Source organism: Glycine max, chromosome 19 (assembly GCF_000004515.6).
Source record: "Glycine max cultivar Williams 82 chromosome 19, Glycine_max_v4.0, whole genome shotgun sequence".
NCBI classification, from domain to species: domain Eukaryota; kingdom Viridiplantae; phylum Streptophyta; class Magnoliopsida; order Fabales; family Fabaceae; genus Glycine; species Glycine max.
Window position 1 is genome coordinate 46,480,823 of NC_038255.2, and position 140,466 is coordinate 46,621,288.

A 140,466-nucleotide genomic window follows, 5' to 3' on the forward strand; every position below is an offset into this window, starting at 1 on the left:
CTTAGGTGTTTCGCCAAACGCATATTTGTCAATGTCTATCTCATCATTATCATCACTTGAAGCATGCATTGCATTACATCTCAAAGGAGGGTACTCATAAGGGGGAAATTTATACTGATCACCTTCTGCCTCCGATTCAGTGATGCCAAAACTCATCAACCTGTGCTTATAAGCCTGCACCTCACACGTGAGTGAGTGAATTGCCTGTTCTCTCTTATACAACAATTCATCCAATGCAAGAAGCTCCTGCTGATCGTGAGATGTCCTCTCTTCCACAAATCTCTTGAACTGCCGCGCTTCCAGCTGAAGCTCTGCCTTTTCCCTCTGCAACCTCAATATCATTGTCATGGTCTCATTCGCGGCCGAGGAGGCCGCATTCCTCTCCTCCTCCAATTCTTCATACAAATCCTTTATTGATTTCTGTTGGCTGCTAACAGCCTCACGTAATGCATCACATTCATTCCCAATCTCGACATGCGCCACCGGATCGCAATCCGGCCCTGGCGCAGAGAATTGGCCGCCCTGTTCCAACTGCTTGTGCTTCCTTTTCACAGACCGGAGCCAATTCCCTGAAGATTGAGCTGCCATGGAGCAATCACTACACCCGCATTCACAGTGCTTGCAACATTTCACCGAATCGCCAGAAGATTCCAAATCCATAAATTAAGATGCATGCATTCAAACCGAAACAATTTTGAAAATAAAACGAAATTGACCGATGATTTTAACAAATGAAGAACACGGTGAGAAAAGATCGGTGATATCCTCTAATTTTTTTTTCAATTCATAAACACCACGAAGAACTCTCTTCCCCTCCCTCCCATGCCATGCACCTTCTCCCTTGGATCAATCATCCAATGAGACACAAAACTGTTAACAAAAAATATAAAAACAACAATCACGTGATGCCATTAAGTTATTTTTATAACAATATATGAATAAAAACAATTTTACAATGCCTGAGTGACGAAAAAGGGGGGAAAATTGCAAGGAATAAACACGGCGGAAATTTGATCCCTCTGGTTTGAGCTTGAAAGAAAGAAAAAAAAAAAAGAAGGAAGAGGAAGAATGACCTTGAAGTTGAAGAAATGCGGTTGACGAATGGAGAAAGGCTGAACCCGCTTTCTTGGGAGGAAAGAATGCGGGTGTTTGGTTTGGAGGGAAGAATGATTGGGAAACGCTAGATACAATTTCTTTTCTTCTTTTATTTCTACAATTTTATTATTCTATAGATTTAGGTGCCTTTGTTTTACTAAAGAATACAAGATAAAATCTATTATATTTTATGTTGTTTCATGGTTGAGGTATAATACGAATTATTTTATTTTTTTTGATTATTAGATAAAATAATGTAAATTTTATTATGTTATTTGTACTTTAATGTTTGGTTTGTATTAGAAAAAGATACAAGCATGATTTTAATTTTTCTTTAAATTATTTTATCATTTAATAAAATTGATTATCATAATTTACTAATATTTATAATTTATTAATACTGTGATATATTTTAAAGTATTATTTTATATTTATTATTATAAAAAATTATAATTTATTAATTATGTTGATATATTTTTAACTATATCTCATAAGTATCATATTATAAATTAAAAAATAATTTAAAATAAATTAATAAAATACATAAGTAAACTACTAATAATTTATCATATGTTATAATGAAAAGATGTGAGATAATAAAAAATTAAAAATTAAAAATAATATTGTATTTTTATTTTTATTGAATATTAGAAAAAATTATACTAAATTTAATAAGTTATAAGATTTTTTTTACATTTATCCAATTTATTATTCTTCAATATTTTTTAAATCAAAGATAGACAAATATTCTTAAGGTGTCCAATTACTTATATTTTTGTTGACGTCGTTTGCATTCAGCTCAACCCTCTCTTTCTCTTATCCCCACAAACCTATGGAAATAGACGGTGTGGGTGGGACCTTTCTTCTATTCCTATTTTAGTATTTTACTCCTACTTAGATAATAAGTGAATATTTTTGTATCTTTTAAAATCTCTTTGAAGTGATGCAATCAATTGCTAAAATTGCATTCGTCAAAAAGAGTTATCGAAATGGTAATTCGTCAAATATTTTAATTTGAATAAAGTTATATGTAACATGTTCCTTAATAATGATATTCACATATGTTCAGAAACTAAAATTATTAAAAATAGTGAATGTAGATAAAATGAATTATCATTTCTGAGACTTCTTTAATTTTGTTAAATTTAAGGATAAAAAGTGGCAGCAAGTCATATTTTAGGAAATAAATTGGCGATTTATATTTTTACTAATTTGTTTATCCGTGCTACTTTACGTTTTATTTGTGACAATAACTTTGAATTGGGCCTTTTGTTTTATGGGTTAATACTTACAAGTTTCAACAATGATTAAGCCAAGGATGGATGATGCTTTTGCAAACCTCGTGTATTTAAACTCCTAATCTTTATTGGTCAGCAAATAAATAAAGTCAAGTTTTAAGCAAATAAAAATGAATATATAGACATTTTGATCTCTAACTTTTGGCTCATTTTATAAATTAGTCTCTATTTTTTTAAAATGTAAAAAATAATTCATATTTTTACATTCGTTATGTAAATAAGTCCTTATTATTAAAATTCAATTTTCATTGTTAATCATATGTCTATATTACAAGTCTTTATTCATGTAAACAAACCCATATAACAAGTCTTTGGATTGAATTGAAAAATTATGATAAATTAGGATAAAAACCATTTAAAAATTAAGTTAAATGTAGTGTGAAGGAGAAACCCCTGAATTTAGCTTATGGGTTTTGAGCAAATGATTGCCACCGCCTGAAAGTTTCATTTTTTTAATATTGTTTTTTGGTGATAATGAAGGAAGCATCAGCAAAGTACTAAAGTAGTAGCATTGTAGCAGGAAATGAAGAAGCATGGCTTGTTGTTACCTTTGGCAGTGCTGGGAATGGATATGTTGGTGCTGTGAGTTCCATGGGGAAGCTTAAATGGCTTCGAGGAAGAAGGTGCAATTTTCTAGGGTTCTGCGGGAAAAGGTAAACCCATGTACAACAACGGCCCCATGCTTAGATTCTTTTGACTTTTGATTTCATAGGAGTTTGTTTGGCTTTGCAAAATTCAGACTGAACATATATACAGTCCAGAGTGCAAAGTTCTCACTTAAACATGCTCTTCTGATGCTCTTGGATACTGCTGAGAAGAGAATACAGCAAATGAAGCAATGCTATAACAATTGATATCACAACCACGGAAAATAGACAATGGAAAATTGGAAACCAATTATATACTAATAATTACCAAAAGTAGACTTCAAAATCTCATAAAACAAAACATAAAAAGGTCCACCTTACATGTTCTGATTTTTATTTTATTTTTTCTATCAAGAGCAAAATAACCATTTTAGTCCTCTAAAAAATTAGGCGTTAATAGGTTAACTCTCCCTTTTATGAATGCATCATACTACGCTTTCAATGTTATGTCATTAAATTGGCTCTGAAAGTGACATCATATTAGTTCTTAAAAAGATTGAAACTGATGACATTAAGTTATCATTGGAGGACTGTCTTTAGAAACCTTAATTTGAGGAAGAAGAAGCAAGTGAAGAAGAAAATATTTGATAATTTTTAAAATTTTGCATTAAAGTTCAGTTTACGTGATCTTGGATAATTTGTCACATTGAATAGTTTATGCGACATTAAAATTGTCAACAATGTACCTCACTAACGACGTTACTTTTAAATCGACTATTTTGTAAAATATATACAAAGATATAGACTAATTTACAAAAAAAGTCAAAAGTCAGAAACCAAAATACTTATTTACTCAAATAAAAACAATACTAGTTTTGGTGATGACACAACTGCATTAATGGATAGAAACAGAGAGGAACAGAAAAGACGAATATTATCAGCAAGGTAGTACTATCACTAACTAAAATTTAAGGTGTTTTATTAGAAAGCACATGCATCTTCTTAACTGTATATTAGTACGTATTAATCATTCGTTTATTCCGCAAATTTGACCGTGCCAATTTTAGTGTTATGATGACGATGGAAATATCATCGATCTACCATATTCTTATTTGGACTAGCATTAATTTTGCAGCAATGCTATTTGGTACCAAATAGCACGAATTGCACCAAACATTCAATTTGTGATGTGTAATTAATTTATTTTTAAAAAATAATAAATTTCTGATTCTATCTGAAATTCATAAAATAATAAAGAAAAACAATCTCAAATGACTATGAAAAGTGTAAAAATGTGACTTTCTAGGTTAATTGTGATAAAAAATAACTTTTTTATATCAATTATAATTACAATGACAACAAATAAAATCACTTATCTTTACTAAATAGTTTTTAAAATTATTTAGTTTGGTAAAAAAAAAAGAAGCACTTGCATCAGATATTAGATATTTGTAATTTTCAACCTCTTTTCCCTACACTTTATCTCTTCTACTATATCCAGCATTAATTTTGACATGGGCATGATAGGATGTTTCATTGATTACTTAATTAGAGTAGTACTTCATTGATAGGGATGATTGACCAACAAATAGAGGTCAAATTATAATTTTTAATATAAAAGGGTCTATTTTAAATTAATTATATCAATCTCACTTTTTTTGCTGTGTATTAAAATTGAATGCGTATTCTGACAAATTTAAACACAAATAGACAGCATGCAAATTCTACTGATTCTGGATGTATGCATTTGATTGGATTTTTTTCACCTTAGTTGTAGGTCTTTCTTTCCGTTTTTGAGAGCCCAGCATCAACATGTCACATCATTTTGGTGTTAAATATAAGTCCACTCTGTCTGTTGGGTTTCTCGCTTCAGACACAGAGCGTTCTACGTTGTGACTTGTGTTGTGAGTAGTGAAAGCGATGATGACTGTTTTTATTTTCATTATCATCAGCAAAAGAAGATATTTATACTAGAGGAAATCACCATTCATATCATCTGCAACATGCACCAAGGGAAATGCGAGAAGAATGTTTACACAGTAATGCGCCTTCATGCGAGGTTAAGACAATGGGGTTGTGTCAAGGTGTTTCTGACATTAAAAGTGGAAACAGAGGGCATGAAGATGGATTTTGAAATTTGGCTTATTCTTCTTATCAAAAGCTAATTAACTCTAGCATCCTTCGCCAAAAAACTGTATGTATCTGATTAATTAATAGAGCCATCCTCCTAATCGTACATATGCATCTCACTCGAAATAGAATTACCCCTTCATCATCATTTACATAGGCATGGACTTGAACCAGTTTTAATTAAGTAGCCCAGTAGATGTTAATTGTTTCTTCATTATAATTTAGAAACGAATGTAAAGGGAAACTCGTCCAATTAGTAATTATTTTAACTAAAGGTGTGTAGTGCCATGATCTATATATCATATTCATACCAACCAAGAGCAAGTGTCATGTTACAATCAGCTGTATCTATCAGCCATTGTGACTTGTAAGTAAATGCATATCATAGGCTCTCATTTTTCTTTTCCGAAACTCCAACCATAACTAATCAACCACATGATTCTTCGTGGATGACAGTCCAAGATGCTTCCTGCCTCCTTTTTTTTTTTTGGCTTTTTGTATGGAATTCATGCAAATTGTGAATTTGGAACCGCTCATTTTTGGTTTTCTAATAGCAAATTTATTGTAAGAAAATGCAAATTAGAGTTTTCTTATAACTTGAGTTTAACTATTTTTTTTGTTTCCTGTAAAAAAAAATCCTTTGTTTTTCTTTTGGGTAAATTAATAATATCCAAATAATGGTGGGAGAGAGTTTAAAAGTTACATACAATTTAATTTATTCTTAACTGATTTATTTAATTATTTCAACAAAATCAAATATTTTAACTACTTTTAAAATTTTATTTTCAATATAAACAAAGTCTTTTAACATCATGCCTTTTATTAAAATTTAAAATAAACTGGCCAAAGCTCGACTAAAAGGTATACTTTGACAACTTGGGTTGGGCTTCCCATTCACTATAATTTATATATTGGTTTTTCAATAAGACAACTAATAAATAGACAAGGACTTTTTAGCGTCTAAAATACTTTTGGATGAAATAGCAAAGATGCATTTCTTTTTTTATAAGTAAACTTTTATTAAGCAATAGAATATAAGGGATATTCTAATCTGAATACAAGCTACAAGATCATTATATCAATCAGAAAAAAACATTAAACACTATCTATTTTGATCTTGAATGGTGTTCATAGTCTCATTTATCATGTCTAAAGCACCAATAAAATGAACCTGAATACCTTTGAAATACAATTTTGTTACGCATAATTCAAATAAACCATACCACAACCTTCCAGAAGAGATGACAAATAGGTCGCACAACTTTTTCCTTCTTAACACGCACACACACATATTATTAATGTATCAAATGTAGTATATTACAGCATATTATTAATATGAACTTATAATATCAATATAATATAATAACATGCCTAATATATATTTAATACCAGTGAACAACGTTGTTTTTTAATGTAGCGTAAACAGTGACTTTAATTTTGTGATAACTCTTTCTGCGACAGTATACAATGTAACTATATATATGCAAGTCGATTCAACCAGCTGGTGTGTGCTTTGAAGCAGCCATTTGTTGCACCAATAATTAGCACATGTCATGATTACTCTCGTCCATTATTGCTTGAATCACCAATGGGTCATGGTTTTGACATTTGGATAAAACAAATTGTACAATCATTGTGAATAGCTTGAAACATGACTTAGCCAAAAGTCATATATCTTCTTCTCCCACTAGTTTGAGACTTTGGGTACATTGATTTCCAATTAAAGATGCATAATAACCAAAATTAGATCAACTAACTTTGATGCTTATCATCTTCCTTTTAGTGCCGGAAAAAGTAGAAACGGATCAATTTCGGCAATAGTGGATTGATTAATTAATTTGAAGAAACTTTGTGAGATCAAGCATGCATAGTCATGATCCACAATGATACATTAGCGCAACAAGTATTATTTAATTTATTTAACCTTTTCAATCCAAAGATTGCGTCTTTTGTAAAGAGTTTACAGCATGAAATTCCTTGTCTTGACCTTTTGGTCTGTTAATTCCTAAGTGGTCACGAAATGATTTTAGCACAGGTTCTAATGGTTTAAAACTATACATGATAATAATTAAATAGAGAAAACTGAAAATCTGATCATATATCTTCCGTGCCTTTGACACATGTCCAAACTTTTGCAGCGAAAATATGATCATTTCTAGTGGACAGTATGGATTGTCCACTGGTCTAGCTAGATTAATTGTTTTGAAAATCCAATCAATCTAAAACATTCCAAATAAAGAAATTAAGCTAATTAAAGAAAGCTGAAAATTTCATCCCTTATGGATAAAAGCCAAAGCTCTTGGAATATTGAGGCTTCTGTCACTACAATGAACTATAATTTGTGGTTTTGAAACGCAACTAGTAACACAGATTCTTTGAACCTGACACGGTAATTCGTGGAAGAACGATACAGAATGTGAACCCCGAAACTGCGGATGCATGTGTTTCCACTTTCCAACAGAATTGGTCTTCTGATTTGCATTATCTTTTTAGAATTGATGCTTAATATAATAAGGCCAAACTTTATAGCTATAATCGGATATTTAACAACGAGTCAAATAAAAATAAAAGTATATTATTTAAATTCTGCGAAAAAAGAAAAAATAAATAAATCTAATAACTTAATTATTTTCAAATTAAAGAAAAAGAAAATTCTATCATTTTTTAAAAAACAATTAAAATAATAATTTAATATTATTCCATTTCATTAATGTATTTTATGATTTTTATCAATCTAAAGATAACATCTGTGCTGTGCATGTATCTGTCCAGGTTTACATATGCGAGAAGAAGGTAGCTAGATTGCTAGATTCAAGTGATGGAGTTGGGGATACCCTTGTTTGGACCCACAAGTCCACGCCAAAGGCATCTTGACGTTGAGATAAAGCACATTACTCACCAAAACATATGGCAATTATGCAAATGAAAAAGTTTGCGAACACATGTGGATATCGTTTGTCTGCTTCGGCCTCGGTGTAGTTCAATTTGAAACGAGTCAAACTAACAACAACAACAGTCATCAAATTTAATTATAGACTCAAATTTTTATAAGTTCTAGAGTATCTTAAATTAATGTATTATTAATATCAAATTTCTAAATGATCATAATTAAGTATCTAATAGTTTAAAAACAATGTGATTGTTACTTAATTTCTTATTTAGATACTTAGTAAGTAAAAATTTTGTAAAAGATACTATGATGCAATGATGTATTTGTGAAATAAAATATAATTGTCGATAAGACAGAACTGTTACGCCTAATGTGATATTCAATGATTAACATGTTAGATATGATACAGTGCATGGTGATGTACACTTTGATTATATATTGGTTATATTGTTTATCTATCTAAGGGACAAAGATGTTATCTCTTTATTTTAGTGCTCAGTTATTGAGACCAAATGATTATGAACAATCTGCCTATTGAGGTAGAGATATGTTATATAAGTGGAAGAGAATGACTCTTGAAAGATGAATCAGTCTCTATAGATGTATTTCAAGAGTGCATTTTAGTTACATGACATGATGTAACCAAGTTAGATGCAGGGCCTAATGGGAGATGGCATGGGAAGTTACAGTTTGGTACGCCACGATTGATGTGCGTGACCTTGGCTAAGGTCTAAGGAGGGAAAGGTATTGAGTGTGTGACGTTCTAATGGATAGATGGGTCTAATACGTTTTGAGATTGATAATGTCAGCTTATAACACCTCGGTTATAATGATGCAGAGGGTATATCTCATGATGTAACAAGGATGTGACCTTATGATGGGGAGATTGTCCCATAATTTGAGTACGCATATGATTATTGATATTGAGCGGCACTGGAAATAGTGTCAAGCATAATGTAGAATGTGAAGCTACGTACACAGATATGTGAGTGTGTCAACAGTCGAGGTATACATACTTCACTTCATGAAGGTTGTATTTTGACTAGTGATTGATCAATCGAAAAGTATGAACCACAATATATATAATGTTAAGCATCACTAATTTTTATTTTCTTTATGTGTATGTACTTCTGGACCAGATACGTTAAGATGACAATCATGCCCAATTTTATTTATTTCTGTATTTGAGTTAGGATAGAAATTATGAACTGCTATGACTATATTATTTGATATAAGGATTGAGATTAGCTAGTACACAATTTATATGTATTTATTTAATTTACATTATGAACTGAAGTTATTTAAAGAAGATACTGATTCTTTATATAATATTTTCTACTTTCCAAATTAAACATGCATAATAAACATTTCATTTAATCTCGAATAAAATTAATCTTATTTTTATAATAATAAAAATATTAGTGTGAATTATGTCTAATATAATAAGGTGTTACAGTTATCATCTACTAATGATCTGATCACACCAACTACCCTATATCATATGTTGATTACTTCATGATAGCCCAACTCCTTAATTATGTTCAACACCTCCCGGCCAATAACTTCACCTATTAGGATCACATTTGCACTTAGATATTTTTTCCTTCATACTTAGTTTTGTATGGGTCCACAAACCGAAGGTGCACATCAACAACAACAAAAAGTTATTGTCTATTCTCGCAAGACCTAACCCTCCAAAACATTATTACATATGCCCAACACAATATATACTCTAACAACAAAAACTGAATAACACACATATGCCAACACATAGTAACAAACAAAATTGAACCAATTTCATTCAATTCACAGAATAATAAATAAATACCCCTAATGCCCTACATATGTAGGACCACAATATCAACCGAAAAAAACCAACCCTAGCTATGATTCTCGTAATAACCAATATGTCACAAATTGATCATACCTTAATTAATTTATGCCCTTCATCACAAATCTCACGCACAACTCAAAAATTGAATGAATTTGAGAACTCTTTAATCCCTTAGTTGATTGGAAATTTTCTCTCCAATTACACTATGATTTCATCCACGTGTCACTTAGTCCTCATTAACATTTACAACTCACACTTAATCAACAAACATAGTTAAGCAAATATCTAACGGATCAGTTTAGTAATGAAGGTTGAAGTTGTATTTACGAAATAACAGATTTGAACCTCAATGTAATCATTATAAAAAAAAACGGGGGAAATTAGATGGCAATTGGCGATTTTCCCATTGTTATTGAAGTTTGAAAACACAAGACACTAATTTAGTATGAAATAAACATAGAAGACGAAATTAAAATTTTAAAAAATAAAACATCAAAAGTCCAATTTTGTCTAATACTGAAATTTGATTTTTAAAACATCTCTAACGAGATACATTATGTAAGAGAGTTTCTATGATGTCTTAATAATTTTGAGGATTTTGATACTCTTAAATTTTAATCAATCAAATTACATGTCATATTTTCATTAATTTTTTTTCAAACTAGTGTTGATTATTATCTTTTAAAATTTTAAAATTGAAATTTTTTTAAATTAGGAAAATGACTAAAGATAATTTTAAAAATCTAAACCCTAAAATATTTTTAGTTACTTTCAACATTTTTTATAAAAAACTAGTTTTTGTAAAATATAAGACCAAAATATTCAGATGAGTACTCTTCTTTGTTCTTTTCTTTAACCTTAAAAGATGTTTTTTTATTAATTTATACATAATTAACTTCACATTAATTACATTAAAGAGGAGGACGAAATCCACTGTTTTCACGATGTATAAAAAAATTCTGACTATAATTAACATAGTGTAGAAAGGGAATGAATGAAAAACAATTCAGGGACTCATTGAGTTAGTTAGTAACGCTGATTGGATCACCACACAAAAATGTTAAATATTGATATTTACACAAAAAAGGTATATATGATATTGATATTCAATTTTTTTATGAAAATTAAAGAGTTAAAAGTAACTAAAAAATTTAGGATTCTGCCTTCTAAAATTATCTTTAATCATATTTTCTAATTTTAAAAAGTTACGATTTTAAAAGATAATAATCAAGGATCAAGGATTAATTTAAAAAATAAAAAAATAATTAATAAAAATATACATGACATATAATTTAATTGATTAAAAAATAAACAGAACTCGCAAAACTGAAACTATTGAAAGCACCATGAAACTCTATCATGTATTCATTTCATAAGATACTAGTTTATCAATAATTATTACTTATTAGATCACCAATGATCAAAAGATTCGGAGATCCACCTTAACCATAAAATTATCAGCTTGAATACATTCCCAACCCACTAAAAAGGAGGACAAAATAAATTGAGTGTCTAGTGGAACTTAGATGAAAGTAAGTCATTCATGTCTTCGCATGTCATCTAGTTTCGAACACAGAAATCCGTAAACTGATGTTATTGGTGTTATCCGTCATACTCTATCTATGTGTCACATTGTATGATCACGAACAAGATGTGAATGACCTATAAGATTCCCACTCCCGCTATCTGATCACTGTAAGCTTGTCAACTGTCATTTATCTATCAATCATCATTCCACTTTTTTTCTTCTTCTTTTAAAATATCTAAATCAATTTCCCGAGTTTGATAAGTAATGAATGAATAACGTCAACCTGCAAATGAAGAACTGATACAAATGTAACATATTTTGAAATAATATCAAAGTAGTTTACGTTGCATCAGGCTAAAAAAATATATAACCAATTTCTTTAAATTATATTAAATGAAAGCTGAAATATAATAAAAATATAGAATTCTTATTAAAATTCTATTATTATGAATTTTTCGCTTGAGAAATTACTGATACAATTCAAAAGTTATAGCACAAATAGCTAAGAAAGATACTTGACTACAATCTCCAATGAAAAGCTACACGTACACACCATGAAATTGACATTTATATATACTTATAAATTCCCACGAACTACTTATACCGGGCTAAAATTACACAGACTAATTAATTAACCTTAATTACATTTCACTATGAGTGTCTTTCTACTGTTGAATTTGTTTTTTCAGGTGCGTGCGTGCCTTCTAACTAGAAGTTTGCAAGCATGAATCGTTTAAGGATTTGGATGACCTCTTCTGCAACTTCTGATGAGAATGAATCATGCGTGAAAAACCCATGCTCGCACCCCTCAAACTCAACGTATTTAATGTCCTTGTCTAATTCTTTTAACCTTGTAGCATAATTTTTTGCCCTATCCTTGAGCAATTCATTGCCACCTACTATCACCAAAATAGGATCAAGCTTCTCTTGTTCAAGATTTGGGCTTCCAGGTCCGAACGGATTCGCCAATGGGTGGTCTCGGCTCTTTCCAACAGGCATCGAAAGCCTCCAAAATCTGCTTGGAAATAAACAAATAAGCACTAGTATATTAGCATGTGGGTGTGCGTGTGTGAGAGAGAAAGAAATCTAAAAGCCACATGATCATAATTAAATGATTTCATGACCATCAAAATGTAAATTTCTTTCTCGATCACAATCTCTTTAGTACCATTGCTCACTTTATTTCATTGTCATCACTTGTATATATGAGGAATATATATATCTAAAAGTTGGCTTTATTTGTTGCGAAGCATGTTAGATAAGACTTAGAATAAATAAATAAATGATTTGGAATTAGAGCATATTAACATATTGCATTTTGTTATAATGTTGGATTATGCATATCCTCTCGAAAGTGGAAAAGTTTATAAATGATTTTGTTATCGATTTGGAAATCTGAAGTGTATTGATAACTAACTATTTTTTTTTTATGAACATAACTAATTATATGATTTAATGTTAATGTTGTACACGCGTTTCATGTTTTAACCCATATTTTATTCTAAGTAAACAATTTATGTCACTACTAGGGAATTTATTTATATGATTTTTATTTTATTTATATATATTTTCAATAAATTCTAACTTAAGACGAAAAAATAAAGCATTATTATTTAAAATTTACTATATATTTTTTAAATTATTTTAAATATAACTTACATATATTTAAATTAAAGTCAATTATAGATTATATATTAAAATATGTATTACAAAATATAAAATTACAATAATTACATCTATTTTTTTTTTCACATCACATATTGGCCACTACGAGATAACATAAAGAGGAGTGCAAAGGGTTTAGCTAAATGTCACCACTAATTACTTCAATTACATTCATTATTGCCATTTTGATCTGCTCATGTTTCAAAAGTAATCCTTGACGCGTATTTATGCGGATTTTAAAATTTAATATTTATTATTATAAGTTTGTAATTTAATAAAAAAATATTTATTATATATATTTTTTTATAAAAGTATAAGCATCTCTTTATACGAGCTGATTTTACTTAAACAAATTTTTTTATAATATGGTGAGATTATTTTTAAAACATTTTTTCACACATAAAATTAACTTATTCTCTTAGGATTTTACTTATTGAAAATAATATTTAATTGAAAATGTTAAATATGTTATGCTTTCATTAAATATAAGAAGCTATCATTAATTTTAATAATGTAAAACTTATTTTTTTAATAATATTTAAATGTATTTTAAAATTATTTGCATATTTTTAAGAATTAAAGAGGTTAATATATTTATTTTTAAATGTTAGCTGAATATATTAAAGATATTAAAAATGTTTATAACTATTATTATTTATATTTTCTTTTTAAAAATATTATATGAAAATACATATTTAACTTCAGTAATAATCTTTCGAAAATAAATTTTAGTATTACGTATCCACTCTTAAGAAATTAACGAAAACCACATTATAATTTGAAAGGAGCATAAAAACTATTGAACTAATTAAGAATTAAGACTAGTAGTTTAGCCAGATGTTTTTTTATTTTCCAAGAGTCTAGCCAAATGCTGTTGTGTCTTATTCATGGCATATTCCTTTCCCATATAAGGTCAAGACGAAAACAAGTGTAGCCAAGTGATTTGAGTGGGTCCATTCAAATAGGCATTTGTTCAATTAATTACTTACAATGTAGGAGTGACACTGATGCTAAAGTGTGGTCCATTTCAAAGTTTTCAAATAATTCATACATTTATACAGAAAAGAAATTAAGAAAACAGTATATATAATTTTAATTTTTAATCTTTAGTTTTAACCTCACCTGTCTAGTAACTCAAGGCTCAACATGTGCTCTGGTGGACCTTCCTCGGACTTGGTCCGAACCTCCCCGCCAAAAAACGGCGCAAACAAGACGTAACCTCGTACCCGAACCGGGTCCATCTCTCTCGAACCGGACCCCAACCGAACTGCCAGGTGGTGCGCAATGTTCCCGCCAGACGAGTCACCCACGACGAAGACGCGGTCAAAGTCAACGCCCCCACTCAACCACGCGTCCTCCCTCAAGCTCAGGCCCTGCCTCTGGAGCCACCTCACCGCCTCCACGGCGTCGTCCACCGCAGCAGGAAGACGGTGCTCCGGCGCGAGACGGTAGTCCGGCGAAACCACCGCCGCTTGGAGCCCCGACGCGAGGCGCATGCAACAGTTGTGAATATGGGGCCAGGTGCGCGAACCGAAGCAAAAGCCTCCACCGTGAAGGAAAATCACAATAGGGACCTTCTTATTGCTGAGTGCTATGTGTTGTTGTTGGGGCTTGTAGAAGCGAAGAGAAAGGTTGAATCTTTTGTCAAAGAGATAATCCTTATAGGTTATGGAGTTGTCTTGAATGGGTGAAACTTTGAATTCTATGCCGTTGGAACGGAAAATGGAACCGTCGCTATAGAGTTGGAGGAAGCCCATGCAATCCTCTACTACGTGAGGGAGGGAACCCATTATTGTAATTATCAGATAACTAGCTTGTGTATGTGTTTTGCAAATTGCTTGTGTAGTATGTGGATGTATATATATATATATATAAGTGGACAATGGTTGCGATTTGCTATTAGTGGGGATTGGGAAGAGTGATCGTGTGATTATAATTAAATGAAATTCGGTGCCACATTTATCCCTACCTATTGGTTTCTTTTATTTTATTTCATGTGAATATATATGGACCTTAGGTTAATCAGCTAGATCGATTGGATGAGCAGTCCCGTGTGCTTCTGGATGTTTACTTTTTTTTTTTCCCTGTGAATATATATGGACCTGAGGGAAAAAAATTTAGTCTCTTAAGAATTTGAATTTAGGAATATTTGTTTTCTATATTTGGCATATATAACATGGACCAACAAGATAGCGAAGGTAGGAGGTACCTAGCTATAAAGGCATTTTGATACTTAAGTTAACTTGTAAACTAACAAAGTGACGATATATGCAAAAGAAATTTTCTCTGATAATTCTATAAGTGTCCATTTTATAGGACTACAATAAATCACGACCCTAGTATATATATATATATATATATATATATATATATATATATATATATGGAAGTGTATCCACAAGGTAAATCTAATGTGATATGAAGTCATTAACCAGTTGGCATGAGTGATATGAGATGAGTATCTCAAATTCATTTACGATTTAGGGTGTAAGGAGTATCATGAATTACAAGTTGAATGGCTTTAATAGACTTCAAATGAATCCTTGACCCAATGTTAAGTTGGGTTTCCGTTGATTGGGCATATCCGTACAACCTAGAAGAAGAATCCTCTAGTTTGGTGCTTAACAATCTCATCATATATATGATAAACAGTATAAATGATATAATAGTAAAGTTAAAATTTCCAGAAAAGGGGGATAGTGCCTGGTGATTCGGATAGACATTATTATATATGTTCATAATTCGCACGCTAAGCAAATTGGATGTATGTAGCATGACATTGACCACAACTTTTTAGATTTGATTTTGCCTTTTACAAATAAACAATAATCCAGCTGTCCGAAGTAAGTATTAATTTAAGTGGAGTCTAATTATTTGATAAAAATGGTTTTCCTCCACTTAAGTTTATCGTTTGTTTTCTACCTAAGATATGGTTTATAATTAAAAAATAAAAATAAAACACACACAAAAAAATATAGCTTGATATTATGTACGGGTGGCTGAAGGTTAATTAATTATATACTCATTTTATCTGCAGTTTTAAATTTGTTTCAACAACAAATTGTGAAAGACCAACCAAGCAATCCCTTGAAATTGAGATCAACATGAAAAAGAGCCCAAAGGAGAAAAAAGGGGAAGTGCCACAAACAACATCTATATGCAATTATATTCCCCTTGTTGCATGCACCTACCAAATAAGTTTTTTGCATTATATTCCCAAAAATATCTGCTGCAAAGATATTTCATTAAGTAAAAAAGTCTTGTAATAAAGATTACATTTGATAAATTATAAGTGTAACATCTTTATGTTACTATGATTAATTTATTAATATGTATGCACTGACGTATTATTGAAACATTAGACTTTCAAGAAAGAAAGAAAAGGAATAGATCGACTTTATGTGCAGTAATACAATAGTTCTCTTTCATTACTCTAAATTTTTACGGTTTCTCCACTGTGCAGAGCACGATATTGCTCTCTTGTTGTGTAAAAAAGTGTTACGTTAAGGATAAACTAAAATTAAACCCACGGTTTTTATAGACCTTTTTTTTCTTCTATTCATTTTGTAGCATTATTTAATATCATAAGGGCCTCAGTATTGAATTTCACAGCCAAATAAGACTCGGTTCATAGAGAAGACAAATATACATTCATTTTCTTTCTTTGATTTTTTCATAATTTATATAAAAGACCCTGTACAATATTTTTTTTATACACATCCACTACAGTAATATTTGTTTGAAAATAAAAAAAAAAACTTAGAAACGATTTTATAATATTTTAAAAAATAAGTTTGGTTTATCAGTGAAAATAAGGAGATAATTATAATTTGAACCTCTAAAAAATTATAACTAATTAAAAGTGAGTCTTCCCAAGTATCTAAATGGCTGCAATAGTCATTATCCGTAACTTTTACTACTAAATTAATCTTTAAAAATTTAAAAAGAGTTTTGATAAACGTCTAGGCTAAAATGAAGTAGATTGAGATAGAGAGGAAAGAGATATACAAATATATAAAAAGAGAAAAGGTGGAAAGAAAAGTGATACATATGAAAAGTGAATATGACAGGAAAAAAATTGAACTAGAAAATAAGATGGAATAAAGTGAGTGGATGCTCATAATTTTTTATTTTAAAATACCATGTATATTTGTTCTAATCAAACGCTTAAGTAAGGATAAAAAAAATTAGTGTAGACTGAAAAAATAAATTTAGCGTAATGATAAATGATTAATAATATATTAATATTAACATTTTTAAAAATTAACTCTTTGAATCTTGTAAGATTAAAGGAATTTGTGAGGTTCCAACCAATTAACAGATAAAAATCATAAAAGTCAATTAAAAGTGGTGGTGATTGGTGCTCTGGCGCATGGAGTTGGATCCATGTAGGTCTATTTTAATTTGATATGGTTGTACTACAACTCCTAGTGTTAGTGGTGTGGTGGGCCAACAGCAGCCATGAAAATGGCTTATCCTGGCTATTAGCGGGTGGTACATATAATAATGAACTAAGCCACTATTTTATATCTTATTCTTAAGGTCACTCACTGCTGAAGCTGATGCGTTAAGCCTTTTAGTGTCATGTGTTCTGTAAGCAGTAGTATAGATTGTCTTTCATGTTTGAAAAATGTTAATCACTTTCTTGTTTAACTTTTTTCTATAATTGATGGCATTAATGACTTAATGGTGCTACATAGGTTATGATTTTACGTTTATCAGTTTAATGTTAATTTATTATTACTGTAGAATGTTAATATTAAGCAAAATTTAAACATACTATAAAATTATTGATTTTTGAAAAAGCTAGTGACTTAACATGTTATATTTAAAATGATTTCTACTTGAATAACAATCTTTTAATGGATAGTGTCTAAAAGTTAAATTCTATTTTTAAGATTATGAATTCTTTATTTATATGAGAAAAATAATTATACACTCACACTATAAAATATTTCTACGGTCATTTAAAAGTTTTATTGTTAACTGTTAATTATTATCAAACAACAGTATAAAAATATTTTATATTATCAATACATTATAATTAAATTCTATTTATATTATTTTTAATGTTTTTAAAAAAGGTATATTTGGACGTTTTGTTTGTAGGTTGTAGGTCGGCAATTTGTTAGCATCATTGGGTTTAGTTGTCCTTCTTCATGTTATGAGCATGCATAGTTAACTTATCCATTTTGAAGCGATGAAATGCGCGTACTAACATTTGGAGGCCAGCGATGATTGTTAACTTTCCAAGTAATATAGACCATTTGCCAGAGAAATTAAGCATTTTTTTCTTTGTTAATTGTTGTCAGAGAAATTGTCTTCAGATACGGATACTGTGATGTGAATTAGATATGTTTCATCAATAATTTTATCTAAGATAAGCTTAATCTTTCTTCCCATCAGAACTTTTCTTCTAAAAATCATTGTTCACTTGCCACGGTGCCTAACTCTTATTGTTTGAACAAACACGAGAATCTAGTTGACATTAAAAGCTTTTTCTTTGTTGATTTAAAAAATATATATTTATATGGTGTATTATTTCAGATTCTATTAATGGCATTAGTCTTACTCCTTATCTAAAGATTTGCTTATTTTCTTCTAGATAATGCGTACTCTGTTCAAGACTTTTCGGCGCTCTATGATTCATCCAAATCAAGAATCAATTTATCTTTTTGCAATTTGCACTCACCAAGAGTTGAGTAGGCAAACATTTATCACACCATTGGCATTTATAAGAAATATTTTTATGTGTCTTAAAGAAATTTAGTCACAACATTATTATTATTATTATTATTAATTTGTTGTTGAATAAGTTTAGGGTTTAAAACGAGTCAATTTGACATAATAAAAAAAAAAAACACTTGGATCCCAGACGGATAACTTCAAAGGGTCATGGTCACCCTCATCTTTTAATGTTTATTTAAATTATTATAAAAATTCGAAAAACATCTATTGAGATTGGAGAGAGGTTCAGTAATTTTTTTTTTTAAAGAAGTGCGCTCATTAAATAGATAGATCTTATAACTTTGAGTTTGAGAGATTAATTATGGACTCTTAATCAATAAATACTTCATATTAAAAAAAATTATTCAAATTATAATATTTAATATTATCAATATATTTTTATAATAATTTTTTAGACTTTTCATTCATTAACTATGTAACAAATATTCTTAAGATAACTCCAAAAATCATTATACATATATTAAGAGTTCACTTGAGTACAAGTTGAATGCGTCAAATTAACTTAATAAAAAGAGGTGGAGATTCCCATAAAAATTATAATATTTATATAATTTTTTTAAAGATTTACTACTTTTTTAGTCTATTTAATATTTATGTGTAGTTTCTAAACTTTGTTTTGACTAATCAATATCATTTAACCTATGTTTGTTTTTACTTTAGTTTTTTTATTTATTTTTTACTTACTTTTAGTTCTTGATCAGTGTAGGTAAGAACGAAAAAATTAGGGACTATAAACAAAAATATAAAAAATTAAAAACTAAAAACATAATTAATCTATGGTCTTTAAGAAAGAGATAGTTAATCTCATTTTTTATTTTGATATATTATATCAATACCATATCTAGTATTTCTATTGCTTATCTTATTTTATTATATAAAAATTGTACAAATATAATTTCTCCATTAAAAAATATTGTAACAGGAAAATGAAGTCTAAAGAGAATCTTTTAATTTTGAACCTAGCTCGCCGAAATCCGAATATTTGTTTTGTACTGTTCCTTTTCACCGTTATCAATGTCTCTCATGGTCATGGACCTTTACGTGACAAATAGAATACCAGATACTCCCCCCATATCACTGGTCACCCATTCCATTGGTCAATGAGCCATTTTCAGTCGCAATAGGAATAGTATTTTACTACTTTAATTGCATGCACCAAATTGCCAAAGAAGTGGATCTTGAGTCTTATCTAACCAAGCCATGTGGGATGAGTATCAATTGGTGACATTGTGATGCAATCTTGTCCTCAAACAGTCCATCTCCTCACAACACACATGCAATAAAATTAAATCATATCCTCATCTTATTATATAGAAGACAAAGGTCTAGGTTTTCGGTTTGAATTGTTATACTAGTAGGAAGATAAAATCCCCAATAGTTCAGACTGAACCATTCTGTGGTTCTAGTTCTTCTCCTTACTATAAGTGAAACCCTAAATAAATATAACTATCGATATTAGAAAAATGTTAGCAAGCATCCTCTTTAAAATGAAAGTAATTGAAGTTTAAATAAATCTTATTAACTTCATGTTTGCTTATGCAGTGCGTCCAATTGAATCTGTGTCCAATAAAAACTACTTGTTACAACTTCTACGTTATTTTGATTAGGAAAAAGGAGATAATTTTTAACAGTAATCCATGTCACATACATCATTCTAAACATACACTAAATAGAAAAAAAAAATACAAGTATTATGTCCATGTAAATATTGTTAAAAATAGAATAAGACGCCCCCAACTCAATGAAGTTCTAGATAAATTTTACCCAATAGTTAAGAATATGTTGTGCTAACAAGTATTGCCAATTCCATATACACAGGTAATACGAGATAATTTATGAAATTTTCCGTAAACTTAAATAACCAAGATTGAACCATTTAAAAATTTAAGGAAAAATTTCACTCTGATTGCCAATTCCATATACACAGGTAATACGAGATGATGATATCACTCTGTTTGATCATCCATCATCATCAAGTAACATGAATTGTGACAAAATTGAATCTAACTTCAGTATCCAGAATCAAATAACCCTGATCAGACTTACCAAACTAGTAGTGGTGATGCATCCAGCTCCTTGTTAGAGTGGCTTTGTTGTGCCTCTGCATACATCTTTATACTTAATGTTGTTTATGATTCCATCTTTGCAAAAGGATGTGGGAGAGAGAATACATAAATTAGGCTCTTCATCGTGAGGGATAGGGGAGAACATATTAATAAACGTGGGTGGAAATTGGGAAAGCGAGAAAAAACATTAATATTGCATCAAGGGTAGTTAGGCATAGGTCCCAACATAATTGCATTCTGAACTCATCTTTTGCATTTAAGCTATTGTTTAATTTTCTTGTTATCTTTTTTCTTTTGCCCTTTTACCCTCAAATTTCACACTTACAATTTTTTTCCTCTTCCACTTCTTCTATTGTTTACAAATTGAGTATTTACCAACGCAAGTACAAACAAAGTTTTTGTGAACTCGACACTCGGTCTTCAGTTTAATCTTTATTACTTGTGATAAAATTGATACATTTGTCAATCTGTTAACACTTGTCATTACATATCAATCCCTAAAGGGATTCTTTGAAGTATTTTGCAATGTAATGTAAGGGAGTTGTGTTGCATGCATTCATGTGAAATCATAATATATATTTTCTAGAAAGGAAAAAAAAAATCAGTAGCTTGTCATTACATAGCAGTCCCTAGAGGGATTCTTTGAAGTATTTTGCACTGTAATGCAAGGGAGTTGTATTGCATGCATTTAAGCAAAAAAGGATATGTATGCTGATGTTGAGATCCCACATTGACTAGAGATATGACCAATGTAGTCCCTATAAGACTTGAACACGTCTCACCTTACAAACTGATTTTGTGGGGTTGAGTTAGGCTTTAAGCCCAAATTCTAAGAGTTGAATCAGTAATAAATGTTTACATCCAGGTTTAACATTAAACCCTGTATAGGATTTTTTATTCCTAATGAACAAACTTGCTAGGCATATTCAGGATGAAGTGTCTTGGTGGATTTTTTTGCTAATGACATTTTTTATAATTCGGGTGGGTGCTGGAGTTGGAGTTGGAGTTAGAGGGAAATGCTTTGAAAACCAAGGGATTTCGATTGAGTTCATCAAACAAAGTTTATTGATTTTATGAACCCAGCAAAGGAGAGTGAATGATGCATAAAAATTGGAGATGAATACCAAAAATTGAAAGCCAAAAACACTATAAAGGAAATCCTAAAAGATGGAGGGATAGTTAAGGATGTCAAACATCATATCCAAGAAGGATAAATGAAGAAGAGAAGTGTCTCAGGTATTTAATCAATTTATTCTATTGTTGGTAGTTGATAGAATTTACCAAATATTTTTCCCTTTGTATTTTAATTATACTAACCTGACCTCTTGCAAAGCACACAGAAGGGGGAAAATTATAAGTGAAATTAATTAATAGATAAAGGGAAAGGAATAAAACAAACCATGCAGCACTCTTCCTAGCACGTGATGCAGTCTTCACAATGTCTCCATTGGCAAGAACCACCTGGAATACAAATAGTACAATAAATACAGCATCACATCAATGCATTAGAGACCGAAAATTGGGATTAACCTTGAGACTGATGACATTATCACGCATAGTGCCATACCTGCAAATTATTAAGGGGAACCATTATGCTCAGTATGATGGAACATTTTCACAGCTTTTTTTTAAACAGGTTTTTATAAGATCGGGATATTTCAAGTGATAGAATTACATCAACATCAAGTTTAGTAGTCTTAAGTAATAAGCCTCAAGTAAAATACCTTCAAATCAAATATTTGACCTTATAAGGAGACGGTTTGGCTCTCACCAAGATGAAACATTTAAACCAGAATGTATCAATGTTTGCCAGCAACAAATGAAAATATACATATATCAGAAGAGTGACTACCTCACAGCTGGCGAACCAGAGCAACATGTAGCACACATGCCTCCAATGCTACCACCAGGACCTGCTTGTAACAAGTATAAATTTAACTTAAAATCAGTGCATTCTTCCAGAATTTTAAGCCTCTTTTAACCTTCAACTATCAGATATACTCCCAGGTCATATCCAACTAACTTGGATCAAGTGGAAAAAATAGGCCATAAGGTTCCAAATACTCGTTAAGCTCCATCCATCCAATGCCAGGCTCAACAACAACATCCATGCCATTAACATGTAATGCTTTCACTCTCTATAGATTGCACTAGTATACAATGTAAGTATAACAGCTACAGTAAAGTTCACTTTTTTATGTCCAATCTGTACCATTATGCACACATGATCTGTATTCTGTATTCTGCATGTGTAAATACATCTGAGCAAGTGCCTTGTCTACATAATGGTATATGCACATATAAACAAGATTACTCTAATGATACGGCTATAATCATCATTCATCAAGAAATGTACAGTAGCTGGTTCTAAAACATATTTCTGTACTACAACTTCAATTCCAGAAAATAGTAAGAAATCTGTGCAACAGAATGACTTTAAAATTTTGTAATCCTAATGATGATACTAAAAGTATTTTCATAATTTGCAGTAACAATTAAACAATAATGCATTGCTTAATGTATTCATAGAAAAGCCACTAGCATACTACAATGGTAATATTCAATGCATGTTACTGTTTAGCACAGCAATACAATTATCATTCCATGGGTTACAAGTATAAATCCTAACTTTTAAGTAAAAGGAGGCATCAAAAGACAGCATTTGAAAACATGTAACAATAAAGATTGTCATGAACCAAAAATCCCAAAAGTTTAAGCCATTAGGTGAAGACACATAGATGGTTTTACGTTGCATCTCTAACAAAGATTATGACAAAGCAAGGAGAAGATATTTAGGCCACAAAGAGAGAAGTCTTATCAACTCTGTAAGCTCTCAACTCTGCCTTAACATAAGCAAATTAAGAATACATCACACAGATCAATTCAATACAAGCCCTAAAATTTATTTCAAAAAGGAAAAAATACATGTGTGTAAAATTGCTTCCTGATTAGCAGACTGGAGGCAACTCCACAGGCCGGTATGAAAATGCACTTCCCAGAAGGAAACGTGTCATCTTTGGGTTTTCGTTTTTATATGTTCTTCCCTTAAGGACAATGGTAGAGTAAGTGCTTACAGTTTAGCATCAGAAACATGCTCCATTCCAACAAATGACATCTTATTTGTTCACAGGAGGGGTAGAATTTTGAATGAAGGTTGAGAATGAAAAAGGAAGAATAAGATTTCTAACAGAAACACAATAAGGATCAAAAGGGGAACACAAAAATGGAAAACTATGGATTCAACACCCATTCCAAGCCAACAAAGGCATCTTAAACTTCTACAAGTCTACTGTGCTTGATTTTATTCTCAAACATATCAAATTTTGAGTTCAGCAGCCCTTGAGCAGACATGAGACCAAATAGGCCTTACATGAGTTTCACCACATTCCATTTGAATGAAATATATATTTCATAATCATAATATACTGGAAACAATTATATGCATATATTATACTATCGTAATAGAACATGTAAATACTTTCATTAATGACATGTCAATGCAAACCCCTCCATGAGGGGATACGGTGTGACCCTTAATTGATGTAGCTCCGCCATATGGTACAATAGGAACCTATTACAATTTTTAAAAAAATAAAGCATAAATAAAAAGTAAAATGCAGCCACAAGTTTCACATGAACACAATCATCATTTATTATTAAGTATTAACATTATTGGTCAAAAAGACACTCTAATAACATGCCAAATAACTGCTTGATTTAAAATTTAATTAGTTAGGTAAGGATCACGGTGTAGATTTTTGGGTTTTATAATCTAAGTTCAAATAATGTCTAACTGAATATTAAAAGAAGAGCTCAACACTATTAGAAGAAACAAGAAAATTTTGGGGGGCAGGGGAATGAAATAGGTTTATGTTACTTTTTCATCAGGAGATTCAGGACTATAGTAGCATAACATAATTGACACGGTTCAAGATATTAGGATGAGGTTTAATCCATTTGCAGATGATTTAGTAGAAGCTAACCAAAAGAAAATGATGAATGTACTCAATGTAGTACAAACATTGTGCAAGTTAATACTCAAAGGCCAGCTACAGCTAAATCAGAAGGACCATCTTGATGAATAGTTGGATGGCTAAAAACAAGGAATTATAAATTTGATTGTGATTGGCTAAACCAGTTCCTATGACACCCATTATGCTTTAGAAAAATTGCCGGGCTATCACAATAGATATATGGTTGCAACAAAGATATAGAAGACAAATTGATAATTGAAAAAACAATGAAAGGGAAAAAAATATGTATTTGATGAAGGAAGACAGCCTTGTTTGAGGATAGACAAAGAAAACAGATGGACATTTTTTTTAAGGATGAAAAGAGATATAAATTCCAAATGCAAAACAATTCAAGTATGAAAGGGACAGCAGAAATAAAGATTTTTTTTTCAAAGGGAGAAAAATCAACAAAAAAAAAGTGATGAAAAATGCAGGGCCAAAAGAGATATATGAAGAATATAGATTTGGTCTGATCCAAATGGCTTTATAATAAAATGTTAAGGTAAAACAATCAGCTAGAACATGCTAAACAATGGTTGTTGAGTTAGAAGAACTGAAGCCTTATGACTGTTACATAATTTGACAATCTTAGAGACCTCCTCTTTAGATCTGCAAATAAGAGTACAAAGCAAGAAAATAAATACATGGGGATGCTCTAACTTCTGCCATGAGAATGTATCCACAATATTTTAAAAACCTCTCCTACTCTCCCATGTTTGTTCATGTCCATTCGAGATACTCTAAAAAAAATATGAGAAGTCATTTTGATATATTGTATAGTCTAAAATGATAGGCAAGGTATACATATGCATATTTTGAAATCAACAATATGACACATCAGAAAGTCATATATTTCACATAAGCACTTTCGACCCAGCATGATTAAGAGTTTGGATATTCCAAGGCACATAACAGATGTCATGGAATGGAATCTCTTCTCAATAAAATGAGATATTAGACATAATAGCATTTGGGAGCAAAAGCACTAAGCATAAGTAAATACGAATATACGATTCTGCAGGATTCAGAGATCGGAAATGAACCAATTTACTGATCTGCAGATATACAGATTGACCAATGTCATGTAGAAAATTATTTTAAAAAAGAAATCAACCACATTATATCAGACTTGTCTGTTTTCAAACAGTATTCAGGTCAAATATAGAGGGGAAAAAATACTTTTTATTAGAAATAAATACCACGAGCAAAAATTGTTAGGATCACGGCAACATTCTACTAGAGCATATGATATATCAAAGTGGTATTCAGAATAAAGGTATCTAACAAAATATCACCAGGTTCAATTGCTCTGATGTCCACCAAATCTCCATAACCATTCTGCTACTATATTCAAATAATTGTCACGATATTACAACTCCACTTGAGAAACACAAGTAACACATTTTCAACATAGCTCAGCAGCAAGTATTTTCAATAGTTCTGTTTTGAAAATTATAACGGAATGAGAGAACAACATATAATTGAAGTCTTTCAAATCTATATTATTTGGAAAAACACTGCAGTAGAAACTTCCAAGTTCTTTCTCAATGCAAGTACCAAATTGTGATGAAGTTAAAATTTAAAAGGATAACACAAGATCACTGCAGTTGTAGAAAAGAAACTATGATCAGATGAATAAGTAAACATATATTTCAGACAAGCTTCAGCTCAGAGCATGTCTCATGTTGGATAAACAATCACATCTGGGATATTGACAGCCTTGTGAAAGCTGTTTTGTGGTTTTCCATGGATATATCTTTCATCATAATCAAGAGATATGTTATCCTGTAGGAATGAAGTATTAAAAAAATTCAGGTTGACAATCACAAAGTTGAAGGCCCAATACAATTGCTCATTCAGTATGATGCCATTCTTATCATAATAATAAAAGTATTCATGAACACCAACAACCCGCCAATGAATAAGACTGGCCTACCTTCCAAAAACACATACCAAATTAGATTATAACTAATCAGCTTGACAAGAAATAGCAAGAACCAAAAGGAATTTTCAAATATAATTGATGAACAAATTAGGACCAGCCCAAGCATTTGAAAGTCTTTGTTTCCTCTATTCAGATAAGCCAAGAGTTTTGTACCTGACAGACGATTTTCAACTCCTGAAGAAGCTCCCGCGGAAATTCTTTCTGTGATCCCTTAACAACGTATTGCGTGCTGCCTTTGTTCCTAACACCCAAACCTCTAACATCCATTGCAAGAAATTGCATGTCAGTCATCAAACAATTACTTATTTATTGATTTGAGACCATTCATAGTTCAAGTGAAACATTAAGCTTCGTGCAATAACTAATAAACCTAATTGTTCTGAAATATACAAGGAAGTATCTAATCTGAATAGGCGTAAGCATGCTTACAATTACAAGTTCCTAACTTGCAACAAAACACGAGACTAAGCATGAAAGAGGACCTGTGGGTGTCGCAGAAGGAAGAATTGAAGTGACGTTGAAGAGCGAGTGATCTAGCAGTACAAGTACTTGGGCGAAGAACCAGGAAGAGAAATTTGACATGTTGATGCTGCTTTTGCTTAAGACTACTACTACTGATATCGGATAACAAACAGTCAAGTGTTCAGAGCAAACAAAACCAAGAACCTGATTCAGTACTTCAGAATCACCTTTTACGAACCTCTTCTTTTCACTTTGAGACTAAAATATCTCTCAAAAGTTCATTTTTAATTCGTATTGATTTTTTCATCTATGTAGGATTATAATGTGCGGATCTAAAAATTATCTTAAAAGGTCCCGTCACATGCACGGGATCTAGTTTAAATAAATGTTATTTAAGTTAAAAATATGCTTACAAGTTTGCCAAGTTTTTATGTAACAAGAATAATTTAAGAAAAGTAGTATTGTACGAAGAACAACGTTCATAGTATGAAATAATAATCTCCATTTAAGAAATTCAAATATGTGAAAATATTTTAAAAACTGATTAACTTTCCTATTTTACTGTTCCTTTGTTTTAAATTAAAAATAAATGAAAATTTTAATTTTTTTAATTGTAATGTACGGATAGAATATATGTTTTAATTTTAATATACTTTTATAATAAGATTTCATTGGAACTTCCATTGGATATGTGAATAAATTAATGTGAGATTTTTTTAACTTAACCAGGTATGTTTGGTTATTATAAAAATTCTTAATGTATGTATGTATATATATATATATATATATATGAATTTTTTTTCATTCTTAAAATTCATTAAGACCGTGGTGTAAGTAATTGATGTGAGATTTTTCTAACTTAACCAGGAATGTTTGGTTATTATAAAAATTCTTAATGTGTATATATATATATATATATATATATATATATATATATATATATATATATATATATGAGTTTTTTTTCATTCTTAAAATTCATTAAGACCGTGGTGGAAGCAACAAAAAAACATGGAGTGCAATTATGCAAATAAGTTTGAGGTTAGGAATTGTGATGAAGGTAAATATTAGAAATTGAGAGTGATTAATATTAGTTGTATTATAATTACATAAAATTTGGTTTTTGAATTATAATTTCAATTCTAAAGGACTTGTAGATGTCATAATTAAAGTTCTAAGGTTCAATTTAATTTCTAAACAAACTTAACAAATCCATACATTGATAAACTCTAAGAAATGTTCACATAAAATTTAACGTTTAAATATAACAACATTTATTTGATAACTTCCTTTGACATAAAAAATAATATGACTAGACTATCACCGGCTCTGCCTTAAAATTTTGAAAAAGTGACGGTTGAGGATGCCACTTTCCAAAGTGCTCGTTTTTATTTGCTATTTTCCTCTTCATGCTAAGGTCTTAAGAACTAATTAAATCCTACCTCACTTACAACAGTTCAGTCAAGGCCAAAGGACAAACTCAAAATCATGTTATGCTTTTCCTGGGGTTTCTATTTGTTAACAACACTACTACTCGGATGATTCGATGGCCAAAGTATAAAAGCCTACATCAATCCAATTGAATATGTGGACTGTAAATTCCAGTAGTCATTGGATTGCTTCAACTTATCACCCCGTTCACCAGCTAGCCTCTCTTTCCAGTAGTCTTTGCACCTGCGAAATCATGAAAGTTAATGTGATGGCATTGGTTCACATAAGAATAAGAAATATAACGCTATCATGTACCATGTAATACCTTCTTTTCACAAGCAGATCAAGTTCTAACATATGCACGGCCTTAGAATAAACTCCAACCTGGATGAAGAAATGGAGCATTGTTAATGCAAAAGCAAGTTTTTATAATTCAATTTTTAAAATACAAACACAAATCAGAATATACTTTAAAGCTCCAAGGAATAGGATAAATGATATAATCATTATACTTTAGTCATAAGGCAGACATTTTGTGCATAAGGGAAAAATGGAAATATTTAATGTTTTGAGAAGACAACGACTAGAATTTGCTGGATTAATGTTTTCAAGATAGGCTCTAACACCTCTACTCATCATACAGAGATATACTTCAGAAAACCAGATAGTTAGGAGTTTGCAAACCAATTAATGATAGTGATTTAGATAGTGAAAATAAGGTCCATAAGGAAGAAAGGCCAGTCAACTACCTTCACCAAACCCACCCCTACTGAGATGCATACTAGCATCATTTACTTCTACCTTATTTTAGGAAAAAATATGTTTTTAGCCTGTATACTTTGCAAAATTCTTAGTTTTATTCTTTGTATTTCACCATCGAACATTTTGGTCCCTTGAACTTTTTAAAAATGGGTGTTCTTAGTACCTCAGGACAGACATTGTGTAACACCATTTCGATGAGGCTAAAAACACTGATTTTTAGAAGTTTAGGGACCAAAATGTTCGATGGTGAAATAAAAAAACTAAAACCAAGAATTTTACAAAGTATAGGGACTAAAAACATATTTTCCCCTTATTATTATACCAATAATTTTTGTTTCCAGCTTAATTGTTTAGCAAGAGCAGTGCTAGGAGTTTTTTTTTTCTCCAATATATCAGTGCAGAGCACAAAACACATACCTCTCTGCATATAGGACACTTTGACTCAGGACTTGCAGCTTTAAGGCCTTGAAAAATCATCACAGAGGCAGCTGAGCAAGCACATGACTTGCAGAAGATATGACCACAACTCAAAGCATATGGGTTGAAAACAAAATCCTATCATATCAAAATGCAAGCATTTATAAGAGATACTGATATATAAAATATCTTTTCCTTTTTTCAAGTGCAGTGTACAGTTGGGAACTTACCAGGCAAATTGCACAAGTAAGATCATGCTCGAGATTAATAGAATCGGGAAGAACCAATGTCATTACAGCTTTAGTTATGTTTAGCTCACATGAAAAGCGACCATAGACTCCATCAAGGTCACAACTATCCAGTCCACTAGAATTCAGATAAAAAGCACCCAACTCAATTAGCCAAGGTGAGTGCAAAATTTCAATGTGTTCGGCATGCATCCTAGATTTGAAATTCTCTCCATTCACAGAGCTGTGTACCTGAAGTAGAACAGAAAAGGATGGAATGAACCCAAAAACACTAAATCAGAGAAGTATAAATGAAAGGGGGGTCACATTAAGTGCCAATTGTCTCAGCTGATGCATACTTTATCATATTTCTTAAGTATTTTCCTCATTGCAATAGCATTCATTGCAATGTACTCAATTAGAATCCTCCCTTCTTGGGTAAGGGCTTGCCTATCATCTTTAAAGCACTGGCGCAAACGCAATACATATCTCTGCATTCCTGTTGCAATATGAAGATGAAGGAGATTCTTAACTCTTGAACTAAAGTATCCTACTACATCTGATGCTTCCTTCATCAACTCAGAGAAGAACTGTTGATCACACACTACAAGTGGAAAACAAAAACACATTATTAGACTGCATAATGTAATACACTTGGGTTAAATTACAAGACACATCATAATGTTTAATAAGTACTATTTTGCTTATAACATGCTTTGAATCTAATTGCAGGTAAGATAAGTTCTGATCAATTGCAAATAATATTCAAAGATAGCAAAGCATAAGGGAAAACAGGTGTTACAAAACTCTGACACTAGAGGAGACTTAAGAGTAAAATCATATTCACTGAATAATGCTAATCTCAGTTAACATAAGCTCTAAGCAAACTATTTCACTCAAAAGATTAGAAAAACAAGAGAACCGTATAAATATAATGAAAGTTACTTGCAACCTTCTAATCACCATTCACAGCATTAACCCTCTCCCCCAAATAACCTCTTGCTTGTTATTGGACCTTCAAGAAACACCCACTTCCTTCTTTCTTTTCAAAAACAAAAATCAACAAATGAACTTTCTGCAATCTACATCATTAATAATTGCGTGTTTGGTTTTGTGATGATTCAAGGAAACCACGGTATCCCAACATGTTTTTTCCACCACGACAGAGAATAACTTAAAAGGCACCATGGTTTTCTCAACGTGATCCACCCACATTCCCAAACATGCACCATAACCCCTTACTCTTACTTTTGATTACTTAACCTAATGGTCTAAGACATTAGTTCTTCCACAACCCCAACTAGGAGCCAATCCCCGCTTTGGTCCCATGAACACAAGAGCATGCATGTAGGAAAAAAAGGCATAAAAATAAGGACCTCGTGACCTAACACCATGCCAAAATAGTAATTAAAAGAAGATGGTTTCATTTTAATGGTCTCAAATAGAAAGTAAAAAAAAAAAGACTTACATGGGCAAGACTGACAGTGACATAACTGGTCCTTGTTATCAGAAGAAGAGGTATCTTTCTGGCAAGTCTTCAACACTTTCTTTAACCTTATATATTCAACGTGGGCACATTTCTGGTCCACGAGCCACTCCCGTTCCTCCTGCAGATATTCTCTGAATGCAGACCCGAATTTCATTTTGTCCTTTTTTTCTCACTTCCAAATCCCAATCAAAGACAAAGAATCTCCACATAACAATCAATTAATTAATCAATAAGTACAATTAATCGGTGAAATATTGATTAATTTTACACAGCATACCTGGGGAGAAGTGTTTTGATGATGAAAGAAAGAGCGTGAAAGAAGAAAAAAAAAACACGAAGAGGATGATAGAATGAATTATGGTGGTGAGTGACCGAAGAAGGGGGGGTTTTGTTGTTGGTATGGTTAACCTCGACTTTCTCGAGGGATGAGGGTATTATGTTGTTTGTGAGTACGAGAATCAAACACAAGACGAATCTCGTGTCGTTTTCGGAATTGATCGAGAATAAAGCAAACTATCGTTAGTTTGAAGCCACCCAGGACCCGCGCATATTTCGGAATTTGTGTTTTTTTCTTTGCTGGTTCAGCCGAATAAGTGAATAACGTCCTTTTTATTTATTTATAAGAATTAACTTAGAATTCTTTACTCTAAAAAAACGCAGAATATCTTTTATATTAATTATTTTTTTATAAGAAAATGTTTGATTTATGAGACATTCTATTTAGTTTGATAAATAATAAGTGACATTAAAATAAAGATAAATAATAAGTGAAATGCATTAATGTCTTAAGTTTTTTATAGTCTAACTTTTTTTTATTAAGGATGTGAGTTTAGATCATTTGTTTTTTTATTTTATATAAAAACATATTTTCTTTTTTTTTAAGGCAATGAATATATTTTGTAAACTACCTTGATCATATATTTATTAGACAAGGCATTAAAGTACTTCTGAAAGATGACATTAAATAAGGTTGAATTAATAAAAAAGTTACCTATATTTTAAGTTCGGAGGGTTTAAAAAAAAAAAAATTTAAAAAAAGAATGGATATTATTGTGTGTCTATAATCTCGTTTAATTAATAGGATAGTTAAAAAAATTTAATCTTTTATTTCCCAAATATATAAATTAGAATAATTATTTTGAATGAAAATATTATTAGCTATAATTTTTCAATTAAAAAGCATTTTATAATTTTTTTAAAAAAACTAAAACAATTCGGACTATATAATATTGATTTCTTTCTTCAGAGTGCGTGACATTTACAACTGCTTTTGCATTATCTCAAATATAAAATGTTTATTGGATTCACTGCTGCAGTGTCAGCGTCAACCCTTCCCTTTTTGGACTTCAGAATGAATTAATTATTTTGAATCATTCTAAATTAAAACATAAAAAAATTATTAAATGCTTCTCATTCAAGACATTGAATATTTTTTTTATCTTACAAAATATTAAACAATTTTATAGGAAAGTTAGACGAAGGAAATAGAATTATGATTTAATTACTCACTTAATTATTATAACTTATCTTTTTTTGTCTTTATAATTAATAATTAAATTTTTTAATAAATGATTTTTTCAGTTGTTAAAATATATATTTTAATTTCTAAAAGGTCAGTTATTATTTTTTTAACTTGGTTAGTTAAAGAATTTGAGAATTAAAATATATACTTTCTGTATTAAAAAAGTCATTTATAGGTAATTAAACCTAAAATTATATGGTAAAACACACTCACATATAGATACTAGATGATGGAAGTTTAATTGAACATGGAAAAATACGTAACGAATTAAACTTTATCAACTTATAGTTTTTTATTGATTTAATTATTAATTTGATTCTCAAATTATATTAAAAGATTTAATTTAATTCTGAAATTATTTTAAATGAAATCAATTTGATCATTTTCAAGCAGTTGTGGGAGAGGGTGATGGCAATTGTGTCGCACGTGGCACTAGAGGATTTCAAAACCGGTGGGGTGCCCTCAAATTAGTCTCGTATACTCGCTCAAATCTGAAAATTTTTAAAAATAATAAATAGTGACTGTTTTTAACTGCTATCCGTGAAAAAAAAAAAGTTAGCATTCTTAATCCTAATGCTGTCAGTTTAATTGAAAGGAAATAATTAAATTTATACATTTTTTTAACTTGAGAATCAAATTAAATACTTTTAAAACTTGAAGAGCAAATAAAATCTTTTAAAATAATTTAGGAATTAAATTAATAATTAAACCTTTTTATTAAAAAAATAAAATAATAGTTGCTATAAAACATGTAAGCAAAACTCATAAAAATTAAAAAAATATTTTATATGATTAATTAAACTCAAAAGAAAAAATAGGTTATGCATTAATCTATAAAATGATTTTAAAGTATCATTCAACCACACATTTGTCATCATGAAAATTATTGACTTTTATGATAATTATTTTAAAAATAATATCAATAATAATTTATAATTGAATTACTAAATAAAAATACTTTCATTGAAAAAATACTTTACATTGCCATTAAACTTTAATAAAAAAAAAATACTTTCATTGAAAACATAGATAATAAAAACATTTTCATTTAAAAAAATTATTTTAATTTAAATATAGAGAATATAAAGATGAGAGGGATTTATTAAAAAATTCCAAAAAAATGATTTTGTTCAAAAAAGCTCCTAACTTCTAATATTTTTCACACCCAATATATATAGTTATTATAGTTATAATCTATATAAAAAAATATAATTTATATATTAAAAGTATTTATTTATTTTAAATTGTAATCCCATAAAAGTATGCATTAATCTTATGTCCAAATTTGATTATAAATTTTAATATTCTTCTTTATATAATTGGTAAAATACTAATTTTAATTATAAAATTAATAATTTGTCTTTTTTGTTTCAATTTAACAGTCTGTTTAAGCAAAGGTAATTTAATTCGATAATAAACCCTAATTTCCTTTCCCAAAGATGTGTCTCATCCCGCTTGAGTTATACCCAATTTGCCGAGCTCTGAAGCGAATATCAGGGCACGCAAGTTTTCAAGATTGCTTAGTTCAATTTTCATTCAAAGACTTTGGACCAGGACCCAGGTATTTTTGCTCACTCCTTCCTCTCCTCTAATTTTGACCCAATCTCTTGATTTTTGTCATTGTCTGTGCGGGTTTTCATTCTCCTCATTTCATTGTTAGGTAGCATTTAGATTTCGAAATTGTGGGTTTTTGTATTTCACTGTAATATAGTGCGATTTTAAAAGCCAATACTTAGTTCGTGATCCAACATTGTCAGACATTTTAGCAAACAACAAATGGACACATTGGATTCAGATTATGAGACAATGCTTAGGAATTATCAAAATTGCTTTCGAGAAATTTAAGCCTCCTAGTTTTTATTCAGTTGATAAGAATTCTGTTGTAGTTTCAGTGCTCTACGATTTTTTTAGGGTAAAGGTATTTGCGCTCATTACTTCTTTATTTTCTGTGCTGTGCTTATAAACATAATTTACGAGAACTTTTTGTTTCTAGGTTGATAAAAAAAACTTGCCAAGCAATTTATTTGTTATTTATTTTAGATAGAAAGAATCTTTTTGGTACTTCTCTGAAGATTTGTTGCATTTCATTTGCATCTGCACCTTATGGGTTAGCTTATTATTCTCTTTGTCTGAATTTGAATTCCGAAGTGGATACTATTAATTTTGCCACTTGATCTGTGCTCATCTGAATTCTAAGCCACATAATCTGAAGCACACACATAATCTGAATTGGGTTAATAATCATTTTGCTTAAAATTAACTTTTAAGTAATTCTTTTCATTGATTTAATAGTGACCTTTTGATCAAATGAACCTTGAATTTTGTTAGTGTTTTAACGTTATACATCCTACTAATGGCGTGCAGGTTCTTGGCCAATGGTGAAAACAAAGCAGAAACGCACAGGGGAAGTTCCTGGTAAAAAAAGTGGTACTTCTTCACATTGCCTTGTTGATTCTGGAGACGGTGATAATCAGCATGAGGATAGTGATTGGATTATAGTGAAAAAGCAGAGAGTCACCATTCTGGTGCCTGCTGCACCTCTCAATGATAGATCATTAATAGCAAATCAAGGACCAAATCACATGCATCTTATGCCTCCTGAAATAGCAAGTAACCATGTGCAGCTTCCCATGCAGACATCTACTGTACATCCTTCAGGTAAGGAACATGAGAAAGCCACTTTATTGGCTGTCCAAAAGGAGACTCATGCCGAAAGAAAAGCTCTCCTTACCTTACCTAAATCAACTGTGGTCAATCCACCATCTTTAGATCAAAGAATAGAATCAGAAAATCCACAAGCAATGAACAGTTTGAAGTTACATAAACTACTTGGAGTTTCTGATGCATCAAAAGTTATTAAGCAGCCTAGAACACTACTTGCACCAAGAAGGTCCTTCAACCAGGAAACTCTGAATAAAAATTTGCGAGCATCAAACCTTGAGAGGAAGCTTGAAAGAGCTGGTGGACTGAGCAACTGGCTGACTTCACTTGGACTGGGGCAGTTTGTGAGAATTTTTCAGGGGAATAGTCTCAGTAAGTATCAGCTGGTAAACCTAACCATGAAAAAACTCAAGGATATGGGCGCCAGTGCAGTGGGACCTCGCAGGAAACTGATCCATGCCATGGACTGTGTTTGTCAGCCATATTGCTTTGAGGCGTTGTAGAAGTTTTTAGGATATGTACAAAAATGTTCTAAGACATGGTACAAATGCAAAACTCATGTTTCTGAATGCTTTTGTGATAGTTCACAGCACTTAAGTCTCAAAGTTATAGAGATTTCTGTATATAACTTCATAAGTAGACGCAATCATTCTACAATGTTTCCTTTTACATTGGCGTCTCCATGCACTTCAATTTTTCATCGCCTATTGTAAGATTATTTAAGTAATTTCTCAATAATTCACAGGCAAGGCTGCACAAGTACCTTGATACCTGTTATGCTCCGTTAATAAGCGGGTAGTAAAATATTTATTAAATTATGAATACCCATTTAACTATCAATTTTGTACTGTATTTGTTTGGTATAAATATTTTTGTCATTCTTAGTTTTGAGACCTTGCTTGCTCAAATACGTTTATAAGTGGGTATTTGAAGATGGGGGAAGTCAGAAGTGAATGAGGCATTGCAAGTTTACGAGAACATAGCTAAGAGGGATATGATTTTTTTAGCATTAGTAACATTTTATGATTAATATAACGAAAACATATTTATAATTAATATTTTGATATAATTAATATCTATATAATATATAAAATTATACGCTATGGTTATGTATTTTATTATATTTATTTTTTATATTATATATATATATATATATTATCTATTTTTTTAAAATGTTTTGAAGAAGTTACCATGTGGACTAGCAACATTCAGGGAGTAGACATTATTATTATTATTATTATATGTCATATAAAATTATCTCATTTGTTTGAAGATAGGTAATATATTAAAAAAAAATTATTATAATTTTTAATTATATAAAACAAAACTCCTTCAAAAAAATTATATAAAACTAAATATTAATGCTTACATGCATAAGCTAAAGTTCTGGCAGGTATGATAAATTCTATTCTAACCACATAAAGTTTGACTGATTGAGCAGCCAAGTACTATGCCATAAGATTTGTTTTTAATTTTTTACTTCCATCATATCAGGCAAACTGCATGATTAAGTATATTTACGCATTCCCAACCACACTTTTTAACTCTCAATAATCACCGTTTGGAATCTTATCCTATCCCCACAATTAACGATCGCTTCTGATGGCTCTGTTCTGTATTCATGAGATGTGACGTGTATCCGACACGACATGGTGAACTCCCTTTTTTTTCTCCTCTGACTCCGAAACATTTCCGGGTAGATCGGGTATCATGGGGCAGGACACAAAGAACTACAACAACATCGCATCATCTCCTCTGTTGGAACCTCTGCCTTCGTCGAATTCGAAACGAGCTTCGAAGCTTCAAACGTTGGGAAACATCATCGTCACCGTGGTCGGAACTGGGGTTCTGGGATTGCCCTTCGCTTTTCGGATCGCTGGATGGGTCGCTGGATCGCTCGGGGTTGCCATCGTCGGCATATCCACCTACTATTGCATGCTACTGCTTGTGGGCCATCTCTCATCTCTCTTTTCTCAATCATTGCATCAATCAATTTTATTAGAATGCAAGAATCTTTTCTTTTTCCTTTCTCTTTAAGAATTTAAAAACAACACACTATATTGTCATCTAATTACACGTAGTTAGTACGTATGGTTTCTGATTAGTTGATTTTTTTTATTTATTGGTTCACACTTGACACTGTAAGAATTTATCAAAACACACTATCATCTTATTAGTTTACTCAGAAGTGTTATCCAGGATGATGTCTGATTAGTTGACAATGATGGTGCGTGAGATGGTTTCGGATTGGATGACAGTAGTTGATTTTTTTTTTTAATCCAGATGAGAAAATATGCATAGAATTTGAACATACTATTGGAATTTTGTAGCTTAAATCAATTTGGTTTTTTCTTCTCTGTTTTGTGACATGGGCAAGGCAACCATGAATGATCGCAAATTAGCAATTGATAGTTGCTTTCTTGCCGTACTTTCACAAATATTATAGACTCATCTTTTAATGTTTTTTCTATGTCACTGAGTTGTTCGACTTAGATGACTTCATTACCGAAAAGAAAAGAAATAAAGGACATAGATTAAAGCTGCATGGTACATATTTTTTTTGTTCCTTGTCCTGTCTTTATAAGGTTTGGTTTTTTATTTTGTGGACACAGGTTATGTGCAGAGAAAAATTGGCATCAGAAGAACCATTAGGGGAATCAAACACATATGGAGACTTGGGTTATAGGTCCTTCGGAACCCCTGGTCGGTATTTGACAGAAGTTATAATTGTGGTAGCACAATGTGCAGGGTCTGTTGCTTATTTTGTTTTTATTGGACAAAACCTTTATTCTGTATTCCAAGGCCAGGGACTATCAATGGCCTCCTACATATTTATGTTGGTACCTGTTGAGATTGGATTGTCTTGGATAGGGAGCTTATCTGCTTTGGCTCCTTTCAGCATTTTTGCTGATGTGTGCAATGTTGTAGCCATGGGAATTGTGGTGAAGGAAGATATACAACGGGCCTTCGGGAAGGGATTTTCATTTGGGCAAAGGACAATGATCACATCCAACATCGGGGGGTTGCCGTTTGCAGCAGGCATGGCTGTTTTTTGTTTTGAGGGGTTTGGAATGACACTGGCCTTAGAGAATTCTATGCAGGATAGACGAAAGTTCCCAATATTGCTGGCTCAGACTTTTGGTGGGATAACACTTGTGTACATTCTTTTTGGGTTTTGTGGCTACATGGCTTTTGGTGAAGAAACTAGAGACATTGTGACCCTCAATCTCCCTAGGAATTGGTCATCTCTTGCAGTACAGGTAGTAAAGACATCCATACTTTGAGCTCCTATGTTCTTTTTGTATACTTGCTTATGAAGTTACTCTTAGATAGTTCTTGCAGTTAGAGCTAATCAATGTGATGCTTTTTTTTTTGTTTTCTTTTCCTCAACCAGTTGACTTTGATTTGTAAAGGATAGTACCTTATACCACCTTCCAGTTCCAGATATATCCCTGTACATCATTTTTATTGTTGTTCATCAAATTTAGTAGATTGTTAACAAATATTTATAAGCAAAGGGTACAATGCCTTCATAATTCTTCATATACAAAGCACTATCAGTGACATGGACTTGTCTTTGGATATATCTCATACACCCACCATTCCAGTAGGGCTTGTAGGCATTGCAACATGAGAAAATCTTTGGAAAAGCCAACATAGAATTGATATGGCTGGGTGGAATCTGTTTGAAAACCCTTTATCATGATGCTTGTTTCACTTACATCCACGATCCATGTTATCTGAGGATACTAATGGCTGGCTTGAAACACCTAGTGCTTAGAGGTGATGGTGTTTGATAAACATCTGATGAGATATAACTATGGCTTTTAATTTGTGTCAATTAATCTCTTTTACAACAAAGAGTCATTCCTAAATTGTGTCTGTGTCTGTACTCTGTCCCGTTTAGCACATCTAGTGAATTACATCTTGCTGTGTGCACTGCATAATATATGCATCTGTGCATTTTAATTTGTCCTTAGTCATGTCTACTAGGATAGTACACTTTGCAGAATCTACGTTTCTTTTGCCAGAACTCCATAATCTTCAATTTTTTGCTGCATTTCATATTGCTCAGCAGAGAGTCTGTCAGACCTCTAACATTTTATATGATGACAGGTAGGATTATGTGTGGGGCTTGCATTCACACTCCCAATCATGTTACACCCAATTAATGAGATTTTCGAAGGGAAACTCAAAATCATCCTCAGAAACAATAATGATTCAACAGGACTAGAAAATATTTGCATGTACATCAGCCGAGCGATTGTGGTGGTTGGACTGGCAGTCTTAGCTTCATTTGTGCCAGAATTTGGTGTATATGCCTCATTTGTGGGGAGTACCTTATGTGCAATGCTCTCATTTGTTATGCCAGCCACATTTCACCTAAAGTTATTTGGCTCTTCCCTACCCATCTGGCAAAAAGCCTTGGATTCTATTGTATTATTGTCTGGATTATTTTTCGCATTTTATGGCACTTACAACACAATAGTTGGAGTTTGATGCATCTAGCATGTATTTTACTTAGTTGAAGGCTTGAAGCTTTTATACAACTCAATTTGATATTTCTACATAAGTGGTTACAGCAAAATGCTAATGAAAGCCTGCTCAATTGTTTGATTTATGTGCTTTGAGTTGTGCTCCTCTTTGCTCTTTTTCAGTTCCACAGAACCTAATTGTCCTTAACTTACATTTTAAAATTCATTAGATTCTTTTTGTCAATAGAGGAAAAGGGAGGGTCGGAGGGGGAGTTCAAAGCATCACTTTCTGGATTCATGGATGATTGGATGCATTTTTCCTTGACCAAGACTGAATGGCCTTAACTGAAGTTTGATTTTGGTATATGGTTTAACAAGAGTCATTTGTCCCCTAACTCTATCCTTTCTACTTTTGTTTATTTAGTATTTGAACTCACTAAGTATTACTTAGTGGATTCGCAAAGAGTAAAGTTTAACAGAACTAATTACTTTTTCCATTTATTTGATAATGTTGTCACTACCACTAACTAGTACTAACGAAGTAAAGTGATGTCTGAAAAAATAGTAATCGAATGCAAAAATATTATATCACACCGCGGTGGAAAAAGACCAAAAAAAGCATAAAAAGTTTGAAACTATATGAAGCTGCTTTGCCAATTGCCATGAACGTGGAACAGTTTAAGTGACTTTTAATCAAATGATTGAAAAAGCATCCACATTTAAATGTGAGGAAAAAAAATAATGCTACATTCTTATAGGTTAAGTTGGTCGATTCATACTTTATTTAAACACTTGCTCAGCTTTATAATCTATAATTCGCTTAGGTCATTATATAAAATTGTAGCCAGCCATCCCCTTATAAGCCGTGTTTTATCATAGCCACTTGCAACCAGAATTGAAATAATAAATCCATCTCGCGAGTATAAAAATGATTTTAAAAATCGAATCAAGATAACACATGGTTACACCATTAGCTTATTATATCTCGCCAATTACCACCAACATTTTTTAGTTTGAAATTATAAGCAGCAACACACCCACTGTTCAACAGAGGACGATGTAGAGTATAGCAGGAATGGCGCCATATATAGAAGACATATCATATATTAATCCAAAATTTAAGCCATAATTCAAATCATATATTAAACCAAAGCATACCTCAATCTCGAAGTTTAAACATACAAAATTCAAGCAATAATTCGAATGAAAATAGATCCAAAACAATAAGATAGGGTGCTATAACCCCTTTAGCACCGACTAACTACCATAAATATCAAGAAAAATATTGCTTTTGTTCGAATTTGGAGGCAAGCCAAAAAAAAGAGACCATCTAGCGCAATCTTCTTGCTTCCCTTTCAGACTCGAGTAGGGTGAGAATGTCTCCTTCTCTCACAGGTCCTTTCACATTCCTCATGATGTGACGGTTCTGATCATCCAAAAACTTCACTCTAACCTGGGTCACTTGTCCTCTGGATCCAGTACGACCCATAACTTTGACAACAAGTGCGTGCTTCACCTGAGACTCCATCCTGCTCAAACACAATCAACAGTTTTTATGAGATGAATGTGGAAAACAATTGGGTTTAATGCATCACAGCTAATTGGTCACCGTGACAGGTAAATATGTATCACCTTCGAAATCCAGAAGACTAAAAACCTTAAATTGAAGACATCCAAAGTAACAGGAAATAACAAAAGCATTCACAGTTTCACACGAACCAAACAACTGATAGGGTAAAAATACAAATATGGACATGGCACACATCACATAAAAGGAAAAAAGAAAACCAAGTCCAGCAATAACATCAAAATAACAGATCAGTCTTCTTGTACTTCAGCATAAACCTTGTTTCATTTGATAGGATGCATCCTACACCAGATTCTTTTGTTGAGGGAGGACTAAATTTAGTGATGCTGAACAGTATACGACTTCCAAAGGTCAAAAATTCCAAAAAGCATGCTAATGAAAGAATCCAACATATCATTTGTTAGAACACTCGGGTCTACGTTACTTCACCAAACAAGCCACAAACACTATGCGACCCAAATTAAGAACAAAAGATCAACACATACAGTACAAATTCAACGTCACGTAGAAAGCAATAATAATTCCACCATGAAATTGAAATCATAAACACAGTAACAGATATTGAAAATTTGAAACTCGAATTAAAAGAAAACAATTTCAAATGACGGAGCCAAATAAGAAGCAGTGAAGCGAGAACAATACATGAAAAATAATAATAAATTAATTAGAGAAGAAGGATCAGCTGTGGATAGAAATCAATAGGGTGAGTTCGCACCTGATGCAAAACACGAACAAAGAAAGCAGGCGCCGCTAGGGTTTTGCTTGCTTACACTTCCACGAGACGAGAGAGAAAAATTTAGCCCCTCCCGAAATTTATATAGGGCCTAATAATTCAAAAATGACGTTTTTAACCTTCGTATTATTTTTTTCTAATCAACGGGCCAAGGCCAAAAAAAAATAACACATAAAAATAAATAAGTCTTGGGAAGCTACTATTGGCACCACCAAAAGTATTATTGTCACTATCCACGTGGTTGAGTTTTTATGTAATTCCAAAAATGAAATCGTGTTTCCATTGTTGGCTTAACATCATTGGAACAACAACCACCCCGACACCATAGACCCCGGTCTCCATCCCAAACCTAGAAACCCAACAAATCCAAAAATCCCCAAACCCAAGAACCCATATCTGAAGATAGAGAGTCACACACGAAGAGCCTCAGAGATTGAGGTCGTGCGCGTAGGGGTCGTGGGTCGTGGGTAGGGAGTGTGATGCAAGCTCCATTGGAGCTTGTAGGCCTAGGATCTTCTTCATCAATGGATTCCTTTGCTTCTTGGAAGATGAACGGCAGCGGAATGGAGAAAGGGAGAGAGAGAGGAGACGCCACTTCAAGGAGAAGATGAGTCTAGAAGAAGCTCACCACCATAGGAGGCCATGGATAAGAGCTTGGAGGAAGAAGGAGATGAATGAAGGGAGAGGGAGAGAAGAGCACGAAATTTTGTGCTCTAAATGAGCTTTGAAATCTGAAGTTTAATATTCAAATGATCAAAGTTGAAAAAAATACACACACATGACCTCTATTTATAACCTAAGTGTCACACAAAATTGGAGGGAAATTCAAATTTCACTTGAATTTGAAATTGAATTTGTGGAGCCAAACTTTGGAGCCAAAATTTCACTAATTATGATTAGTGAATTTTAGTTATGGTTCAGCCCACTAATCCAAGATCAATTACAAGATTCTCCACTAAGTGTGCTTAGGTGTCATGAGGCATGAAAAGCATGAAGGACATGCACAAAGTGTGACTATATGATGTGGCAATGGGGTGTAGTAAGCAAATGCTCACCTCCCCCTCTAAAATTTAATTGGATTGGGCTTCTACCAATTCAATTAAATTTATTTCCAACCACACACATCAAATATCCACTTAGTGCATGTGAAATTACAAAACTACCCCTAATACAAAAACTAGTCTAGGTGCCCAAAAATACAAGGGCTGAAAAATCCTATATTTCTAGGGTACCCTACCTACAATATGGAGCCCTATATACAAGGACCAAATATAATGACATCCTAGTCTAATATGTACAAAGATAATTGGACCCAACCTTGGCCCATGGGCTCAGAAATCTACCCTAAGGTTCATGAGAACCCTAGGGCCTTCTTCAGCAGCTCTAGCCCAATCTTCTTGGAGCCTCTTGCTCATGGTTCTAGTGATTGGTCCCTTCCTAGGGAGGATTGCATCAGAGTGGCGCGACGTTGTTGGACCGTGCTGGTGCTGCACGCGGCCAGCATTGGGGTCGCTATGTTCAGATATAGGATGGAGATGGTGTGGTGGTTATGGATTGGGTGGTGGCGCGGTGAGGGATCGTGTGCAAATCTAGTCGGAGTGGGTTCAGATCTGGGGTGGAGTTGGTGTGGTGTTGCGCGTGATTGACGTTGGGGTCTAGGTTCAAATTTGTGGCGAAGATTGTGCAGTGCTGCGCGAGTAGGGGTCGTGGGTTGGGTGGTGGCGTGATGAGGGGACGCGACGGTGTTGGAGGATGGGGTGGGGTGGTTCGATGAGAAGTTTGAGGGGGAAAGGGATTTGGTGAATGGACAAAAGAGAGATTTCACAAAGCTGGGTAGTGCCAATAGTACTATTGGTAGTACGGAATAGTAGCTTCATAAGTCTTGGAGTAACTCCCCCAAACTCTGCACAGCTGCAGGAGGGTGCTGAAAAATCTCATAGTCACTCTCTAAATCATAAACCAAAGTCGCAAGAGCATCCGCATAGGCATTACCCTGCCAAAAAATATGAGAAAATTTAACAAGGGAGAATTGTAACCTGAGACTTCTAATCTCCTAAATCAAGCTCCAACCATTCGCATTACCCAATTTATTGCCTAAGATTCCCTTGAATTGTAAATCTTTGAAAATAGCAAGTTTCAACCCCTCTGGAACTCCCCATAATTCAGTTATGTACGAGGTTGTTCTACCAATCTCCTCTACCACCCCTTATCAAACCACCCCAGCAAGCATCTTCCCCCTTGACCTCTAGCCGATCGATCCATTAAGGTTAATAGCCACCCACCCTTCTTGAGGAGGATGCCAACAAATTAAAACTCCGCTCTTTAAATGACTACTATGTAAAATGTCATTTCTGATAGCCTTCTTATAATGTTGCCAAGTCTTCAAAAGATTACTATGTAAAATGACATTTTAAACCCTCATGTGTTTTTCGTGATTATAAATATCCTTTGTTACCTAAAAGAACATACGCACTAGCTAAAAAGCCCCCCTCCCCAAACTTTAAAGGTTATTATGGTAAATTCATCAATGGAAGTAGGAGGAGGGTTGACGTTGGGTCGGGGGTCATGGTAGTATGGTACGGATGAATGAAAGCACCCAAATGATGGGTGGTTGCGGTGTGAAAAAGATGGAGCAAAAATGCTATACTAGGGTTACCAAAAGAAACACTATCGAGGAAAAATAAAATGAATTCGTTAATTCTTCTTCCTTATATAAAAGTTTCTGGACAATATATAAGCACAACTATAACGGTCAGAGAATCCTAGACATCCACGTGGGTTGTTATCACATCAGAGAAGGTTCTACACTAATATTTCAGATATAATCCTTGAACTTGGCTGGTGTTATGATTTGTCACTATCATTTGCTGTGCGCATTTCAATGCGAAAAAGACGCGCTCTTCAGATGGCTTCCATGGGAATCAAATGGTCATAACTCACAAGTCCCAACCAGATCTGCAAGTCTTCTGTTTTTTCTGTTCTTAATTGATTATTTTGATTTTGTTGTTTGGGATGAGCTATTGTTGTTCTTCATCTAGTTTTGATTTGTAAAAGAAATTCACACTGGCTCCTGAATCTGTTCGTTGGTTCCCTCTCAAATTAGTTAAAGTGAGATATGCAAAAATTAATTTTTCATTGCCAAAAGGTAATTCCTCGGGAGGAACTGTTCTTCCACGGTGGAAAACTTCCCTTCCCCTCAAGTGGAAGTTCTTGTGAATAACTGTTCTTGCATCTAAGAACCTGTTCCAACAACCTGCGGTAAAGATGGTCTTAACTTAAAATTTAAATTGACCGTGATCAAGCACGATAAACTTGTGAATTGAGCTGTGCGATTTGATGGTGTTGGCTAAGTAACACACTCAACTTGGGCTAAGAAACAAGTTAAGCTGACACAGATGAGCAAAATCACTCAACTTGACCAGAAATCGACAAGATAATTAACAGCAATAGCAAATTCTTTAACGTTGGTTTTTGTTTTCTCCTGTGTGGTTTGGCTGTGAAGGTCAGCCACACGGCTGGGACACACTTGCAATAATCTTAACTGAATCTTATCTACCTAACTTTGCCTCGCATAGCGCCTTCTAGTCTTCTTCTTAAAACTGTTTCAGTATCGTACATGTTCATCATACACATCATGGACTAATGGCGAAGGTTTAAATGTTTTAACAGATCGCATCAAAAAATGCCATGATTCTGCCAGCCACTCTACTCAAAGCCCCATTCGGTTAAAGGATAAGATAACACCACCTCACTAAGATGGCACGTAGCAAATCTGAACGCCGTTAAATAGCTTCAAATCTAAAAGGGTCCCACGTGGTGAGTAGTGTCTGGACTCTGGAGAATCTTAGGGAACACCCTGGGTCTCCCTTAAGTCCCCATGCCCATAGAAAAGCATATTATAATGATTGCATGTTCATGATGATACCATAATGATAACTCTTTTATTTTACTTTTTTTTTTCCCGGGAGAGACATAATGGATGCTCAAGAGCTAATGCTCTCCCCACTCACACAGGCGTGGACATCCACTCTCCTTTTGGCATGGATCTCGTAGTGAGAGAGATACAAAGATATTGATTCTCATTCTTTTTCACACCAGACAGAGATGAATTTTGAAGAAAAAAAATCAAAAGAAAAAAGGCAAAAGTTTTCATGTCTGCTTCTGGAGCAACTTTTTTGTTGATTTAATAGCCACAAGTTGGGGTTATATTCTCAGTATCTAAATATAACATGGATACTGTCAAAACTTAAGGTTGCTTCAGTTAGTAACTTCAAATTTCACTGTGTATAAGAGGATATTGTTGAAATTTCACTCTGTGTATAATATATAAATAAAAATAAAAATTTGATACGATCCTAATTAGTTTTCAAAATTCAACTCACCTTAACAATTATTCAAAAATGCATATAGTATAAAAAAAATGGTTCATGAAACCAATATTTTGATGTGAGTAGTGACTAGGGTTGCTGTCCTGGACAAACTTGGATTGTTCCGGGGACAAATAGCATTGTGAATCGAACCTCCACCGTGCATGGATCCACACACAGTACTACCTCCGTCACTGTCATCCACCTCTTCCCATCCTTATAATAATAAATCACAAGACGCATCCCCTTTTCCTAAAGATCACCATCATTTCATTTCCCATATAAAAAGGCACACGAAGTGTTAGTAATAATAATAATAATAATAATAATAATAATAGTAATATTCTTTCTCCCCTAATAAACAGAGCCTGCTCTGTTTCTTATTCTTCTTCATCACAAAATGATGCCGAAACCGATGAACGTTTTGACAACAAAGCCCTCACCTTTGAGCACCATGGTGGTGCTGCTGATCCTCTGCATTCTGGGTTTCTACGCTCTGCATTTGCCTCACTCTTCCACACCTTCCTTCACTTCCAAAAGCCTTTCTCAATTGGAAAAACTTTTTCTTTCCACTTCCTCAAACTCTACCATTTCTTCCTACCTCCGCGCTCTTACCCTGCACCCTCACCTCGCCGGAACAAAACCCGCTTCAGACACAACCCGCCACGTTCTCAACCACTTCACTTCATTGGGCCTACAGGCCCATACAACAACGTACACCACTCTCCTTTCCTTCCCCGTGCGCTCTTCCCTCTCGGCGCACTTTAGCGATGGCGCTTCGGTAAGCCTGCGGCTCACCGAAGCGTCGGGGCCGGGGGTGGTGGCGGCGTACCACGCGTACTCGCCGTCGGGCAAGGTGCACGCGCGGGCGGTGTTCGCGAACTACGGGAGGGAGAGGGACTACCTCGCGCTGGCGGCGATGGGAGTGAACGTGAGCGGCTGCGTGGTGGTGGTGCGTAAGGGCGGAAGGATGGGGCGGGGCGCGGTGGTGGAGAGGGCGGAGGCGAACGGCGCGGCGGCGGTGCTGGTTTACGGCGAGGGTGACACGTGGCGGAAGGGGTTTGAGAGGGGACATGTGATGAGAGGGGGGATAGGGGACCCACTTACTCCAGGGTGGGCTGGGGTTGAGGGTGGTGAGACACTGGGGTTGGAAGATGGTGAGGTTTTGAAGAGGTTTCCTAAAATTCCATCTATGCCCTTGTCAGCTGAGGTGGCTGATATTATTTTGTCCTCTCTTGGGGGAGTTCCTCTGCCCCTTCAATGGAGGGGTACCCTTAAGTCTATGGTCAGGAATGTTGGTCCTGGCCCCACCATTCTCAATTTCACTTACCAGGTGAGATGGTGCAAATGTAAATATGTAGTGTCTCTTTCAACCCAAAAGCCTCATTTATGCTTTTCAGTGTTTGAGAAATGATTTTTGCTTTTCTTTTTTTTTTTTTACATTCTATTTATCTGGCACAACCTATACTTGGAAAAGATACTACTAAGTAAGGGCTAAGGTCTGCCAAATGTGAAAGTTTTTTTTTCCTTTGGTTAAGCCAAAACTTTTCACGTGTGAAACATATGGTAGACAAAACATTTTCTATTTTGACGCAAACTAAGCAATGATTGTAGGCAACTTCTCTTTTCTATTTTGTGGCAAACCTTGAAGACATTTTCTAATACACTTTTTTTGTATAGAATTTCTATTATTAGTTGAAATTTATTGAAAAATACAAAAATTTGTGGGTCTCAATGCTTATATTATAATGAGTTCACTAATAATTTTATAGTTTTTGATAAATTTTAACGAAAATGGGTTAGAAAGTGTACTGCGACTTCTTATTATACGTTTTCATACAGCTGCTGTTAGGATACTAGGCTAAGCTACTGCAGAAAGATAAAAGGAACAAGAGAATTAATATATTGGTTCTGCTTTATTCCATTGCCTGAACGATATTTATAGAAGGATACAAGCAAAGGAAGTGCTGTTGCCAAACATTGGCCATCTGCAATAACACTGAAAAATATAGGAATAACAGAATACGTGGGTGTGTTGTTATAAGAGAATTCGTTGATAAGGCAGTGAGAATATTCTGTTGCCTTGTCCTTTTCCTGAGCTGGGACTAAACGTGATCACTGAGGTGTATTGGTAGTATTTCTAACAGCTGCTATGTTATTCATCATGCATTCACGATATCTAATTTGATAGAAATGAGGTGGGGAGTTGAAAAGGAGAAATGGGAACGGTTAAACTGAAGCTTATAGATAGTGTTTGGTGTGTATGTTTCTGATTTGCTTTCTGTTTTTCAGGGTGAAAAGAAGGTGGCCACCATTCAAAATGTTTTTGCCGTCATAAAGGGATCGGAAGAACCTGATCGATATGTTCTGCTTGGGAACCATAGAGATGCATGGACGTATGGTGCTGTTGATCCCAGCAGTGGGACAGCTGCACTACTCGATATTGCTCGTCGATTTTCTGCTCTATTGGGCTTGGGTTGGAAGCCGAGGAGGACAATCATTCTCTGCAGTTGGGATGCAGAGGAATTTGGGATGGTAGGTAGTAGTTCCTTCATTACAACTGATATGCGTTGCGGTTCCAGGAATAATACTGAAAATGATCAGTTTCTTTGGTTTTTAGTATTTTTCATTCTTGTTAATATGTTATGTAACTGCTTCCATGATCATGGGGTGTCAGTGATTGTTGATAAACCAGTGACAAATAATTTTGGACATCTGGGGTGAAATTCTAATATCATTTTTCTAAATTAAATTGCATGGTCTTGCTCTTGCAAATTTCTTCTTGATATGCTCACTGTCAAATCAAATGAGTTTGCTTTATTTCAATAATGGTGTCATTTCCTGCAATATTCGCTCTAAATCAAGTTTATCTGTTTATGTAGATAGGATCCACTGAGTGGGTTGAACAAAACCTTATTAATCTTGGTTCCAAAGCTGTAGCATACCTTAATGTGGACTGTGCTGTGCAAGGTCCTGGTTTCTTTGTTGGTTCAACTCCTCAGCTAGACAGTCTTATTCTTGAGGTCACAAAAAAGGTATTTAGTTGAAGGTATAATCATTTATAAATACATGTGCAAACATACGTATGGATAATTCTTAACATATATATCATGCTTACTCCTGGTAATTCAGTAATTCTGAACATCAATCAGCTTTTGCTTTAATTTCAGGTCAAGGATCCTGACTCTGAGGGGGTATCATTATATGAAAATTGGGCTGCTGCTGCTGGTGGAGGCAATAATGTAATGTTTTTGTCACTACTGGCCAAGTATTTGCTTGCAGTTGCCTCGTATATGTTTTGTCTGATACAATTGTTACGATGTTCCGGAGAACCATGATCTCTTGATTATCGTTGTTGCTTTAAATTTTAATGCACCAGATCCTACAGTTACTCATTATTTGTCAGTAACTGATCAAACTTGTCTTGGGTTTTGCAAATTAGTTTGATAATGAATGGCTTATAATTGGGGTTTCACAAGTAGCTTGAGTTTTGGCAACCCTAGTGTGTAAAGCTGAAACTGACTTTGTAGGAGACTGGCATTCTTTTGTTTCGCTATATGACAGATTTATTTTATTAGTAGGATATCATATCTGACTCTTAGATGATGAAGACACTTAAATATAGCTGTATTATAATAATGTCTGTTTTTCCCATTTTTTTTCAAAGTGGGTTTCAACTTTGTCGTGGTATCCTCATTGCTAAGCCACTTTTGTTTTGTTGGTTGCAGATTCAGAGGCTCAGTGGAGTAGATTCCGATTTTGCTCCATTTGTGCAACACGCAGGGGTTCCATCCATTGACATGTATTATGGAAGAGGTATGTATCTCATGATTCACTGTCCAGTCCCAGATTCTTTAGGCATATATTGTTTTGTAATACAAAAATTAAATTATTTCTAGCTCAATATGCCATGTCTATAATATGTCATATATCCATGGACTTGGATTTCTAATAATTAGTGATGTAATAATAATATCTTTCCTATTTCCAGATTTTCCCGTCTATCACACTGCATTCGACTCCTATAACTGGATGGCAGAGTATGGAGATCCATTCTTCCACCGCCATGTTGCTGGTTAGATTTCTCTTTTAATATGGTTTAAAAATGTTTATTTTTTAATGAACTGTAAATCCATGTGACAGTCAGAAGATGTAAATTTTCTGTGTTTTGTTGTAACAGTTACTGGAGTTTGGGGGCTTCTGGCCCTTCACTTGGCTGATGATCCCGTTCTTCCTTTCAATTACGTTCCATATGCAAATGAGTTACAGGTGTGCATTTATATTCACCTCTGATTTAAACTAACAAAATTAAATTAGTTGATACTAGTTAGTGACATACTGACATGCATGGAAGTTGCATTTATATCCTGTTCTTCCTTTCAATTACGTTTTCATTGATTATTAATCTATCATTTTTTTTCTTGTTAAACATAAAAAGTATTTAAAATTGAATTTTCATGAATTGCATTAAAAAAATTTTATCTAAAAACGTTGCCGTTTATCTAATAGGAAAGAATTGAAGATTAACATGGGGCTGAAGCAAACAGTGAGAAATGAAAAAAAAAAAGTTTTTATAATATTGATGTTCATTGTATAATTGGCACCATGTGTTAGTTGCCGATCATTCGTATATTGATTATGTAATCTTTCCTTGCTTTGGCCAGTTGTACAAAAACACGTTGAGCAACTTGATAGACCAGAAAATTTCTCTACACCCATTAACCCTTTCAATTGAAGAATTTGCTTCTGCTGCCAAAGAAGCCAATGATGAATTAAAGGTAAAGTCAAAATAACCGCAACAGTTTTCATAAATTGATTCTTATGTTGTAAACACTACTCTAACTTGTTGTTCCTTATTGCCATGTATTTATGCTCGTCTTTCTTTGCTTTGTTTTGAGCTGCAGAAACTGAGATTGCAAGAAAGTGAAAGTTGCTTTGTAGATATGAAAAAGCGAGCATTGAATGATAGACTAATGCTTGCAGAAAAAGGCTTCTTGGATGCAGATGGACTTCAAGGAAGGCAGTGGTTCAAGCATCTCGTGAGTGTGTTACTAGTGTAAATTATCATCGTTCGATGTTGTAAATGAAAACATAAAATCTGACATTTTCTGTTATAGGTGTTTGGGCCTTCAAGCAACCATGAAAAGTTGAATTTCTTCCCAGGGATTTCTGATTCTATCACTAGATTGTCGGGTATAAGTGAAAGAGAAAGGCTATCATCAATCCAACACGAGATTTGGAGGGTTGCCAGAGCCATTCGTAGAGCTGCTTCTGCACTCAGTGGAGAATTCACCTAAAAACTAATGGGAAAAAGAAAAACTCATTTAGAGGAGAATGGAGATTGATGAAATCTTACCTGTAAATATATTAGCGTTTCTTTTTAACACGAGCAGAGTAGTTAGCTTAGCTGCATTTTGTGGTACATAACTGTACATTAAGTTTTCAAATAGGAGATGGATAGATAGATATGCCAGCAGTTGAAGACATGCACACGGTGATTGCATATTTTGTGCTTATAATGAATGATCTGCACAAGTTTTCCTACATTTTGTTTAGAGCACGAAGAAATTTCGGTACGAATTGTAATGACAAAGCGTTAAACCAATCAAGAGTGATGCTACTTAGTAGGAAAGTTTTGATGCACCAAATGCACAAATGCCCACGTGGATGAATGACATTTTAAAAAAAATAAAGATTAATCAGAAAATTTAAAAATATATCAAGAGTGATTTACCACAAATCACAGTCGTGTAGTTTTGACGAAATTTCATTCATACTGCTTGGCATTTTTCACCAATCAAATTGCTATTTGTTAAAAAATATCGGTTCTGGTTTGAATAGATAGACAAACAAAAATTGGCAGAACAAAAAAATACACATAGAATAATATACATAAAATAAAAAGAACAACGCGCCAGGTAGGGGTCGAACCTACGACCTTCTGCTTAGGAAACAGACGCTCTATCCACTGAGCTACAAGCGCTTGCTATTAATGCGACGCATAAAAGAAATAATATACAATAAGTGAAAATGTGGAGATCCCGCCTAAACGCTTTTCGGATTAAAATTCGAAAGCATAGGCGAAAATTGGAAATGCAATTGGCAGAGACAGAGAGGAAGAAGACGATGGCGGAGGATCCGATTTCTAGCTTCTGCAACGCATTGGCAGCTTTCTGCGGCCACCTCCACTCCTCTTCCGATGCCCTCAAACAATCCATCGATCGCCGACCTATTCCTCTCGGTACGCTTCTCTCTTTCTTTCTCTAATTCTTCTGTTTGTTTGCCGAGAAAATTCAAATTCAAATCCTTCCATAATTGTAACAGATTCCGCCTCGTCGACCTTCTTGCAATGCCTCAATCGCCGCGTATCGACCGCGAGCGCCGACCTCGACATGCTCGATTCCATGTCCTTCGGTACAGTCTCTTTCGAAGAGCTCCTAGGTCACTGCAACGAATTGTACAAGAAGAACCACTCCGATCTCCTTCAACTTCAAGATCGCCTCCAGAGCTACGGTTATAGTGCTGGTACTTTCAAAAACTAAAAACCTCTATCTGTTTTCTGCTTCGTAATTTTCCGTTCTCGTTAAATTGAGTTTTCTTTTATTTTCTTGATTTAGTTCCTGATATTGAGGAGGCGGATGAAGATGAGGATATACAACGTCAAGATCCGGAAGACAAATTGGATAGTCCGTCTTCTTTCTATGGATCACTCTCCGTCGCCGATTCTAGCTTCAAAAGTTTCGAAGAAGATGCTTTGTATCCTTAATACGATTTTCAGCTTCTGAACAAATTTTATATGGAATGGAAAAACAGAAAAAAGAAAAAAGATTTGGTCAGAATCAGATGAAATACTGCAATTAGATTGATTTGAAGTGCTGGATGATAGCGAGTACAATTTGCATACGATAGCCTTTTCAATTTTTCATTCATTTTATTTGCTTTGGCACTTTACTTTCCAGATTTTTTTTGTTTAAAGCTCTGAAAAAGATTGACTATTAATATTATAATGGTTGAATCATTGATCAGTTTTGTTGATTGTTATAACAATAAGTTTTTTAGATCCCTTAATTTTCTTTAGACTTGATGAATCTTTGAGTTTGAAAAAGTTTGGGCTGTCAGATACATGTCTAGCCATGTTAGCATCTAAAGGTTAGTGAATGCCACTTGCCTCCATAAGCATGCTTGTTGATTTGGAAGGATTCCATTTCCATGCTTTTATTTTGTTGCAAGTACTTTTATTGTTGATTACATGAAAACTAGCCTTAGCTTCTCAAATTAATTGTATTTTGCTAATTTTATTTTTTACCACTATTTCTTTCATCCGCTCATGCAGGTGATTTTTCACCACAAAAACCTGAGAAGTAAGTTAAAAGTTATGGATATCATTTTCCTGCATTTCTATTGATAACTCCTACACGATTCTCATTCCCCAAACTATGGGTGAACAGAGTACAAGAATTTAAGCAGCAACATCATCATGATGCGGAGACTGAAGGAAGTAACTTCTTATCTGATGGTAATTGAATAATTGCCTGTTTCAAGCTTAACCTTGAGCACATGGAGATTTTTAATTCAAATTTTTTTTTTTTTGCCAAAATGAAATTTAGAGAAAGACAAAGAGAATATAAAGTCAGCTGAAGCTCCCAGCCCCATCTTAAAGATATTGAAAAGCGAATTTGAATGTCTTCCTGCCTACATGAAGGGACTAACATCATGGGAGGTGAGGTTTTTTATGGCATTCAATATTTGCATGTTATATTCCAGGAATGTTAGTTCTTCCCATGATGTAGGTTAGCTAAAATGGTTTTTGTCAAGGCACGAGTATGCCTTTTGTTTTTACTGATAAGTGATAACTACAGATATGTGACCTTATTTTAATTTTATTTTTTATTTCAATAGATCTGTACAAGAAATAATGACATTTTTATTGTTTTCATGATTTTTGATAAATATTTAAAAACAAAAATTAAGTAAAATAACGTGACACTTTTATTATTATAAGTGAAATGAATTGGTGCTTTTCTGAGAAGAACAAGCTGCTGGTTTATTTTACTGTATAATATAGTTTTCATTTCTAAAGCATATATGGCTTGTAGATTTATTTATTTTTACAAGATATTCAGTTATTTACCGAACTTATGGTATTATTGCCCTTGGTTAAGCTTCAAAATGTGAAAGTCAAAGATAATTTCACTTGACAATCACTTGCGTGTAAGAAATTTGGTAACCTGCTTGACATTTTTTTGGGGTTCTTTGTCCAACTCGACCTCATAGGATCTAGTCGTGGCTGTTGATAAGATTAATTCAAGCCTAAGCAAGAAGACCAATGGATGCAGCTACTTCCACCAAGATGAAATTCCTTCATTTGAATTAGGTAGTTCTTATCCTTTTTCTTATTCGAATCCATTGCAAAATAGTAATTTTTCCCATAACAAGATCACTCCACCAAAGCCAATATTATTTTATAACATTTCATAAGAACACCTAATATTTTTTTACCAGACCAACAATGCTTCATGTATCACCAAATACTTATTGATGCTGTCTCTTTATTCAGGTCCTAAAACAAGATCATATTTGCTGCTTCTAGTGCGCATGAACCGATTGGTTGTTGAGACGATTGATGGTTTACTATCGTACAGAGTATTGTAGATACGAGGTCCAATGGAGAACTATATTTTTCATCTCCTAGTTCACCTTTTCGTTGGCATTCATATTCCAAGAAGCACGGACCCGGAACACGAACACAGCACATAACTAAGCATAATAGTGCCATTGTTTGAAGTGTTTGGACATCTGGTGTTTTTAAAATTCTCTGTTCCATTCCCTCTTATTTGAGGCTGAGAATGGTTGATATCCACATATTCCTTCTATTTGTAACGACAAAGATAGAATAATCTTATTGTTCTTTGTTATTGACGATAATGTAATGTGATGCTTGATCTTGTATAGAATTTTTTTCTTTTGGGGTAAATTACTTTACCTCCTTGGCGTCACGCCTTCCCACTCAACCCTTTTATATGCTATAGCAGCCGTTTGTTGCTTAACTTCAATGACGGTCTTTAGCAGTAATGATTTTATCCATGGTTGTAGCCTTTAGGGGGGTTTACTGATGCTATTGCTTTTAGAAAATACTACTATAAAATAATTTATTTATTTTTGGTAAAACTCCATCTTTTAATCTTTTGCTTCATCTTAATAATTTAAAATAACAAAATTACAAAATAATAAGTACTGCTACTGAGTACGAATTTCTCTTGCACGAAACATAGGAATGGATATGCAGGCGGTTAACTTTTTTTAAAAACAATAAAAATGGTCATTCCTATTTCCACTCCCCTTCAATTTGGAGGAAATATGTATATATAAAATTATTATAATTATTTTAATTAATTTAAATTAAAATATATATTGATCGTAATTACTCTAATCAGTATAATTACATATTTTATGAATTGAAAAAATAGAAGAAAAAAACCAGCTAAATCTCAGCAGGAAAATAAAAATATATGGGACGTTATCATGTGTCATCTACTCACATGACAAAACCCTCTATTATAAAATTGATTATATTAATAAAATTAGATGAAGGACTAAGAACCTAGGCTGTAGGAAAATCATTTGTTGAAGGACTAAGATCTTATGCAATAGTAAAATCAATGTAGAGGAATATATTCTCACAACATCAATTTAAAAGAAGTAAATCTTATCTTTATGCAAATTTAGGATTGAAGTGAAGAATTTAATTTTAATGTTCTAACTATATAAATATTCGGATAAAATATATTTGTTGTTTTTTAATTAAACAATGACCGTTCCCAATTATTTTTATCGTAAAAAACCACTTAGTAGAAACATTTAAAATACGTTGAATCATTTGACAGTTAAAAATCCTGAGAAATTAATGTGCTTCCATTTCAAACACACCCTCTTTAAAGTCCAACTCAAAACCACATTATTTTAGTTCTTGGAACATAACCATACCGCATCGATCAGAGAAAACGGAGGAACAACACAACAACCTTCTGGGATCTGGATGATAAAACTTTCCTCTCAACGAAATGTCGTCGTTTTGGTTCTCTTATCCCAACCAATCTCTTTCTCTCTCTTGATTTCTCTCTCATCCGTCGCGGTTCCTTCGCACAAAATCGCTGGATTTCCGCTATTTCCATCTCGATCTGGAGTGAGAAGAACAACCTTCCTCGCTTAATCTGGGATTTTCCCCCCTTTCGAATGTAGGGTTTTGAGAAGGAGGAGTGCGAATTCGATTTCGAATTAATGTTCCTTTTCACGGACGAAGCTCGGATCGACTCGGATGATGGCAGATTATGCATGGGTGCGGTGGTGACCAGTTGAATCAATCGACAGATGTGGCTTGTACCTGCTAACGTGATCACTGTAGCCATCGATTCTTCATCGTCTCAATTTATATGCAAAGTATATATTACACACACATAAATCTAAACTTTTCCCTTTTCCGATGATTTTTCTTCTTCCACGCGCTCATCGATTATCTGCTTTTTTAATTGAGAAAACTTTCGGAAATCTCTCTTTAATCACTCTAAATTTTGGAAATCTGTTTCTTTCTGTTTGTCCTAATTTTTCTGTGTTTTTATTTTTTGGTGTGATGATAAAGTTTGTTATGGGTGATGGTGTTTGTTTTCATCTGGACGAGTTTTGGTTTTTATTTATATTCTTTTTTGTTTTGGATGAAAAAAGGACCGAGAGGCTTTGGATTGAAAAAAGGTTACCATTCCAGCTTTTGAAGCCTCCAATATCATTCGAAGATGACGTTTTTTTGGATTCAAGTGATAACCATGCTACAACATCTTTGATAGACATTGTCAAAATAAATCCCATTTTTATGTAAAACATGGTGTTGAATGAGTATGTACCTGGTATTTCCGACAAAGCAAAACCGCCGGAAAATGGTTCGCTGTTCTCACAAAGCAATTTCTGGGATTAAAAGCCGTGTCAGAAAAAAAAATCCTTAAAAAAAAAAACCTGTCAGAAATCAACTTTTACATGACCATTTAACATAAAAGACTTAAACGGAAAAAAGTTAAGGTAATAATTCTGATCAACATTTTGTGGAGGAACTAAAAAAACCTTAAATAACTGAGAGACTAAAATTATATTTTATTATACATATTTTTATATCATCATTTAATTACATATTTTAATATATGTTAAATTTATTAGTTTTTATAACTATCTTAAAATCTTATCAAAAATTTATTTTGATTATTTGATAGTATCAAAATATTTACATTAACAAAGCATCACAATTAATCTGAAGCCTCCGGCAGAATTCATATTTATTTTCTGAGGTAATTATACTTACGTTCTTTAAATTTTAATAAAATATATTAGGTAAAATAGTATATTAATGATGATGTAGAAGATTTTTACAGTTATTTATTCACAAATTAACATGTAAAATATGTACTTTAAAAGTCACAATAGCTGTAATTTCCTATTAAACACAAAAAAAAAAAAAGTGAATGAGCATGCAGTGAAAATGTGTTAAAAATTAGGAAAATGTGTTAACAGAAAGGTGATATTTATACTATGTTATATAAATTAAGAGATATTTGTAAAGAGTAAAAAAAAAAAAGCGAATGGGCATGGAGTGAAATTTTATTAAAATTCAAGGAATATGAACGTGATTTGTCCTTATCTTTTATTCCGTCATTTTTGTTTCTAGCAATGCAATGAGTTTCAATTCATAAATGACAAGGCTATATGATTTGAGAGTAAGATAAACACGTACTGCTTCCAAATTTAGGTACATTATTAGAGTAAGGTATATGTTTTGTATGTTGGTAGCAAATAACAATAGCAAATCAAATGAAGTTAGCAAAGATTTAACTTAGTTGGTTCAACAGTGAGTTGTTGTAAATCTAGTAACTGTCTTTGATTCTCAAAGATAAAAAAAGAACCAAATGAAGCTTCCTTCAAGCGGCTAAGGACTATGGTATCCCATAACCAAGTTCAGCATCCATGTCCCTCTCCTGGAAATCATTTTCTACCTCTGCCAAGTCTCTCCTTGCAACCTCAAGGTCAAGTTCTGCAACAGCCAGTTTAGTCTTCAGCTTCTTCAATTCTATCTCTAAAGAAGCTATATTGACCCTTATACTTTTCACGTACTCTCCTCTTTCAAAATAAGCTTTTGCACTCATTGCTGATTGAACATGGGGCTCTAGCCATGTCAAGTCAAATCCAAAGGGTTGAAGTTCTTCCCATAGAACTTGAAGGTGCATCATACAATCATCATTACCCATATCCCTAATTGTCTTAGTCTTAAGGAAATGTAGCACTCGTCCCAAGGCAATGAATGCCCACAATATGAACCTGGGACTTCTCCTTCTTTGATTCTCTATTAGTGATGGATGCCATGAACATACCTCCTCCCATAATGGAATAAAGGATGCTTCTTCTGCCTCTACACTATTGAAATCTATAAGGTCACTTAGAGGGGTTAAGATCACTTGCTCAGATTCATCAAATAAAGAAGGATACATAGGGGGAGCACTAGGAGCAAATTGAACTTGTTTAGGACTTGGAGTGAAATCTGAGGCTGAGGGTCCTATTTCTTGATCTTCTGAGTGTATGAGTTGCAGTTCTATTTCATTTACGTGATCATCTTTAGAACCTTGGGTACTTGTAGGACTTGATGTCAAATCTGAAGGTGTCATTTCCACTTCTGTTAGCCTAGCTTGATCTCCATTAGGTTCATGAATTGTCGTAATGCTTTGGGCTAAGCTGCCTGGAATGTTAAATGCGACCTTAGAGACTAAAACTTGAGCTTCAATTATACATGCATCTTTCACAAGATAACCTTGAGCAAGGTCATGGAATTCACTGAGAGGAATGAAAGATGGAGAACCCCAAGCACTGTTTCCAGCATTAAACTTCTGCTGGGTTTCTGGAAAAATTCAATTTCAATCATCTAGAATTAGAATTGTCATGTATAATCAAATATAATTCTAATAACTTATATCTTAAATTACGGTAAAAAAAAAAGACAAATATTAATCAATAGCCATTTTCTTAAGTTGGTTCCTTTTCCACCTATGACGACGAATTTAGTTATGCCTTGTACTTTGATTTGATTTTCAATTCAATTCTAAAATTGCACATGGATAGTATTTTACTAGCATATGTAGTTCCAAGGCTACTATTCCTTTGACCACCATATTTCCTGCATTTAGAAAGTTCTTGAACATAACCAAAAAGGAGGTAGCATAACTCAGTTAAAAGTTTGAAGTTGAAGAACATTGATCAATCAATATCTTGGGAACAAAATCTGTCAGTCACCTTCTCAATAAACGTTAGCTTATTTTAATTCGTAGATGTATTGTTGTTTTAAGACATGTATATTCATATATGGATTCATCATTTGGTAAAACATAATAGCATTGAAAATACTATACAGAGTAGCAAATAAACAAAATGAGCATTCAAGACAGATAGTTACCCTTTACAATTGACTTCTTGCTATCCACCTGGTTAATAAGAGCCAACCTGAAATATACAAATCTGCTCCATCCATATGGTGGTAGAGAATCAGCAACCTTCATATACAAGGACAAATACTCCACATTCCTCCCCTTAGGATACAAAACAATCTTCCTGTCAAAGGAAAATGGCACATGAACACACACACACTTTAGTAATTGTATAATTATTAACGGCTTAGAGTTTCACTCAAACCCAATTACCATTTATAACCGCCAACTTTGAAAGCCTTGGAGGACTGTTTCTTGGTATTCAATTTGGTGAAACCTTCAACCTTCCATGTGAATTTCTCCAAAGCAACACCCTTCACCTGCTGGTTCTCCATTCTAAATAGGTACCTAGACTTGAGCTGCTGCTAAAAACAAAAAACATGAAACCACCTGTTTACAAAGGGAAAAAAAAAGTTACAATGCTTGATAATGATACAGCATGAAGTACATACACAGTGTGAACAAGTGGATATCAAAATATAAGAATTTGGGCACAGAAACTCACATGAGAAACCCAATACGCTTTGAAAAGTAAAGACTTTGGAGCAAGATTACAAGTCCCAGATGATTGATTAAGCACAAAACATAGGACCGATAGACCCAGTACATCAAATGAGAGTACTCTGAATCCAATAAATAGAAGTCGATTGAAATGAGTTTCTGATTTTGTGCTAGGAAGTTTCACAAGAAAAACAATGATTGCTTGCTAGGAGGGTACTGTGCACAAAGTCAAACTAATTTTAGAGGCAAGCTAAACTCAAGTGGCTAATTTTTATTTTGGGATTATTATTATTATTATTATTATTATTGTAGTATAATTTTTCGACAAGAAATGTGAACTCATTTTCTCAATTAGATTCATTTATTAGCCTCGGGTCCAAGTACGAGGGTAAAGGTGTACTTGTAATTGTAAAACTCTTCGATGTTATGTCAACGTTTACATCAGCAAAGCAACATTAGATAGAAAATATGTGTGTAATTAGTGATTTTGCATTTTTGGGTTACCTTATAAACGTGGGTCAGCCATTCCTCAGGTATCCCAATGTGACAATGAGGTAATCTTACATTATGTGCGTGCCTCAAACCATAGAATATTTTTAAATTCTTAACATGTATGGTGTGAATTAGTAGTTGTGTTAAGGAAGCTTTTACTTATGGCAGCGTAGGAAGCACCATGGGTTGCAACTTGCAAGCTAGGGAAGTGTTTTGGGTCACTGTACACATGACATGAGTCCCTTCGCCTTATAAGGGATCCAAAAAAATTGGAACCATTCTATTCTAAGCTAATCAACGTTAGATTGGATCTCCAAGTCTATCTCTGTTCAGTCACCATTGATAGTTAAAAGTGAAGTGTTCATATATTGCAGCGGAAACAATACTAAATAGATAAATTTAAAATTGTGTACCCGATATCACATCCTGACCAAATTTTGCTATCAAACTCTGTTGATAAGGGAAACTTCATAAAATAAAGAAACCTTTTAATGTATGCAGAAAAAAAAAAAGTAGTGAGAGAGAATGACACTAATGTCTCTTTTAAATAGGAACCATTAAAGGACTTTTAGAAAATTGATTTGATAATATCTTATTTAATTTAAAACAATTTATTCGACTAAGATATGTTTGATTCGTTAAAATTATGATAGTAAAGACCAGGAAAATAAGACATAACAAAATCACAAGTTAGAAGATAATTTTTATCTTGTATATTATTTGACGAATAATGGACAACACAAATAAAATAATATAAAATTTACTAAAATACTTAATATTAATTATCTTAATATAAATTATATCAAATTTAATGAGTTTACCGAAATAAAAAAAATAGAAAGGGATTAGGAAAAAAAATCCGGTGCTTCCTTTTTAAAATATTTACATTGTTCAGTTACTATTTTTTGTTTATTAAAGAAATATATATATATATATATATATATATATTTTTTTTTTTTAATACTTTATACTCAGGATAAAAAGTTGTCCCATGATTTTCTGAAGAACAAAAATTAAAAATTTTGTCATGTTCTCATTTGTTTGATTTGTGTTATGCCCTAATATTTTTCAAATTAAACGTGAAACAAAAATATTTATTTTATCCAATACTGTAATTTTTAATGAATCAAACGAAAGCTTAATTTATCTTATTTTCAAATTATTTGAAAATAATTCACTTATCTTATTTTTGTGGCCAACAATCATCTCTTGGGACATCTAAAAATAAGTTGAATGTGAGGTGCTCAATGCTCACATATACAATAAATTTAAATTATTTTGCTTTATCTTATATTTGTATTATTTATGTTTTTTAAAAAAATATAATAATATTAAAAAAAATCATTTGATTGAATTAAATTCTTTAATTTAATTATCAAATAAAATATTTTCTTATATCATTTATATATAAAGATTCAAACGCATATTTGGGTGTGATTCCATAAATTCAATACTAAGTCTTGACCTAATTTATTTATAAAAAAAAAAAAAAAAAGCTATCGTTGATGTGATATAAGCAGGTTATGAACCCCTATCTAACAATGTGACCTATTTTTATCCATACCACCCATGACGAAAATATTACACATGCAGACTACATACAATGAAGTATTAGCAGTGGACACCCTAGCATTTCCCCCCATCATCTGCAAGGAAATGAAACTTAAAGAACCTTAAAGTTTTTTAAAAAGAAAAAAGAAAAGTTCAGTTATCATTACATAGTTTAAAACATGGCATAGCCTAATTCAGCATTCAAATCCACCTCTATCTCTATGAAACCTTTTCTTGCCTCAGCCAAGGCTCTCCTTGCTACCTCAAACTCAGCTTCTGCAGCTTTCAACTCTCCCCTCAACTTCTTCATTTTAACCTCCAAATCAACCACATTGTCTTTGAGTTTATTCACTTCAGCTGCTTTTTCCACCTGAGCTTTCATAGCCAATGCAGATTGAACATAAGGCTCCAACCAAGACAATTGAAATCCGGACCGCTTAACAAGTTCCTCCCATAAACCTTGAAGGTGATTGAATGCATCTTCATTCATATCCTTCACCTTACTTATCTTGAGTACATGCAGAACTTCACCCAAAGATGTGAATGCCCATTGTTTGAACAGTTTAGAACTTTTACTCTGGCTCCTTATCAGGGAAGGATGCCATATGCATGCCTCTTCCAACAGTGGAACAAAATCTGCTCCTTCTTTTGCTAAGCACTCCAAATCTAGAAGGTCCCTTAGTGTCAAATCTGAACCTTGAACTTCCCCTTCTGATGTTTCTGAATGTCTTGCTGATTGATCACCAAATTTAAGGTCGTTGGTTGGAGTAATTATGCTCAAGTTGTTAGCTTGAAGAGTGCTAAGATCAGAGACACAAACATGAGCTTCAATGATGCATGTATCATTCACAAGATAGCCTTGTTTAGGGTCATAGAAGTCACTAAGATTCACAAAAAATGAGCCCCACTCACGAAATCCACCTTTGAACTTCTGTTCAGTCTCTGAAAATGTACAAATATATATCAGGAATTAGAGATTTGGAATTACATATGATCAGATGGCAAATATTACTATTGGTTAATGATAATTAATGGTTGAAATTTATTGAATCATAAGACAGACTCAATACTGTTAAAAAAAAAAAAAAGACAGACTCAATAAATAAATAAGAAGTGAAACTTATGATTTCTAGTTATAAATTTTAGTAGAATGCGTTGTTACCATTTTTATGATAGATAATGCTAATTTCTACCAGACTACCACTACACCATCATTATCAAGACAAAAACACTAAATCAGGTAAGAACAACACCAAAGAAGATAACAATAACGACTAGTATTACCTTTTACCACTGATTTACTGCCATCCAATTGATTAATTAGAGCCAACTTGAAATACGTATTTCTGTCCCATCCATACGGTGGTAAAGAATCCGCAACCATCAAATGTAATGAAAAATGGTCAACATTTTTCACTAATGGATACAAACGAATCTGCCTGCAAGGTAATTAAGACAATCAGCCTAATTAATGAAAAGTAAAAATATGGGGTTCAAATTAAAAGTAAGAATGTAGAAAACAATATATGATACTACTATCTTTCCTTTATTTTCATCTTTACTAGGCCTATGGCTATCTAAAAGTAAAATAGCACAAAATTTCAGACTTGAAAATTTAAATTCATTTGCCTGTACCATTTATAACCTCGGATTTGGAAAGCCTTGGATTTTAGTTTATTGGTGTTCTGTCTAGAGAAATTTTCAATTTTCCACGTGAAGGTCTCAAAATTAATACTCGGTCTCCTCTTATTATCCATTCTAGTAGCTGCCATCATAAAAGAATATGTATAAACGATTCAGTGAACTCTTCAAGATGAAAAACAATAAAATAATAGAAGTATATACACAAGTGAACACTTTATAAGTGCTCTACACTAGTATATGAATATAGTAACTACGGGAAGAGCATAGAAATAGAAAAAAGATTTTATTATTTACAAACGTTGCCGGTGCAATGGAAAGAGGTGTGATTACGCAGATAATGAGCGTGATAACCAGAAATCGAAGAGAAAAAAAGGGAAGAAGCTAGTAGAATGAAATAATGAAAATGAAGTATTAAAGTCAACCTGGTTTGTTTTATAAGGAAGGAAGCTAAATACAGTTTATACTATGAAACTTCGGACGGACATATAATCAATAGAGAGAAAGAGACCATTACCAATAAAATAAAAGGGAAATTTCAGAGAGTCTACCAAGAAAACAACCCAAATAAATAAATATAAATTGAATAGAAGGAAGTTGTGCATATTTTGTTAGTTATGATCACAATGATATAATCATTTATTTAATTTCTATGGTTTATTTATCTTTTCATATAATAATGATTATATATCATCAAAACTATTCATGAGGGCAAAATACTTCAACAACAATTTGTGAAAAAAACGACAAAGAGTAAAAGATATATAATAGTAGAGGGAAAAAAAGAAAAAAAAAATAGAGAAAATGTGTTTCTTATTTCATTCATGTAGAAAGCATTTTTTTTTTCTTTTTTATAAGCATGTAGGAAGTATTTATACAAAAAATCTTGAGTTGAATTCATACGGATAAAAAAAGTTTGATTCATTTAAATATGGATAACATCTACGATTAATTTCAGTGAAAAGTCTATTAGAAAGAAGAAGAAAAAAAGATATTCATCTAAAATAAACTTTAATCGGTAAATTTGCTTTTGATCCACAAGCCATCGACAATGTGTTACTGTATAAAAAATAAAAATAAAAGGACATGATTGTCTTACTATATTACATCGAAGCTTGAAACCAGGGCTGTCGTGGAGAACATGTACTAAATTACTAATTCTAAAAAATAGGCTTCTAAAAAATAAAAATAAAAAAGTACAATTATAAAATATAAAAATACATTCCATAATATGATCATATTATGAAATAGAGAGACGGTATTTTTTTCTATAAAAAAATACATTAAACTTTTGAACCCTTAAAATTAGTGGTCGTGTTCTATATGTTACTCTGAAGTCTGAACCCTTCAAACTTTGACAGATAATAATACATATAGAGAAGTATTAGCAACTAGCGCCCAAGGCATTTCCCACCATAATTTGCAAGGAAGTGGAACTTGGGAGAAAAATCAAGTTCACTAATCACTATATATGCAATGTGCTAAAACATGGCATAACCTAAATCAGCATTCAAATCCATCTCTATGAAACCTTTTCTTGCCTCAGCCAAGGCCCTCCTTGCTACCTCAAACTCAGCTTCTGCAGCTACCAATTCTTCCCTCAGCTTCTTCATTTTAATCTCCAAAGCAACCACACTGTCTTTGAGTTTATTCACTTCATCTGTTTTATCCAAATGAGTTTTCATATCCAATGCAGATTGAACATAAGGCTCCAACCAAGACAATTGAAATCCAGAATGCTTAACAAGTTCCTCCCATAACCCTTGAAGGCGATTGCATGCTTCCTCATTCATATCCTTCACCTTACTTGTCTTGAGTAAATGCAGAACTTGGCCTAAAGATGTGAATGCCCATAGTTTGAACCATCTTGAACTTTTCCTCTGGCTCCTTATCAGGGAAGGATGCCATATGCATGCTTCCTCCAACAGTGGAACACAAGCAGCTTCTTCTTTTCCTAAACTCGCCAAATCTAGAAGGTCTTTTAGTGTCAAATCTGAACTTTGAATTTCCCATTCTGTTTCACTAGACCCACAGGTTGAAGAACTAAATGTCTCACTCTCATCTGATATTTCTGTTTCTATTTCTGTTTCTGCTTCTTTATCATCTCCCTGCTGTGTGGATTCTGAATTTCTTGCTGCTTGATCACCTGATTTAGAGTCTTTGGTTGGAGTGATTTTCTTCAAATTGTTAGCTTCAAGAGTGCTAAGATCTGAGAAACAAACATGAGCTTCAATGATGCATGTGTCATTCAGAAGATAGCCTTGTTTAGAGTCATAGAAGTCACTAAGATTCACAAAAAATGAGCCCCAGCTACGATATCCACCGTTGAACTTCTGCTGAGTCTCTGAAAATGTGCAAATATATATACCAGGAATTAGAAATTTAGAATCACATATGGTCAAATATTCCAATTGGTTAATGATAAATACTTCTAAAAAGTAACTAATGAAAAGTGAAACATACAACATACAAATACGGCGTGAGTATGATGAGATAAACAAATTCATATCATTAAATGTGGCATGTTTAAGTAAATATCTTCCTTGAAGTTTGGAATTTAAATGCTCACAGTGGTTCCACTCTATATTGATGATGGTTAATGGGTAATGCTAATTTCTTCCATGAAACCATCATTACCAAGTGTATATATATGTACACCATCATTGGCAAGACAAAATCATTTAACAAGAACACAGAAAAGAAGAGAACAATTAAAACTGATATTACCCTTTACAACTGACTTATTGCCATCCAATTGATTAACTAGAGCCAACTTGAAATGCGTATTTCTGTTCCATCCATACGGAGGTAAAGAATCCGCAACCATCAAATACAATGAAAAATGGTCAACATTCTTCATTAATGGATACAAACGAATCCGCCTGCAAGGTAATTAAGACGAAAATCATAATTAATAATGAAAAGTATTCACTCCGTCCCATCATAATTATAATGATAGTGTAAAAGAAAAAAAATTATCCTAAAATAATTATCATTTTAATTTTTCTATACAACATTGTTTTTTTCCACTTATATCTATTATAATACTAATATTGACAATAAAATTTATAAATAAATTAATGATATGAGGTTAATTTTGTAAAAAAAAAAATACATCTATCTATTATTTTTTGTTGACCTATTTAAAACAGAGGATAATTATAATGGGAAGGAGAGAATAAAAATTGGAGGTTGAAGATATAAAAAAACTCGATCATTAAGGCTTATTTTAATCTTTATTTAGCCTATGGGTATCTAAAAGTAAATAAAAAAAAAATTAGACCTCAAATTAATTTGCCTGTACCATTTATAACCTCGGATTCGGAAAGTCTTGGATTGTAGTTTCTTGGTGTTCTGTTTTGAGAAATTTTCAATTTTCCACGTGAATGTCTCAAAACTAATACTCATTCCCTTCTGATTGTCCATTCTAGTAGCTACATCTGAGCTGCCATTACAAAAGAATAAAGTTAATAAACCCAAAACTGTGGTTGACACACACGAATCTCCATAAGCTCAAAGAATAGAATTATATACAGAAGTGAAATATTTTTAAGTGCTATACAATAATATATGAATATTGCTACTGAATAAGCATAAAAGTAGAAAAAGCAAGTGAATTTGGTTTGTACTGGAAGGAAACTCCTAAAGGATTGAAATTTGATATGGAATGGAAAACACTGATATTGCAGAAAAATATTTGTTGACCAAAATATTTGCCCAAGCTACTCAAAGGGTCGTCACTCGTCACCAACGTTGCCGGGGCAATGGAAAAATGTACAATTATGCTGGTCGTGAATGTGAGGACCGGGAATAATGGAAGTAAGAAAAAAAAGGGAAGAACTGAAATAATGAGAGTGAAGTCAAGTCAACCACATTTGTCTTGAAAGGAAGGAAGCTAAGTTTATACTTAGAAATACCACACAGACATATAATTTATAAAGGGAAAAGGACCTTTACCAATAAGATAAAAGGGCAGCAAATGAAATTTCAGGGAGTCTATTTGAAAAACAAAATAAATAAATATAAATTGAATTATTGAAGGAAAGTAGTGCAAATTTGATTAGTTTTTTTCTTTTTTACACGGTGATATTCATGCGTACTATTTATATCTTATCTTAAAAGGACTTCTCCTCTCATCCATTTGTTAGTTTTAGTTATTTATGATCACATTTCTTTGATTAGTTTTTATGATTTATTTTTCTTTATTTATAATACTATTTTTTTACTTTTTAATAATACTAATTATGTGTCAAAAGTCAAAACTAGTCATGAGGCCAATATTTTTCCATGCTTAGTACATTATAAAATATCATCTCACTAAAATTTTAAGTAAAAAAATTGAAAAATTATTTTTCTCAATACTTTTAGAAGTACGCTTAAAAATCAATCCAAAGTTTTGGAGTTCGGCCTACTGGTTACCCGCGAATCTGAATTTATTTAAATTAGTTCAAATAGTTTGGGTTGAATATTTTTATATTTGGATTAAATCTGATCAAATCCGTTAAGTTTTGGGTTAAGTCACGTGTTTTAATATCTTAACCCATTGATCCATTAATTTGTATTAAACTATTATTTTTATTTATTTTTATATATAACATTTACAATATATCTTTTAAACCCAAAGAGTTGGCACAATGGTGTAAGATTTTGTTGTGTTCACATAAATAGGAATAATCTATTTAAAAGAAAAACTCATTTTTGATTCCCATCATGTACAAATTTTGCTTCGGCTAGTGACAGTCACGCACCATGAGCCAAGATTAGTCTTTCATCCAATAAGCATAGGAACACCAGTGATTTCTGACTAGAGGCAAAAAAATATAATATTTTTTTAAATTTTAAAAAAAAAATTACTATTATACTTCAAATTTTGTTTGTCAAAACTCTTGTAGCAAAGTTGGTTGTAGAACATTTATTTTATTTTTTAATTTGTTTCAAACTCTTTTAAATTTAGTTAAAGTTTTAGTTGATACTACTCATTTGACTATTTGAAAACATTGAAATTGTCAAATTATATCGTGATAGTATTAATATTTGAAATTTTTTGGCTTCATGGGTGTGATGTTTATTTATTATATTTTAATTTTGGCTTAAATATGTTTTTGATCCCTGATAAATACTATTTTTTTGCATTTGATCCATAATAATTTTTTCCTTTGAATCGGATCCCTATATTTGAAAAAATTTGTCTCAAGTCTTTGTCGTTAGTCTGAAATCGTTATCTGCCTACATGACTGTTAATCGACCACGCAAACATGCTATGTGTGGTGCTACCTACCTATAATTAATGTCTTAGTGAGATTGCACGTGAAAAAAAATTCTTTTAAAAAAAAAGTAATAAGCAATGTCGTTTTGCATGTTAAATTTTTTTTCTTCTTTTTTTCTTTCTTTTCCCCATCTGCTCCGAATGCTCGAACACTTTCAATAGTTGCAATTTTTCAAATTCCCTTAGCTAGACTCTCTTGCATTTGCCATGATCTTGCAATGAAAGCACAAATAAACATTGAGATAGAATTGGTTAGTAGCAAAAATCACTCAGGTCGATTTGCCTCACTTTTCCTCACAAGGCTTTAGTATTTCTCTCTATACACAAGTGTCTTGGGTGAGTGTTTAAAATTCTACGACTTGTAATGTTCCCAATTTTGCACTTCATCTTAGTTAAAGTTATCATGCTTACACTTGTAGATCACTAAGGACTTTTATTGGCTTGTAATGTCATATGGACTAATCAAATATATGATTTTTCTAGGATTTCAAAAATTAGAATTATAAGAGAGCATTTAACCTAAAAAAACTTCCACTTATTCTGGCTAGGCTTATTTATTTTTCAGCCTCAATTTATTGTTTTTTTTAACAGCACTTATGGCACCTATTTATTTTTTGCCCTTTTTTTAAAACACTTATAACACTTATTTATTTTTTGCCCTTTTTTTAAACTTTGGGCTTGCAAGCTTTTGGAGGGTGCCTCATTGTGTACTGTTTTACCTTCCTGAGACAATTTTTTACCTTAACTCTCCCCCAAATTAGGGACATATAATGACTGAAACCCTTATGCTCTCTTAAACCCTAAAACAAGGTAGGAGATGATTAAAGTAGGCTTAGGATTTTTACAAAAGACATTATTATCATTTTTGGCTCAAATAAGGTGCAAGTGATAAATTTTTATCAAAGGTTGGATTTTTATCCTCGTTAGCATCATCTTATTTTTTTTTAATTCAAAGTCAAACATTAAGTTGTAACCCCAGATGTCTTATCTTTCTGCAAACGGCAACACTAAGTAATGATCTAGAAATTGTATGGCATTAGAGGCATTCTCTATATATGTATGTATAAACAAGTTCAAGTGGGAAAAAATCAAGCTAAACAAAATGTTTACTATTTCTTCAACTAACATCATATTCCTAAACATTGCTTGTATCATTTACATATGTTCAATTCTGCTAATTGGCGTTAGCATGGCTATCAGGTGTGTGCGAATTGTTAGTGGTAGTCCAAAGATTAAACAGAGACACTGATTGAACAAAGCGCCATGACATACTCAATTAACAGTGTCAGTGAGGTCGCGTTGAGAATCCAAGAGAAGCTTTCTTTTTCAACCCTGCAAATGAGATAAGCCCAAGAATTTTTCACAAAAAGAGAATCATGAAAACAAATAAATAAATGTGAAAAATTATAGATTATAAATAAAGAAATGATCAACTAGGACCTGCTGGCTCATGAGTATTTCCACTGCCACATTGAGATCACCATCAGCAGCAGCCAGCGCCACTTCCACCTGCGTCTGAAACCAGCCCAAAACAAATGCATAAAAAATATATAACTAAGCTGTAGGTTTTAATCTATATTTGGTGCACAAGCACCACAATGATATCTCACCGTGCACAGCATCTGAGAAAATAATTTTATGTAGGAGATATTTTATGACAGATATCACTTATCAAAAAATACTTTGACTTGTTCAGCTAGACTCCACTCTCTCTCTCTCAAACACACACACATCACTCCTCCCCCAGAAATAATTAAGTTAAAAAATAAATTGATCTTCTTCATGAGACCAATAAGAAATAGGAGAGAAGGACACATAAGGAGATCAAACAACAATAACTTTAAACACTGGATCTGTTTGAATGAGAAAACCATTCTCAGATGAGCAAGCATAATATGCAAGGAGTCAAGGACAAACAGGAAAGTTTTAAAAAGTTTCAAGCCATTTTCAGACCATAGAAAAAATAAGGAAACTGGTTTTTACCCTATCAAAGCCCATTGATACAAGTTTTTTAATCCTTTCTTCCGAAACAACTGCACCCTGCATTTATAGGGGGGGAAATGGCAAATATTAACCATCCAGATTAACCAAAAGAAAACAAGAAAGTTTCAACCACGGTATGTATGTATGTAAAGCAACCTGATTCTGTGGAACACCAGCAGCTGCTGTAGCTACATCGTCAACTGAATGCCTAAATTGAATTAGAAAACTAAGTGAACGCCATTCATACAGAAACACAAACTTCTGAATAATATAATTGTAATCCTATTGAAATATAACAATTTAACTTAAATAAAAAATCCATGCACATATACTACCCTTTGATATTAATGATCATACTTTGTGTAATTTCCATTTCCAGTTATACCAACAGTAAGACCTTGTTTGTGTCTAGTTCCTAGCCAAAACATGACATGTTTGTTAAACAGGCAACACAATAAAACTAAGTTACTGGTACCACTGAATAAGTTTAAGTGAAACAATGATTATAAAAACAACCTATCTACAACTCAATGAACCCTTCGTTAATATTACTAGATTCATGGACAATGGGTTATAAAGAATCTCGTATATGTATTTCTTATTCTGTAGATGCTATAAGCTTATAGGTTAGACATGCATTATGAATATATCTGGGTGTCCAATAATTATGGACATATAAGTTGAATTATTTATGGAACATTTTATTACAACTCTACAAATGTTAATACATATTTATGCCAAAAGAAGATTTAAAATAGCTTACAATTAAAATCGTGTTAAGTATTTTATAAGTTAAACTAGATAAATATACTATCATTCTTACGTTTTTTCAGTTGTAAATTTATTATACATAATTGCACCAATATGTGTTGCATGAACTAATTCAGGCTAGATGGATCAACTTGACTGACCACATAAGCTTATTGTTACATGCCAAACAGGGAACCCATTTAAAACTATGAATTTTATCAGTCTATGCATAATATTGTAGGTATTATAACAGGTTCAAACTTCAAAAGAAAAGATGATTGTGGTAAGCATATTAAAATTTTACTTCTACTTAGCAACCACCATCAGTTATCAATTATGCTCAAAACTATCTCCCATACCTTCCTTCTGACAACTGTTGAGTATTACTAGGAGTGGATGAATCTAAAGGACTATTGGGACTGCTATCCTCCAAAAGTCTAGCTTGAAGGTTTGAATCTGAATGGAGATGAGAAGCAGTTTGACCTTGAACGGCACCAAGGGTCCTTCCCCTCCCGGGGAACCTAATATCCTCTGTTGACTGCAAGGTATCACATAATACAATCAAATGCCTATAGATTGAAGCCTTCAGCTCACAAAGAATATAGACATGAATACATGAACGAAACTAATAAACAAATGACTGGCATTAAGGCAGGGATATAATATAATAATATGAAATTTAAACTTCTCAATTCAATTTGACATAATCTCAATTTACCAACTAACTGACTACTCGATCAAAACTGCTGTCGTTAAGCATCAGGGAATCAATAGATTCAAAGCCAGTTAATATAAACAGCTTGAAATGGAAAGATAATGAGCCCATTTGTTACAACTTCTTTTGTAAAAGAATCATTTCTTTTTTAAAAAAAATAATCACTTCTTTTAGTTTTTTATCAATTTGTTTTAGCTTTTCAAATTTCAACATAATCAAAAGCCAAAAGAATCTAAAATCTGATCAAAATTAGAAGTTATTTTGAATAGTTTCTCACAAAATCAGCTGCATCTTTTAAAATATTGATTTTAATGATGGCAAACAAAAATAAATTAGATTCTGCTTTTTCAAAAAAAAAAAAAAAATCATCACTAGATTATTATGTAAAATAATCACTTCTTTTAAATTTGTAACAAATTGGCCCAATATATCATTCAACTTGAACAGGGCAAAATCATGTTATGTAACATTTCATATTCCCAATAATGAACTTTCAAAGATAAGAAGGGCACATAAACTTTTTTTTCTTACACCATTTGCTGATGCCACAGTCCTATGGGCTATGGATGATGGATGTATTGATGAATCTAATGAATGCAACATAATGTTTTAAAAAAAATAAATGAGTTGCAGATAAAAGATTAATTCATATAAAAAAAAAAATCATCCCAGGTCAAAAAAATCTGACAATTTTAAATGACTACATGCAAGCACAATATTTACACTTGCACCTAAATGCACACAATAATTATTCATTGCATTTTTCACATATTGGTGCAAGATAACCAGGGTACTAACTAACAAACTTGTATTAAATTAATCCTACAGAATTTGATTAGATTCAAAGATCAACAGATCACATATAAGGGGTCCATGTACACTTGTCATGAATGAGTATTACACAACAATTTCGTTGCATTTGTTCACATTATGAGAAAAACAAAAAATGGTTAGCACACCAGCAAAACATGTACAAGATTATTTCAGAGTCCACCAAAAGTACTCATAAGACAAGATGGCACACGTACCTGAGCAGACACTTCCCTTTGAGGCATAAATGATGATAGGTTCCTCCAAATATTTCCAGAAAGTAATCCACTACCCCATAGAAGTATAGATTTGAAAATGTAGATTAGTAGATACCTAGCACCATCAGTATGGTTTTGTGTGAAAACCACAGTATTTAGTATTTACCTGGTTGTTGAATTTTGGCTTGTCTGTGTAGGAATATAACCCGAAGGATTTCCACCAGTGCAAACAATAAATTTTGGACGTCTCACACATGATGACTGAAAGTCAAGAGAACAAGCATATACACTAGTAAAAGTCCACATGAGATATATATGCATGTATTTTCATAGAATGAATATCTAGCAATAAAAGAAGTTACCAAGATATAAACAAAAATATTCGTTCACATTCCAGTCAATCACAGCCTGTTCAGCACATCAATCCATTTTGTGAATTCATTTAGCCCCCACCCAACCAAAAAAAAGGGGAGAATTGTCGAAATCAAATACATCAACCAATCCAGCGGTTAATTGAGTCAATATGCAGTTAAGAAAAAAATTTAACATATAAATATGCTTTTTTTTAAAAGGAACCTTGGACATTGAACTTAATAATATCATGTAACTAGCAACTAAAACTTTTCCCATCTTGGTGCACTACCAAAGCCTATTCCAGAAAAATACTTACAAGCCAAGAGGAGGATTCAATGGAAGAATAAAAAGATGTCCCAGGTATGAGGAAATTAAACAAGCCATATGTATCTGAAACATTAAGCATAACATCATCAAAAAAGAGATAATTGCTCAATTTTTTTTTTGCAAAAATAAAAAATAAACAACCAGAGAAGGAAAAAAAGTGAAATCTAACATGCAAACCCAGATAAAATGCCACAAAGGTGCCCAAGAAGTGAGACATTTTGCATGAGAAGCTGGAACACTACCAACAAAAAGAATGCATACCTAAACATAATATGTCCAATTATCACAAAAGGGAATTATCAAGATAAAAATCAAGAAATAAGTTCAATAAAAAGTCATACTCACCACTTGGCAGGCACATTAAACAATCCAAACACACTGCAGAATGAATAGAAAAAGTTACTAAATTAGTGAACCCTTACCGATTAATGATACATAATGTAACATAGCACATCTATTAAATGTATATTGCCTTTTTAGTAAAAACCAGTTAAGAAATCATTGCACAGTGAACTGGTTGGCAAAAGTGTACTAATAAAACAGAATAAATGTGATTGGAGATAGCTTTCACAAAATAATTATTAACATCATTTCTGAAAAAAACTATTAAACAATGTTACTATTTCAGCATCTTGAACAGCTTCCAAAACATGGTTTCTGCAAAATTATCTTGAAGAAAAAGGTGATTGACATATTAAATTGCATTTTCCCAACAGTGGTGAATTTCCCGCACAACAGTAATATTTATATAGCCAACCTCCTCGATTGAACTCCACTCAGGCTTGTCTCTATAACAATCATTGAAAACAGAACTCCTGAGAAGCCTATCGCACACTCATTCATGAGGTAATCATATGTAAGTAAAGGATTGTGTGCCACCAGCAGTGCTATGAGAACATGGAATATGGCATTGCTTGTAGCCACCAAAATAATGACATAAAGCAAGCGAACTGAGCCCATGATCCTCTCCAGCTCAGAGCCCAAGGGAACTAAAGCCATCATGTTGAAGACAACATGAAGCAGTGAACCGTGGAAAAGAATGGAGGTATAAATCCGGTAAACTGCAAGTCAAAAAACAAATGATTCTGAGAAGTGCCACCTGACAACCACAAAAAGAAAGCAACTGCTACAAGGAAAACAAGACCAAAAGCACAAGTTTCAACTTTCAACAATATTTAGAAAAGATAGTTCTAAGATATAGCAAGCAGCTTTCAAACCAACTAACCAAGTTAATAGCACCTGCTAGAATCAAATTCAACATATGAATGGGTTTAGTTTTCTGCATTACAATGTTTGTTCAAGCTTGTCCAGACAATTAACTACATTGATTGAACGATATAATTCAATTCGAAGAAGAAAATAGGAAAAATCTTAGATACAGTTTCTTGGTTCTTGATGTTTTGTTTTCCAATAAAAAATGGAGTTTCACTTCAGAAATCCGCATAATATATAGATTTGCATTAAAGGATTTCATGGATTATTGAAATTAAACTCCAATTCTAACTGAAAAACAGTAATTGCACCTAAAGAACTGTGTAAGTTTTGTCCAAAGAAATATACCTTGAAACCGCGAAACAACCGCAGACGGCAAGAAGCAAACCTCGTTGAAGGAATCATATCCAACCAAAAGACAAACCAAGTAAATGATTCCACAGACAACCACCACTGCAGAAGTGAGAAACGGAATGCTTTCCCACCATTGACTCATCCTAGTAGGCAACCCGGCCTGTGTCAATTAAGCAACCAAGCACAATTAATCACAATAACATCAACGAAGGAAAATCTCTACCTAACCATTCTATAAAAATACTTAGTATAATCAGCAAATACCAAATAGAAACATAGCAAACTATAAATTGAGCTGTAAAGGTTGTTTCGTTTTATTTGACAGACACGAATCGAACAGAACGGGACTGAAAGTGAAACAATGACCGAAATTATAATAGACACACTTCGAGATCTCAGACCAGAAACAAGGATGATCAGTTCAGCTACTACGCTGAGTGAGAAGTGTGTTTGCATCGCACCTCAAAATTGTGACAGAAACGAAACGATGATCGAAGAAAATAGGGAAATGGATCGGAGATTACCTCAGAAACGATGTTTGGTCTCATATTTCTTGCTCTTCGCATGCAACCAAGTTTAACTTCCCAGCTTTGGCTCACTACTCTCTCTGATTAACTAGCAGTCACAGAGGATTTGGTACTTTTATAAATTTCGATTCGGATAACCGGTTTTGAATTGGAGTTGCTGATTCGGATTTTGAATTCTGACCCACACTTACTCGCGAAAACCGTAGAGCCTACTTCTCTTTTCTTCACTTTGATGGAGGGGTTCGGATTTCACCGTCTTACCAACCTCGAAACAAATTGCCAAGGGTTACAATGCGTTTCAACATCGTTATTAGTGTCAGTTAACAAAAGGATAATTATTTATTTTATTTGTTTGAATTTGTTAGGCATGCATAGGGACTCGAAGATAAAATTGAAATTTTATTCTTGAATGTATAAAAAAGTATCATAAGTTATGTTAATTTATTTTTTCGGTAACATAAACGATTGTATTTAGGTGACACTTTTAATGAAGTGATAACCAAAAATAATAGAGTATCATTCACATTATTATCATATATCATTTATGTGATTGTAACATGTTATACATGTATCTATCACTTGTCAAATATTTATTTTGATTTGATCTATAAATTTAATAATTTCTTATTATTTTAATTTATCAATTTAACCATTTAAAGGTTTTTAAGTCACTTTTAAATTTTTAATTAAGTCTCATGTTATATGAAATTATTAACAAACATTATCATATTCTCTCCTTATATTTTTTTTTTGCAATACTATCATTTAAATTATACTATAAATAGAAAACTAATTTATGAGTGTTGACATCACAATAATAAGCCTTAAATCTAGGACATTACTAATAAAATTTTATAAGATTTCAAACCAAATATTTTACCCAAATCAAGCTATTATCTTATATGTTATTAATATGTGTAGAACCACATGCTGGAATCACTTAGATAACTTGTGACAAGTGTCATTCATCATAGTATCATGTTGAAAGTCATTTGAGTTAATAGTCAAAAATAACAATAGGAATAATTTATTATATTTTTTGCAAATTTGAAAATAAAATTTTAATTTTTTATCTTTTAAGAACCTAACTATCGACACATAACAAATTTAAGAACGAAAATGAATATTTATTCTAAATAAAATTATAATTTTATTTGAGATTTGATTATTTGACGGATAATGAGTAAAGGATATCCATAATTGTTTAATTAAAAGATTATTTATTAAAAATTATCCATAATTGTTGTTGGGGCATTTGTAAATAATGGTTGTCTGAATATAATCACTTATAATAAATAAATAAATACATAGACCCTCCCTTTCAGATGGTGTAGCCCACAAAATAACACTAAGAGCAAATTATTTGTTTTCCCAGCAAATGTTAAATGAAAAAAAAAAAAACTGCACGAGAAAGGGGAAGTAACCATGAGAAAGGAAAAGATAAGGGCACCCAATGAATGATATTAGAGCTTAAACATAAAGAAAAATCAGCACATGTCGTCAGTTACAGCAAAATTGAAATCCTTTTCTGTATGTAAAGAGAGAGATTCAGCACAAGAACACTATTGGAAGTCTAAATAAAAGTCTTCACTATATCTGTCTGTTCATTGATATTACTATTCACACTATACCCTTCATCAGATAAATTTTACCCGTCTGAAGTCTGTGCGCTCTTTTTTAAGTCACCATCTTTGTTCTTAACATTATTCTCTAAACCACCCTTGGTTTCCATTTTTGAATTTTGTATGCTTTGTTCGTTGTCTTTATCTTCAAATTTATTGTCTTCATTACATTTGCTTTTGATGATATTCTCTGCACTGCCCTCATCTGGGGCACTAACTTCTTCATTTGATAATTTTTCCTTATGTGTTTGAGTGTGCTCTTCGTCCCCCTTGATTTTTAATTCACTAGCTGCAGCATCTTTGTTCTCATCATTCGGGAGGCCAACTTCAGTTTTATCAGATAAATTTGTCGTGTTTGAAGTTTGTGCCATCTCTTCACAACCTTTATTTTCAACAGGAACAGGTTCCCTATCTTCATTCTTGGTAGTACTCTTTGCATTATTCATATTTTTCATGTCACTCAATTCAGCTTTATCTGGTGAATTGACCATATCTGAAGCCTTCATGCTCTTTTCAGTGTCACCAGCTTCCCCTTCGTCATTCTTGGTAACAATCTCTGCATTATTTTTCTCCAAAACACTCACTTTGAAAGGTCCTAACTTAGCTTCAATGTCCTTGACAATGAAGTTTAAAGATCTAACATCCCGAGCCTCTGCTAAACGGCTGCTTGATGATGCCTATCATCACACAAAACGAAAAATTCAAACACTCATTATAACAAAGAAATAAAGTATCATTTCCCAAATAATAGGGAAAATAAATGGTAATTGGTGATAAAAAACCAACAATTCAATGTCTCCATCAATGGATGACTTGAAGACACAGACTTAGCCAATCAACTCAGGGATAAAAGCAAATTCATTGCCTCAAACCCTTGGTTGGGATAATATCTTTAAAAACTACACAATATTACAGAGACCAAAAGATCCCGTCCACTTTTATTATGTTTATGAAAGGAAAAGCAAAGGGAGCAAATGACCTCATAAATCTTTAATACCTACAAACACAAAATTAGCCGAATAACCTTTCGGAGCATTATGTTTTCTTGAGGAGGAATGTCCATGTGGCAATTGACGGGAAATGTTTAGTAGACATTAGAATGGGACAGAAAGTGACATGTGAGTTCTTTTTTATGTTTAATGTATTTTAAAAATAAAACAAAATGGAGCCACAGGCATGGGGTTAAAAAGTAGTACATTTTGATTCTACTAAAACAGCTGAAACTGGGGAACTGAACCATTCCATTTCATTTTGTTGACATGCCAAATGCTATCAAAGTATTTTCTTAAACAATCCAATAAAAAGTCAGATCTTTAAATCAAATTAAGATAATGCCTTAAGTATATCAGCTCTAGCACCTTCTTGATGCCTATCCAATGCCCATTATGATTCATACATAATGACAATCCAACAACAAAAACATTATCCTACTAGGTAGATCAGTCTTTCTAAATGGCAATGTTATGGGCATTAGATTGCCAACATGCTATAAATGACAATGTCATGACAAATTAAAATATAACTTTTAAACTTACGGTCCAACATATCACTAAATCAAATTATTAAAACGAACAAAACATGTAATCACAAATGTTAATGCTGTTGTATGGGGATGATCAACAGGTAATGCAAAAACCTATTGCTTAATTTGAAACAAATAATGAAAAATATGGATATCCATATTTCTCTACAATGTTCTCTCTAATAGCGGAAGTAAACTTTATTCGGACATGAAAAATAAATGTCTAAAACAACATCAACATGATTTTTTTTTTTAAAAAAGTGAAATTTTCATTATATCAATTAAATTATGTTGGGAAAAAATAAAATCTTTTGTATAAAACTACTGTATACAAACTGGATAGAAAGCAAGCACAAATTATATTGTAAACATCAATTAATGTAGAATTCATAAAAATACAACTTATTTAAATACAATCTTTTAACATTAATTAGGTGGTGCCACTAGCCAATTTGGCCATGGAAATAGGCACAGATCACAACCAGTGATAAAATTTATTAGCATGTATGTAAATTACATGGATGATTGAAAATTAAAGGCCTAAGCATGAAAATTTTCAGGATCTCTAAATAAATAACAAAAAGGAAAATTTTTGTGGAAAAAAGGAGTAGGGGCACACTTCCAATACTTTTCTCATTGATACACTCTTGATTTTATCTAATGACAATGATTTCCTTGCATTATACCCTCATTCATAAATGACATAAAATACCCCTATTGTATTATACCCTTAATACAACAAACTTTTCCTACTAGATGGGTTCAGCTACATGGATCAAGCAATGCTAGATTGTTCTATCATGAATCATGTTCATAGATAAACCATTGATCTCTAAATCCTTCTGAATGGTTTTACCTATAGTTTTTCTCCATTTTCCTCTACCTCTATTAATAGGGCCACCTGAATAGTTAAAACAAAAATATCTTTTAATGTTATGAAATCAGAGTTCATATTTTTTTTAAAACTAAAAGTTGTGTTTATACTTAAACTTTCAATTATGGACAAAAAATACTAAATTTCACTGAAAACGTTTTAGGCTATTTTAGCTATATAAAAAACAGTGTTTATTATTTACACAGACTGACCTGTACAATTTGCTCCACTCGTCGTTTAAGATCATCCCCATATGCTTGCTTGTAGATGCCTTTAAGTAAGTGCCACAAGTGAGAATGAACGTCATCTAAACGATGTTTTTCAATCATACATTGTGCAACAGCTGACCTACAACCCACAACATAAAAAGGACAATTTACAAGCTTCATTGGACAAATAGTTATACAATGCCTATCCATCTCACGTCTCATAATGCAATCAGAACACTTCTGTTCACATGGAATTATCTTGAAAGGACAAGTTGAATCATGATTCTTCAAATGAGCTGCACAAAATCTGGAATTGCATCCCTCATTTTCACATATCATAGTTCTAAAGTTGCAGTTATCAACATGATTGACAAGTTCTTCAGCAGAATTAAAACTCATGTTGCAATGATATGAGTTCTCAAAGTCAACATTCTTGAGCAAAGTTTCTGCAATTGTTTCTCTCCTGTCAAGTGTCCAAAACCCATTCATTTCCATCTCTTGAACAAAATCATCTATTCTGTCTTCCCTCTTTTCACTCAGCAACCATCCCGAAACTCGACTAAACAGATTCCTCTTTGAACTCACAAAGTCATCAACGAAATCAGAAATGATATCAAAAGGATGGTCTGATTCTTCACCGTCTGGACCACCTTCCAAGATAACAGACTCAGCAACAAATGATTCACTTCTTTGGGTAACATACTCTATCATTTCCTTCCTCAAATCAACAGCCACTGAACCCGGAGTCTTGAAGAGATCTCCCGATGTGTTATCAACACAAGCACTGGCTAGACCTGGAAGGAACATTTGAGCCAACTTGTGAACTACTTCTGTATCACAAAGATCACAATGCAACAAGGGACCTCCCTGTTTCTCATCTTCAAGCTTTTCAGGCCCAAGGTCCACATCAATGGTAGGCATGTCCATGCTTGATAATATCTAGACATAACAAGTTTGAGGATAAATCATCATTGTATACTCTTTGATATCCTTGAAAACACTTTTAAGTTTTAAATTCATTGTTTTATTACAATCCGGTGAGTGACTACTATTAAACAAGAAAAATATTTTAGCATCTAATTCGCGATATTGAAGACATATTTCATAAATCAGGATTCCAGATATCATCATTCATCACCATCAATTATAAAATCAAATGCCAAACATGAAATTACAGTGTTGCACAAGGGCAATAATAGAAGTTTTCACAACCTAATTTCTCAAAATGCATCCCAGTTGAGTTGAGTCTCTATGATCACACAACCCATTAAAGTTTCATATATAATTTTTGGTTGTTTTGAAAGAAATTGCAGAAAGATCAAAACTTACCGACATCGGGTGTTGAGATCTAAAATGTTGGATTCTGAAAGAACATCGCTTGCGATTGAAAGTTTAATTTTGAAGGAAAAATCGGTTTTTTTTTTTTTTGTGGTGAAACGCCACAAGCTCATTCCCTTCCATTTAATACCAACTCTTCTCTTTAACCGTACAATTTTACTTTTACTATTCTACTCAGTTTCGTAAAATTAGAAATTTAGTTGCTCTTACATACCCTTCAAAGATGGTGCCAATGGTTTCTACTATCTACCTACAAAGGGGGTGTGAGGATTTAATCACAAATAAGATATGAATATTAAGCAAGTAGTATTACTTTATTATTTTTTATTCATCAAAATTCTTTTAGATAGTTTTTATTATTAAATTAGTATTTAAGAAGTACTTTTATGCTTGAAAGTGAAATAAAATAATATTAAAACGTAATTCCATGTTTATAAAAATGATTTAAGATTTGAAAATAAAATCTTAAACCATGAAAATGAAAGATTTTTTGTAAAAAGGATTGATTGTCTCTTATTTAAATTATAACTATAATTAAAATAAAGTAAACAATGCATAAGATAATTATAAACAAAATAGTATTTTTAATAAAATTATATATGGTCCATGAGCATAAAGTATATGGTAACAACATTTTGATAATTATTTCCTTTAAAAAATTTGGTAATTATTGGGTGTATACGGAGAATGCAAGCATTTCAATTAGTTTAGCTCGATTCATTTTAGTTAGAATCTAAATATATATGACTAAGGTTTTTTTTTTTTTTACCGAAGATATGATCAAGTTAACTCATTAAATGATTTTTTTTTGTGTGTGTAGTTTGCGTTTAGCTTATTTAGTTTGCAAATTAATAGACTGGCCCACAAGTCTAATGACAAAAAAATATTAAAAAACAAAAAAAATGTAATTGTTTCAATTTTCTCTAGGTTTTGAGGTCGTATGACCAAAGCAAATGTTAGTAATGGCCTTTCTAAATATAATCTGAATTACATATATGGGTTCTTAAAAGAGATTTTCATCATATCTTATGTGTTTTGTTTTCAGATATTAATATATTATAAGATGAGTCATATGACCTAAGTATGATACGTGATATTGTATTATATATGATGGGATAAAGTCAGGTATTATAAGATATGATAAAGATGATTAAAAAAAATATAAGTCACTTGGGTATAATGTTGAAATGATGTGCTTGTATCGGGATAGGTGATCAGATGACCAAAAGATGGATTCACAGAAGAAGATCAAAAGGTACGGTAGTAGAATTACAACAAAGATTGAAAATTCTGATATTTAAAATAATAACTAAAAAGTAAATCTAATATACAAATAATAAAAAATATAAAAGATATATATAGATTAATAAAATAGTAAAATGTAAAACAAAAAATTGGGTAATATTTATTTTTGTAACAAAATTTAATAAAACTTTAGCAAAAATTTAAAAAAGAATAAAGTGACGTGTATTTGAATGAGTGTTAATTAATGTCTAATGTTGTGCTTCCAAAAAAAAATTGTTTTCATTTTCATGGTGACGTTGGATGCCTTCCAACATATTGACCATTACATTTGAATCACATGCATTTTACTTTTTTTTATATATAAAATGAAAGAAAACTTCTCAAGATGAAATTATTTATATTAAAGTTAAATTTAAACTAATTTTGTTATTTGAGTGATTTTTCATCCATTTTCGGTCTTTTACCAATTAAATCATGCATATAAACCAAAGAACTATAACTAAATTTTAGGGGTGTGAGCGGGTCTAGTGACCGTGAATTTGAATTAATTAAAATTAACACAAATAATTTAGTTGGAAAATTTATTTGTTTAAGTCATATTACAATTAATCAATCAAATTTGATTCAAACATGTTAAGTTTTAGATTGAGACATGAAATTTAACATTTCAACTTATTGACTTATTTATTATTATTATTATTGTGTGTAATATATAATATATATTTTTAAATTTAAAAAATAAAATATTATTAACTATTGATTACATAAATTTATCAATCTGAATTAAGTAAGTATCAAGGTATCATTTATCTTTAGAATCAAAGTAACAATGATTTTATTGATTAAAATATCTTCAAATAAACTTTAAAAATATTTTGAAATTATTTAGAAAGAGTAAACCTCCTAATTACTCATCAGTTTTAATATGTTTAATGTTTCATTCCCATTAATAGATAAATAAGAGTGACAGGAATGAAGTGAAATGTAAAAACATCACTATTTTTTTAATAAAAAATCTAACAATTTAATTTATTTAATAAAAAATATGTTTTAACAAAAAAAATTATTTATCATCCCAACCCAATCAAAATTATTTACAAATAATTTGATTTTGATTGGATTTCTTTATTTTTTTCTTTTAAGAAAACGACCCAACCCAATCCTTCTAAATTTGATTGAGTTAGATTATATATTTAACAAACTCAATCCAAATTAGTCTAGTTACACTATGTTTATTGATTGAGTTGAGTATAAATTAGTACAAATTTATTGTGCATTTGATTACTACATTTAAACAAAATCATGCATATAAATTCATTAAATATTAATGACAGACATTTTTGTCTCATCTTCAAATTAATATGGTTGTTGTGTTGTTAATCAAGATATTTATAGCTAATGAAAATGAATATTTTATATGATGTATTGCGTAAAAATTATATTATAATTCCAATAAAAATTAAATAAATATTGTTTTATTAACTCAATAAAGAGTGATATATACAAAATATATGCAATGTGATTACTTCCACATTTCATTAATATTTTAAAAATAAATCAAATATTAATTATTTAATAGTTACAATTTAATAGAAATAAATAAATAAAAAATCAAATATTTATAATATTGAAAGAACTTTTTATTACGTAATATTTTTAAATAAATAAAAAATGTCATAAATAAATCAACAACATCATAAAGGATCAAGATATCTATAATTAATTGAAACAGATAATTTTACGTTCAAATTTCAGTTCAATAGGCATATATATTTTAAAATTTTCATATCTATCAAAATCAAAAAATTATTATCAATATGAATTTTAAAGTGATTATCTTAAGATTTTAATAAATTTACCTTATATAATAGTTTGCTATTAAATATCAATATCAATATATAAAATGATATTAAGAATTTAAATTTATAATTATTGTATGGAATTTGTAATTTTTAACACATTAAATAAATATAAATCTCAATCTGAATAAAATAACAAATTAATGTAATATAAAATAAAAATAACTGTCTCTCTCCCCCCATCTTGCATTTCTTGGACATGAGTTTGTAAGGAAAGAAGAGGCTTCTTGTTGTTCATCCCCTGGTGAACTTGGAACTGTGTGCATCACCGTCATTACCATCTCAATGAAAGCTGTTTGAAGTCTCGAATTCCTCAGGAAATAAACACAATCAATCGTCTGAACTCAAACCTAAACGAGAACTAACCGCGAATGGCGGTTTCCGAAGAAGAATGCTCTTCTGCGAAGTCAGGTTCATCAGGTCCCTCTTCTTCGTCTTCCTCCGCCTCGCGTTACTACCTCTCCAAGTGCGTTTTCAGAGGCAGCGTCGTTCTTCATGTCCTCCACGCTCACATCCGTTCTCCCTCCTCAAACGACGTCGTTTTCGGCAAGGTAACCTCCATTTCCCCATTTTCGCCTCAACCAAAATCTGACTTATTATCGTGTCTTACTGCTACCACATGCTGTAGTGTAGTAGTTCTTTGCTTTGGAATAATTAACTTAATTTATCTGAAATGTGCCGTGCTTCTCTTATTATCTATCACTTGCTGTTATTTTGATTAGGATTAGGAGGATGATAACATGTTATGTTGCGCTCCTGTTTGTTCTTTTTTTTTATTTCAGGAGACATCTATAGAATTGGTGGTTATTGATGAGGATGGGAATGTGCAATCTGTGTTTGATCAGCCTGTCTTTGGCACCCTCAAAGATCTTGCCATATTGCCCTGGAATGAGAAATTTCGTGCCGCGCGTGATCCGCAGGTGTGTTACTCATTTCACTACTCTGGTTAACTGTGCTCTGTTTGTAAGGAAATCACTGTCGCTTGTTTTGATTTGAATTAAATTTGTTGTTGTGAGTGGATTTTTTTTCATGTAGCTGTGGGGTAAAGACCTTTTGGTTGCTACATCTGATTCTGGGAAGTTGTCGTTGCTTACATTTTGCAATGAAATGCATAGGTTCGTTCACCTTGTCTCTGTCTCTTCTCTTTTTCACTGTATATTATGGAATATGGAGGAGTGTTTCCAGTTTTGCTTCATTAATGCATGGTTTGAATATATTATAACTGTTCATTACGAACTGCATTTTATGGAAAAATAATTAACTTGTATGAAGCTTTCGTCTTTTTCTTTATTCGTCTTTGTAGGTTTGTACCTGTAACACATATTCAGCTATCTAATCCTGGAAACCAAATGGATTTTCCTGGAAGAAAGCTAGCAGTTGATTCCAGGTGATGTATTTTCTGCTCACAAAAATTCTTGGAAAGCATCTATTTTGTCTCTCTCTCAGTTTTGTGTTCTGGTCCCATTCTGTAAGCATATATAGTTACTTCACATGTTGCAAATAATAGGGAAGTTCCCATAATTGCTCTACATTAACTTCTAGGTCAGCCGCAAGTGCTACTTTTGTTGATAATAAACAGTTAATATGGCTGATAGGATCTCCAGATTTTTAAATCTATATTTATATTCACATTTAAATACTTTTATAACGTGTGGGCCACCTGAGTTAAAATGGCCCATATCGGGTAGCAGAACCCAACCCAAAACTTTCCCTTCTTCCGGATGGTCTCGTGCCTGATTGAAATCGATGCTTATTGCTGACCCTATAAGTTACGTTTGATCACTCTTGCTAGATTCATTATTTGTGAATGGGACAAAGGACCCAAAGCACAGATGCTACGCACTTTGCCATGGATATCCTCCTTCGGTCCATGAATGAAATACTCAAAATATTGGTCATCGGGCAAGCGCATCACCTGGGTTGTTAACTTTTCAAATTCCTGTATTTACTCATCTCATCTACACTCCCTACTTGCTGAAGAGCCGTAAGTTGCTCAAAAATGATGCCATCACTCATCCATCCTTATCTGTCAAGCAATTCACCTTTGAGTCGTTCCCAAGTAAAATTAGGCTTGTTTGCTACCAGAGAGTTAAAGAAGTGGATTTCAGAAGTAAACTTCTGCTTGAGAAATCCAACCAACTGGATCTTCTCCATTGAACATCAGCAGTTCCACCTTTTTCACTGATTGGCGGAACTCATCCATTAGATTCCCTTGAAGCTTCTTCCATCCGAATGAAGAAGTTAATTTCTCCATTCCCTTTGTCAACATCTCCATCAACTTTTCCTGGTGCTCATCTGCCTGGGACTTCATTTCAGCAAGAGTAGATCTGAGACTGGCTACTTCATTTTCCAGAGCTGCTGCTTTGGACTCCATCTTCTTCGGTTGAATTCATTTGTATTCCTCTCCTTAGTTCACTGCTCTCCCTTCTTAGAATATGGCAGGTTGTACTAGTTTGATACAAAAGTGAATCCAACAGTAACAGAGATGAAAGAAATATAGCAGGAATGAAGAAGAAAGATGATGTAAGTAATATGTATTATTCAGACCTTGGAAAATTCAGTAGAATGAGGTCTATACTACCCCGAGCTTCTCTGCTATTATGCAGAGATACTGCTTTCTATCCATAGCTAACAAAATGATTTGCCTGGATACCCTCCCCACTCCCTTTCTCTCCTATATCATAACAACATATTCCACTATTCAATAACTAGCTCATTCCTTCCCTTTCTCTCTCACTGCCAGCTCATCATTCCTCTCTATCCTCCCTCTGTTCCTTCTAGTGTAAACCTTCTAAACTTTGGGCTCATGACTCATGAGACAATTGCTGAACTCACATTCCCTTCTGACCCCGTAACCCATTTGAGGCTTTAACATTTTGTAAATTTTTGTTTGGAAACAAGGTCTGTGGATAACTTTGGGACATGAAGAACATCCTTGAAAAAAAACTTATTTTTTGTGGAAGCAGAGCCCCCCTGGATCAGGAGCTCTGATACAATGTGAGAAAATGAGAAAGGAAAGATCTCTGATTAAAAAATCTAGTGTTTTTTTCCACCCAGTAGAATGAACTTAATAGCATGTTTGGTTTAGATTCACTTCTAGCATAATTGATTAAAAAATTGCGGTAAGAGTGAAGCAACAAATAGTTGCTTCCGCCTTTTCATGGTCTCACCATAATTTTATGGACTAGAATCAATTCTCACTTGTTATCCAAACACACTTATTTATATCCTAACAATTTACAAGAGAACAATTAAGACACCCCTAGTTCCTTAGATACATTGAACCTAGCTATGTCAAGTGTTTAGGCTACTTGGAAAAATAGCATTGAAGAAGCTCTTATCTCGTAAAATATTCCTATTTCCAACAGTAGCTCCCAGTAGAATTTTTCATGGTACATGGTACATGGTACAGTGGTATTGAGGGTAGGCATGGTTAGTTTGCTATTTAGGATCAAAATTTGCTTAGTATTGGATTGCCATGCTGCTATGGTACAAACTGGTTTGAGGGGAAGAAAAGAAGGGAACTTATATTGAAAGAAAAAGAAATAAAAGAAAGAAAGAATCCTCCAGGTAGTTTGAGGAACATGGTCCCCCCCAACACAAACTTGACCAATCTGATGCCCCTTCCTCTAACTACTCCTATTTACATTCTGTCCTCCTGACTAACAAAACTCCTGTTATTTATTCTGATACAATTCACAGGGTTTTAATTCCCTGATGGTACCCCTCTTCCTTCCAACATAAACCTTCTCAATTGGAGGTTTCTTAGTAATACTCTTATCTCTTAACTTTAAACTATAGTATTAAGTTGTATTTTTTTAAACTGAACTATACTGTGTTGTTTTTATTTATTACACTAAAAGCTTTATTTTTAAAGAATTTTAAATTTGAAATTATTGTAAACTAAAAGTTGATCTTCTTATGCAACCTGATCAGGGAGTGACAATGTAAGTGTGCTTGGAATGTTAGAAGCTACAGCTGTATAGCATAATACAATGAGACTCTTAGCACATGATCAACTAATAATAACTGTAGCAACCTATATGCATCCCCCCCCCCCCCCCGTCCTTTCTTTTTTTAAATTGAAATGATTCATTTCATCATGCTCAAGAATTATATTTTTTTCTTTCTCTCTAGCTGTGCCTCTGTCCCCAAAGAGTTTAATCTTTGCAATTCCAGCTCCTGCATTTTCTGTTGTGCTTCTTTGGCTCTTGTTTATTTTTGTATGGAAATCAATTTGTGGCTCTTGGTATGGTTGGAACACTGCATTGAAAATTTAGGGTCATAAATGGCCCATTGAGGGATTTTTGTGATCCGTGTAATGCTCTGATTAGACCTAAAATTAAATTCAAACCACTTTATAACAGTGGGATACTCTTTAAGACCCATTGTGATGTACTGTGAGTTTTACAATAACATTTTAAATTACATCCAATATAAATGTGAAACTATAAGCAGACAAAAAAGTTACAATTCATTGTTGTAACTAAGATTCTTCACTTCCAGTAAAATCTTCTAACCATTTGGTTTCATATGTTTCATTGATAGGATAAAGCTTTTTACACTATGTTGACCATTTGACAAGTGTACCAAATGTCCAAGTAGTAAAGACTCGGAAGTCCGAGTGTCGATTTCCACAAGGACTTTGTTTTATACTTGCGTTGGATAATTTTTAATTTATAAGAGAAAAAAATAAGATGAGGTAAAAGATGAGTTAAAAGTACAGTAAGTAACTAAAATAATAGATATTAATACAGGACAAAAGAAATAATATGGAATTCAATGAGATGGGAATGTGAGGACCTAACATGCCTTATTTACCTAAGATATATTATCTTATATTTTTTCTTTACCAATCAGGTGAATTTTTTCTACCCACATCTATTAGAATACTTACCTTTGATGTCTCACGATGAGAAACCTATCTTACCTATCTATTTCTCAAATGTCTTTGCAAAGACTCAATAGATAAACTGTATGAAGTTCTAATTCTAGATGTTTGCTTTGATGCATGGGCATAATAATACAATCATTCTATGTCTAGTAATGATTTTATTAAGATACCCCTTTCTTTTAGTTCTCTTAGAAATTACCTTCTGTCGACCAACTAATCCCTAAAACTTATACATGTAAGACCTTTCTTGTATTTTTATTAAGGATTACCCTTTGTTGAGCACTTAATCTCCAAAGATGATGCAGGGATGAATGATAAATGAAATTAAAATAAGAAAGGATAATAGAAAAGAAAACACTTTTTTGCATTAATAGATATGAAACATAGAATACATCTTTTGGCTTTTTAGGCCTGTCAGATCCTAACTAAGGGTTTAGCCTCTCATAGCTATGAGAGCCTTACACTTGAAAAAGGGGTTTAGAAACTGATGGAGGAGAAGGAATGAAAAAAGGGAGTAGAAAATAATGGAAGAGAAGAAAGAATTTCCTAAGGAAGAGTTCTCAGGCTTTTAGTGTGTATTAGAATGCTCCGAGATTCGGTGTTTTTTCTCCTTGGCTTGACTCTCTTTTCCTTTTTATAGTTGCTGGAGTGGACTTGGGTCTGCGTACTCGTGCTAAGCCTGCGCTGCTCGCTTAGCGCGGGTGCCTCTATTCACACTTAGCACACCTCTTCTTGCTTAGCGCCAGTGCGTGTTTTCGCGTTGAGCGCGGGCTGCACACTAATTGCGTCTTGGGCTGGGCCTGATGCCAAAATCTTCCTTTTTCATATTTTTGCTATTTTCTGCATCTTTTTGGCTTTTGATCCCTCCTTTTCATATCTGCAAGTCATAAGTAAGAAAAACATTAATTCTTAACAATTAAGTATAAATAACTGCTAAATAAATATTTTTAAGGTTATTTTTTATTATATTTTCATTATCAAAAACAACTCATATTTAACAATTATCACACTGTGCATCAGTGGATTAAACTTAAATCCTTCCAATAAAACAGTCCCTAATGCCTAGTGAGTAGTGAGTTAATTCACTATTGGTTAACTACTTGTGGGTGACGTGTTGCTAAGACAATAGAGATATATTTTTATAATATTTTTGGCGAAGATATGTTATTGTTTACATAATAGAGTGCATTTCTGGATTACTTTTTTTCATGGCCAACTCTCCTAAAAACTTTAGCTGTTTGGTGAAGGCTCATGAATGATTTCATATCTAGCATGGCTCTTCATACAAGAGGCCTTTCAGCTTGAAGCATGAACAATGCTTAGGGCCCCTTGAGTTGGAATTCAACTTTTATTTAGAAGTTTGAAAGCAATGAGGATTGAACTTTTAACCACATGGTTAAAGAGGTTTGATACCATGTCAAGGTAGCTTAAGCTGTTGGATGAAGGCTCATGAATGCTTTTATATTTAACTACGTTAAATTGGACAAATGGACAAAGCATTGTAAGCTTTTCTTGTGAATATTACTAACTCTCGTGGTTCTCTTTCTGCAGTGGTTGTTTTATTGCTGCCAGTGCATATGAAGATCGGTTGGCTTTGTTTTCTTTGTCAATGTCCAGTGGTGATATCATTGATGAGGTCCAAAATTACTATACCATCCTGCATTTTAGAAAAGCTGCATGTCGGGGTGTGTGTGTGTGTGTTAGCAAAATGCATACATGAATATGATAAACTACTGTTTTTCTGGTGGTATAGGCTATATATATGGCAGCCAACTAGACATACATATAGGGCAATATTTTTTGTGAATCTTTAAAGAGATTAGAATTTCGAAGAACCGAAGAATCTAACGTATTGGTTTCCTTTATTAACCTTTAATTTCTTTTTCTTTTCTTGATGTCCTTGTAACAGTATATATTATTGTCATATTTTCATTTTCTAATTTGTCTACTTTTGATAAATTGATTCTTTTGTCTGAAGAAATATGCTTATAGGATATTTTTTGCTCAACTCCAGAGAATTGTATATCCTTCTGAAAGTGAAGGGACTGCAAGTACTTCCAGAAGCATCCAAAGAACCAGTATAAGTGTTACTATTTGGAGCATCTGTTTCATTTCACAAGATTCCAGACAACCAAGCAAGGAGCATAATCCTGTACTAGCTCTTATTATAAATAGGTATAATGATACATATGTTTCCCACTGTCAGGAGTTTATTCTAAGTTTTGAATGCAGCTCTATAATGGAAGTTAGCTTCTGTTTCTGCTGTCTTTGTTTGTCAAGATGCATATATACTAAAACCATGCATTTTTTTCCCTACAGGAGGGAAGCGCTTCTAAATGAACTGCTATTATTGGAATGGAATGTTAAAGCACGTAAAATATTTGTTATTTCTCAGTATGTTGAAGCTGGGCCTCTAGCACATGACATTGTTGAAGTTCCCAACTCTGGGGGACTTGCATTTCTATTCAGGGCTGGTGATGTTCTCTTAATGGATCTTAGAGATCATCGCAACCCATCCTGTGTCTGTAAGACTAACTTGAACTTCTTACCCCATGCCATGGAAGAGCAGACTTATGTGGAAGACTCTTGTAAATTACACGATGTTGATGATGAACGCTTTAGTGTTGCTGCCTGTGCTTTGTTGGAGCTGAGTGATTATGATCCTATGTGCATAGACAGTGACAATGGTGGTGCTAATTCAGGTTACAAATACATATGCTCGTGGAGTTGGGAACCTGAAAATAATAGAGATCCTAAGATGATTTTCTGTGTAGATACTGGGGAATTTTTTATGATTGAAGTCCTTTTTAATTCTGAAGGCCCTAAAGTTAATCTGTCTGAGTGTCTCTATAAAGGTCTACCCTGTAAAGCACTTTTGTGGGTTGAAGGTGGATATCTTGCTGCCCTTGTGGAAATGGGGGATGGTATGGTCCTGAAATTGGAAGATGGAAGGCTGTGTTATACAAACCCTATTCAAAACATTGCACCAATCTTGGATATGGAAGTTGTAGATTATCATGATGAGAAGCATGATCAAATGTTTGCTTGCTGTGGTGTGGCACCAGAGGGCTCATTAAGGATTATTCGAAATGGTATTAATGTGGAAAATCTACATAGGACTGCTTCTATATATCAAGGGGTAAGTGGTACTTGGACTGTCCGAATGAAAGTTACGGATTCACACCATTCTTTTCTAGTTCTATCATTTCTTGACGAAACCAGAATATTGTCAGTTGGCTTAAGTTTTACTGATGTGACTGATTCAGTCGGTTTCCAACCTAATGTCTGTACTTTGGCATGCGGCCTTGTGACTGATGGTTTGCTTGTTCAGATCCACCGATCTACTGTTAAGCTTTGTTTGCCCACTAAGGCTTCTCATTCTGAAGGTATCCCTTTGTCCTCTCCTATTTGCACATCTTGGTCTCCAGACAATGTGGGTATTAGTTTGGGGGCAGTTGGGCATAATTTCATAGTTGTGTCAACCACTAACCCATGCTTTCTGTTTATCCTTGGGGTTAGATTGCTATCAGTTTATCAATATGAAATTTATGAAATGCAACATTTGGTACTGCAGAATGAATTATCGTGCATTTCCATCCCCGGACAAGAAATTGAGCAAAAACAATCAAATTCGTCCATTTCTGCTAATAATAGTAGCATCTCTTCTTTCCAAAGTGGGGTGGACATCAATAAAACCTTTGTTATTGGCACACATAAGCCTTCCGTGGAAATTTGGTTTTTTGCACCAGGTGGAGGAATTACAGTAGTTGCTTGTGGGACAATTTCATTAACAAATACAATAGGGTCTGTCAAAAGTGATTCTATACCCCAAGATGTACGGCTTGTATCTGCTGATAAGTATTATGTTCTTGCTGGATTGAGGAATGGAATGCTCCTTCGCTTCGAGTGGCCGGCAGAACCATGTCCTTCATCACCAATAAATATGGTGGATACTGCTTTATCTTCTACAAATTTGGTAAATTCTGTGACTAATGCTTTTGACAAGAGAAATGACCTTCCTTCCATGCTTCAATTGATCGCCATTCGACGAATTGGCATTACTCCAATTTTTTTGGTGCCCCTGGGTGATACACTGGATGCCGATATAATTGTTCTTGCTGATAGGCCTTGGCTGTTGCATAGTGCAAGACAAGGCCTTTCCTATACTTCTATCTCATTTCAACCAGCCACACATGTAACTCCTGTTTCCTGTGTTGAGTTTCCAAAAGGAATATTATTTGTTGCAGAAAACAGTTTACATCTGGTAAGAAAATCATATTACAAATTTAAATGCACAGCAAAATCCTGTGATATATTATGTGTTGTGATTACTATCAATTGTTTTGCTTGTCTGGTGCTGGATATAATGTAATTTTGTTAGTTGTCTCATTTCATTTCTTACATAATTTTTGCTGTTCCTGTTTCTTAATGGTGTCTAGTAGTTATTGTTCCTAATTTTTGGGAGAAAGGACGGTAATGTCAAACCCTTGGGACTTGCCTCCAATACATGTATACAGGAGAAAGAGGTCTGAAATGGAAAAGGATGAATGCTAGACTAATTTTTGGGCAGTAGTAAGTAGTAACCAAATTATGAATGAATGGTTGGGGAAAGACGAATGAGGAATTAGTTATGAAGATGGACAGCTTGAAACAGGAGACTGGAGAATGAATGGTCATGGAAGATTTGCAAGAGAGGCAGGGAGGATATGAGGAAGGGGTGGGGACTGAGGGGAGGTAATCATTATGTAAAAGTTGTGTTATCCATACAACAATTTATACAACACTTTTTCCTTGTATCTCTATCACTTCACCCATCACATCCCATACTTCTCTCTTTCTTATTGTTCTAAAATTTGTTGTACAAATAACATTATTCTAAGTAAAATTATGGAGAGAAGTTTTGGGTGGTGGTATTCCCTGGTGCCTGGAGAAACCATTGTGTCGTTTTGTTTTGGTTATCTTGTCTACTGTTTTCTGCATTTGAATTCCTATAAACGAGAGGACTGCCACTGCATTTCTTGGATCTTCTCTTTCGAATATTATTAGTTGATTTTCAGTCTGTAACAGATAAGTTCCGTTTATTTATATGATTTAGATTACATACTTAATACAAAATGAGAAACATATAGTTTTTTGGGTCATTGGACTGATTTCTCTTCCATATTTTGCCATCTTTGCTCACCAAGAAATAATCGTCGTTTTCATTCCTTGTTTCATGTTTTTTGGTTCTTATCTGTGTTGCTGTCTTGACTTGTACTGTATTCATCACTTGATGCGTTAGGTGGAGATGGGCCACGGCAAGAGACTTAATGTGCAGAAGTTTCATTTAGAGGGCACTCCACGGAAGGTCTTGTATCATGATGAAAGCAAGATGTTGCTTGTGATGAGGACTGAACTGAATTGTGGTCCATGTTTGTCTGACATATGTTGTGTGGATTCCCTAAGTGGGTCAGTACTGTCATCTTTTAGACTTGAACTTGGAGAAACAGGAAAATCTATGGAATTAGTAAGAGTTGGAAGTGAGCAGGTGCTTGTTGTTGGAACTAGTCTGTCTTCTGGTCCGCACACAATGCCCACTGGTGAAGCTGAAAGGTATGACATTTAGGGTCCGTTTGATTTGCAATAAAGTATAGTACTGGACAGAACAACTCTAGTTTTTCCATGTTTGATTTTGAAAAAAATAATGGGACAGCACAGCTTAGATGGTGATGGACAGGACAAAAACTTCATTATTTGTTACTCCATTAATCACGGGACAACATTGTGTCCCAAGCACAAAATATTGAAGAGTAAACTTAAATGTACATATTAACATAAAGTGAATATCTACAATGCAGGGGAAGTCTTTGGATTATCTAAAATTTATATAGCAATATATCTGTTTTACATCTTTATATTTACTTTGATAATCCTGTATTGCATGTATCACGGTGAAATGTTAATATGTTCATACTGTTGTCCTTGAAATTTATGCACTTCACATTGATTACCATATTCTAATAGGCTGCTTCTTTGCAGTTGCAAGGGTCGTCTTCTTGTTCTCTGTCTTGATCATGTGCAAAATTCAGATAGTGGTTCAATGACATTCTGTTCAAAGGCAGGGTCATCATCTCAAAAAACTTCACCATTCCATGAAATTGTTACATATGCTCCTGAACTGTTATCGAGCAGTAGCCTTGGCAGCAGTCCGGATGATAATAGTTCTGATGGCATCAAACTTCATGAAAATGAAGTATGGCAGTTCCGATTGGCTTATGCAACTAAATGGCCAGGAGTTGTACTTAAAATCTGTCCTTATCTTGATCGTTACTTCTTGGCAACAGCTGGCAATGCTGTAAGTAGCAAAACTGTTGCATTTTCTCCATTCATTCTGTCACTTGCTCACTGTCCCATCCTTTCCCAAATTCTCTATCCAAATCAGAAGGTTTTTTTAATCTGTTATCTATATTTGTTTACACAGTCTTCTCATTACATTACTTTCTTGCTATTCAGTTCTATGTTTGTGGTTTCCCTAATGACAATCCTCAAAGAGTGAGAAGGTATGCTATGGGAAGGACGCGCTACATGATAACATCTTTGACTGCACATTTGACTAGAATTGCAGTTGGTGATTGTCGTGATGGTATCCTTTTATATTCTTATCATGAGGTGAGTGGTGCTGGCTGTCTCTACTGTATTTATTTTTCAAACAAAAAATTAAAGGAAAAAGAGGATGTTTTGTTTGTTTTCTATTTTAACTATTGAGGCTAACTTATCAAAATTATCCTTTGTATTCTTTTCCTTCTAACAGAAGTTTGTATTTTTTGTGCCTCTTATCTCTCTCTTCATTTCCTTTTGAATTAAAGTTATCATATGACTGAGGTGCTAAAAGAGAAGCACTCATTGGCATGCTGCATTACATGTTTCTGGTTCTTAATCCCCCCCCCCCCCCCTCCCCTTATTTTTTGGTCTTGATTTCTCTAGTTTTGAGGATGTCTTATCTTCTTTCATTTGTATCTTTCTCTTCCATGTTAATAAAATCTTTGTTTATGTATAAAAAAGTTATCTTGTATGTTTGATTATTTGATTATGCTTCATAGATAAAAAAAAATGGTCCTTTTGTAATGATATATTGTTTTTGTTTATGATGTTTCTTCATTAAGAAAAGCCAGTGCTGCTGAAATTGTTTAGTCTGTATCTTCTATGCTAGGAAGCAAAAAAATTGGAGCTACTTTACAATGACCCATCACAAAGGATAGTTGCTGATTGCATTCTCATGGATGCTGATACTGCTGTTGTTTCGGATCGTAAAGGAAGCATTGCTGTTTTATGTTCAGATCACTTGGAAGGTATTCTTGAACTGAGCCTTTCATTTGTGTGATTTGATTCATTATTTGCCACTTTCTAATCTAGGGTTTACTGTCTGTCTTTTACATTTTATTTTCTCTGGGACCAGGGCTTTCAAAATATGAACTATTACGTTTTGCTAGTTGCTACTAATCAAAATATCCATCTGTTACTTCTGGTTGTTAGATTTGAACTCAATAGAAGAACATGAAGTCAATTTCTGTTAAAATATTTTGGCTGCTCATATTATGCAGATTTCTCTTCCTAATTAATGGTGGAATAAATACAATTTCATTTGAAAATACGCACAAGAGTATAGGACCTTGTAGTTTGTGTATGGTAACTAGCTTTTTTCACAGCTTGAGTTGCCACCGACCTTTCATATTGTGAGTGAATTGTGTTTTTTGTACCATGCTTAATGGTGTATATGACTTTATGTTTAATAGGGATGCAATGTTAGTATTACCCGTGTTTCATATTGCAATGGACAATGCTGTTTAAGATTATGATAGAAGCCTATTTTTATGCTATTAGCTTAGCAAGCTTAAAGTTATTTGTTCATTTTTTATATTCCGCCTGAAAACAAGATTCTAACCATATTTCGTTATTGCTGACCAGCATCAGACAATGCAGGTGCACAATGCAACATGACACTAAGCTGCGCTTATTTCATGGCTGAGATAGCTATGAGCATCAAGAAGGTATATGCTTTAAATGTCCTGGAAGAATGTTTATTAATATGCATTAATCTCGTCAACTTAATAGAAATTTGATTTGTTTGAAGTAGAGGTTGCCAAGTGCAGATGCAATATGCTGTAATCAATCACTGTATTGATGATGTGAATTACTTTTCAAGAGATAGTTTCATTATAACATGAGATACTACTCATTATTCACTAACATATTCAATAATAATTGTTGTGATGCAAGTGTGAGTTGTGCTAGAGCATGTTTCTCATATGTGGCTCAAAAGTATCAAATGAACTTAATGTTTTTTTTCTATTCTTTCAACTTTAGGCTTTTCTTTATGTGATCTATGCATCAAACGTGAATGTTCTACGGCTTTCTGATTCTACAGTAATGGAAATGATGGTATACAGCATCGGAGTCAGATACTTGAACTGGAATCCTAAAATTAATGCTAGTAAACCATTGAGGCACACTTTTGTTCATAAATATATTATAAAAAAGTTAAATTCTTTGAGAAGTGTCCCAATGTAGTCTTTGTAATGACTGATCAAGTGCATCTTGGTGCAGCACCTCATGCTTTATGGTTGATATATGTTTTGTGATTGGTGTAAAGAATTACACTGGTAAAAAAAAGAAGTGATCTGCCATGTTTCACAAGCTCTCCCATTACTGGTCAAATGTGTTTTGGCATGATATCTTGGTGATTCTATACTTTGGATTAGCTTCTTCGCCCTTAGGACATTGATAAGTTTTCACACGAATTATTGTTCTTGGATTTATGATGTTTTGTTCTGTAACTTTCCATTTTATAAACACTCATTCCCTCTCCCCCTTTAATCTGCTTCATTGTGTAATTTAGATGTAATTTATGTTTTTTATTTTATTACAGGGCTCATATTCATACAGACTTCCAGCTGATGATGTTTTGGAAGGTGGAAATGGCCCCAAGACAAATGTTGATTCATTACAAAATACTATTATTGCCAGTACCCTGTTAGGAAGCATAATGATCTTCATTCCTTTATCAAGGTACCAATATATTTTGACAGTAACTCAATAGATATCAAGGTGAACAATTGTTGGGTTCAGTTTGGCCATTGCCTGGAACTTTTTCTCATGTATGAAGTTAGTAGAGATAGATTTATAGCAGTCCAGGTTTGGCTAATTGAGTACTTGAAAGATTTTTGTTGTCCATTTTAAAATGTTGGATGAGTTTTATTGGATGATTTTTCTTAAAAAGAAAATCAATTATTACTTTTGAGGGAAAACAAAGCTTTTCTCAGAAGTTGTGATATTAAGATAATGCAGACTAAGCCACAAAATATGGCACTCTTGAAAGCTTTTTGCAGATCATGCCCACTGAAGCTGTATTTTTGGCAAGTTTGCTACTTTTACTTTTGGTATTGCACCAGAACTGAAATGGCAGTTGTAAATCTGCCTGGACTTGTTAGCCACCCTCCTCTAAATACTCCGAGGAGCAGAGAATCAGAACCCTTAATGGGCATGACTTGCATTAACTACCTGCCTGTGTGGCAAGGACCTCGGGAGTGAGAAGCAGGGAATCAATTAGAGGCAGAGAAAAATATAAGGGAAGGGGATCAAAGTATCTTGAATGAACAATATTCTATTATTTAAGTTAACAAACTTATTTCTGCAAAACATACTTGTAATCTTTTTCTGCAATTGTGTTCTGTTTGTTAGAATATATTATCTTTTAGGTTTGGTTACCAAATTTCCTTGTCATTCTTTCTTTCCCTAAATAGTTAGGATTATGATTAGCATAAGGTTTTAGTGCTTTGGGTTTTATACCTACATCAATACATTGTAATGCATTTCTTTCATTATAGAATATATACAAAGTCTCTTCTCTCAGTACCTAAAACCCCATAATTTCAGCACTGTTAAAATTTAAGATGCTGTGTATTAACATATACAATCTGCAACTTTCAGTATTGATGAGTTTTGGGCGGTGATGCTCTAGTGCTTTTGGCTTGGGTTTGAGTTTTTGACATGTCTGAGAAACATCATTTATCTTGTGTGCAGGGAAGAATATGAGCTCTTAGAAGTAGTGCAAGCAAGACTTGTTGTCCATCATTTGACAGCGCCTGTTCTAGGAAATGATCATCATGAGTTTCGCAGTCGCGAAAATCGGGTAAGGACTTCACTTCAGTTTATTATCTTATGATGATTCATTTTCATTTCATTTTTCCTCTTTTTAAAACAAATAAATTGCATCTACACAATTGCACACTGATTGAATGTGGTTGACTCAATCATTACATGGAATAAATTTTGCCATTCATATCCTCGATTCATTCTTTTTTCCTTTAGTGCATGTTTGATTTAGCTTATTTGGAGGAAATACTTTTTTTACTAGCTTCCTAAGAAAGTATTCTTAAAAAGAAGCACAAATATTTCCCAAAAAGAATATGTAGCCAACAATGTTTGCTTACATTTTGTTTTATGTTAGGTTGGAGTACCCAAGATACTTGATGGTGACATCTTGACCCAGTTTCTGGAGCTGACAAGTATGCAGCAAAAGATGATTTTGTCACTGGAGCAACCGGATATGGTAAAACCAAGTTTGAAGCCACTCCTACCCTCTCATGTTTCTGTAAATCAGGTGGTTCAACTTCTTGAACGAGTCCATGATGCTCTGAACTAAATAGACCTTTCTTCCCCGTTCCAACTGTTTTTTACAACGGTATGCAGAACATGGAACATGTACATGCAGTTGTAAACAATATTGTCCGTCAACTGTTGCGTGCTTGCCTCTCAAAATGTTGTCAGATATAGAACATGTTATCCCCATCAATCGTGCAAAGCTAACAATCAAGTGGTAAGGTTCCTGGTCATCAACAACAGTTAGGGGTATTCAAAAATTAGTTCGTTAAAAGAATCGAAGCAAACTGGTTTTGAATTCTTTAAATCAGTTTGATTTTATATCCAAATAGTCAAACTGATTTAGAAATTGGTTCAAAATCGAACCAATTTTAAAAAATTGGTTCTAAATTGAGCTAATTTTTAATCATTTTTAAATCAGTTCTAAGAGTTGAATCAGTTTCGAACTAATTTTTGAACTATTTTTTTGAAATAAAAAAATCAGTTCGGTTAACTAAACTGGTTTTGTAGAAACAATTTGGTCAACCGAATTGGTTTTAAAAAAAAGGTACACTCATTTTTTCTTGAACTAGTTCGGGAAAAAACCAATTCGGTTTAAGTTCAGTTACAATTCGGTTCAATCCAAATCGATTTTTTTCAACATCGGAGTCTCTTGTCTCTGCATTTGTTGTATTTTTCATGAATTATACTGTAGGGAAAGGTCTTTCCTGCAATACATTGTATATTAATGAAATTAGTGAGAGGAACATTCTTTTTTTAGTAGTTATTTTTAAAAAATTGTATATTTAATAAAAGAGTAAATAGTCATTTTCATCCCTTAATGTGTAAATCGTTAACAAATTGGTCCTTGAAAAAATAAAATTTAAAATTTAGTCATCAAAAGTGTATAAAGTACGACAAATTTATCTGGTCATGCTAAATAGATTTGACGAAAATATTAGTTAAGTTAATATTAGACCTAAATGTCAATAATTTTTTGTTAGAAGAAAAATGTTAATAATTTTTTGGGACAAAAAGTGTTAGTAATTTTTATTTTAGATCAAGATGTGAGTGCGTTTTCATTAGATAAAAATGTTAATAAGTTATTATTATTGGATTAAAATATCATTAATTTTTTATTGGACATAAATGTTAGTAATTTTTTGTTAAACTTAAATATTAGTATGTTTCTATTAGATTAATTTGTTAAATCTCAAATTTTATTTTATTTAAGGATAAAATGTAATTTTAGGATAATAAAAACATACTGATTTTTATGTTCCACAAAAAATTATTTGACATTTAGGTTCAATAATGGTAACTTGTATTTTTGTCCAATCTATTATGTGTCACGTAGATTATTTTATAGGGACAATAACGAATAGAAGTTAACGGACGAATAGAAGTTAACAGTCGAATAAATTTGTTGTATTTTTTATCCTTTCAGGGACTAAATTTTAAATTTTAATTTTTCACGGGTTAAATTTATTAGTGATTAATATAGATTCAGGTAATTCACTCCCGCTCTATTGTTAAGATTGAGGATAACTATGATGAAGGACTCTTCACTTTTGTTATTGCTCTTAATTTATATAGATTTAGGATAATTCACTCCCGTTCTCTTATGTATGTATCAATTTTGCTTATAAACTTATTTTTCAACACCCTCTAAAATACAGCCCCCTTTCCCCTAACAAATATCCCGATCTATGATCTTCTCTTACCAACAAATATTAACAACACAATATTTCTAACATTTTTTATTATTAAATAAATTGTATATAAATATTTCATTCAATAGTGCAAATATCTAGATAATTTAACAAAACTTATATGAAATTTATCTAATGATAAAAAGTATATAGCAAAAATTATATAAGTATTTTTTTGGCTTAATTGAAAAATTCATCCCTTGTTTTGCTTGTTTCACTAAATTGGTCCCCCTATTTTTTAATTCACACTCTGAGTTCACAAAGCTGATTTTAATCGTTGAATTTAATTGTTAAATTTTAAACGTTGACTAAACTAAAAAGTTGACCAACATTTTCTTTTTTTAAGAAAAAACTTTCAAAAGGGTTGAGGATAGACTATAACCATAGTCCAAAAATACACTCCTTAAAAGAAGTATTCATTTGAATATTTAGTACAAAATATAACATTAATATAGGTTTAATTTTATGTAAAAATAGTTCAAAATTTAAATTTTATTATTTTTTTGATTTTTTATATTTTTATAATCTCATATATTATCTTTTAAAATATAACATATAAGATTAAATTCTATTTTCACATAAATTAGAATATGTATATTTATATAAATTTTAATTTTATTTTATATATTATATTTATCTTTTAAAATAATGTTTGAGTTAATGAAAATATTTTTTATCTATATTAAAATATGCATGTTATTTATTGTAATATAGATAAAAACATATTGTCAATAAATCACATACATAAATATTTTAAAAAATAAAAAATACTGTCATTTTATTTAATTATGTATCTTTACTATATAATTTAATTCTTTAAAAAATTATATACCTAATTAAATAAATTTAAATATAAATAAAATAATATTATAATAAATAACAAGAATATATTAATATATAAAAAAATATTATCATTAAATCACATATAAAAATATTTTAAAAGATAATAAAATATTATCATTTTATGAAATTATAATTTATATAAAAAAATACATTAAAGATCAAATTTATATTATATCTTTACTGTATAAAATAAGTTTTGAATAATGTGATAAAAAATACATAAGATTATAAAAATATTATATATAAAATTAAAATAAAACTTATATAAGTATACATATTCTAATTTATGTGAAAATAAAATTTAATCATATGTATTATATTTTAAAAAATAATATATAAGTTTATAAAAACATAATCAATTAAAAAAGAATAAAGTTAATTTTAAACTATTTTTACGTAAAACTTATATTAATAGTATATTTTGCTTCAAATATTTAAAATGAGCACTTGACTATAGTGATAAAAGAATATGTTTCTTATTCTAAAAATAGTAAATTTTGAAATATAAAGAGACTAAGATAATGAATTAAAAAAATAAATAAATCAATTTAATGAAAGAGATAAAATAAGGGAACAAATTTTACAATTAAGCCTATTTTTTTTAATATTGGTCTAATAATTTTTTATGTAGGTTAGGAGTATTTATTCTACCTGGAGCTTATTATAATAGAAATCCCTTAAAGTTAACAAAGATGCATACTTATTCAACATCTTAAGTGTGTCATTTTAAATAAGGATCAAACACTGAGCTTTTCTTAAGGTTTAAATTTTCTAGTATTTATTTATTAAATCAGTAGTCAATCAATACACACTTATTTTAAAATTCCGAGGAGATAAAAAATAATGTCAAAAACATCCCTGCGAGTAGAATCATCCATCTTAATTAAAACACAGCCATATAATTATATGAAATTTCGTAGTTGTGCAGAAAGCAGCATGCATAATGCTACCAATTAAGCACTTTTCGCCATCATTTTCACACCTTTTTTCTCCCTGATTTTGGGACCAGCATGTTGTCCTGTATATTTACCCTTCAACTCTATTCTATTCATCACAAACATTTCTTTATTTCTTCTCTTCAACAACTGTTATATTGCTTAAACAAACAAACATGGGAACAGCATGTGGTTATGGAGGAGGCATGGTTGATGCCCTAAATGCTAATTTCTATGGAAATGGCACTCAAACTTTGGTTCTAGCTCACGGATATATATGGCACTGACCAAACAGTGTAGCATTATCTTATTCCCTTCCTTGCATGCTACTTCAAGGTGCTGGTTTTTGATTTGGCTTTCGCCCCAAATGTAAGGCCTTCTTCTCTTTATGACCCAAAGAAGTATTCAACTTTTGATGGATATGCTGAGGACGCTTGGTCTGCCTTCTTGATGAGCTCAATTTGAAGAAAACTATTTACGTGGGTCATTCCATGTCTGCCATGATTGGATGCATAGCTGCAACAAAGAAACCTGAACTCTTTGAACATCTAGTTCAACTGGGTGGTTCTCCAAGGTGATTGCATTCTCTATCAAATTTTGTTTAAATATGTACTGTTTTCTTTCTTTACGAAATTAGATGTATTCTCAAGAAAATCATCATACTCAAATTAGTAACATTATTATAAATTGATAAAATTCTTCTTCTATATGTTTTATTTGCCCGCTCTTTGAATATTAAATATTTAATTTAAAATGAGATTTTTATCATCCATAATAAGAAAAATAATATGTTAGACATTTTTATCTGTTTTAATTATTTTTTAAAAAAATATTTATTTTTTGGATCTCATTTTTTTGTGAATTTATATTTTTGTCCCTCATAAATTTTTTGACCGGTATTAGTCCATTAAAAAAATTGAGACTAGAAACAGAAATCCACAAAAGATGATGGACAAAAAATGATAATAAACTTTGTTTTTATCCCATGAAAGAATATTTAAAAGAATTTTATTAAAATATATTGACACATTCTTGTATTGTTGACTTTTATAATAGTCATGCTTAAAAAAACATATCTATATATGGTAAATTTTAATTGGTTGACCTCAATGAACTAAAACTAAACTCTATTAAAATATATTTTAACAAATAAGTTCCTATATATTTACGTGAAATTCTTTTTTTCCGTTTTATTATTTTATTAAAACAAGTTATTTTTATTTATGAGAATTTGGTTTGAAATTGTATTTGAGAACTTGTTTAGGTACTTGAATGAAGAAGGGTACGAAGGAGGCTTCACTAGATCAGAACTGGACACAATCTTTGAATCAATAAAGCAAAACTTTTCAGGGTGGGCACACAGCTTTGCTCCAAACGCTATTAGCACAAACAATCCAGCAGCAGTTGCTGAATTTGAACGCAGTCTGCTAAGAATGATCAAACCAGAAGTTGCACTAAGTGTAGCTAAAACAGTGTTTTTAAGTGACCTCAGATGGGTTCTGCCACTAGTTCGTGTGCCTAATTCCACCATAATTCAGCCCAGAGAAGACCCTATTGTTCCTGTAAACGTTGCTTTTTGCATGAAATCAAAATTGGGTTCTCGTTCCAAAGTCACAATTCTAGAAACACAAGGCCATTTTCGTCAGCTGACAGCTTATCGTTTGTTGTTGCAAGTTCTTAAGGATTCATTGTCTCTGAAGTAACATTATTAACAAGTCTGAGATGGTATAAAATTAATGTTGAAGTTAAAACATATGATTACAGAACTAGGGGAAAAAAAGGAGATAATTAAGTACGTGTGTGAAACTTTGGATTGTAATGTAACCTCGATTAAAAGAAGTGATGTTGTGAAAAAAAGAAAGATCAATTCGTGGGGAGTCTCTAGCTAGCAGTAGTCTTGCTATCATTACTCCAATTTATTGTCATTAGTTTCTAATTTCTAATAATTCCTATTTTAAGTTTTCTTCAAAAAAAAATACTTATAATTAAAATAGATTGAGTTGTAATTTCGATTTTTTTTAATTCTAAATTCACGATTTGACAGTGAAATAAAGTAAAAAAAATTTAAAATGAATTAAACTCATCATCTTTTATTTAAAGATATATAAAACAACAAATCAATAAGTCTCTAGTTTTATTTAGTTAATTTTATAAACACTATTTTTACATGTATGATTAGTTATTAATTTCTTTCAAATTATAAAAATTTATAAATTAAAATAAAATATTTAATATTTAATTTTACATTATTTATTTTTATTATAAATTTTATTTTAATATAACTTAATAAATTATTATATATAAAAATTTGTTCTTATTTTATTATAATTTTTCAAAAAAATTACATAAATGAATATATAGATTATTTCAGAAAATTATATTATGTAATTTATACAAATTACATAGATCTAAAATAATATTTAAATAATCTAAAAATTAAAAATTTATTATTTCTATAATTAAAATAAAAAATTGTATTATATATATAAATTTAGATATTTTTTATAAATTACATAAAATTATTTATATAAATAATTTACATATTAATTTATGTAAGTTTCTTTATTTATATAATTGGTACTAAAAAATTTATTTAATAAATAACTTTTTGCAGTTAAAACGAAAATATTACCATGCATGTTTTCTTAAAAATTAAATATTAGTTTTATTTTAATTAATATAATTAGAATAAAAATAATTTACATATTAAAATAAATTTATGTAATTTGTATAATTTACATGTTATTTATTACACTTGTATTGACTTGTATAACTAGAATAAAAATAATACGTATATTAAAATCAATTTACAGATGTAAATAATTTATATATTAATTTATAAAATTTAATTATAAATTGGTAAAATGAAAATAAAAATACTTAAATTATTTAAAATAAAAACATAATTAAATAAATTAAAAAAATTTTAATTTATAAATTTTTTAGTTTAAAAAAATTATAACTCTTAACTGACAATAAATAAAATATAATATTTATAAAGTTAACTAAATAAAATAAGTCTCTTAATAATTTATTATCTTATCTTTTAATAAAATGTCAACATTTATCAATTTTTTTTTATTTTTCATTTTATTTAACTTTGTTGTATAAGCATCACATGTCAATTGCCTATCTAATAGTTCTATTATTATTAATATGGTACATCAAAGTCAATATTTGATTTTCAATGATCAATTAATAGAAAAACTTAAATTATTTATTTCGAAAAATAAATTAAAAAAACTAAATATCTTAATTTAAAAATAGGAGGATCAAAATTGAAATTTAGTTATTAAAATATAACTAGTATGCTGTATTTTTATTATTCTGTGGCCACTTTCATATCTTAAATTTCTAATTAATAATTAGAATAATTAATTTTAATATACATATAAATTAATTGCAATAAATTGATATTATATTTTTTCTGGACCGAAATAGATTCTGTTATTTTATTTTATATATAATTATGATTTATTTTAACTTATTATTTAATATTTAATATATTGAGTTTTGACTTAAATACAATAAATATTTTTTTTGTAAAAAAGGATGAAAAATAATTATAAAATAGTTTTCTTATTTTATTTTTCATAAGAAAATAAATCATTGGTATTTTTTTATGAAAAATATTTTCTGTATAAATTCAACAAAATAAAACGTAAAAATATTATCACGACAAACTTGGTCTCAGTGTACAAAAACTTCAAAGTTGGTCTAAACGTACAGAGTTAGTTCACCAAACAATTTAAAAAATATTAGCTTGACCCAACCCAGCGCTGTATACCACTATTTGAATTTTTTTTAAAAATAGTTTTCAGATTTATAATTTGTAGTTTCAAACTGTGGTTTTTAAATTTTAATACCAAATCTTAAACTTAAACCGTACAAATTACTCTCTAATCTTTAGTTATGAAAGTAACGAATTATGAAAATGATAATCATAATAATAATATTAATGATAATCGTGATATCAGTGGTAATAATAATGACTGTGGTTGCAGCATCATAACAAAAATTAGTTCTTTCAAAAAATATGAGTTGAATGATTTATTTTTCACATCTAAAATCCAAAAACTACATTTTAAAAATTGAAGTGTTTTAAAATCGAATTACAAAGTAAATGTTTTTAAATGTGATGCGCTTACAAAGCTTTCCTCTCATTTGAGTAGTATATTTATTGATGTGGTGTATAAATTTATTTATGTAAAATGATATTAATGTATTTTTATTTTATTCATCAAATTTAAGTATTTCACTTTTTTGTATTTTCATTTGTTTTTATAAGATATATGTATATACAACTGTTTGTTAATTGTGTAAGTGCTTATATTGATTGGTCTTTTAAAAATGTTATGTTTTAATAATTTTTTATTTTATAAAGATTATTTAATCCTATAATACTTTGGTCACTTTTTAAAACTATTGCTACAAATGACAAAAATTATAAATTGGAAACGATGGTTGAGGTGGCCTCCTTTTTTTATGTCAACAATCAAATGATTTTTCAAGCCCACAACGCCCAAAGGTCAGAAAACTATCCCAAAAGCATCCCAGTTTACTTTGAATTGTAGCGGGTTAAGTAAAACGGGTATTGCTATGGCAGATTATTTTTGCTAATGACAATACTCATGGGGTGCATTTTACTCATGTTCCAAAACTATCCCCTGAAAATTTGCACAACAAATCATATTTTCATTGTGTAATTGAGGTTAAAAAAAAATACACAACGAAAGTATGTTTTTGTTGTACAAGTGCACAATGAAATCATATTTCCATTGTGTAATTTTTCACCCCTAATTACACAACAAAAACATAATTTCATTATATAATTTTTTATCACCCCTAGATAATACAACACAATCATGATTTTGTTTCGTTATTTGATTCCACCCCAAATAGCACAATAGAATCATGATTCAATTTTGTAATTTTACTTTCATCCCTACTATACAATGAAATCATAATTTTGTTCTGTAATTGATCCAATAACACAACGAAATCATATTTTCATTTTAATGTTTTTCAAAACAAAAACAAAAAAAACAACTGAAATAAGATTCTACTGTGATTCTCAACCTATAACACAACGAAATCGTACTTTTGTTGTATATAAAAAAATAAAAATATGTAAGGAGAAGGGAAAAGGGTGGTGAGAAAAGTGGAGAAAGAGGAGAAGAAAAATGTGCACAAGGACACTTTTATCTATTCTCACTACTTTTCAAAAAGTGATAGTGGGAATAGCAAAAGTGAGAGAGGAAATATCAACTCCAAAAAAATGGATTTTGTTTCAACTAGCCTAATAGAAAAATAAGTATATGTAGCCCTTGCTATTCGCCTATTCCCACAACTTGTTTTGCTAAGTTTGCCCCCAACCTTTTAATAATATTTTAAAACCAAAGTACCCTAACAAAAATACATTTTCATTGTGAATGAATGTGGCTGAAGATACACAATAAAAACTTTATATTGTGCATAATTATTTTGCAATTGTCAAGTATTAAGAATTTTTTAATAACTCACATGTTCAATTAATTGGACCAAACTTTTGATATTAGCTGATAACCCTAATAACATGTTGTGAGTATTAACTTCAATATCTTCCTTCTCATATAATAGGCAACTTAATAAATATACTTATTTGTAATTTATATTGAAATCTCTTTTGAAAAAGTCCATCTGTTTTACTTTTCCTATAATTTACAAAATAAAGTAATAGATGACTGTTTTTTTTTTTTTACAATGATCATAATAAATATCAAACCCATTGAAGTACTATATTAGGGGTGTTTGGTTTAGCTGTTTTTTGTTTTCATTTTCACTGAAAATATAAAATGGTGATGAAAACGTGTTTGGTTGAATTTTTGAAAACATTTTCAATAAAAATGAAAATAGGAAACAACCAGAAAATGAAAACAATAAAATTTTATTTTTAGTGTTTTCAGTTGAAAACATGAACCTTATTTTGAGTGAAATGAAAATGTTATGACAAAGAATGTAAAACCAAATATAAAAAAGACAAGAAATCAACATATCATAAATTTTCGGTGTTTTTATTTCTTGAAAACAAAAAACAATAAGTAAAATCAAATATGTTTTCATAATCTTTTGAACATAAAAATAATTTTCAAAAAATAAAAATAGAAAATGAAAATGTAAACCAAACATCCCTTAATATCTTATTTCCCATCACTTGGTCACCTTAAAATGATAGTGTATGAAAATTAAATTATTTTTTTAAAATTCAAAATTAAAAAGTTATGAAATAATGTTAGTAAAGAACTAAGAATTTAATTCCACAACCCCTCATTTTAAGTAGAAAACACTACGTGGGGCGAGTGTGATTGGAGGGAGTGAAGTCTTTCCCTCCACAAGAAAAAAAAATCAGAAAAAGGAAATGAGAGATTGTTGGACACCGTGCAAATCAAGCACTTTGCTTGTTATTTCACGCGCCCTCTCTCCATTTTGACCTCCCTTTCCTCTTCGTTCCCCACTCACTGCAACGGCGCCGGAGATCCGTCGCTCTCCTCCTCCTCCTCCTCCTCCTCCTCCTCCTCCGCCGCGATGGGCGCCAATTCCATGCTCTCCGAGTCCTCTCACGATCTCGACGACCAGATCTCCCAGCTCATGCAGTGCAAGCCACTCTCCGAGCAACAGGTTCCTTTCCATTTTCTTCGATCTGCTTCTCTTCCCCACCAAAACACCGCACACGTCTCCAATTATCCTCGATTTGTATAGTTCTTTCCCTTTCGCGGCCGGTATGAGTAGTTTTAGCAGTGCGTGTGTTGATTTCGCGAAATGGCGACTCAGATGCGGTGATTCGTTGCGTTTTGACCTGATGTGGAGCGATTGGGAGGAGATTAATAGTGTTTGTTCACTGAAAAATGATTTTCAGATGTGGAATCTGCTTTTAGGTGTTCTGGTATGTTGTTAGCGAGTTTGGTTGGTGGAGATTGTCTCATTGTCCTCTTAGAGGTTACAGAGATGTTATGTTAGGTTTTTGGAAGCTTGATGTTTGAAAAACGTAGGGTTTCTGTATTTGAAACTGTTCAACGCTGGAAATCGGATTTTTCTCAAACCGTTTTGCTAGTGCCCTAAGATAACATGAGGCGATTTCTTGAAGGATAAAATTTTAGATGCAGTTAGTTAGGTGGGTTTGGTGCTGTTCTTCAATTTTCGAACTTGTAACTTTTGTTTCAAACTTGTAATTTGAAACTTAACACTGATCATGGTTGAAGATTGATTAGATTAAAAGAAAGGGATGGTGCCTGATAGGCATTGTAGGGGGTACTACTTTAGTGGTCTCACCTAGTTTGTCACTCTTAATGCAGCAACATTGCTTCATTTGTCTTTCCTTGCAAAGGATCTTACCTTGCTAAGTTTGTTTACTTCAAATGTACTAAGATGGAAAAAATGTCTGGATTTCATCGCCACACGAGTAATATATTTTAGTAAAGGTTTTGCCATCATTTCATTTTATGTTGATTGTCATTGTATTGTTTGTTTTAAGCAGTCATGTCCTTTTCTGGGGAGATATCTCAAATATCATTGACTCCTTGTCAAAAAATAAACATGCAAAAAATAAACTCATGATTGTGTTTTATGCACTGCCTGTGTAGGTCAGAGGTTTATGTGAGAAGGCTAAGGAGATTTTAATGGATGAAAGTAATGTTCAGGTGCAACCCTTTCTTCCAGTCTTTTAACGTTGATATTACTCTGTCAAAAAAAAAACATTGATATACTTGCATGACTGCTGTTCCATTTGCTGCTTGCTTTGCATGAATCATTTGTTAAGTCAGAAATGAGTTATTGAACTTTATCATTTTCATCCTGTATTCGGGTTCATTGATTTATTCATCTAATGCCATTGCTTTTGAATTTTAATGCCTGTTTTCTGGAGGAGGATCTAATTTTTTCAATCTTTCTTTCATGAAATGCTTAATTTGCTTTTGCTTTACAGCTGTTTGTCTCTACCAATTAATGCCACTTTATTTTAGTGCATCTGTTAATTTCTAGTTTCTTGTCTTATAGAGAGAAAACTAATTTTTTCTTGGGGGTTTCTCTCCTGTACCACAGCCTGTTAAAAGCCCTGTGACAATTTGTGGCGATATTCATGGGCAATTTCATGATCTTGCTGAACTGTTTCGAATTGGAGGGAAGGTATAATTTCTGACTGTGGATTTCTTTTTGTTTTCAATTTTCTGTTTCAGCCGGGGAATGTCTTAACTAACTAATTGAGACCTGTCAAAGAAAAAGCTTTTGGAGATTGAAGTGCATCAGAGGTATTGAGGAGTAAATTGTAAAATTCAGGAACTACTCATTGACTCCACTGTGACCCTAACTAATATTTTGTTAAAGTTCGTTAACATTTTATTTTTTGAAAATGTATTATGTGAAATATTTTGTGAGCTTCTGGATAATATATGTTTCCGAATATTTAGGTATGGATTCTAAATATACCTGTTTTATTTGCAGTGTCCAGATACTAACTACTTGTTTATGGGTGATTATGTGGACCGGGGTTATTATTCAGTTGAGACTGTATCGGTAAGTACAACTACAACCAAGATAAACTTATTTGATTTTCTTTGCCTTTGGATGGTTATTTTTTGAAAATTTGTTGTTCTCTCTCTGCCCCAAACCTCTGTGGCTCTGTGGGGTACATTTCTGTGTTAGTCATGCATTAGGATGTGAACACATATTAGGTAGGGAATTGCTCTCAAGTGGTAGTTCATGAAGTTTGTATGAGCTGTGAGTTTTGTTTAAGTCGTCTCTTGCTGTTAGGATGAAAATAGAAAATGGGACTATTCCCAAGTGGTAGATGGTTCAGGGTTTAGAATGTGCTGCAAAGGTGAATAAGGGGATTCAATCATACAGCAAATGCTTTTCAATGTGTCAATATTTAGAAGGCTCACAGAGATGAAAGGTGGATTGCATATGCATCAAAATTATGTAGAAGTTTGCATTATCTTACAATCATTTTTTAAGATTAGTTTCACATACAATTTTAGGCATTGTGGTGGTTTATAATAAGTCATACTGTCATACAATTTTTCCTTGATTGACAGTGAATGTTAGACATACTAATTAGTTATTCTATCCAGCTCCTTGTGGCACTGAAAGTTCGGTATCCCCAGCGAATTACTATTCTTAGAGGAAACCATGAAAGCCGTCAGGTTTGTGTTTTAACTCTTTCAGAACTATAAATTACTTTCTGAACTGTAGTTATTTATTTGTGAATGGCACATAAATTAGCTAGTCTGGGAGGCTTTGTATTTGTATGATAAATTGTTGTTTCTAAACATTTTTGGCTGTGATTTGAAGACTTGTATGGGTGGTTGAGCTAATTGTTCCTTTATCATCCTTTAATGCAGATTACTCAAGTATATGGATTTTATGATGAATGCCTTAGAAAGTGAGTTTTCAACACCTTCATTTATTGGTTCTATGGAGCAAAAGTGAAAAACATGAGATGTTTCTATCTAGAGAAAGATTTGTTTGTGTAGGATGTTTTTGTTGTTTCAATTGAAGTTTGTTTTGTTAAATACTGATGTTCAATTTTGTTATTAGTATTACCATGTTGGAGTCACTAAAATTTCCTTTTAGATAGAAGCTGACAGAAAATATTTTTCCTTTCCCCTGCAATATGCTCTTTTGGAATTCCAACGTAGTTTTTTGTTACTTCAATGTACTGAACTGGAGTTCTGGTATGAGCATCTGAATTTTGCTGTTGATTTGGTGTTATGTAACTTTTTTATTTGTAATTTTTAGTTTTACTGTTAGAGATCTTCAGTTTTAGATATCGATGGATGTGGCAGCATGACATCTGGTTGTGTTAGTAGTGAATTAGTGATGTAATAGTAGTTTTATGATATAAAATATCATACTGATGTATGGTGTCCTATGTTCTTGTTAACATAACATATGCAATGAATAAGTAATTCTGCCCTGTTTTTGTCCAAAAAAATAAAGAATATAATTCTATTAAATGTGGAAATTTTTATCTAAAGTGAAAGTGAGAGAACAAAATAAGGATATTTGGTTTCTAGTTTTTAACAATATGATTTCTTGTTTATTATTAATTTGCAGGTATGGTAATGCTAATGTTTGGAAGACCTTTACAGACCTTTTTGATTTTTTTCCATTGACTGCATTGGTTAGTATCTTATCTTTTCCCTGTGTAGTGTCGTGTTTTGTTTGTGATTTGAAGCATATCTCATTCACATGTCAGTTATCATGTAAATTGAAAATTTAGAATTTGGGGGGAATTTTTGGATTATATTACATTCTCATTTTGCAACATCAGTTGGAGTTATCAGTATTTCCTTTTTTTTAAAAGGCTCAGAACTCTGGTGTCCACTTCTTTTACATGTGACTTACCTTTAAACATGACATCTGACTGTTTCCTCAAGAAGTTAAAATCAAAACTATGCTATCCCTCTTTATATTACTGTCTACGACTTATCTGAGCTGTACCCATGTCTAGTTTTAACAAATATACATGTAGTTTGCTTAAGTATGGTTATAGTATATTTCTAGATATGGAAGTTTTCTAACATTTTCTATTAAAAGATTTTTGTAATTTTCAAAACTAGACATATCTTGTAATTTCACTGGACAGACTTGTCTAGTTATTGTCTTTTGTGACTAGTTCAATTAAGATAATAAACATGAAAGTTGTTCAACAGTCAATCTAACATGTTTTAGAGCGCATGGCAAAGATAACTTAGTAATTGTTGGTTAAAATTTTAGTTAGATACTTTTGATCATTCAGCTACTAATTTAATATCCATTCCAGGTTGAATCTGAAATATTCTGTTTGCATGGTGGACTGTCACCTTCAATTGAGACCCTTGATAACATAAGGAACTTTGATCGTGTTCAAGAGGTTCCTCATGAAGGCCCCATGTGTGATCTATTGTGGTCTGACCCAGATGACAGATGTGGCTGGGGAATTTCTCCTCGTGGTGCTGGATATACTTTTGGCCAGGTAAACATAGCTTTAATTTCTTGACTCTACATTATTGAATGTTATTTTGAAGCATTGAGAGATCTATTACTGTTTTTGTATTATTATTTTGATTTTGATTCCAATTGACATTATTTCTTTCAGGATATATCTGAACAATTCAATCACACTAACAGCCTTAAATTGATTGCTAGAGCTCATCAGCTTGTTATGGATGGATTTAACTGGGCTCATGTAATTGTCGTTCTTATGGATTCTCTTGCATTTGCTCTCCTTTAGAATTATAGGTGTAAAATTTTAGATATGTTCATTGTTTTTGTTGAAACAGGAACAAAAGGTGGTTACCATTTTTAGTGCACCTAACTACTGTTACCGATGTGGGAACATGGCTTCCATATTGGAGGTTGATGATTGCAAGGGTCACACATTCATCCAGGTCTTTTTCTGTTATTCAAAATATAATATAATTTACTTGGTGAAATTATGTTTACTTTAGTCTGGACCCTTGGATTGTCTTGAGTAAGTTTGAAATATTTTTTGCAGTTTGAACCTGCTCCTAGGAGAGGAGAACCTGATGTCACTCGTAGAACGCCTGATTACTTCTTATAATGTAGCTGTTGAATGTCATACTGTTATATCATGGTTACCTCTACTGCACTAATTTCAGGTAGTTGCGCATCCTCATATCACGAGATTGCTGTAAACATTTAAATCCATGGATATACACGTTCCGTGCTTTTGGGGGTTGTCCAAAGACTGCTTTGATGTATAATAGGCAGGTAACATTCCACTGATTACACTCGAGGAATTGCTGGACACCTTGTCTGGAGAAGTCGCCAAGATGATGTCATAATACGTATTGTTCCAGCAAAATGTGGATATTTTTTGTTTGTTTTTTCGTGTTTATTTTTTGTATCTTATGTTCAGTAACTCCCTTTTATGGCTTTACAAGCTATATGACTGGATTTTGTTGGTCGTGGATGTTTTTGTCGTGTTCTATCATTTTTCAGTTAAAGTTGCATGATATAGTGATTCAGTTTTGTTCTTACGAATTATGTTCAACTTATACGTTTATCATTTATCTGCTATTTTCCTATCTTTTTATACTTTTATTTTTTATGACTATCTTTTCATTCATTTGTTGACAACGAAAAATTGTTAACATGATTCTTGGCCTTCCTATTCAAGTTAATTCTTCTCTGGTGTGATGTCTTTCGTTTATAATATAAATCAAAATTAAATAATTGCATATATAACTGGATATGTGCGGGACGTTACAAGTTTACCCAACTCGTCAAAAAATGAAATAAAATTGTACTTGCTCTCTATCTGGTTTCTATATCTAGTTGTATCAGAAATTGCAAAATTTAAAGTTATTGACGTGAAATAAGAATAAGGCCTTTCTCTAGTTGCTACGACACAGGCATGAAAATTAATTGCAGAAAATTAATACGTGAACATAATCTTTATATATTTTTGGGGCTTGCAAAGATTGCAGAGACATTTTATGGGTCTACAAGGGATTCTCACGTCAAAATTTTATCGCGTGTAAATGCTCTATTCTTGTATGTTCTGATATATAATTTTGACTGGATATGACCGAAATGGGATGGTCTCTGGCTCTACAAAATTTTCAAATCACAAGCTCATGTATGAAAAAAGAGATGGCACTAGGTCAACTACAGACCAGGCAAGCCCTGCATACTGAACAAATCTAATTCCGGTATCAACATCGAATGCCTTGTGCTGGGAAAGGAGCTTTTGCAAGTAACCTTGTTTAAGCTTATCAGACATTTTACCTGTCACAGATCCATTCAGTGTAGGTATATAGCCGGTTGATTTTATTGGGATGCCCAAGGTGTTCGCTACCACAGGAATGGTCCATTTTGCGAGAGTCTTACTGCAGAACTTCACAATTAGAATTGTAGGTATTCCCAATAGCATCCTTCCCAGAAATACAGGTATAGTCAGCTCTGACGAGAACAAACGAGGAACATTGGCATGGTGAAATTGATGGTATGTTTGTTGCACCCCAGAGACCTGAAGACAAGAGCATTGAATTAATATTGATATACAAAATTAAAATATTGAATTCTTCCTTGTCTTAAACAACAATGTAATTTGCCTATGCTTAAATAATTGGCGTGGTGAAGGCCAGCCTAATATTTCATCCATTTCATACTATTCGTCCTTGAAAAAAATCATTCCACTAAAGAATAACAAGGAAAAAAAAAATTGAACTCTAAACAAACTTACATCTCAAGATGTGAGAAAGATAGTATTCTAATTAGTAAATTGCAAAAAGAGAGAAAAGTCAATTCTGCATGACACTCAACGTAGGGCCGGAATACTAGTAAATCTTTTAACATAACTGGATACTCTTAAAATTCTCTACTGTGGTTTTTTGTACCATGAAAAACTCCTAACAGAATAATATAAATAAATATAAAAGGAATAGTAATTTAATTAACCAAAAACATAGAACAGCTCTTCTCTGGCCCTTCTTGGCATGCTCAGTTAGTATTGGAGGACTACCAAAAAAAATCCTAGGGGAGTGCTTGATTCTAACATCTCCAGATAGATCTATTACAAACTTACAATGATGTGGACTGCATACGGCTACATTTCAAGCATCGCTTGTGATAGGAAACCAAGAAGAATACTTCTGGAAAAGAGTTTCATTCAACTGAAAGAGGAGCTCAAAGCCATTACAAGAAGAAGAAAAAACTCACCAGCCCCAGAGCATAAGGTCTAAGTGATAGCTCTCTGCCCAAACTAACACCACAATTCTCTTGTGCCCCGTTTTGGTCCGCTATCTCTACCTAAAAACTGGTAGAATTCCTAACTGCTGACTCAGACTAACCACTTGCCAACACTCCAGTAAAGTGTTGCTACCTAACAGTCCTTCCTTCTCCTTGAATAAACTAGTCAAGTCTTGTGCACAATAGGATCATGGTTCAGAACCTGATCAACTTGAGCTAGGCTTACTCAGCAATGTCAGCAATTGAACTCATAATTCTAATTTTATGATTTCTTGTGAGAATTGTAAATAATTGATTTTGTGTGAGTTTATGCAGTGGAAGCTCCATTTGGATGACTAATGTTGAACTTATTTAGATTTTTAGGCTGAAGAAGAGAAGATTTGGAAATGCTGTTGAAGGGTTCGCTCAACGAACCAGATTGGCTAAGTGAGGCTCATTCGCTTAGCGACATCGCTTAGCGAGGAAGCCAGCTCGCTCAGCAAGAGTGGAACCCTAGAGAATGTAAAGTCAGAGAGCAGCCCGCTAAGCGCGCAGCCAGCCCCCCAGCGAGACTTTTGTCTCTTCTCGCGCTTAGCGCGTCCAATCCCGCTAAGCACCCAATCACTAACGCTCGCTCAGCGAGACATGCTCGCTGAGCGCACATTCGTAATCTGAGAAGTCCAAAAGTCTTTAAAACTGGAAGAGGAGTGGAAAACCAAGCGTCAAGCAGCGTAGGAAAGAAGGATCAGAGCATCAAGGCTGAAGGAAGACATTTTTCTTCACACTTTCACTTCACCATTCCATTTCCATATTATTTCATCCTTGTATAGAGCCCTCCTTGCTAATGGAGGGCTAAACACTTCATTGTTGGAGAGTTTTTCCATTGAGCACTCTTAATGTAAAAACTCTAACTATCTATTTAATATTATTGCTAGTGTTCTCTGCTTCTATCTGTGTTTATTTTCCATATTTGTGGCTTGATCACCCATTTATATGTTTTGTTAGGATTTAAGTATTGGAAAATGCTTCTAGTCCTTAGAACTTGGTAGAGCAACTAGAGGCCTTCATTTCTAGGAATAATGTGAAGTAATCTAATAAATATTGCATCTTTTGCGTAATGTGGCTCGCTTAAAATGAGTTTGTTGAGGAATCAAGAACGAAACTAGGACAGCTAGACTCTTTCGTGTGAGGAATTACAGCTAGAGTAATTTAACGGTCCAAGGAACATTAGGATAATGTTAAATAGAGAAAAACTTCTTTAATCACGTCAAGAGAAAGTTCAGTAGAATACTCCCCGACACATTCACCTAGGTATTTGTTTCATTTTACAACTCTGCGTTTGTTTAGTTATTCGTTCTTAAGCTAAGAAAAATTACTACAATCACTGGAAAACATGAATGAGCTATTTCATTTTATTTCACTGCAATTAAAATTGTTTACAAACTGAATATGCATCATCGAAGTATAATAAATTCCCTGTGGACACGATGCTCGATCTTACCGTTTTAATTACTACTTGAACAAATTGGTGCACTTGTCAATCGTCTAACAATTTATCCCTTAGCATATCAAACTGCAATTGATTCTATTCTACAACACTCTGCATAGATTTATATAAAGCATATTCACCTAACATTACTACTATATGCAACAAGGGAAAGAATGTTAGTTTTAAGCTAGTTAAAGTGAATACAAATCCAACTCAGTGAAGTCAACATTCAAGCCCGATCAGATATAGCCCCAATAGCACTCAGATTTTAAATTCTGATCTGGTGCTGCCAGTACTAGAATGTCTAGAGCTGGTCAATTACAAAACTAAAACAGCCAAGGACATCTTTAGGTCTATGACTCTAATTGAGTGTTATATTCCAAAATCCTGTTTTCACTCAATATGTCTAACCTTATACCAAGAAGAAATTATTTAATCTTGTGTATATTTATTCATAATGAAAGAAAATAAAAATGAAACAAGTATAGATGATGTTAAAGGGTAGAAACAGCTTACAATTCCCAATGCAACACCATCGAAAGCAGTGTGATACTCAAAGCTTGGAGTTGGAAGTTCAGGAGTTGGATAAGCAAAAAGCAAGAGAAAGCTCAAGGCAGCCCAAAAGGACGTAACTGCAGCAAAAACAAAAACAGATTATGAGATAGAATACAAGGAAAGCTTGTCAAGATTACTGAAATTAAAGAGAGGGGGGGGGGGGGGGGGGAGAACTTCTACATAAAAAATTAAGTAGTTTTAATCATTTATAAGCAAAGATGCTTAAGAAATAAGGGGACCCCCACCCCCATCAGCAGGTGCTGTGGTTACTGTAAATAACAAAGCTATATTGGGCAGAATTTATAAATTGAAGAATACCATTTTGTCCTGAGATCACAAAACTGTCCATGTATTCATCAACCGTAAGCCAAAATGCAAGGACAACGAGTCCAATAAGAAGGCCAGCAAGAACATCAACCACACTATGCATGCCAAGATAAATTCTTCCTGCAAAAAACAAATAATTTTCATTCTTTTGCAGTGAAATAGGCCAACAATAGGAAGCTGCTAATAATGCAAAAGTGATCCGAGACCTACCCAAACCAATGAAAAACACCAGCATGCAGGCAAGAGAAACTCCAAGATAAGTAACATAGGCACCTTGAATTTGAGTATGAGTCAGGACATAGTGCAAAAGGTAGCTGATAAACATCCGTTCCGAGGAAAAACATCCATTAATGACTAACGCAAATAATTGAAAGCAGTAGTTTCATCATTCTCAATAGATAATCTGACTTCGTAAAAGTAGATGGTTCTAATCAAGTTAAACTGACAGAAGATAGATAAAATACATGTTTGCAAATGCATTTCCATGTTTTAATCATTCAGTTAATTTTTATTCTCCTTCCTGGGACCAGAAAATAGATAGGGAGAAGAGTAAGTGTATGTAACCATATTACTTTACTTATAAGGCATGCCACCTGATCAATTAGTTTACGTATCTAGCATAGCATCTCAACAGCACATCTCAGCAGCCACCCCGCCACACAATATGAACCTTTGTGACATGACACAAAAACTCACTCACTCTAAAGACATGCCTCAGAATCCCTTTCCGTTGCCATGCCAGCTAAACTAGCCCTAAACCAAGTAGGATGACTTAGAAATAAAAGCAAATAAAAACAAAGAATAATAAATACCCAGATAAGCAAACTGTGTTAAGTGTGTGAGAGGAAGGCAATCCATATTCTAACGCATTATCCTCTTCATCTCTGGTGGCAGTTACTCTCTTGACAGGTGGAGAAGCAGGTCTTGGAGCTGAAACCACATCCTGTTAATTGACAAACACATGAAGCATTTAATACAATAACATGCAGTAAAAGCAGTGATCACACACACATAAATTAATGGCCGAATCCAAAGTTGAATTAAATCATTAAATGAAAGTGAACAACACACACCTTTATGCAGTTCCCAAGATAATCACAAAACGCCATCAACAACGTCATCTGCCTCGCCAATTTGCCATGACCACTCTACACAGCCAACAAAATTGACTTTTTCAAAACCAAAGTTCGTAGGTTGAATCTGACATCACCAGCATAACATGTAGTAATACGTACCCAGAATAGCAGAGGGAGAAAAGCAGTGTAGAAGGGCACAGAAACAACGCAAGACAACCCAGAGAAAAGTGCATCCAGGAACCCAAACCCGTAACTCTGCAGCCAAGAAAGAAAAAATCAACACATACACGAACAAAATCAAAAAGCTGAAAACTAAGGGAGAATAAAAATATGGGTCTGTTTCAATTGAATCCAATTTGGGTGGAATTTGAGAGTTACCTGGATCTTGAGGATAATAGGGGTTTGAGTGACAACGTGATGAGTAACCCAAGGTTGTAAGAAAGACCTAAGTTTGCGAGTAACGTTGAGGTATGAAGCAGAAACAAGCCAGAAGATTATTCCACCTAAAACCGCACCTTGCCACACTGCTGCACCCTCACCCTCCATTATTCTTTCTTCTTCTTCTCTCTCTCTCTTGTGTTTTGGGGAAAAGAGAAGAAGTGAGGAACCGAAGAAAGAAGAAAAGAAAAAGAAACAAAAATGGCTGAATCAAAATTATTGGACCGTGGAAGTTGGAAGAAACGGTATTCTCAACACTCAACTTTATTTCTTTCTCTCACAATAAAAATAAAAAAAAGAAAAAGAAAAAGGTGAGAAGGTATTTTATTTGTTTTTTTTATTTTCTATTTTGCTTTGAATGACAAGAAAAACGGAAGATTTTTTTCTGGGCCATGAATTTTATATTCTTTGAACTATGGACTATGATCCACGGATTCGGTGGAATTTGGCTGGCGGAAGGAGAAGCTTGAAATTTCAACGCGTAGTCAATGGTGAAAATTCTTCTTTCTTCTTTTTTCGTGGAAATTGTAAGGGACAAGGATTCTTAAGTTAATTTATTTCTTTCTGCCCACAAGTAAAATAAACCAACTATCTTGGCTTAATTTTTTAGGTCACACGTATTCTAAATTACATAATTATATCCAAAATTTGAACTTAAAATATCTAATTAAATTTTTACAGCACTTGATTTACGTATTTAATGATTATTGTTTAATTTAATATAATTATGTAAGTAAATTTTTAAATTAAAATATGGCATGTTCTCAATCTCATGGAAAGATGAGCTCCATTTGGCCCGCCTGTGATATTTGTTCACTTATAAGTAAATTGCAGTATAAATGTGTAAAACATAATAATGTGAATATGTATTTTTTTTCTTTTAATCTTCACACTTTTGTTTTACATATTATATTATTTTTCTGAGAAAAATTGTTCAATGTCCACCCAGTTAGATTTTAACTTTTTTTTAACTGATATTAAAAGAAATTGAACCCACATCTATAAAGAAAATAAGAATTCATATTAGATCTTAATTTTGTGATATATATTTACATAGTTGGGGGATTTAATTTTTAATGGTCTTCTTCTAAAGTTGCTAATATGAGTTACATCTCGAAAAATAATTCATTTGCCTTTATAAAAAATTTGAGTACAATGGTTTTGTAGTTGAAAATATCCAAAGTAATAATCTATAAAGTGCGTTTAATTTATTTATTTTTACCATATTTTGTTTAAAATCACTGTTTAACTGTGTTTTTTTAATTCTTAAGATAGTGTTTTTAGAGAAAATCTTTACACAATTACTTAAAAATCATTCATAAAGATTGGTCTTAATACAATCATTAATACTAAAAAGTTTGAGTGTAAATCTTTCTGGAACATAGAAAACCATCCAAAGTCCGAGTTCTATTTACAGATAATTTATGGGCCTTATTAACGATTACTTGAAGAATTCTATTAAGAAAAACAATTTCTTTAAGAATGTTAGTTAAGAAATTTAATATTTAAAACTTAAAAGCAAGTAATAAATGATTATTAGAATTCTTATATGATAATTTTTTTTTAAAATTTACTACTATTTTTTTCATTTTTTCAATTAATGTCCTAAAACTATTACTCATTTTTTATCAGAATTTTTTAACCGTAAAAAAAATCTATAGAAGAGAAAGAAATTAAAACCAATGTGTTGATTCGATTTGATAACAAATTGGCACACAAATATGGGTCTTAGACAGTAAGAAATAAACTCATGTTCCCAAAGGATATAAGTTTCATTTTTGTTGAGGATCTTATTGATAATTAATTTGTAAATATTTTTAAAATGTTGAGACTTTTTGATAGGATGATTCTTTAGGATTCTATTCACCTAAATTTTATAGTATAAACAAAAAATAACGAATTGGCATCGTACATTTAATACGTTTAGTTTGAAGGCATCAAAAGGACACAGGGGATGCAATAAATGCATTGACAACTAAATCACATAAAATACTACTCCGGATGGGACAGTGCAAGATACATCGTTGTTTCCTCCTTGTATTTATCGTTATGCCTCCCAAAATTCAATCAAATATAGAGTTCGGGTCCTCTTTAATATTGAAAATTTCCAGTAAAATATATATACACATAAAAATGTAATTCAGTATTCTAAATTGATATGGACAAACAAACAAAACGTTTTTTATCGAGTTGACTTTTTTTATAGCTAATCAAAAGTTTTAAATGACCGATTTTTGTGGTTCAATAAATGATTTTATGGTAGATTTAGGTAGTCCGGTTTTTATCATACTTTTCAAGCTTATGTCCTTTTTTATGAGATGGGAAAAAATGTGATAAAAGGTAACACTCTCTTATATTTATTTAGTTGAAAATCGCTTTTTTATATCGTTTCTTTCATTATATAATATCAATTTTACTTAAGAAGAAGAAAGGCATTATTTTTCTTTAAACAATGCCGGAAGCTAACTCAAGCTGCTGGGAAAATTTTTGAGGTTTAAATAGTAAATTGGGAAGTGCTAACAGCAGGACCCTACCAAATACCCATACATTATGCACCCATTAATAACTAGTGGGCTTCATGACACAAGTGTCCATATACCCAGTAATGAGTCGTGGACTTCATGACACAAGTGTCCATATACTCAGTAATTAATAGTGGGATTCATGACACAAGTAAGTGTCCATATATCCAGTAATGACTCGTGGGCTTCATGCACAAGTGTGCATTTGTATTGCAGTCAACGCACATTCTAATGCAAGTAAGGTGCACTGTAGTAATTTTCTCTCTTTAGCATTTTCTGTTTTTGTAAATGTTACTGGGTATTTTCAATGAATGATGTGTCGAAAAAAAGTTAATCAAAGCTTATTTTAATTTATGAGTCTTATATCATTGATATTTTAAATGCTGCTGGGTATTTTCAATTAATGATATTTGAGGCTTCTCAACCTGAAACATAGAAGCACCCTAAAACACCATAACGCGAGAATCACTTGCTTCTCTATTCTCAACTGAAAATAAACACACCTTTCTCTTTGTATTCTCAACTGAAAACAAACACACCCTAAAACACCCTTGCTGGGTATAATAAAAAAAAAAATCTTACTAGAAAAGAAAAAAACATTTTTCTTCATGTATATAGCAAAGTTTTTTCCTTTTAAGATCTAAAATATATGTTTCAATAAAACCAAATTTCAAAAGCACGATTCATATTACAATAGACATAAAAGAAACTCGCTTGACAATGCACTGAAAATATTTTTGCAGATTTCAAGATTTTCAATTTGTAGCAATGTTTTTAGCAGTATTTGAAACAAAATCACCGCTGACTACATCAATAACAAGCACAGCATTTTAGCTACTTAAAAACAACGCCTTTCAAATTAAATTGTGAAAAAGAAAAAGATCATACACATTGCACATATCATGTAATCAACCAGCAAAATAACGTAAGTTTTACACTTCTTTATACATAGTTTAAAGCAGCCAAAAGGTACCCAACAAACTGGACACAAAACCAGGCTTGTTCAATGCAAGGAACCAAAATAGTAAAATTCCACAGAGAAAACTAATAATAGCCGTCAGACATCTACATTATGCCCAAAATCACGTGGCATAGACACAACAATTAATAGATGAGATCTGTTATATATATGCCCAAAATCAGTAATACACTATTACAAAGCAATCTACATATATATGTTAAGTAATAGTAGTAACAGTTAGCAATATCAATAACAACAGTTATTTAGAAAAAAAATACAAAAACTCCTCCAACCAAGGTTTGTTTGGGATCACGAATTCATGATCATCATCATCTATGCAAGGGTGATCTCCAATCTAGATCTTCTTGTGGGTAGTCCTTGTGGAGTTCCTTAGGGGGTATGAAGCAGTCCATGGAAAGGCCTTGAACGTTGAATGCAACATCATCAATGGTCCATGATTCTTCCAACCGTGTGATGGCAGGTCCTGTTTTAAGATTGTCCCCAAACCTTGTGATGATCACGGTTGAATGGCCAGCATGTGCAATCATCACACCATCCACCATTTTGTAATCCTCAATTTTCGTTGACATTGTGGTCTCCCAGTACGTGGGGTGTGTCCCAGGGGATTGGATTCTAGTAAGGTAAGAGTCCTCAAGGTGCACCAATAGACCATTTCTCTGGCTGAAGTAGCCAAATGCAACGTGCTTGATCATCTCAGCAGTGTTGTCACTTCGGTCAACGAGGTCCTTCTGATCAGGTGACAGCTTTAGAACGAAACAATCGATGCCTGAGATTTGTTTCTCTCCCATGTATTGTGCTGCAGAGAATACAGCAGACACTGCCAAAGGGTCCAGTCCCTACAACACGTACAACCAATTTGTCGTTTGAGGGTGTGACAATTACGCAACCACTCGCATCACTACTCATGCTACGCAGTGGGAAACAGCATTCGCACCACCTTAGATGCCCATCAAGTCAAATCACTATAATACTACATATTGCTGAGCCAAAAAAAAAAAAAAAAACTATACTACTATATATTTCTTCATAGCAGAGAGTACCATATGGCCCAAAGCCAACTTTTTCCCATAAAATAAAGTTTGACATTTCAGAGAAACATTAATTTCAACTCTATTGTAGTCTTATGAGTATGGAGAAAAAAATTATATTCAGTAATCATATTATAATTTATCATAAATAATAAATTTATTAATTTTTAAAATAATATTTTAAAGTAATTCAAATTGAATAGTATTATACACTATCATATTAGACCCATGAGTATCATTATAAATTTGGTTTAGAGTTGGATAAAATTGATCATATAAGAGAATTAATTTTGAACTTTTGGTACGGTTGAGAGTGCAAGATTGATTTTGTGAATTTAAAACAATAAGATCTTAGTTATCTTGAGATTTATTTATTTTTTGTGAAAGAATCTTGAATAAGTAGGTCCTGCCAAAATAGTAACACGTGATGATCAACGCCTCCATAAATAAGAAAAGGAAACAGAACAATGTGGTTAGATCCAACAAATGAAGAGAATTTAGGTGGGAAACAAAGATCCATTATATTGGCTGGTAATGTGGGGCAAAAATGTTCGGGTATTAATTAAAATGAACCAAACCCTCAGCAACCAGCATTGATGAATTTTAAAAACAAAATTCAAAGACATTCAATTCGGAGTCTACATCAGTTACATCATTCAGAGATTTCATTTCACTAACCCCCCTCTCAATTCTCATGCCCCGCCATTGCTCATTCCTCGTATTATTATTTAACAAAAAGAAGTTGAAACAATTCATAGTCAAGTCTCGCTCAAGGGTCGTCATAATTAAAATACCACTCTCCCTGAGTTGGAACTTGGATCCGATAAACACGACCAACAAAAATATTGGAATTAAATATCAATAAACCTTTCTTACTCAAAACAAAATAGTAGTACTACCTAGCAACAATATCATTAACAAATAAATACACAAACAAATAAAGGAAAAGATAATGACAACTATAAATTTTTAAAGTAGGAGATGATGGAAAACGATAATTAAGTTTTTTAAAAAGATAATAACATTTTATTACATGTTACGTGGAGATTAGTAATGAAAACGATGATGATTTTGGACTATTTAATAATTGAACTTGCCTGAACAGCCCGTCGAAGAGGGCGGATGCCGCCTTTTGCGGCATGGGCCCCGAGCCAAGGAGTGTGGCGCCAGGCGACGGTGCCATCACTACCGGCGACAACCTTGTGACCAGCGACAGCAAGCTCAATCTGCCACTTGTCGGGGAGCATCTGCCATATGACAAAGCAGCCTCTCTCGGAGACTCCGGTGTTTCCGACCTCATCCACGGCCCACATTTCCACCTTTCCGGTGGCAAAGACGTTCTTGACCGTCCCTTCCAGCTTCCGGCAGCCGGTGGCGGCGGTGAAGTGCTGGATAATATACTGAGCTGAAGAAGAGAGCTGGTTGAGGGGTGGGTCCGATGGGGTGTTTGGAGGGACAGGGAAGAGAGGGCAGGCGAGAACGCTGAGGAGGATCTTGAGGTCGGGCTTCTTGTGGAAGAAGTGGGTCTTGATCCAGTTCCAGTTTCGCCATTTTTTTGAGCTTGAAGAGGTGCTTCTCTTGTTGTCTTGGTCGTTGATGGGTTCTTCTGATAATGTAGCAAGACGACCCATCTCCTTCCAAAGATCACACACAGAGGAATGGGAAGATATTGTATTGAATATCAAAAATTGGAAACACGCTCTTAAAAGGACACAGGTTCTAAGCACACGCAGGTGCATGTGACACACCATCCACCCAAATAGGATAATAATAAATCAATCAATATAATATAAAAATATTAAATATCCATAAAATTTTGCTATCTATAATAATTTCAAGATATGGGTCTCCATTAAAAAAATAGTAAATTTATTTTATATTTAAAATCACAATAAAAATCTTTTAATAATAGTTAATATTGTATTTATTGTTTTTCTTAATTACCATATTTTTATTTGAAATTCAACTAATTTTTCCTTATCAAGTCAATTCATTTTAGGTTAAATCGATATCTTTAGTCTTCACTTCATTTCTAAATGTTAAATACTGAATAATGTTAAATAATTACACCTTTTATTTTTTAAAAGAAAAATTTATTTCTATATACTAATCTATTTAGAATTTTAATACTATAATATTAATTATTTTTTAATGTGTATTTATTTCTATCAAGGTTGATCTACAGTAGCACTCGTCGAAAAAAATTACTTAATTATCTTTTTTTTTTCAGGAATTACTTAATTATCTAAAGCATCATGTAAAATTTCCATCCTCATATACCAAAATATATTATCATGTAAAGTATTAATGATCCTAACACACAAACACAAATCTTGTATGTTAAGGATCCTAAGTCCTACCACACATAAAGTATCATGGGGAAATTGAGAAAGAAAATAGAGCTCCTCTTTGGGGATTCTTAGATTCACTGTTGGATATGCTTCCAACAAATCATATGGATCACTCGCTGGTTCTACAAAAGGCTTTTGACTGATCATAGTGGAACTATTGTTGGTTAACAGCTTTATACCGCCAGTTATTCCCACAGTCGGTCCATGCTTTCTTTTTCTTTTGATTGGAGGAACGTACACCATAGTTTGAGGAAATCCACTTTCCTTCCATTCTTATGATAATAATCAACAACAATTACATTATTTAATTTATTACTTATCCAGACTAAAGTTCATCGTCTGCAAAAAAACTCTGCATGTCACGTGCTGTGCATCTTTTCTTAAAATAGTCATGGAATGTTCAAATGGTACGTATGGAATAGAGAAATGCAAAATTATGTTATGAGAAATGGAAATGGATAGAAATAAAATTATACATTATTACAAAATATAAAAAAATATGGAGTTATGTTCATTAATTTTAAAAATAGTTAAATAGTATGAAACTTGCATATTTATAATCTTTCTAATGAGGGGTATGTCAAGCGAGAGCTCTTATTTATAATCTTTCTCATTTGATATTTACCCTTAAACAAAGATATTAAAATTGAGGGAAAAAATTGTACAATTTCTTTATTAAAAGTTATGAAAAATATCTTCCAAGGAAGTGCCGCACATTTCTAACCCGTAAAGTATATAGTGTTCATAAATCATATTAACTAGGCAATAAAATTCTTGTACAGTCATGGTGTGATTATTAATAATAAAAATAAATGGTAGTAGGCGCGTGGGAGTTTAAGTATATATATGTGACTATATGGTGGGGTGGTGTATTTGGTAACCTTGAGGAGAAGGGGCTTTTAAGGGAGGCAATGGCAATGGCAATGCTATGCAGTTGACATGTCTACATCCTCCCCGATTTGCAATTATGCCTTTTCTGGTAGTTCGGTGCAATTTTGGGTTTCTTTGCTTTGCTTTGGTTCGGAGTTTTTTGGCAAAGATTTTAGCGTCTTCAACTCTCACTAATGTTATGGTTGCATTTATTATTAGGTGATTAATCTATCATTCATATCTTCAAATGCAAAATGCACTTTACACCATTCAGTAGCAAAGCCTAAAGAGAATAAAAAAAGAAAAAGAAAAAAAAGGTGGGAGTGGGACTGTTAGCTCTGTGTTTGTTGATGGGGCAACTTCTAAACTTCAGTGCATAGGATTAACAAGGAACAAAATTTGGAACTTCATTAAAAAAGAGTGGTAGTAACATACTGGTTTTTAACATACTCTTTCAATATGCTTTTCATTTTTAAGTTAAAATTTATTGAATATTATAAAATCATAAAAACCATTAAATAAGAAATAAGATTTATAAAATTTTATGATTTTTAATAAATACCAAAAAATAAAAAGTATATTAATGAATACAAATCATTTTTTAGTTAACATTTGTTCATTATTCTTGGGCTGGGAACCGACGAAATGGAAGAAGAATATTGTTGACCAAATACAGATTTTGGATTATGCAATTGGCAATAACTCAAGACAAATGGGCATTAATTTCCCCTATTAACTGCAACTGAATGAGATAGCGACTAGTGCTATGCGGATATCCCAAAAATTAAGATAGTAACTATGTAGTCTATGTTCCCGTAAGAATTTTGTATTTATTTTTATATTACTAATTTTAAATTTTTATATATTTAATGTCCATAGAAATATAATAAATAAATATTTAGATAATTGTGTAACTTAAAATTTCATATTAGGTAATTTATAGTCACTACTAAACCGACTAATAACAGCGTTCTTTAATTTTATTTAAATTATAATATAATTCAAATATATAAAAAAAAACTTTGCTAAAATTGCGAATTAATTTTTTTTGAACTAGATACCAAAAGAGTAGTTATAGTACGTATTAATAAGGGCTGATTTCTTATTATATCTGGCCCGCATACATTTAATTTTGTCGTATCTTTCTGTTTATCTTTCAATGTGCAAGGATTTGTCTATTCTCTCGTAAAGAATTTCTTTTAAATTCAACAGTATATGATAAGTTATAATATTATTTTTAGAGTGGAATAACTTTCTAGTCATTTTTTTATTATTTTACTTTAATTTTCCTCTATATTTTCTAAATACTATGTCAAAATCATATAATAAACGCAATTTAATTAAAGCGTAAATATAAGATTGTTTGAGTGAATCTCAATATCAATGAAAACCATTTCAATTACAAAAGGATAGATTGAGTCCTGAATTAGACCCGTACCCCACACTAACTACTGTCATCTTCAACTTCTAATTATGCCTACAAAAAGTATACATACTAATGTGGATCGAAAAAACTTGTAAAAAACTAAAAATTGAAATTTAAACTGATTGAAAAATTAGAAAATTGAAATGTTTTATTGGATCAGATCGGATTTCATATTTAAGTTTAGAAATCGATTCAAACTTATTTCTATTTTTTATTTCTTATATATTTATAAAATTGTCATATAACTTATATCAATTTTTGAAAATATATTTAATTAAAGATATTTGTACTAATTATTTGAGTTAAAAAATGTAAATGTTATATTATTAATTATATAATGACATATAAATAAAATATTTGATATTTTAAATTATTTTTTATTACATATCTTACCTTTTATTTAGTATTTTCTAAAAAAAGTTAAAAGCATGATTAAAACCGAAATCTGATCCAACCCAAACTACTTTAAATTAGATCAAATTAAAAGTTTAAACTAAATTGATTGGATGATAAATTAACAAAATCGAAATAATTGGATTGAGTGATTTTTCTCTTCAAAATCGATCCAATCTAATCTGCCAACACCCCTACTTAACCTCGTTAAAAGCATGTGACATTTTTTATAGAAAAATTCTTAAGTCTCCAAAGGAACAAAACAAAACCACAAACCAATGTGCTGAAAAAATGCAAAATGGAACATGGCACATGGAGACACCAACATGAAGAAGTAATAGATGATACGGAAGAATAATGCTTGTAGAAGAGGAAGTGAGAATTTGACGGGGGTGTAAATATGTTTGAAGATGAGGAGATGGGTTGTAGGATGGAGGTGAGGAGATATAGGAGAGTAGGGGAGGGAAGGGGAAATTTTTTTATAAAAGGGAGTGAGAGTATAAAAGTACTTTAAAATTATTTTAATTTCCAAATAATATGGGGTGTAAAGAGTATAGGAGAGGGAGGGGGAGATAGCAACCCCCTATAAATTATTAATGTCCATATAGGTTAGCTTGTTTAGCTTATGGATTTAGTTTGCAAACATATGGACCAACATTTCAATGACCAGCCCGTTTAACTTGTACAACATACTATTATCTTTTTACAAAAAAAATTAAAAGATATTTGGTCACCTCTATCATGTTTAGGCATTTAGCTGATTATAAAGAAAAGAAAATCAATGGTGTTGTACAGGTTGGCCCGCATCCAAAGCTTTATTGGGCTGGAGATGAATTCTTAACTCGTAACCAATCTAGAATGACAACTGTTTTTAATTATCATAGATTGGCAATAAAAGTTGGTCAAATAAACTCCTATAGATATGCTTCTAAGGTGGTAATAAATTGGCAAAATAAACTCAAAATATTTTTCTTATAAACTTTTAAATATTTTTTTAAAACTTTTTTCTTTAATATTTTTATTTAGGTCATCATGGGTTAGTCCACAAACCCATGAACCAAAGTATGTTTATTTCATGATTTCTTTATTTGCAGACTTAGATATACTAAGTGACCTGCATCATTAGCATTTTTTTTTTAAAAAAAAGTGACCTGTATAATTAATTCTAATTGCAGGACACTAAACTGTAAGTATGACACACAATTTGCATCACGCATTTTTACTAAAATGTAAGTATGACACACTAAATATTATAATGAATTACTGAATTTCATATTCTATCACGATCAATCCTTCCCATCTCTATTGTTCAAAAGCAGAATGGAATTTCCACTCCACAACTGCACTTGAAGTTCATATATACAAGAAACAGGTCCTCTAGAAACCATGAGTTCACAACTCAATTTTGTATGGTTATAATAAGTAGCAATCTATGAAGTTCCACTGTTAAGCGCAAGAGAAATCTAACAAACCGTGCCATGAAGCTAGTTAGGAACAGAGTTACTAACCTGGGGAGGAAACAATTTTTCTTTAGAGCGAATTATCCTGATGCTTGTATGATTGTATATTTGTATCACACTAAACACAAATCTGCATCAAAATCTCATTCACTTAACTCAGTCTCGCAGAGTTCATCACTCATTTCAACCTCAGAGTCTTCACTCCTTAATTTATCATTCTCAGCCAGCAAATTGTTCTCCTGAGGTTTCAACGATCCATCGCCGCGATATAGAAGCCCCGTCTGCATCACATGGTAAAACTTATCTCTATGCCGAGCAAGAGGGTGCGGGTCCACTAGCTTCCCACTCTGGTACCCTTCCTTGAGAGTAACCGTGGTGGTTTTACACTTCAAGGAGAGGTAAAAAATCCCGGGATACCTGGTGAAAATTCGGGTAAACTTATGCGGAAGGTTAAACTCTTCCCTCAAGCCCCTCAAGTAGTTCCTCTTGGTTTTCTTGTGCAGAGTCAAACTCAAAATCTCGTGCAGAACCCCAACGACGCGCTTCTCCATCAAATCGCTGTTAGGATCAATCTTCGTGGAATCCGTGTAAGGAGAAACGTAAGGAAGCTTCTGAAACTCCTCCATCCACGTCCTCACTTTCTTCTGCGCGCCGTAACCCCTCGGAAACCGCATCGGAAAAGCCAAAGCCGATTGTCCTCGCTTGAATTCGCGGTAGTGGGTCCCACCCTCGTTGCTCTTCTGCAGCGCGGAAACCGCGAGTTCCTCGGGCCAGCGAGATAGCTGGATTGAAACGACGCCGTTGGGGGACCTGACAAATTGGAACTGGTGGGGGTAGAGGGGGACTAGGGTTTTGTGGAAGGTGTCGGGTAAACCGAGATCCCACTTGAGCGCGTGGAGGGAGTGGAGGGGGAGGGCGCGTGAGTTGGACATCATGAGGAGCTTGGAGAGGGTTTGGACGGCGTCGTTTTGGTGGGTTTGGTGGAGGGAGAGTTCCTGGGAGTGGAGGAAGAGTGCGGTGTCGGTGAGGCGGAAGCAGGGGAGGGAGGCCCAGCGAGGGTGGGGGAACTCCTGGAAGAGAGTGGGATAGCGGCGGAGAAAGCGGAGGACGGGGACGGTGAGGCCGAGGAGTTTCTGCCAGTCGGCGACGGATTGCGCGGTGAGGAAGCCGGTGGAGGAGCGGTTCACGGCGTCCTTCAGGAGGCACGCCGCCTTCAGATCGGTTTCCTTGTCGATCACGTGGTCCAGGCTTCGGTTCTTCACCCATTTCAGACGCACTTTCACTATTCCCCGCCATTGCTGCTTCATCCATCACGGAATAACGCCATTTTTCTTCATCTTCGAACCAAACACAATCAAGAATCAACAAACCCCTCCGTTGTGTTCGTTCAGGCATCATCGCCGTGCACACAATGGGCCTGCCCAAATTCTTAGGCCAACGGCCCAACCAAACAATAGGGAGAAATACAATTATGTTCTAAATTTATATTAAGGGTTTAATTTTATATGTTATGAGTGTAAACAATATCTGTTTTTTTTTTTTTTATATTGTCAACTAATAAAAGATAATTTTCAATATAACTTTTTAATAACTACTTCTTTTAGGAAAAAAGAAAAAACAATATCAACCGAGTATAGCACAGGAAGGTATCCTGATTTTTGGTGTGAATCCTGCATTATAAATTTCAAGTCTTTATATTTGATTCTCGCAAAGCCATGTTCTATTCTTTTTTCCCGTAAAATGTGTCTGTTTCATACTGTGTGACAGCGTGACATGTATCCTGAGCTAATTAACATTTTGTTTCTCTTAATTAATTATTTGATTAAACAATAATTAATTTTCTTATTTTACACAATTAATATTATTAGTAAAAAATATAATTTTGGAATTAATTAATTCAAAAATTGCATTAATAAAAGTAAGAAATAATTGTAGAATAGTAATAAGAGCATGTTTTAGCAACTAAATGCATATATTTGGGGAAAAGATCCTCTCAACTTATTTCCCTCCTCATTTTTTTCATTTTTTTTCATTACTTAAGTTTTGAACAAATAAAAGAAATGAGCATCGTATACATTAAATAACTTATAGGGCTTAAATATCTTTTTAATTCTTGTAATGTGGTGTTTTTTTTTTAGTCTTTGTAAAATTATTTTTTATTTTTAGTCTATGTAAATTATATTTTTTTGTTTTTTATTTTTATAAAATTTTAGATAATAGTATTATCTAAAGTGTTTTAAAGATTAAAAATAAAACAAGCATAATTTGTAAAAAAAGAAAAGAAAAAAAATTATAAGAACTAAAAAAAATTAAAATTAAACGAGGTCAGCTCAATTCATTGAGTAGGTATGCGAGTGTTTTGTAAATTACTTGTATTCAATTCTTAATTACTAATGTGTTTTACATTTTTACTAACAATCAAAGCACCAGTTTTAACCAATTCTTAACGAATTCTTTAACAGTCCGGTCATTCAAATCGGTTATTTAATCAATTTATCAGTGGGTACAATTTTAATTTTTTTAAAATCACTATCTCTACTAAATCTTTTGCAAGCACTAACAATTATTTTATAGCTTTATTACTGCAAGGCTTGAATTACTAGCAACAATTGAACTACTTATTCACTAGTTTAGTTAAAAGCACCCAAAAAAATAGTTTACTTAAAAGGACCAGAACATTCTTTTAATAACTAATAGTCTAATTGGATTCAAATATAAATAAAATTAATTAATTAAAGAATTTATTTTTTTATTATAACCACTTAGGATATCAATATTTTGTTAATGATAAATGTTTATAAGGAAAACTAGTTAGTTATCTTTAGTAAGATCTCTTTTTCTTATCATAATTTTTTTTACAAGACTAATTTGAAATCTTTCTTAAAAAAATTGAATTCCAATGTCACTCATATGAACATGTTAATAATTAAAGAAGTTAATTAATATCATCTAATTCTATAATTACTTTTAAAATATAAACTTTTTTTCTAAGGTATTTTTCATAGAAAATTAATTAATTAAAGGATATTTTTTTAGATGGTATTATTAAATACGTTAAAACTAGTTAAAATTTGTTTTTATCTTAACGAAAGAACAATTTTTTGTCTCGGGGATAACAAAATGAAAAGTCAAAATTGTCCCTCTCACACACGCCTCTCTTTTTGATACATATGTTTCCCATGTTTTCCTTCTCACTTTCTCATTCTCAATGTAACTGATGCAAAATCGCTCCTACCACTACATAAATTTTTGCACAGTTGCTAAAATCACAAGAGTAAAAGCTTTAAAGTGACATATTTACAATAACAAAAGACATTTAAGTCTTATAATAAGGTTTGGCTTAATTTATTTGAAGGTTTAATTAGCTTAAATGATTATTTATGTGACTTGTTGTATTTAAAAGTTTGATCCATACAAATAAATTATTTGATAGACTAAGTTAGAGTGACCTAACAAGCCAACAATGTAACTCATGATAAATATTACACATTCTTTAGTTTTGAATTTTTTAAAAGTGAGACTTATTTAAATCAAGTATGACTCGATCAATACCAATATGGTCCTGGGGCTGGACCCCTTAGTAAAGAATAATACTTTTGTCATGATTTTTCGATGGTCATTGAACATCCTAATTTCTAAAATGGATTAATATGATCATATAATTTGTGATTTCACTTAACAGTATTTGAAATAGAGTTTTAATTTCTTATGAACTAATAATATATTAACTTAAATATATTTTTTATATTTTTAATATATTCTTTTTTTAATTTATTATTTATTTTTTTGTTATCTAACATTTTTAAATTTATTTTTAATTTTTATGGTTAGTCAAAATCATTCGCATGATATTCTATTAACTTATCATATAATGATACCACTCTCTTGAGATATACGAGATAGATATCATGAAACAAAAGTTTTTCTTCACGGTACACTGTTTATCTTTATCTCAAAGAACAGTTCCATTTAATTCTATTATCATTCAAACACGCATGTTTGTGTTCTTCTCTTTCCCTCGCTCCGCTCCATCACCTCACCCACTCCTATGGTCGGTATATGATTGCAGAAAAGATGATCGATTCTTTGCGGTTCTTGAGTTGTGAGTTGTGACTATATCTGTATGCTCACGACAATGCCTTGGTTATTCATGTATTGGTTCGGACAAAAAGAACGCAGCCCAACAACATCTGACATATCCTTTTTCACCACTTATGAATTATGATTTATCTTAAGCACCATTATTCATTCTACTGACAAGTCACCAGAGAATAGAGATGTTTAATTACCTCACACAAATCATTCTCATTGTTCACACTTTTGGAGAAAAATACACTAATAATATCTTCATTACTCACAAAGATAAGAAAACACATGAAGAAAAAGGCAACAACATAATAAAAATAAAGAAAAATCACAATTTTATTTAATATGATTGGGTCCTCATTTTTATTTCCTTACAGTTTATTTTGTTCCCCCAACACACAAGAAATTAAATTGAGAAAGTCAGTGTCCCATTTTCTCTGTTTGCAGTCTATAAATATATCATTCAGATCATCAAGCCCCCTGTTGGAAAAGACTAGACAACAGTGGTGGTGGTGTCCCTATTGTCCTAATCAAGTTTCTGTTTCAACGATATCTACATCAATTCACTGAAATTAACGTAAACAAAAGGTTATTCATTCTTAAAGAAATATTCACATATACAGAAAACCAACATGCATGGATCTTATAATTAGGTGTGTGAGTTCTATGTATAAACATGGTAAAAGATATTCTGCCTCAGTATATCCTTGGCATAAATAGACATGTCTAAGTAACAGTTGATTAGTTGGTTCATGTTCCACCAAACTATTTAGAGATATGGAACAAAGATCCACAGAGGTTTGGTTTGAATATTGACTAAATAATGAGCTAGCTAGCTTTTTCATTCATTTACATATTCTTCAGTACTATATATAGCCGCTACTAGCTAGCATGCTATATATAACCATATAACAAGAACTGAACTTCTCCAAAGGGGACCAATTACTCAGGAAAGGAGATGAAAGGAGATCAGATAATTGGAGAGAAGTGAAGAGAGCCTAATTATATCATGTCATGGCATACAGGCAAAAAGTCCAGGCAAAGTTTGGTTCTTTTCTTTAATTAATTATTATTTTCTATTAGTTTGTCTACCCTTCTGTATGACACCGCTAATTACGGAGTCCCTAAAAAAATGAAATTTATGGCAGAGCTATGCTGTTTAGAGGCTGTGGTATATAGACTTCATTGAAAAATTAACCAGAGACAGTTCCTATTTTTTTCATATGCATTAACGTGGTACGTGAAAGTGCTCGATTTTCCATATTTTGGCAAAATCTACCATACCAGAAGAAAAAAAATTAGAACTTGTGAAGATGTTACTATCACAGTAGATCATTTTGTAATCTTTTATTTAAAGTAATCATTATTTTTTAATTCTCCCCCTCACATATATCTTCTGCGGAAATCTAAGAGGTTATCCTATATCAAACATGGATAAATACCTCTTTAAACAAGAGATTCAAACATTAACGTGTGATCTTAGGTAGGATAATAAGTTCGTCGGCCAGAACAACTCTCATATACTAAAAGTGGGTCGTTAGATGTATGCCCTTGGTGTAGATTTATTTAAGAAGAATTGGAATTTTTTGACGGACTTCTTGTTATATTAAATTATACACATCTAAGTATGATATATATCATTTTATTAATATAGATTCACAATATTTATATTAACAGTTAATATCAATTGGATAAACTTTAGAACTTTATATTAGCAGAGACTACTCATTAGTACATGATTCTTTTTATAGTATAATATATAATGATTAAAGTTTAGTGTATGCTTCCATGTAAACCTAGTTTTATCTCATACAAAACCACCACATTAATGAATTAAATGATGTGGCAATAGAGTGAATTCTTATTAAATGTTTGTATAAAAATTAATTAATAGAATTATGCATAATTAAGATTGGATTTCTATCTATATTCATTTGAAAAAAGAATATAAAAGGTACAACATCAATATTAATAATTCTTATGTCTCGAATTAGAATGTCATCTGTGCACTTCAAAATTTTTAAATGAAACTATTCAATGAAATAGCGAAGATATAGTTAAAATTAATAAATAGAACGCGATAGCCACACCTAACAATTTTTTAGCTTACTAGATACTGAACGTATGCCTTGTATAGTTGCGCTCTATCCAAACATCACCAAATCTTAAGCCCAAATTAATTTTCAAGTTCAATCAGATGTCATTTATCCATAGAGATATATAGATAGCAGCTTCCATTTTCATCAGTGATTTTACATTTTTTTTTACCGACGTTTTTGTTTTGTAGTAGAATGGAGAATATATACGTACATATGCCACTTAGTTAAATGCGCAACAATGGACTCCAGATTACGTCTGAACGTAAATAAGTTATACTTTAAGTGACAATTATGACAGCCAAACACCTTTAATAATTTAATAACTAAGGATTAAACAAAAGAATAAAAAATTACACTTAAGCACTAAAATTAAATTTTAGAAGCACTTCGTAAAAAAAATGAAGCGCAATCAAATCACATTGTACCCAGAAAACACGCTAATATTCTTACAAAACATGGAATGAATTTAGTCTGATCTTTTAATATCAGCATTTAGGAGGTAAAACAGACAAATAAAGTATTCTACTTCTCATGCAACAATCTCTCCCTATGTCCCTTCGTACTGATAGTATTATCATAAATACTTCTGTTCAATATCAATATATACCGTTTCGAATTTGTCTACTTTCTGATGATCTAGCAGGATACAAAATAACCTAAGCTGTGAATATTATCAATGGCTTGAGAATGGGACGATTAGTTAATTGCTACATGTATTGAACCAATGGAAATGTACGAAGAAAATTTTCACTTTATAAGGAAAAAAGATTGGGTAAGATATGGGCGAAAATCAGTAAGGCCTTATCATAATTTTTCTATGAGACAAAGGTGGCATAATA

The 140,466-nt window shown here is 32.4% G+C and overlaps 20 protein-coding genes, 2 long non-coding RNA genes and 1 other non-coding gene across 41 annotated transcripts in view; 7 read left to right on the forward strand and 16 right to left on the reverse strand.

Annotated features, from left to right (window-relative positions):
- Window positions 1-1,172, reverse strand: part of LOC100797605 (myosin-binding protein 7) — a 3,991-nt gene extending 2,819 nt beyond the window's left edge. For 3 of the 4 annotated variants that reach the window (XR_001386401.2, XR_001386402.3, XM_006604613.3), the window contains exons 1-2: window positions 1,074-1,172; window positions 1-870 (exon numbers count right to left, since the gene is read on the reverse strand). The exon at window positions 1-870 is cut by the window's left edge and continues 591 nt beyond it. Coding sequence is in view for 2 of the 4 variants with exons in the window: in XM_006604613.3 (XP_006604676.1) it covers window positions 1-660 (660 nt within the window). In the remaining 2 variants the exon portion in view is untranslated. Of the gene's footprint in view, window positions 1,019-1,073 lie in introns of those variants that run through there. The other variant, XM_041012690.1, reaches the window with a different exon arrangement.
- Window positions 1,173-11,821: 10,649 nt separating this feature from the next.
- Window positions 11,822-14,992, reverse strand: LOC100783849 (probable carboxylesterase 15). The gene is made up of 2 exons (XM_003554450.5): window positions 14,150-14,992; window positions 11,822-12,377 (listed from the first exon to the last, which is right to left on the reverse strand). The coding sequence occupies exons 1-2, from the start codon at window positions 14,815-14,817 to the stop codon at window positions 12,071-12,073; spliced, it is 975 nt and encodes a 324-aa protein (XP_003554498.1). The 5' UTR covers window positions 14,818-14,992; the 3' UTR covers window positions 11,822-12,070.
- A 5,386-nt stretch (window positions 14,993-20,378) lies between these two features.
- On the reverse strand, window positions 20,379-27,611 carry LOC106797512 (uncharacterized). 8 transcript variants are annotated; one of them, XR_005889957.1, is made up of 4 exons: window positions 27,282-27,611; window positions 26,953-27,055; window positions 22,694-22,754; window positions 20,379-22,408 (listed from the first exon to the last, which is right to left on the reverse strand). It is a non-coding gene; the product is annotated as an uncharacterized lncRNA (long non-coding RNA). The 8 variants fall into 8 exon arrangements; XR_005889955.1 differs by having other exon boundaries at window positions 22,566-22,754; XR_005889953.1 differs by having other exon boundaries at window positions 22,566-26,639.
- An 810-nt stretch (window positions 27,612-28,421) lies between these two features.
- On the reverse strand, window positions 28,422-32,264 carry LOC100781704 (probable E3 ubiquitin-protein ligase BAH1-like). Of its 2 annotated transcripts, none has more exons than XM_041012691.1 (7): window positions 31,865-32,264; window positions 31,567-31,759; window positions 30,458-30,702; window positions 30,102-30,350; window positions 29,872-30,009; window positions 29,018-29,076; window positions 28,422-28,935 (listed from the first exon to the last, which is right to left on the reverse strand). In XM_041012691.1, exons 2-7 carry the CDS (start codon window positions 31,739-31,741, stop codon window positions 28,827-28,829), a joined length of 975 nt encoding a protein of 324 aa, XP_040868625.1. In that variant the 5' UTR covers window positions 31,742-31,759; window positions 31,865-32,264; the 3' UTR covers window positions 28,422-28,826. The 2 variants fall into 2 exon arrangements, with proteins under 2 accessions (XP_040868625.1, XP_006604677.1); XM_006604614.4 differs by having other exon boundaries at window positions 31,567-31,788; window positions 31,865-32,259.
- A 2,249-nt stretch (window positions 32,265-34,513) lies between these two features.
- Window positions 34,514-36,439, forward strand: LOC100785969 (uncharacterized). Its single transcript, XM_003554454.5, has 2 exons — window positions 34,514-34,670; window positions 35,474-36,439. Exon 2 carries the CDS (start codon window positions 35,485-35,487, stop codon window positions 36,271-36,273), a length of 789 nt encoding a protein of 262 aa, XP_003554502.1. The 5' UTR covers window positions 34,514-34,670; window positions 35,474-35,484; the 3' UTR covers window positions 36,274-36,439.
- An 822-nt stretch (window positions 36,440-37,261) lies between these two features.
- LOC100305659 (SLC5-6-like solute-binding domain-containing protein) lies at window positions 37,262-40,391 on the forward strand. The gene is made up of 3 exons (NM_001251753.2): window positions 37,262-37,717; window positions 38,383-39,030; window positions 39,887-40,391. Exons 1-3 carry the CDS (start codon window positions 37,481-37,483, stop codon window positions 40,268-40,270), a joined length of 1,269 nt encoding a protein of 422 aa, NP_001238682.2. The 5' UTR covers window positions 37,262-37,480; the 3' UTR covers window positions 40,271-40,391.
- Window positions 40,392-41,362: 971 nt separating this feature from the next.
- Window positions 41,363-42,619, reverse strand: LOC100788626 (40S ribosomal protein S28). Its single transcript, XM_006604615.4, has 2 exons — window positions 42,549-42,619; window positions 41,363-41,774 (listed from the first exon to the last, which is right to left on the reverse strand). Exon 2 carries the CDS (start codon window positions 41,771-41,773, stop codon window positions 41,576-41,578), a length of 198 nt encoding a protein of 65 aa, XP_006604678.1. The 5' UTR covers window position 41,774; window positions 42,549-42,619; the 3' UTR covers window positions 41,363-41,575.
- Window positions 42,620-46,909: 4,290 nt separating this feature from the next.
- Window positions 46,910-47,518, reverse strand: LOC121174136 (uncharacterized). Its single transcript, XR_005889960.1, has 2 exons — window positions 47,377-47,518; window positions 46,910-47,185 (listed from the first exon to the last, which is right to left on the reverse strand). It is a non-coding gene; the product is annotated as an uncharacterized lncRNA (long non-coding RNA).
- LOC100798131 (probable glutamate carboxypeptidase AMP1) lies at window positions 47,176-52,477 on the forward strand. The gene is made up of 10 exons (XM_006604616.3): window positions 47,176-48,266; window positions 49,226-49,468; window positions 49,816-49,968; window positions 50,104-50,175; window positions 50,662-50,749; window positions 50,925-51,008; window positions 51,114-51,202; window positions 51,598-51,711; window positions 51,838-51,972; window positions 52,051-52,477. The coding sequence occupies exons 1-10, from the start codon at window positions 47,334-47,336 to the stop codon at window positions 52,228-52,230; spliced, it is 2,091 nt and encodes a 696-aa protein (XP_006604679.1). The 5' UTR covers window positions 47,176-47,333; the 3' UTR covers window positions 52,231-52,477.
- Window positions 52,478-52,843: 366 nt separating this feature from the next.
- TRNAR-CCU (transfer RNA arginine (anticodon CCU)) lies at window positions 52,844-52,916 on the reverse strand. The gene has a single exon. It is a non-coding gene; the product is annotated as a tRNA-Arg (tRNA).
- Window positions 52,917-53,014: 98 nt separating this feature from the next.
- Window positions 53,015-55,907, forward strand: LOC100780089 (uncharacterized). The gene is made up of 9 exons (XM_003554444.5): window positions 53,015-53,174; window positions 53,258-53,458; window positions 53,551-53,689; window positions 54,012-54,082; window positions 54,267-54,294; window positions 54,382-54,449; window positions 54,541-54,653; window positions 55,208-55,307; window positions 55,491-55,907. Exons 1-9 carry the CDS (start codon window positions 53,027-53,029, stop codon window positions 55,583-55,585), a joined length of 963 nt encoding a protein of 320 aa, XP_003554492.3. The 5' UTR covers window positions 53,015-53,026; the 3' UTR covers window positions 55,586-55,907.
- A 2,442-nt stretch (window positions 55,908-58,349) lies between these two features.
- LOC102668441 (MATH domain and coiled-coil domain-containing protein At3g58270) lies at window positions 58,350-61,135 on the reverse strand. The gene is made up of 4 exons (XM_006604617.4): window positions 60,950-61,135; window positions 60,658-60,834; window positions 60,414-60,568; window positions 58,350-59,861 (listed from the first exon to the last, which is right to left on the reverse strand). The coding sequence occupies exons 2-4, from the start codon at window positions 60,777-60,779 to the stop codon at window positions 58,906-58,908; spliced, it is 1,233 nt and encodes a 410-aa protein (XP_006604680.1). The 5' UTR covers window positions 60,780-60,834; window positions 60,950-61,135; the 3' UTR covers window positions 58,350-58,905.
- Window positions 61,136-63,160: 2,025 nt separating this feature from the next.
- Window positions 63,161-64,372, reverse strand: LOC102668571 (uncharacterized). The gene is made up of 2 exons (XM_006604618.3): window positions 64,273-64,372; window positions 63,161-63,930 (listed from the first exon to the last, which is right to left on the reverse strand). Exons 1-2 carry the CDS (start codon window positions 64,370-64,372, stop codon window positions 63,161-63,163), a joined length of 870 nt encoding a protein of 289 aa, XP_006604681.2.
- Window positions 64,373-65,629: 1,257 nt separating this feature from the next.
- Window positions 65,630-68,532, reverse strand: LOC102668708 (MATH domain and coiled-coil domain-containing protein At3g58270). Of its 3 annotated transcripts, none has more exons than XM_006604619.4 (4): window positions 68,259-68,532; window positions 67,934-68,074; window positions 67,357-67,511; window positions 65,630-66,973 (listed from the first exon to the last, which is right to left on the reverse strand). In XM_006604619.4, the coding sequence occupies exons 2-4, from the start codon at window positions 68,053-68,055 to the stop codon at window positions 66,111-66,113; spliced, it is 1,140 nt and encodes a 379-aa protein (XP_006604682.1). In that variant the 5' UTR covers window positions 68,056-68,074; window positions 68,259-68,532; the 3' UTR covers window positions 65,630-66,110. The 3 variants fall into 3 exon arrangements, with proteins under 3 accessions (XP_006604682.1, XP_006604683.1, XP_025982750.1); XM_006604620.4 differs by having other exon boundaries at window positions 68,335-68,527; XM_026126965.2 differs by lacking the exon at window positions 68,259-68,532 and having other exon boundaries at window positions 67,934-68,252.
- A 2,378-nt stretch (window positions 68,533-70,910) lies between these two features.
- Window positions 70,911-77,452, reverse strand: LOC100798661 (rhomboid-like protein 15). Of its 2 annotated transcripts, XM_006604621.4 has the most exons (13): window positions 77,143-77,452; window positions 76,613-76,778; window positions 75,810-76,113; window positions 75,398-75,430; window positions 75,222-75,313; window positions 75,042-75,115; window positions 74,538-74,632; window positions 74,372-74,441; window positions 72,988-73,166; window positions 72,035-72,086; window positions 71,879-71,935; window positions 71,336-71,410; window positions 70,911-71,227 (listed from the first exon to the last, which is right to left on the reverse strand). In XM_006604621.4, the coding sequence occupies exons 1-13, from the start codon at window positions 77,182-77,184 to the stop codon at window positions 71,222-71,224; spliced, it is 1,245 nt and encodes a 414-aa protein (XP_006604684.1). In that variant the 5' UTR covers window positions 77,185-77,452; the 3' UTR covers window positions 70,911-71,221. The 2 variants fall into 2 exon arrangements, with proteins under 2 accessions (XP_006604684.1, XP_014627584.1); XM_014772098.3 differs by lacking the exons at window positions 70,911-71,227; window positions 71,336-71,410; window positions 71,879-71,935; window positions 72,035-72,086 and adding an exon at window positions 72,108-72,293.
- Window positions 77,453-78,599: 1,147 nt separating this feature from the next.
- LOC100799182 (uncharacterized) lies at window positions 78,600-82,953 on the reverse strand. Its single transcript, XM_006604622.4, has 3 exons — window positions 82,702-82,953; window positions 81,376-82,311; window positions 78,600-79,444 (listed from the first exon to the last, which is right to left on the reverse strand). The coding sequence occupies exons 1-3, from the start codon at window positions 82,705-82,707 to the stop codon at window positions 78,794-78,796; spliced, it is 1,593 nt and encodes a 530-aa protein (XP_006604685.1). The 5' UTR covers window positions 82,708-82,953; the 3' UTR covers window positions 78,600-78,793.
- A 3,050-nt stretch (window positions 82,954-86,003) lies between these two features.
- Window positions 86,004-102,105, forward strand: LOC100799711 (splicing factor 3B subunit 3). Of its 3 annotated transcripts, none has more exons than XM_041012692.1 (16): window positions 86,004-86,365; window positions 86,597-86,734; window positions 86,850-86,929; window positions 87,118-87,201; window positions 92,260-92,344; window positions 92,723-92,883; window positions 93,028-94,972; window positions 95,990-96,300; window positions 96,727-97,042; window positions 97,201-97,356; window positions 97,898-98,036; window positions 98,653-98,735; window positions 99,614-99,753; window positions 100,768-100,876; window positions 101,195-101,347; window positions 101,437-102,105. In XM_041012692.1, the coding sequence occupies exons 1-16, from the start codon at window positions 86,186-86,188 to the stop codon at window positions 101,518-101,520; spliced, it is 4,164 nt and encodes a 1,387-aa protein (XP_040868626.1). In that variant the 5' UTR covers window positions 86,004-86,185; the 3' UTR covers window positions 101,521-102,105. The 3 variants fall into 3 exon arrangements, with proteins under 3 accessions (XP_040868626.1, XP_040868627.1, XP_006604686.1); XM_041012693.1 differs by having other exon boundaries at window positions 98,668-98,735; XM_006604623.3 differs by having other exon boundaries at window positions 101,195-102,105.
- A 2,886-nt stretch (window positions 102,106-104,991) lies between these two features.
- Window positions 104,992-106,518, forward strand: LOC100800240 (strigolactone esterase D14). Its single transcript, XM_026127071.1, has 3 exons — window positions 104,992-105,072; window positions 105,152-105,252; window positions 106,080-106,518. The coding sequence occupies exons 1-3, from the start codon at window positions 104,992-104,994 to the stop codon at window positions 106,516-106,518; spliced, it is 621 nt and encodes a 206-aa protein (XP_025982856.1).
- Window positions 106,519-111,125: 4,607 nt separating this feature from the next.
- LOC100775812 (serine/threonine-protein phosphatase PP2A catalytic subunit) lies at window positions 111,126-116,832 on the forward strand. 2 transcript variants are annotated; one of them, XR_005889961.1, is made up of 12 exons: window positions 111,134-111,472; window positions 112,435-112,491; window positions 112,892-112,975; window positions 113,291-113,362; window positions 113,920-113,991; window positions 114,190-114,230; window positions 114,905-114,971; window positions 115,614-115,805; window positions 115,929-116,018; window positions 116,113-116,220; window positions 116,328-116,451; window positions 116,560-116,832. XR_005889961.1 is itself a non-coding variant. In XM_003554436.5 (11 exons), exons 1-11 carry the CDS (start codon window positions 111,380-111,382, stop codon window positions 116,391-116,393), a joined length of 942 nt encoding a protein of 313 aa, XP_003554484.1. In that variant the 5' UTR covers window positions 111,126-111,379; the 3' UTR covers window positions 116,394-116,832. The 2 variants fall into 2 exon arrangements, 1 of the variants encoding a protein (XP_003554484.1); XM_003554436.5 differs by having other exon boundaries at window positions 111,126-111,472; window positions 116,328-116,832.
- Window positions 116,833-117,230: 398 nt separating this feature from the next.
- Window positions 117,231-122,831, reverse strand: LOC100778490 (lipid phosphate phosphatase delta). Its single transcript, XM_006604626.4, has 8 exons — window positions 122,351-122,831; window positions 122,132-122,227; window positions 121,970-122,044; window positions 121,709-121,839; window positions 121,107-121,210; window positions 120,888-121,016; window positions 120,531-120,646; window positions 117,231-117,824 (listed from the first exon to the last, which is right to left on the reverse strand). The coding sequence occupies exons 1-8, from the start codon at window positions 122,516-122,518 to the stop codon at window positions 117,423-117,425; spliced, it is 1,221 nt and encodes a 406-aa protein (XP_006604689.1). The 5' UTR covers window positions 122,519-122,831; the 3' UTR covers window positions 117,231-117,422.
- Window positions 122,832-126,036: 3,205 nt separating this feature from the next.
- On the reverse strand, window positions 126,037-128,744 carry LOC100800778 (uncharacterized). Its single transcript, XM_003553589.5, has 2 exons — window positions 128,040-128,744; window positions 126,037-126,750 (listed from the first exon to the last, which is right to left on the reverse strand). The coding sequence occupies exons 1-2, from the start codon at window positions 128,691-128,693 to the stop codon at window positions 126,223-126,225; spliced, it is 1,182 nt and encodes a 393-aa protein (XP_003553637.2). The 5' UTR covers window positions 128,694-128,744; the 3' UTR covers window positions 126,037-126,222.
- Window positions 128,745-133,232: 4,488 nt separating this feature from the next.
- On the reverse strand, window positions 133,233-135,095 carry LOC100801315 (protein WHAT'S THIS FACTOR 9, mitochondrial). The gene has a single exon (XM_003553590.5). The coding sequence runs from the start codon at window positions 134,747-134,749 to the stop codon at window positions 133,586-133,588; it is 1,164 nt and encodes a 387-aa protein (XP_003553638.1). The 5' UTR covers window positions 134,750-135,095; the 3' UTR covers window positions 133,233-133,585.
- Window positions 135,096-140,323: 5,228 nt separating this feature from the next.
- The window catches only part of LOC100775270 (carbon catabolite repressor protein 4 homolog 1), a 5,941-nt gene continuing 5,798 nt past the window's right edge, over window positions 140,324-140,466 (reverse strand). For both annotated transcript variants that reach the window (XM_006604627.4, XM_003554435.5), the window contains exon 12: window positions 140,324-140,466. This exon is cut by the window's right edge. The gene's annotated coding sequence lies outside the window, so the exon portion shown is untranslated.

Coding starts and splice junctions, on each gene's coding strand:
- LOC100778490 (XM_006604626.4), bottom strand. CDS start 122,518: ATGGAGGGTGAGGGTGCAGCAGTGTGGCAAGGTGCGGTTTTAGGTGGA. Junction 121,840..121,969: donor ATCTTGGGAACTGCATAAAG/GTGTGTGTTGTT, acceptor GTCAATTAACAG/GATGTGGTTTCAGCTCCAAG. Junction 120,647..120,887: donor TGTGATCTCAGGACAAAATG/GTATTCTTCAAT, acceptor TTTTTGCTGCAG/TTACGTCCTTTTGGGCTGCC.
- LOC102668571 (XM_006604618.3), bottom strand. CDS start 64,372: ATGGTTGCGGATTCTTTACCACCGTATGGATGGGACAGAAATACGTAT. Junction 63,931..64,272: donor CAGTAAATCAGTGGTAAAAG/GTAATACTAGTC, acceptor GTACATTTTCAG/AGACTGAACAGAAGTTCAAA.
- LOC100781704 (XM_041012691.1), bottom strand. CDS start 31,741: ATGAAATTCGGGTCTGCATTCAGAGAATATCTGCAGGAGGAACGGGAG. Junction 30,351..30,457: donor TACTTAAGAAATATGATAAA/GTATGCATCAGC, acceptor GTTCTACTTCAG/GTACACAGCTCTGTGAATGG. Junction 30,010..30,101: donor TTACTTGTGCAATTTGCCTG/GTAAGTTCCCAA, acceptor TTGATATGATAG/GATTTTGTTTTCAACCCATA.
- LOC100305659 (NM_001251753.2), top strand. CDS start 37,481: ATGGGGCAGGACACAAAGAACTACAACAACATCGCATCATCTCCTCTG. Junction 37,718..38,382: donor ACTATTGCATGCTACTGCTT/GTGGGCCATCTC, acceptor TTGTGGACACAG/GTTATGTGCAGAGAAAAATT. Junction 39,031..39,886: donor GGTCATCTCTTGCAGTACAG/GTAGTAAAGACA, acceptor ATATGATGACAG/GTAGGATTATGTGTGGGGCT.
- LOC100780089 (XM_003554444.5), top strand. CDS start 53,027: ATGCAATTGGCAGAGACAGAGAGGAAGAAGACGATGGCGGAGGATCCG. Junction 54,083..54,266: donor AGCCATGTTAGCATCTAAAG/GTTAGTGAATGC, acceptor CCGCTCATGCAG/GTGATTTTTCACCACAAAAA. Junction 54,450..54,540: donor AAGTAACTTCTTATCTGATG/GTAATTGAATAA, acceptor AATGAAATTTAG/AGAAAGACAAAGAGAATATA.
- LOC100798661 (XM_006604621.4), bottom strand. CDS start 77,184: ATGCGAAGAGCAAGAAATATGAGACCAAACATCGTTTCTGAG. Junction 75,116..75,221: donor CATTTTATCTGGGTTTGCAT/GTTAGATTTCAC, acceptor TTAATGTTTCAG/ATACATATGGCTTGTTTAAT. Junction 71,936..72,034: donor CTGGTGTTCCACAGAATCAG/GTTGCTTTACAT, acceptor CTATAAATGCAG/GGTGCAGTTGTTTCGGAAGA.
- LOC100775812 (XM_003554436.5), top strand. CDS start 111,380: ATGGGCGCCAATTCCATGCTCTCCGAGTCCTCTCACGATCTCGACGAC. Junction 113,363..113,919: donor ATTCAGTTGAGACTGTATCG/GTAAGTACAACT, acceptor TATTCTATCCAG/CTCCTTGTGGCACTGAAAGT. Junction 116,019..116,112: donor ATGGATTTAACTGGGCTCAT/GTAATTGTCGTT, acceptor TTGTTGAAACAG/GAACAAAAGGTGGTTACCAT.
- LOC102668441 (XM_006604617.4), bottom strand. CDS start 60,779: ATGGAGAACCAGCAGGTGAAGGGTGTTGCTTTGGAGAAATTCACATGG. Junction 60,569..60,657: donor AAAGTTGGCGGTTATAAATG/GTAATTGGGTTT, acceptor TTCCTTTGACAG/GAAGATTGTTTTGTATCCTA. Junction 59,862..60,413: donor CAAGAAGTCAATTGTAAAGG/GTAACTATCTGT, acceptor GAATTTTTCCAG/AAACCCAGCAGAAGTTTAAT.
- LOC100799711 (XM_041012692.1), top strand. CDS start 86,186: ATGGCGGTTTCCGAAGAAGAATGCTCTTCTGCGAAGTCAGGTTCATCA. Junction 86,930..87,117: donor TTTTGCAATGAAATGCATAG/GTTCGTTCACCT, acceptor TCGTCTTTGTAG/GTTTGTACCTGTAACACATA. Junction 96,301..96,726: donor CCCACTGGTGAAGCTGAAAG/GTATGACATTTA, acceptor GCTTCTTTGCAG/TTGCAAGGGTCGTCTTCTTG.
- LOC100800778 (XM_003553589.5), bottom strand. CDS start 128,693: ATGGTGTGTCACATGCACCTGCGTGTGCTTAGAACCTGTGTCCTTTTA. Junction 126,751..128,039: donor CTCTTCGACGGGCTGTTCAG/GCAAGTTCAATT, acceptor TACGTGTTGTAG/GGACTGGACCCTTTGGCAGT.
- LOC100798131 (XM_006604616.3), top strand. CDS start 47,334: ATGATGCCGAAACCGATGAACGTTTTGACAACAAAGCCCTCACCTTTG. Junction 49,969..50,103: donor TTCTTGAGGTCACAAAAAAG/GTATTTAGTTGA, acceptor CTTTAATTTCAG/GTCAAGGATCCTGACTCTGA. Junction 51,712..51,837: donor AAGCCAATGATGAATTAAAG/GTAAAGTCAAAA, acceptor TTTGAGCTGCAG/AAACTGAGATTGCAAGAAAG.
- LOC100800240 (XM_026127071.1), top strand. CDS start 104,992: ATGGGAACAGCATGTGGTTATGGAGGAGGCATGGTTGATGCCCTAAAT. Junction 105,073..105,151: donor GAAATGGCACTCAAACTTTG/GTTCTAGCTCAC, acceptor TGCTACTTCAAG/GTGCTGGTTTTTGATTTGGC. Junction 105,253..106,079: donor GGATATGCTGAGGACGCTTG/GTCTGCCTTCTT, acceptor GAACTTGTTTAG/GTACTTGAATGAAGAAGGGT.
- LOC102668708 (XM_006604619.4), bottom strand. CDS start 68,055: ATGGACAATCAGAAGGGAATGAGTATTAGTTTTGAGACATTCACGTGG. Junction 67,512..67,933: donor CGAATCCGAGGTTATAAATG/GTACAGGCAAAT, acceptor ATTACCTTGCAG/GCGGATTCGTTTGTATCCAT. Junction 66,974..67,356: donor CAATAAGTCAGTTGTAAAGG/GTAATATCAGTT, acceptor GCACATTTTCAG/AGACTCAGCAGAAGTTCAAC.
- LOC100799182 (XM_006604622.4), bottom strand. Junction 79,445..81,375: donor GAGTGGAGCAAATTGTACAG/GTCAGTCTGTGT, acceptor GTGTGATGATAG/GCATCATCAAGCAGCCGTTT.
- LOC100788626 (XM_006604615.4), bottom strand. CDS start 41,773: ATGGAGTCTCAGGTGAAGCACGCACTTGTTGTCAAAGTTATGGGTCGT.
- LOC100801315 (XM_003553590.5), bottom strand. CDS start 134,749: ATGAAGCAGCAATGGCGGGGAATAGTGAAAGTGCGTCTGAAATGGGTG.
- LOC100783849 (XM_003554450.5), bottom strand. CDS start 14,817: ATGGGTTCCCTCCCTCACGTAGTAGAGGATTGCATGGGCTTCCTCCAA. Junction 12,378..14,149: donor AGCCTTGAGTTACTAGACAG/GTGAGGTTAAAA, acceptor ATTTCCAAGCAG/ATTTTGGAGGCTTTCGATGC.
- LOC100785969 (XM_003554454.5), top strand. CDS start 35,485: ATGGTGAAAACAAAGCAGAAACGCACAGGGGAAGTTCCTGGTAAAAAA.